Source organism: Mixophyes fleayi, chromosome 6 (genome assembly GCF_038048845.1).
Source record: "Mixophyes fleayi isolate aMixFle1 chromosome 6, aMixFle1.hap1, whole genome shotgun sequence".
In the NCBI taxonomy this organism is placed as follows: domain Eukaryota; kingdom Metazoa; phylum Chordata; class Amphibia; order Anura; family Limnodynastidae; genus Mixophyes; species Mixophyes fleayi.
In genome coordinates, this window is record NC_134407.1 from 174,041,812 (window position 1) to 174,165,657 (window position 123,846).

The 123,846-nt window shown below is 39.8% G+C and overlaps 3 protein-coding genes across 5 annotated transcripts; 2 read left to right on the top strand and 1 right to left on the bottom strand.

Annotated features, from left to right (window-relative positions):
• Positions 1-1,438: 1,438 nt before the first annotated feature.
• On the bottom strand, positions 1,439-7,521 carry CCDC43 (coiled-coil domain containing 43). The gene is made up of 5 exons (XM_075177324.1): positions 7,301-7,521; positions 4,932-5,022; positions 3,970-4,105; positions 2,822-2,877; positions 1,439-2,109 (listed from the first exon to the last, which is right to left on the bottom strand). The coding sequence occupies exons 1-5, from the start codon at positions 7,478-7,480 to the stop codon at positions 1,922-1,924; spliced, it is 651 nt and encodes a 216-aa protein (XP_075033425.1). The 5' UTR covers positions 7,481-7,521; the 3' UTR covers positions 1,439-1,921.
• Positions 7,285-29,248, top strand: DBF4B (DBF4B-CDC7 kinase regulatory subunit). Of its 3 annotated transcripts, none has more exons than XM_075177321.1 (13): positions 7,285-7,703; positions 12,859-12,899; positions 13,572-13,711; positions 14,082-14,216; positions 14,348-14,401; positions 14,507-14,567; positions 16,306-16,370; positions 16,464-16,500; positions 16,590-16,635; positions 16,780-16,899; positions 18,015-18,117; positions 18,199-18,308; positions 26,164-29,248. In XM_075177321.1, the coding sequence occupies exons 2-13, from the start codon at positions 12,872-12,874 to the stop codon at positions 27,689-27,691; spliced, it is 2,427 nt and encodes an 808-aa protein (XP_075033422.1). In that variant the 5' UTR covers positions 7,285-7,703; positions 12,859-12,871; the 3' UTR covers positions 27,692-29,248. The 3 variants fall into 3 exon arrangements, with proteins under 3 accessions (XP_075033422.1, XP_075033423.1, XP_075033424.1); XM_075177322.1 differs by having other exon boundaries at positions 16,306-16,358; XM_075177323.1 differs by lacking the exons at positions 7,285-7,703; positions 12,859-12,899; positions 13,572-13,711; ... (1 more) ...; positions 14,348-14,401; positions 14,507-14,567 and adding an exon at positions 15,479-15,561.
• Positions 29,249-51,789: 22,541 nt separating this feature from the next.
• On the top strand, positions 51,790-104,271 carry ADAM11 (ADAM metallopeptidase domain 11). The gene is made up of 27 exons (XM_075177326.1): positions 51,790-52,072; positions 55,104-55,291; positions 59,578-59,654; positions 60,101-60,164; positions 66,790-66,884; positions 70,887-70,947; positions 71,607-71,661; positions 73,223-73,278; positions 74,923-74,997; positions 77,573-77,644; positions 80,979-81,145; positions 82,747-82,831; positions 85,923-86,013; positions 86,094-86,145; positions 87,218-87,317; positions 88,557-88,628; positions 89,879-89,974; positions 92,058-92,138; positions 92,951-93,001; positions 94,913-94,976; positions 97,079-97,178; positions 97,482-97,601; positions 98,050-98,218; positions 100,377-100,491; positions 102,095-102,185; positions 102,320-102,337; positions 103,553-104,271. Exons 1-27 carry the CDS (start codon positions 52,015-52,017, stop codon positions 103,566-103,568), a joined length of 2,289 nt encoding a protein of 762 aa, XP_075033427.1. The 5' UTR covers positions 51,790-52,014; the 3' UTR covers positions 103,569-104,271.
• The last annotated feature ends 19,575 nt before the right edge of the window (positions 104,272-123,846 follow it).

The following is a 123,846-nucleotide window of genomic DNA, read 5'->3' on the forward strand; positions in this document are numbered from 1 at the left end:
GCATTACACGGACTAACTGTATGTGCAATAGTTGGCTGCTTCACTGGACCCCACCCCTGAAATCTCCAACCAGGGCTTGAATTGTTCAGTAGCCACAATGCAAACCACTGCTATTTGCATTTTCACTAGCAAAACACAACAACAGGGTTACAGTGCATGCGATTATATTTACTAAAAAGACACTAAAGTAGTTATAAAACAGAGGTATTGGCTATCCAAAAAATAATTCATGTCCCTTAAACGTTTCAGATTAGTCTGTTTGCCAGTGGGAATTGGCGTTTCTTAAATAAAAGGTGTATTTCTAAATTTGTGGGTGGTTGGACTATGATGTGCCGTTTACACTTTTACACAGTGCATCTCTTCAGATGTTTCTGCCTCTGCACACCTTGCACCTTGATATACACTGGACAGGCCATATAAGCACAACTCTGCAAAATCAAGGTATTTTGTAGAGTACACCTAGTGCATTCTGTAAATTATGTATTTTCAGCACTTGTCATTAATGCTGCATGATTTATTTTTGATTTGCTAGGCATTAGGTAAAACTATGATGAGATCTAGGTGCTGGTAAATAACCAATTAAGACTACTTTAACTGCAAATATTAAAAAATGCAGAATTCTCAGGACTTTTATTGTTTAGAGTTAGGACCACCCTATTAGCTGAAGAACCTTGACGGGGCGGGTGGCTTATCATACATTTGCAAATGTGTGTAATGCATTTCTATGTACAAGTAGAACTAGCAACTCCTTTACTGGTTATTGCAGTGTGCTCGGGGATTTTTCTCTGCATTTGTTCCTTTCTGGATAACCCTTTCACGCACCTGCCATGAACCTATAAAGTGATTGGGCAACTTCCACTTCTGTATACATTATTCAGATATGTAATGACCCTTTGTTGCTCTACATCAGAAATTCTCTAGAATATAAATACTCCCACATAAAATCTGCATGTTACTGTTACGCTCTAAGCGCTAACTTATACATATATAAAATTTGTAGGGCTATTGTATTCTTCAACAGGACAGAACTGTACCAAGAATAAGAGAAGTTGAAGCATATGTAGACTTGAGGCATAAAACTGCTGTGAAAAGGGAAGCTGTTTAACTTACAAGTCTGTTAAAAGGTCATTGGCTTAATCCTGACAGATAAGGACAAGATACCCATGTTTTATATTGGTATGAAAATAAAGACAAAATTACATTTCCCAAGTGATGAGCTCAAACCCTTTGTATTTTTAGAAAGAAACTTATCAACTGAAGCAACATTAATGATTTTGTATTTACCTGCCCGGGGATCAACAATCAAAGCTGAGATTTCAAATATTTCCCAATCTTAGCAAGTATGTTTTACCAGGTATTATATTGATACATAAGCTCTATTGTTGTGCAAGCTTCATTACTTGCGTTGCTAAAGTAACAGCTTGTCAATTCACAACTGTCAGTGTGCCAGGCGGTGTTTTATTTGATCTAATTTACAAATGTATAAATATATTTTCAGTGCTGAGGTGAGGGGGCCCACTGTTGAACCTGTCACCACCCCCATCCGTTCTGCTGGTCAAGGTGTGCCCTGTGAGCTGATGGCTGTACTGTTCATGCTCCAGCTAGGTCTTGCCAGGAGAGGGTGAAAACAATACCAGTTCAATCTCAGGATTTATTAACAATCATCACTTTATGATGTAAATTACTTTACTTGGCATTTTCCTTTTGCTTCCACAGCAAAATATACCTCCTGCATGATTTGGCAATACCAGTTAATCTTGTTTGGATGCAGGATCCACCAGAAATAAGACATGGACTCAATTCTGAAGGACCTTACCACTATTGGTTCACCAGGAAGACTCCTGTAATTTCATTATAGAAGTTATGTCCAATACAGCCATCCATCCACCCCACCTGTGATAAAGTCTGTTGCACAGCCAACTTATCGCTTGCGCTCTCCCTTTTGTGTGCGCTTCTTCTCCTTTTCTTTACGCTCTTGCTTGGCTTGTTTGTCCTTCTCCCGCTGCTGCTTGTCTTGTTCTTTTTTCTTCTGCGATGCCTCCCGCATATTATCTCTTTCATGTTTCTTGGCATTGAGAAGGTCCACCAGGTTGGTGTTCTTGAAGAGTGCTGAACTCCAGTTAAAGGTCGAAATGGTATCAGTATTTAACGGAAAAGATTCTTTTTTTTATTAAATAAGAACTCCACCGTTTCTAAACTGGCCACTCCATGCAAACACCTCCCTCCTGTTAACTAAAGCCCGAAGCAGATCACACCCTGTGCTCGCAGTGCAGTGAGAGAGTGTCCCTCCACCACTCTCCTACTGAGCACTATGGAAAGGCATAGACAGACTCACGCTCTATGCTGCAGTCACAAAGTGTGATCAGTTTTTGCAAGTTTGCTGCATGGGGAAGGCCAAGTAAAGAAGGACATTTCTAAATATGAAATTAATATAACTACATATTGATTTGCTTAGAGAAAAAAAGAATATCACATTAGAATAGCACATAGGGAGCTGAAAGAAACAAAATACAATGTCAAACAATTTACCATGTACACACACACACGCGAGTCAGAAAACGTCCACAAGGAGAGACAGACAAAAGGTATGGACACGGGGAGGGGAAAGAAAAAGAAACAGATGTAAGGTTTCAGACGGAAATGTCAGGGATTACCTACCCTAGATTATAGGTCTGATATTAGTGGGGGCACTGACAGGACACAATAGAACTAAATGACGTGAAAGGGGTAGATTAGATACTAAAAAACCCAACATGTAACATTATTAGATAGAACCATGTAGACATGTGATATATGATAATTTCTATATTAAATAGGATACATTTCTCAGAGCTCTGGGCAGTAGCAGAATTGGCCATTTCTTCACCTTCATCTGCAGTATGTCTAATTAAGGAAATAATAAGATCTACAATGAAAGATTTTCATTGGTGACATAAAAGTATACAGAGTCAAATTGAAGAGTCAGTTACAGCCAACATACAATTCAAACTTCCCAGTATTGCTGTTTGGGAAGATACATTGCTCCTTATAAGTCACAAGCTATTATAGACCTATATATGCCTAGACGCTGCTGTCCAAGTATTTACATGAAGAGGGCCTCACGCAGGTTATAAGTGCAATTGCAAAACAAATACTATTTAGCACTGATACACAATAGAACCTATGGCGGTCGTAAGGGAAGCTGTGGGCCAAAAACAGCTTCAACTGCTGCCTACTGGAAAGCCTTGCTCTATAAAAGTAAGTTGCAAGGTCACGTCTCTTGCTGCACTCTTGTGTTAGTCCCCTTAGCATTACTCACATTCATCTGTGCTACTTATGTGTATTACCTCATCTATATGTTACTTGTTTCCGTAACCGGCGCTACGGAATCCGTGATGCCTTATAAATAAATAATAATTGTATGAAGACTTGAACAGCACTCCAGTATTACTCATCTGAACTGAGTGCTATATAAAATAAACTATATGGGCCTCATTTGGTGTTAGGAGTTGTGCACTTGGACAAACCATGTTGCAATGCAAGGGGTGCTAATGTTCTGCACATATTATATTTACCTCTCCCCCTTGCAGCACAATATGGTTTTGCAAAGGTGCAAAATTGCACCTTCTAGTTGGTTTTACTCATAATGTAATGTATTACCTTCCTTGTACACGCAAAGCTCCCCACACCAGCTGACCCCAGACCAGCTGAGGTCCATTGGGGACACCATCTACATTCTCCAGTATGAATCACCTAAACTTTGTATTACCTAGATGCCTACAGAAAGTGAAGATAAGGTGCTGTGGAACACCAGGAATCTTGGCATCATGCCCCATTAATGATGCTTTAATGCAAGAGTCTCTGGCTGGCAGACCATGCAGTCTTATAGTTAGCTCCACAACAGCTGAACAGCTGCAGGTTACCTGTTGCAAAAGATCCATTAAAGTATGTGTAGTCATACGGGCGCATAGGTGAAGATTTAAAGGATATTCTTCTTCATCTGTAACATTGGCGTACTGTGCCAGGAGGGCAGCCTTTCTCTTCTGCTCCTCTCCAGACACCTCTTTGGGCCTTACCACAATTTGTGCTTGTTTCTCTATCATGCTGGCGAGAGCTTCCACCTCATCTAGACAATAAAAGACCGCATTACCACTCATGAAAGCAACTGTTCATAAGTAATGGAACAATCCATTTTAAATTGCAATGAACAGAATTGTTATCATTAACATTTATTATTTTAAATAGTGACAGCATACTCCACATTGTTTTGTAATTGGGGACAATCACAGTAATAAAACAAGGCTGGGTATTAACAGACAGATAAAAAGGTAAGAAGGCTCTACTCACAAGCTTACTACCACCTACAAACAAGTCAGACAAGAACCACAAATATTCCCTATTAATGTCATTTACTTGTATAATTTATCACAAGTTGTGTAAGCACATGTGGAGCAGCAACCAGCAATCAAAAACTGCCCACTGTCTAATGTTCACATCTACTGACTCTGCATGGGAAGTTGTGGAGGTAAAAAACTAGGGTATAGATGAGCACTCAATCCCTTTTTTTAATATGAATATGGTGACCCAACTCTACATAGCTAATATGAATTTGGGGGTTAAATCAGGAAATTCTGTAGTCAATAACAGAAACACAAAATTGTTATTTTTGAATAATGTATGAGAAAATGCTTCAATTAAATAATGTTTATTGTCAATTACTAGTACATCCTAGCTCTCTACTGCCACCCATTTATGTTGCGTCCAACTTGGATGCATTTATAAATACTATTTAGGAAACTGTCAGACATGTGAAACATGATACAGAGAGACAGGAGTGGCGTGTGAGATACATAAAAATATCTGAAGCATCAGCACAATCAATACTAATATTAACTACATTAAACACTTCATGGGAACACTAGAGGACGAGGAGTCAGGAGTGAAATGTTAACCTTCTGGTTTTGTCAGTGCTGCTGCTGCTTCCTGAGCTTCACGCCACTTGGTAACAATCTCTAGACACACATCCTCAATGGAGTCTTCTTCCTGGCAGCAAAAAAAGAAGAGTTTTTTTTGAACAATCTTCCAGACATGGTAGTAAGAGATAATATAGTGAAAAATGTCTTGTCTGCTTGAAAGAAACAAGGTACACTATGGACAAAGAAAGATAGAGCATATTTGGGTTATTTTAATGAGAAATAGTGATTTGTCAGATAGGTGGATGTACTCAAAGGGCCCTCAAGTAAAATACAAAGTATTCAGTGAAGTCATTGACATAAAGAGAGGTGCTATAAAGTGACTATTCAAATATTTAAGACATCTGTGAGATGTTAAGAGCTTGATGGATGGAATATTTAATTATTACCAGTGTGGCGTTGGAATTGAAACTTTTAAAGGCTAATGTCGCACAGGTGCTTTGTGTGTCCATGTATTTTAGCGCTAGGGACTCAACAATTCCTAGAGCTAAAATATAGAACAGTTAATGTAGTTAACACTGTGCAGTTAAATAAAGGATACAACCACTAAATTCAATACACTGGGTCACAATGTGCCATAAACTAGCTAACCTGGCTGCTCAGCCAGACTAATACAGCAGCCAGATTTCTTGTCAGATATGGCCAAAACTGAACAGTCTAGGGGGCATATTTAAGAAATCACGGTAGTGCACTATCGTGCACTTACCGTGGAAATCAGGTCCCGATGTGCCCTCCACAAATATATTAAAGGTGCATCGCAGCAGATATCAAGGATATCTGCTGCTTTACACTCCTGATCGTTTTCGCGAGCAGTCACCATTCAACTGGATGGTGACTGCTCTGGCCGCAATCTAAGTCCCGGAAAAACATTTTTCTTGTGAACTTGTCATGCTAATGTACGCCAGCTGAAGCTGGCGTACATTATCAAAATTGAAAAAATCCAATGCTGTCAGCTCTGCTCCGAAGAGCAGAGCTGGACAGCGCATGTGTGGAGGGATCACATGATCCCTCCCTGTCACTCACTGCAACGATAGAGAACTGCACATGCGCAATTGAAGGAAGAAGAGGAACAAAGAGGACCAGTAGGAGATCCGGAGACGCCGCGTCCCGAAGAGGGGGGCAAGTGTGATTTTTTTTTTATCACAGAAACAGCAGTTTTTCGGAACTGCTGTTTCTGTGATGCGTCTTTGATAAATTTGAGAAATAGATCAATCCTTATCCATGCGATAAGGATTGATAACTATTTATCAGTTTTGCCGAGGCTTGATAAATGTGCCCCTAGATGTTTAGCATTGGGGCCCAACATCAGCATCTGACAGAGCTACATTAATGCAGTCAGATGTGGTCATCTAACGAGCACTTCTAACCCCCCCCCCCCCCCCCCTCAACATCTGATAACACACTGAAAGATTTAAATTGGGATTAACAGATGTCAACCGGCTGTACATGCAATAATTTGCAGCTAACTAGGTGTACATTGGCCTACTTGACGACCCCATATCATAACAAGGTTGTGGCTTAACATGGGATGTCAAAAAACAGGTTACATGTTGTTCTTAACTGCGACACAAATAGAGCAGGGTTAAAATAAAAACTGCAAATTTTCATTAACAGGGTGCTGAGAATGCATTTTTTTTTCAGCTTCCTTTACTTTTGCTACTACAAATTAAAACGGAAAACAGATGCAATCCTTTCCTTCTCTCTGCATATACTACACAATATCAACCACTTTGTGTGAAGTCATCATGCCAGCCCCCACCCAACAAAAGCTAAAATTATAGTGTATGTGTCTCCCTTTTAACCACTTCCAAGTGTTTGAAAAGGTGCTTATGTATAAGTATTTATTTGGGCGTGATCTAATTACACTGACAAAAAACCCTCTGTACTATGTACGGACATACTAAGAAAATAAGTAAGACTTCTTGGTACATAGCCCTTGGGCATGGTATAGCTCTTAACATTTCACAGAGGTAGCATAATCCTTGGTTTAATGCCATATAAACAGATTATATACCTTATATCTGAAATAGGAAACCTGGGTCTCTCCAGCTGCTGTGTAACTATAACATCCAGGTTAGTAAAGCATGCCAGGACGTGTTGTTCCAGAACAACAGGAGAGCCACGGGATGCACAAGCCTGCTTTATCTTTCACTTCTTGAAGTGAGACGAAAAGTATCATCCAATGTATAGTGTTTTCTAATAAGGAAGCCCCAGTAACGGGTAACAGGAGACCGATGTCAGCATGATATGTGTACGCTGTAATTTCTGGTCACTGTCGTCCCTCGAAAGAAGGCAAATGTGTCCCCTGCCCACTGCCCATGTTTCAGCCAATGTGAAGTTACTCTCACCAGGAAGGCAGCCAGGATCCCACTCAGTGCCTCATCCCTCTCCTCAGGATTGTCCTCCTCTCGCAGCACTCCCTGAATATACGCCGGATACACCTCTGGATCCATCCCCAGCGCTTCTAGCCGCTGATCCAGCCATGACCCGAAATCACCGGCTACCACCTGGTCGTTGGGCGCCGCCATCTTCCAGTCTGGACAAGAGTCCTGCCCTAGGGGGGGAGCTACGCTCTACTCTACCAGGAGAGCGACGAGACTATAATACGCATGCGCCGAGCTACGGCCCGGTTTGTGAAATGTTATTTTTGGTTAAGTTGGCTTTCCGTCCAGAGCCTCTGGCGGGAGTGTCAAATTTTAAAAACCTTGGCTGAAAAAGAAATTTATACAGAGGAGGCAGCGCTGAGACTGCGTGAGTAGAAACTGCTGAACGGTTGTACATAACGAGAATATGTAATACGGGGGAATAAGATATAGCAGAGTATAGTCCTCTGAGCAATCACAAATCTCAGGATGTGTATGACTTCTCACTGAGCTGCGTAACCTTCATCTGTTGTGGAACTACAAGTCCCAGGCTGTTATCGAATCTGTAGGGATTGTAGCATCACAGCAGGTGGAAGTCTATGGACCTTGTTTGTAGTATTGGTGAAAATAAGAGCTGTAAGTAAATTTACTGACGTTAAAACATTTCTCTTGTCCGTATTCTGATATACATGGAAGAGCTCAACAATGGATTTAGCAACTAACATATTTTTCTTGTATTCTTGACATGCCTAATGAATCAGAACAGCTTTACCTCACTTAAATGTACATAGATACATGGGTCAGATGCTATTCTATTACTTTAGGAAGCAGACCTATACTCTGGCTTAGTGGTTAGCGCTTCTGCCTTACAGCACTGGGGTCATGAGTTCAATTCCTGACCATGGCCTTATCAGTGTGGAGTTTGTATGTTCTCCCTGTGTTTGTGTGGGTTTCCTCCTGGTGCTCCGGTTTCCTCCCATACTCCAAAAACATACTGGTAGGTCAATTTGTTAGCAGTCAATTAACCTGAGTATGTTAGGGAGTTTAGACTGTAATCCCTAATGGGGCAGGGACTGATATGATTGAGTTCTCTGTACAGCGCTGTGGAATTAGTGGTGCTATATAAATAAATGATGGTGATGATATAAAGGATAGATTATCCATGTAGGGCTATACATGAGGCCCCAAAAAGTGATGACCATAAGTTGTGTATTTCAAATGCTATTACATTTTATTTATATTGTAGCTATATTTTGGAATGGGAGTGCTACTAAAGACATTTATAAACCTCTGCCATCTTTCTTCAGATCCCTCTTGTTTATATAGATGACAGCTGACACTAAGGGGCATATTCAATTGTTGGCGTTACTGCCTAAAGTAACGCGACACGCGCACTATTACGGTAATAGTGCGCGTAAATACCGTTATTACAGTAAATTTCACACTGGATTTCAGGGAGCGGCGAGCTGAAATCTAGCTTAGTATTACCGTAATAATGGTAATATTTTTTCCGCAGCGGAAATTGCCAACACTTGAATATGCTCTTTAGAGGCATATTCAATTGTTGGCGTTTCCCGCCGCGGAAAAAGTATTGCACGAGTTTTAACACTGCATTAACTAAAAACGGTCGCTATAGCAGTTAAATACCCACCTGTTATATTTTTATTATTATTATTATTATTATTATTATTATTATTATTATTATTTTTAACGCTGCGGGGGGAAAAAAACCAACTTGCGGTCAATTGAATACACCCTGATGAGTAAATACAGGGAATTGGCAAAAGTGCAAAGCTTATAAATTATCAAGTACATATTTGGTACTCTAACCAGGTCTATAAATTATATTTATATAAACCTATAAATTATACTTTTTACCATAAATATTAAGTAAAGTTGCCTCTTGGCTAACAATTAATTAACAAAACTATTTTTCTGCAAAGGGTTCAATAGTCAATTAGGGGCAATAGTTGTCTTATGGTTAAGAAATTATCCTCAACAATTATAAGTTTTTTTTTTTTATTATTGTTCCTAACAGCAGGCTATAACAGGATGTAACACCCCTGTTACGTGTGATGGGTGTTCTAGCTTCTGGTTACTAATTGTTGCCTAATTGTCTGGGTAACCATGTTTTGATGGATTTCTTCACGCCAGCATTTGTGCTATCGACTGTTTTTGTGAGTGTATTACGGAGTCATTAAGTGTTGCTACTGATCTGTTCCCGATGACTCTGGAATTTCTATCAAATAGATGCTGGTGAGTGTCCTTCTGGTGATGGTAGCTGGACAATCTTGACCTCCTTTTGGGAAGCTTTCTCTGTTGTCGGAGGACTCTCATGTAGCCATCTCGCCTGCTCCTTATTATCCATATCTGTTGCTCACACCTGCACTTCTTCTCTGTGTTATTCTACATTAACTGATCCACTTTTCAATGCTTTTTTTACCTTGGATCTCTGTATATTTATTGCCCCGTCAATGCTGACTATATATTTTGAATTTGATTTTTTTTTTTTACTCATTAGTTTTGATTTCGAAGGGTTTTGCAATTTAATAAATCCACATTTTTTGGGCATACTCAAATATACAAAAATATAGTTTTTTAAATGCTTGGATTGACATATTTCAATTAAAAAAAAAAATGTTCAGAATTTTACGGAGAAAATGATCATATTCATGTTTATAATGTACTAAATGTATTGTCTTGGGAATGCAACTTTTGCACTTTCTGTGTGTACCTGTACCACCCATCATAATGGTAAATTTATAATAGTGAGCAAAGTAAGGAGATGGTATTGGATGACAGATTAAGGGGTCTATTTTTGACTGTGTTGAGCCAAAATCTGGAGAAAGAGCTGTTTAGTCTAGAGAATGGCCATCACAGCTTTGTTTTTAATTTATCAAGGGATTAAAGCAGGAGAAATCAGATTTCTTCTGCCTTAACCTGTGTAACGGGGACTGCGATATGACCCAATTTAAGATGCCGGTGAAGGAGGTCTTAGTTGGTTTGTTAGGGGAGGGGGCTCGCCAAAGAACCCTGGCTTCATAAATACCATCAGCAGGATGTTTTGTGTGATACACAATTATTCTTACTGCCTCCGACTAGAAACCAATGATATAGACGTCTAAATCTGAGTGATTGTAAAATATAACTACCAAAATATAATGTGTACACCTGCAACTCCAGAGTGCCGTTTAGAAGAATGCAACAACCGTCCATGTACAGATCAGCTAAAGGAACGTCTGATAGACAAATTGTAAGAGGAGATGATAGTTGTGACTGGACGGACCTCCTGTGTCACCCTGTCTGTGTGTTGCTGGGGTCGGCCTTGCCACCGTCCCCTTTCTTTCTCTCAAATGCGCCCTCTAACTGCAGTAGAAAAGGGATTTTGCTGCTGCCACCACTATTATTATCCTTTATTTGTTAGGCGCCACAAGATTTCCGCAGCGCCGTACACTATACAGGGTGAAACGGTACAAAACAATAAACAAAAAATACCAGTACTTCAGAACCTCCAGGCTGGTTGATGCAATAAACACAGAGCAGAAGAACAGGAAGGGAGGGGGCCCTGCTCATGTGAGCTTACATCCTAAGGGAGGGAAAACAGAACAGGCACAAGGGGAGCCAGATGTGGCAAGGGGAGAGTGTGAGTGGAGGAGGTGAAGGGGTTATGCGGATGGTTGATAGGCTTTGAAACTAGTGTCCTTAGTGGCATCTAGAACGTGCCCTCTCGCTAGTGTACCCCTGACCTCTTGCCTTCAGATCAGGGTTACTGTGAATGGCCCTCCTGGCCTATCACATTGGCAAGAACTGCAGCGCAGCTGGCAGAGCATTGGTACTGGAATTCCTTTGGTAAAATCGTTGCATATCGCATCTGGAGAAATTTTACACCTTATATGAACTAACACTGAAAACACACTTTTATAGCTTAACAGTAATCTGCGTATCTCAATTATTTAAAAGAAAATATTCCAGAATATAGAAAAGAGAATGAGGCTGTCATCAGTTTAGTCTTTTAGTCTTCTCAAGAAACTACTCTTTTGGCTTGCAGGACAAACCTCAGTCCTCTCATTAGAACAACAATCAAACCGTTTGTACTTTTTGGATCCCTGTAATAGACTGCAAAGGGATGTCCCGTTTCTTAATCGCTATACATATTTCAAATTAAGGCCCAGTACATTCTGAACAAAATGTGTTGTTGGGGAGGAAGGGTGGGGGTTGTTGAAAAATCTCAATCCCGAGAATCCTGGGAGAACTAGATTCTGTATACTCTCAAATGCTAAATGCCTCTTGGAATTTTGACATTTTTACATTGAGAGAAATCAAAATGAGATGAAAAGTATATAATTTTAGGTTTGAGACCATTTCATACAGTACTAAATGTGTGCAGAGAATAAAGGTACAAAAAATGTTATGGTAACTTGCTTTGGTTCACTTGGCATGGTACTCTTTCTGTCACTTCTCTTTCCCAGACTAAAATCAATCTAATTGCGATTATTATTTATCAGTTCTCCATATAATGAACTGTATTTCTTCACTCTATTACCTCCCCATTTTATCATTTAAGTTATCTGCAATACTATTGCTTTCCTTGCTGTCTTGAAACTTCTCTATATTAATAGACTTTTTCTCATTGCTCACTCTGGCTAATTCTGTTTCTAATCACTTTCCTCTTGTGAAATATCGCTCAGCTGATTCTTATTTTGACTATTTTGTTCTCTATACATATTTCTTGTTATAGGAGCCTCCCTTTCTCTTTTGGGTACTACAGTCATGGCCAAAAGTTTTGAGAATGACACAAGTATTGGTTTTCACAAAGTTTGCTGCTTCAGTGTTTTTAGACCTTTTTGTCAGATGTTGCTATGGTATACTAAAGTAAAATTACAAGCATTTCATAAAGGCCTTTATTGACAATTACATTAAGTTTATGCAAAGAGTCAATATTTGCAGTGTTGACCCTTTTTTTTGAAGACCTCTGCAATTCACCCTGGTATACTGTCAATCAATTTCTGGGCCACATACTGACTGATGGCCGCAAGAATCTTAACTGCAATAACACCAAGAAATGAAGCATAAAACGCCAGATGTAATAGGCAGGGTATAGAAAAAATAAACTCTTTGTCGTCTTGCCTTGGATAAATGCAGCTGACAGATATAGTCAATCTTACCCTATGCTTTCTTTTGTAGCATACAAGAGTGAATGTGCAAGGGGAGATAGACCTAGTCATAATGGGTGTATAAGAGATTACAGGGAAAGGAAAATAAATGGGATGGGGCAGGAAGTAGTAGTAAAGGTATAAAGAAAGGACATTGTTAGGTGGGAGGTTAGAGGAAAAAAAATTAACTTCAAATACGAGTAGAGGGAAAAACCTAAATAAACGGTAAACATAAAGTAAAATAAGAGTAATATGATGGAGGCTAAAGATGTTTGAAAGAAGAAATTAGATGAATCCTAGAATGTTGGAAGAAAATGTCTAAATCCAGATGAATAAAAAGGCTGATCTGTTTCCATATAACTATTTACTAACTGAAGTTTTTCTTTGAAGTGTCACAGGTGTCATGGCCACACTGAACCCTATGGCAGATGGTAAGTCTATCCTAATTACAGTTATAAAACATGTGCTTTGAGCTGCATTTTTATTGTATACGTATTAAAGGATAAGTTCCTCTGAAATATCTTCACTACTTGGGGAAAGCAAGAAGACACCTGTAGGAAGGGTGCTGGCCTTGTATACTTTCTGCTGGTCTCCTCTTCCCTTCTAGCTTAGTATCAGATGCCATGGAGCAGTTTAAGGAAACACAATGGTAATATTTCACCTTTTGAGTAATAGTAACTCTTTGCTTTCAGAGAAGTGAAAACCTGGCTTGGTACCATTACCTCAATGTTCCCTATTTGAAAACACTTATCAAAGTCCAATGGAGTTGTAAAGTTTTATATATATATATATATATATATATATATATATATATATATATATATATATATATATATATATATATATATATATATATATATATATATATATATATAATGAAATTTTTTCAAAAGTATTTGCCCGCACCTGTTAATTCTTGTCTTGATGTGTTTCAATCAGACCTGTTGTCAGAGGAGTCAATGCTCACACTGTTAAATATTTAATTGGTTCATTATTTACTTTCTGGTTAATCCAATTTGAAAGCCATGTTAATGAAAATGGAGATGTGCTAGGAGGTTTTATGGCAAAACAAACAAATTGCACCCTTGTATTCACGTGTGCAGGTTGTCATCTACACCAGGAGAGGGGCGTAATATTGGATAGACGGAAAAGCATCACTATTAGCGGAAAGGTGTTCTACTTGGATCTCCCCCACAGCAAACAGACCCAGCTCCTTGCTAAAGCCATTTACAAGATGGGTGGGGTGAGTAAAATTAGTTTTTCTGGTGCTTGCTGGAAATTCTGGCGATACATCTGGATGTTTTATACAGAGGAAAATCTACAGTTTCACTCTAGAATAGTGAATCTGGTGCTACAGGTAGACTGAATCATGGCCATTCTGCAGACAGTACAAGCTTACAGTCACATGAGGTGGATATTTAGTTATTTATTGTTTGTGGTTTTTTTTTAAGGAACTCTACTGCTAATTTCAACATTGCAATGATCATGGTAAAAACATTGTAACACAATTTAGTGTGTTCCACATAGAGCCTAATGCTAGACATCTTTCTTTCAAGCAGGAGTAAGTCTGGATAATACTACTCAAAGCCCCATCTGTGTTTCTTCCTTCACAGGTTATTGAGGGATTCCTGAGCAAAGATGTTGATTATATGGTGACTAGAAACAGAAAGGCTGCGGTCATTGTTAATGGGGACCTGGGGGATAGAAGAGAAGGACGCTTGGAACGTCAGACTGCCAAAAAGATGGAGGTAAGAGGCAAAAATGTAGGAATGGCAAGTATCACGTACTGATGTAATGTATTCTTCCCTTTGCATCAGTCATTAAAATCTTTTTACCTCCTGCCCCCGTCCATTGATCATTACTTGCCTCTATCCCCTAGACAACTCCATGCAGCCGTGGGAAGCAATTATTGAAGAAAGTCATCCAAAACCAGGTATAATTCTTTCTTCCTTGCTCTTCACCCCTTCACTTATGTCTCCTTATGCCCGCTCTCCGTCCCTCACTGCCTTGTGTCAATCCGGTTCTCTCCCTTTCCCAGGAGTGTAGCAGTGTGCTGAGCAGTGCCCGTTCTTGGGGTGTTTGCATCCTCCACGTGGATGGTATCCTTTTTTTCAGCCTTTGAATAAAGTGGTCTTAGAAAAGTCCGGAGCCAGGGTGGCTGTTTTAAAATTTGGTGAATATCTGGATGGATTAAGGTAAAGCAAATGTGTGCATACTTTTCTCAGTTTAACATAGCTACATTGTTCCAGTGTCTAGGCATTATACATTATAAAAAGGTTAGATCAATGGCTTTCTTAATGTAACAGCAATTTAAATGCTGATTTATGTCAATGTGGTGATTCGATCAGGATACAATGTGATCTAATCGCCCAATGCAAGGCTTCTTTATGTGAAGGAATATAAAAACCAGAAAACCCCCTTTATTTTAATTTTAAATAAAGTCAGTGTCATACCCCAACCAAATTCAGAGTACCCCCGGGGTGTATATAGATGGAAAAATATAGAAATGTGTGCACTCAGCTATATTTATCTCGCTGCATAATTTGTTGTAGTTACCTATATTATCTGTTGTAATTTTTTTATGGAAATTGATTGTGTGTGGGGGTACCTACGCCATTGCTCACATATACTATTAAGTGACTTGTGGTGTTTTAAAATATACTGGGGTAAAGCCATTGGATTTTGAGTTTAATATTGTATTTTGGGCCAATAACAAAATAATTTCATAGTAATTGTATTTAGTTTTATAACAGTTGTGTTTGGAATTTTCTCTAACCGAATTGTCAATAGAAGAAAATGTTTAGCAACTCAGTTAAAATATTGGTTTTAGAAGTCTGCACAGAAGGGGGAGGGCTCTGGCTGGCCATGTGACCCGCTGAGGCTGGGCTGGCCATGTGACCCGCTGAGGCTGGGCTGGCCATGTGACCCGCTGAGGCTGGGCTGGCCATGTGACCCGCTGAGGCTGGGCTGGCCATGTGACCCGCTGAGGCTGGGCTGGCCAGCAATACAGCCAAATAGCCCCACAGAGTAAAAGACAGACTTTTGAAAATGACAATTCCCAACCCTTTACCTTACAGTTATCTTAACAAATCTGTATCTATACATTGTTGGGTTATTGAATCCGAATGTTGTTTATTTGTACAGACAATTTTGATAAATGCTAATGTTACGCAGTTATTTATGAAAGGGTTAATGATTTATTTTTACAGAACCGTCCGGGATGCAGAGTTCCAGTAGAATAAGTTTTACTTGTATTATGAACGTGAATTTTTTTAATATGTGACTAGTTTTAAATTGACATTACCTAGTTAAGAAATTGTAACGTTCTTTCTAAACTTATACCAAGGGCCCTCCTCCTGAATAAAGGGAAGCTATCTTGAGAGATACTGTTGTCATCTTTATTTTGATGGATAGCCCTCTGGTGTTTAGAGAATCCAAAGAATCAAACTTGTGAAAAGAATCGCCTTGGCCTGGTAAGGTGAAAATTCACCTCCTTGCACAGCATTTCACGGGGTATTACTACAGTACTTATAAAAACAGAAAAAAAAAGTAGTCTAAACATTTATAGATATAGCATTAACATAAAGTAAAAATAAAGCCGTATATTGTCATAGGTTCCATTTTGTTTTCTGTATCCTAGAATGTCAGCTGTGGAGCAGAACAAACATTTGACTCTGGTGGGTGCAATGTTCCCTCACAGCCTCTAGATGGTACTATATGCTTCTCATTACTGAAAGAATGTACAGTATTGGTAATTTAACTTTTTTTTATAGATTAGAGCAGGATATGATGATGGGTGTGCTTTTTGTTTTTGTTCCTTAACCCGTTCTTCCCCAGAGGTTCTAGATTATCTTATGCTTCCCACACACAGAAGTAAGAAGACCACGGAGGTGAGTTGTGTGGTAAGCTCGCTGGTCTGTTAAGCATCTACGATATGAGAAAGTGTTAGTTTAGATTGAGGCTTACTTGAAACAAAATCTTTGTTTTATCTTTAGGAGAGTGGATCTGATTGTAGAAGACGCACACTAAAAAGTAGGTCTAACTATATCCCTTTTACAGGCTACCTTTTCCCTGTTTATTTCTGTAATGACTCAGACATTCTATCATTACATGTATCACAGTAGGTAAACTCAAGAGACCCTTCCTGAAGATCGAGGACCAGAGCCGGTGTGTAAATATTTTAAAATTGGCTGAGCTGGGGGTTTACTTCCTCCCTGTCTTGGACTATTACTCTTATCATCTTGGTCTCCTATTATGTCCTCCCTGTTTGTGTCGATTTTTAACGTTGTCAAAACCCCTATATCTCCACAGAAAATATCGTCCTCTCCAGTGTTCCTTCTCCAGCTTCCCAGAGTTTTCATTCATCTCTTCAGACAGGAGCCCATTTGAGACTGCCTGTACCAACAGTACACCTAAAGAGCGGGACCCTGGGTGAGCATGTCTTAGTTGCAATGTACATTTATACCCACCCTAAGGCAGTAGAAATTCCAGGTAGTGAGGGGTTAATAAAAAGTAGTAGCTGTGATCCAAAGTCTCCAGTGTGTACAGTTAAAGTGCAAAAAACAGTAACGGCTCAAATGACAATAAAATAATATAATGTATTTTGATTGCACCCATTGGAACAACAATGGAAAGAGAAGTCATTACAAATCCACTTACATTTAGCTACCCCTATTATCTGTAGCAAGTAACAAAACAGATCCTACAAGTAATGTGTGAGTTTTCTGAGCAATGACTAAAGTTGGTATTTTGATGCTGTTTGGTCACCCATAAAGGACCAATGCCATTTCAAAGTAAGAATCAAACCTACTCTGGCTTGGTTTATAGAATGCAGTATTATATGGGTGGGGTGTGCAAAATTGTAGGGATGAGTGAAACAGGTGATTCGGTTTGCAGGCCAATTTGTGATTGAATTATGGTTCCCCAGTTTGTGTATAAAAATTGTTTTTATACTAACAACCCACCGCTCGCCACTATCAGTCTTTTGGATAACTTGAAAGCTCCTTGTTTACAAACCGGTTCCCACTTCCCCATTTACCTTTACTAACAACCCCCTTGTCTAATCCCTGCCCCCCCCCCCTCCCACATCTCCTTGATCCCCATTCCTTAGCTTGTTTCCACTGTTTCAAAGTTCGCTCTCCTACAGACAATGTCTGTACTGTTGAAATGTAATATTATCTATTGTATAGTTAATTCTTCCTAAAGCAATGTATTCCTCTCGCTCAGATGGATATTGTGCACCTGTATCCTAACAGTCTTCCCCTCTGTACCACCCACTATGTTTTCCTGCAAAAAAAGTAAAAGTAATACATTTTTTTAAAAAAAATATGTATTCTGTATTTTAGTGAACTTAAGGACCGTTTTGAGCTGACTTATGAAGCTTTTTTTTTTCCTAGTGATATTTGTAAAACAATTCACAGCCATGAAACACTGGTTTATAAGAACTGAAAACATGGTAGAGCGTTTCCCTCATCTATACAATTAGTGGGTGAGGTTATGGGGTTTCATGGAGATACATGCTTATTTCCACAACACTCTGATTTCAGGGAGCAAGAGGACGATGAGGTGGAGAGGAGCAAGAGACCACATGTCAGGGAGAAGAGTGGATACTGTGAGTGTTGTCAGGTGGCATACACAAAGCTTAGTGAGGTAAGAAAAGAGTATGGACTGTCGGCAAGATATGATTTAAAAAAAAAAAAATATATTGATTTTTCCTTTCACTTTCTCCAGCACCTGATTAGCGAGCAGCACTGCTTTTTTGCTCTTGATGCTGCCAATTACAGAGCCATCGATAACCTCACATCTCATATAATCTGTGACCTTATGGAGTTGCCTTACAAGTAAGTGCTTTGTTCTTTCCCTGTGCTCAATGTCCTGTTCCTATGGTCCATTATCCAGACACTTTACCAGTTCTGTCCACTGAGCCAAGACCTAATAGACTTAAAGTTGCAGCACTAGTCTTGGAGCCATTTACCATCCTGTAGTGTGTCGGCAATCTAATTATACAGTCCTTTCTTTTATATTCATGTTATGCACGCATGTAGGCTTCTAATGGATTTTGGTCCTAGGGGAAGGGAGTTCATTTGTCAATAATTGTTTTTTAAGCACAAGACAACTAGCTAAGTTGATGGAAGATATATTGCGGAGTGAATAGTACAGACCTGTAATCTGTGAACACTTGGTGCTGTATATAAAACATATATTTTAGCTTTTTTCAGTTTAGTTTAATATATAATCTAAATTTGAGTACCTGTTAAGCTCGCAGCGTATCTGTCCTCCAACAAATCATTATCTACTTTTCAAATTCTTTCTGGAGGGCAGATAAGTATGGCTGCCAGTATCTCGCACAGGCTAGCAGCTCTCAGGATCTCATGTGAAGGCAGAGGAGGGAGGAATTTGCAATGCAGACAGAGCTCAGATGGTCATTCCAAAGCCTCTCTGTTCACTACAACATGTGACTGGTTGCCATAATAGTCACAATAGCACTGTGGAAATTGTCACATTATAAAAAATTATTAAATCCTTAATAGCAGCTTAAAGAAGCAAACAAAGGAAATGACAATTACCAAGCTTGTTATAGCCTAACACATTGATTTATATATCAAAAAACAAATCCCATTTGAATCTGGCGGGCCAGGTATTCCCCCTCTCTCCGCAGATGCGTCAGTCGCTTCTTTGGTGGTTACATAAACAGATTCTCGCCACGGGACGCAATTTATTAATTTAAAATTGGATTTTGATCACAAAGGATGCCAGACTTCGAGATTAGAGGCGGTCTGTCTTCATGCTTGTTTTCAGGGTTTTTGTACTCAAAAGGAAGCCAAGTTTGCAATCAATGTCTTGAAACTGTGAGCAGTCTTTCATGCCCTTACAAGTGCGCAACACTTGCTGCAGGGAAGACAAGTAACGATTCAGTCAGACCATGCCACGTCGGTGGCATACCTCAATCATCAGGGTGGCACCAAAAGTCCCTTGGCTATGCAGAAATTGTTCCTTCATCCTAAGGTGTTTCGTCAGTTGGGGGAGCGGTGGGGTCACCCGAATGTAGACCTGATGGCATCTCGAATGAACCACAAGGTTCTTCTCTTCTGCTCCCGTGCAGAGATCCTATGGCTGTCGCAGTCGACGCCATGTCTGTCCCTTGGAGGTATTGCTTAATGTTCCCTTTTCCACCGGTAGCTATGCTCCCAAGGGTGTTAAAAAAAGAAAAAAAAAAGGTAGAGAGAGGGTGTTCCAGTTCTTCTGATAGCGCCGAATTGGCCGCAGAGGGCCTGATACATCGACGTGTTCGATGTACATCGGTGGGAGATCGGATGTGGTGGCTGCCGCTACGCCCAGATATATTAACTCAAGATACCTTTTGTCATCTAGGTTTACAACATCTGGCCTTAACGGCGTGACTGTTGAAGCCATGATCCTAAGAGCTAAGGATTGTGGTGCTTTGTGCTTGAAAACCAGCCTCTGCAAGGATTTATTATCGAGTTTGGAAATTTTTTATTGATTGGTGTGAAAAGAAGGGATATCCCACTTCTTTTTGCTTGGCCAGGTTTCTTAGGTTCTTGCAAGATGGGTTGGATGCAGGTTTGCGTCTTAATTTTCTTAAAGGTCAGGTGTCAGCTTTTCGCTCTTCTTTCATAGAAAGCGTGCTGTCATTCCTTATGTGCAAACTTTCATTCAGGGTGTTCTCCATGTACAACCTCCATATGTTCTTCCGGTACCACCATGGGATTTGTATTTGGTGTTGAATGCTTTACAGCATCCACTTATTTAACCTTTGTATACAGTGAAATACAAATTTTTATCCTAGCAAACGGTTTTGCCCATTTCTATGGCACGCACAGTTTTCAGAGCTTGCTGTTTTTATCTTGCAAGTCTCCTCTTCTTGTTCTACATAAAAACAGGGAAGTTCTTCGAAACAAGCCCTCCTTCCTTCCTACGGTTGTCTGGTTTTTATCTAAATCAACACATTGTCATTCTGGCCCTGAATGATTTTATGTCTTCAGGTTAACGATATTTCTATTCGTTCTCTCAATGTTGTCAGAGTCTTACGTATTTATGTGCAGTGGTCTCAGAAGATGCTCAAGACTGACGATCTTTGAGTTTCTATCATGCTCACAAAAGAGGCAGGCTAGCTTCTAAAGGAATTATTGCTAGCTGGGTTAAGCTTGTTATCTGTTAAATATTATAGTAAGGCTGGGGAGCCTCTCCCAGATAATCTAAGCTCGCACTCTACAGAGTCTGTAAGTGTTTCCTGGGCGGCCCGCTATGGTGCTTCCAGAGAACAGCTGTTTAAAGCGGCCACGTGGTAGTCTGTACACACATTCACTAACCTTTACAAGTTTAATGAATGTGCATCCAATGATGCAAGTTTTAGAAGAAAGGTGTTTCGTGCAATTTCTTCTGAGCGTTCCCTCCCATAGGGCAGCTTTGGGATGTCCCCAGTGTCCCCCAAGGAAGACAGAGAAAATGGGATTTTTATACTTGCGTAAAATTGGTTTCTCTTAGTCTATTGGGGGACACCAGGAGCCCACCCTTAACGCTCTAGTTTCTCCTACTGTTTGACATCTAGTCTTAAGAGAATGTTGTTTGTTAATTTTATTCTCTCTTCCTGGTTCTCTCTCTCAGCTTTCTGTGGGCTTGATTAAACATAAACTGAGGCTGGACAGGTAGTGGGGTATAGAGGGAGAGGAGCTATGGCTTAGTTAACAGAAGTTAAAGTGCCAGTTCGCCCTGTCCTACGCTATACCCCAATGTCCCCGGTGTCCCCCAATGGACTAAGAGAAACGGATTTTATGTAAGTATAAAAATCCCATTTTTGATATCTCAATTTGCAAAATATTTACAGAAGTTAGTGGATGTAAAATATTTTGCACACACTTCATTGTACCATCCACATTGCTAGGATTGTTGAAGCCGCTCCAAATCAAAGAACGTAGAGATCATAGAACTAATGTATTGCTCTGCTTTGCTACGCATGGATGTAATAAACTAGTGCTTATTGAGCATAGCCTCGGAGTGCACCGTCACATTGCAGAAACCCCAATGCAACCATACTCCAAGTGGGGAAATTATTAATGCAAATAGTAACTTGTATGCAAAGTTTCTCTCCAATCCTTGTCAAAAGACCAGTTCTGTAAAACCTGTATTGATCGAAACGAAGTGGATTTGGAGTTAATGGTAACAGTGCTGATGTGTTATTAACAAAATGACAAGAAAAAAGTATTACCTGGCACATAAATATAACAAAGAATATAAGGTAGCAGGTGTGTAGATAAATGCAAAATAATCTAATCATGGACAGAGAAAAAGGGAGTGTTTCAGAAAAAATTATACAGAATATACAAAAAATCCATAAATGGTCTGGAACAGTAAATAAATCTAGAATCACAAATCACAACTCCATTATGATGATCTGGAACTAATGCTGATGGAAATAAGAGTGTATCGATAAAACCCTTGAAAGTAATTCTAAGGGAATCTTCCAGATATATTAGAAAAAACAGAGAGTAAAGGCAAAATATTAAAACAAAACAAAAACTCAAACACAAAAACACAGTAAGCCAAAAGTCCAACAAATACGTTTAAAAAAAAACGCAGATATACATAGTTCCAATAAGGTAAAAACAAATAAGTCGCTCACTGTTCAGTGGGATAATGCTGCTTGTAAGCAGATGCAGCAAGATATGAGTCCGATATTGCGGGGAGAAAATGAGTGCGTCTACTCCATCCACAACTCCCTGAGCAGGGGTTCCAAATAGGTTCGGTAGTTCCCTATAACATGGTGCTGTATAGGGGGGGGATGAAGGTAAACAGGCTTTAAAGGGACCGGGTCTAAGCCGACTGACAGTCTTCATGATTCTCTCCTTCCCCCACCTAGAGCTTCGGTGATGGGAGCATGGCTACTGGTCTTTCAGGACCAGTGGTTCAGTTCTACCACAGGCGCCTGGGTGCTAGGAGAGGGGGGACTTATTAGACACTTGGGAATGCCTTGACAGTGTTTCAGGTTTACTTCCCTTCTGCGAGACGAGATCAGAAGAGTGGCCCTTCAGGGAGATATTCAGTCCCTGGTTGCGTCGGCAGTAATTGTTCCAGTTCCAAAGGAACAGTGGGAGTTGGGTTATTACTCAAAACTTCCTTGTGCAAAAAGCCAAATCTGTCGTTCCATCCCATTCTGAACCTGAAATCCTTCAACACTCAAGTGTACCCAGCTTCCGTAAAGAATCCATATGTTCGGTCATCAATTCGATGGAAAAGGACGAGTTCCTGACATCGTTGGAAATCAAGGATGCTTATCTTCATATACCAATATGGACCGGTTACCACAACTTTCTTCAGTTGCGGTGGACCAGTACCATTTCTAATTCAGGGCTTCCCCTTTGGTCTGGTCACAGCGCCAAGGGTCTTCACGAAGGTCATGGCAGCACATTTACATCAGCAGGGTGTGACAGTTTTGCCGTATCTGGATGATCAAAAGCAGATTCAGCCTTGTGGTTTTGTGATGTCCTGTTTTGAGGCAGTACAGTTTGCTTGACTCCAAACTTGTCTCTGCAAAATTAACGTCAAGTGGAAAAGGTCAAATCCCCACTTTGAAACAGTTTTTCCAGCTGTGGCCAGCACCCTGCATATCCTTGCTGTGGTGCTTAAGGGCAAGGAATCTCAGTTTGGGATGCCCCTTTTCAGTTTGGGAGTGGACTATTGTGACCACAGATGTCAGCCTCTCAGGCTGGGAGGCGGTGACTATGGTTCTCAGGTTGCAGGGCCTCTGGACTCTGTTGGAGGTGAGAATGCCCATCAATGTCCTCGAGGTACAGGTGGTCATCAATGTTTTGGTCCAGACGCAGTACAGGCTGCCGAACAGACCAATTCGGATTCAGTTCGACAACGGTGGCATACATCAGTCGCCAGGGAGGATTCAGAAGTTAACTTTCCATGAGTCTGCTAGGATCATGACTTGGGTGGAACAGCATGTTCCGGCCATCTCGGCTGTCTTCATACCTGGTGTGGACAGTTGAGGCAGACTACTTGAGTTGGTATGCATTCCATCCAGGGGAATGGTCCGCCCAAACTGTACACAGGTAGGGCAGCTGGAGGTCGACATGATGGCCTCTGCTGAATCACAAGGTACATGAAGTATTGTGCCAGGACAAGGGATTCTTAGGTGTTTCTAGCAAACACCATGACTGTTTCCTGGAAGTACAGGCTGGTGTACATTTGGCAGAAACGTGGAGGTTCCAGTTGTTGTTCTGGCTCCAGACTAGCTAAGAAGGTCTTGGTATGCAGATCTTCTTGCCATGAGCAAGAAGATGCCAAGCCATCCACCTTAGCGACTCCCTGTCCGAGAAGATCTTCTCAACCAGGGTCCGTTCTTCCATCAAGACCTAGCACAGTTGGCTTTAACGCCCTGGTGGTTGAAGCCTTGATTCTTAGACACAGGCCTCTCGGACAGATTCATCCAAACAATGATCAGACCAGAAAGCAAACGTCATCTAGGAATTGCCATCATATTTGGAAGTCATACATAGGTTGGTGTGAAATGAAAGGGTTACCAACTTCTTCCTTCCATTTGGCTAGGGTGATAGCGTTTCTTCAGGAGGGTCTGAACAAGGGATTGCATTTGGCATCCCTTAAGGTCCAGGTTTTGGCATTGTCCCTCTATTTCCAGAGGTGGCTGGCTCGGATGCCAGGCGTCCACCCTTTCCTTCAGGGGTCCTCAATGATCAGCCACCCTTTGTCCCTCCGGTGGCGCCTTGGGACCTCAACCTGGTCCTCTCGACATTGCAGAAGATGTCGTTTGAACCTTTTGGAGTCCGTTACTCTGGAAGCTTTCCTTTTTACTGGTGATTTCCTTGTCCAGGCGTGTTTCAGTCAGAGGCGAGAGGAGTAGGCTAGATAAGTTTTTAGTGCCTTACTCCACACAGCGCTCTCTAATACCCATGGTGAACAGTGTCGCCCAACTGTGTTAAGCTAAATGGAATTTACGCCAAGTACAAAAATCTCAGTGTTTCATAGTATAGTAATACTTTCAAAACAAAAGGTTGAATATGTAATCCTAACACGCTTTTGGAAAAAATTGCTACCTAAATAACAAGTTCTGATACCAATTATAAATTTGCTCTTTCCAGCTTTGCTACTAATTTCAAATGTTTCATTATTTAATCAGTTTGGTTTTAAGAACAAACAATTGTAGGTTATTCCGTCTGCTAAAATAAAAATTTATTTTATGCTCTTAAATAGCAAGCATGTTTGGCTGCACTTTCAGTCTCATAGATGCATACCTGCACATGCCTAGGATAATATTTGTAAATGTACTACAGTTTCTTGAACAAACTGTTTAGTCCATGTGATTGGTGCCTTTGTTGCTTTTTACAAAGAATGTTGGAGGTTGAGATGCGCACCAAACATCACAAAACTAAAACAGGGCAGAGAAGTTTTGTCAAGCAAAGCATTATGGGAAAGAGTTTGGCAGTTGCAGAAATGCTAATAGTTGTCAGTCTTGTGCACTGGTTTTCATAGGTTTCCCCTAATGAATCTAGTGCACAGAAAGATTCTTCAATCCATAACAATCAGTTGTTTCAAAAAATAAATATCTGGTTGTTATGGTTTATAGCAATTGTTTTAATTTTTTTAACCTGTTTTTCTTAAATTGTCCTCTGTCTCCTTTCCAGATGTAAAGACCAATAGCCCCCATCCACTATTATAACTACTGCATTATCACAAATTCTGCATATTGGTCACACTTGCTGGTGTACTTGTGTTACACTTTTACTGTAATTATAGTTGATGAATTGTGACTTTCCAGCATTTTAGTCTGATTTAATTTCTTCTTCAAAAAAAATCCCTTCTCATAGCTTTAATCGAAAAGTCCCTTATTTAAAAAATTTAAATAAAATAATGATCTAGTAGAAAAGCAGAATGTAGACGTTTAACTCTCTCGGGCCATAATCCACATCCCTTGGCTCTCAGCCCAGCCCCAACGACTCTCACTGGCGACTTGCATCCAGAAATAGGACTTCACCAGTAATTCTACACCTGTAGCATTCTATGTGCTTGGGATATGTGAATTGGGAATGTCCTGAATGACTTTGTTTTATTGTAATGTGTAAGGCAAGAAGTGTGTTTAACCCTCTTGTGCCTTTTAAAACCAAAACATTTGTGTACCAATGTTCACATTTGTTACTTCTATTACACAAGCATTTATCTTTGATGTAATATATATACCTTTCATCAGTTTAGTTCTGTATGACATGTGGCCATAACTTCTTGCAATAAGAACCTTTTTAATTCTCTGCAAATGTACATGCATTGTCACTGCAATATTTACAGTAGTAAAGTAAGTTGGATATCAAATAGAACTGTGCCATCCTAGTACCAAATTATCCATGAAGAATAAGACCGTTTGAAGTAATATTAACAATATTGTGGTATTTTTTTTTTTTTAGTCCACGAGAATGTTTATTAACTTAAGACAACGTTCAGTCAATTTTTTTTTTAAATTCTGTTTTAAGTTATTGGTATATTTTCAATAACCAGCAATTTAATTGATATATTGCCAGAACAATACAAAACTGGTGAACTTAAGAGAAGTAGAGTGACACTCGATAAGTGGCTGTAATTTGGGATTTATATAATTATCCATAGAGAGAATAAATGAGAATTGTGTGGTGTTTTTTTTAATTGTTCCTCCCCTCTCCTAAGGTCGAAATCTGCAGAGCGACATATCGGTAATGTCCCATGTAGTATTAAGGAGCTTCCTCTATCTGGTGCGGAACATCCTGTTGAGGAGGAGCACAAGCTGGCTTTACCAAAGATACTACTTCTGGGAAATGGTGCAACACATCCTGTGGGGGCGTATGATGAGTGTTTGCTTGAAGGACCACCACTAGGAAACATTGAGGCCAGTTTTGCAGAAGAGCACAAGGTGGGTTTTCTAGAGAACCTACCTGTAGAAACAAGTGTAGGTCTCTGGTGGGAAAAGGATACAGCAAATGAACAAATCCATTGCAAGGCGCCTATAGCAATGAGCTGTGAGGCAGGAGCAGGTTCCCATGTTGGACATGTTACAGAGGTCTCTTGGTACACAGATGAGACAGGGCTGACCTCCGTATACACTGTCCAGTCAGTGGTTAAACCTCCCGCTCAGGTCATTGATGAAAATACAGAGCTGGATACTCCAGGACAGTTATGCCCTCAACTGTTTCTCAATAACCTGCTAGATCCCCTCAGTGCACTGGCAATGGATGGGTTTGAGGAATTGCACAACAAGCCAACCCAAAGAGAAGGTGTTTCTGCCACAGATGCAGACCCACAAATGATTCATTCTGCTGCTCACCACTGCACTGAATTACTGGCTGATGAACCACCATTGGTTGCAGGTGGTGAATTATGCAAAAAACTTTGTGCAGGATCCCCCAGTGAAAAGTTGTGTACCAACATGAGTTCTTTACAGCCATTGGATACTGTAGCACAGCAGTCACTGGAGAACGAATCTGATGGAGGGGTGTCAGTGATTTCAATAATTGATTCTGCAGTTGACGTACATCAAGGGCTACTGTTGACGGATGTCCAAAATGAGCCATTACTGAATGCTCCATGTGGGTTGCATACAGAGCTGAGTAACAGTCTGTCCCTAGACCAACCACAACCTACTCCTTTGCTTCAAACTTTAGCAGATCATGAATTGGTCACACCCAGCAGTGCATTTCCAGGTAATTTGATTGGCCCACATGACCAGGAACAACAATTGGTTAATACAGACTGGTTCAGAGTTAAACGTAAGCATTGTTGGTCTCCATGCCACCCACCAGCCAAAAGACAGCCCTTCCAGTGCCAGCCAGTGTGGGATTTTCGACAGTTACCCAGTACTGGACAATTGCCACCAGTGTCTGTGTCTACAGACTGTATAGGAAAGAACTGCAATAAAATAACAGAGGGTACAGCCACTGTCCCCACTTCCTGTTTTAATCCAAAGCTTGCGCAGTACAATGCCTCATCTGGTTCAGACTGGGATTCCCAGTTTCTTTCTCCACAGCAGAATATACCTCAACAGAACATACATTATGGAGACCTGAGGACAGCTCAGATCAATCTGGACAAAAGCAGGTATGCGAAACAGCTGTGCTCTGTGTTAGCCCATGACAAATCTTTGGGGTCTCCCACCACTACACAGACTGTGACCCTGTCATACACCTCTTATGAACTTAATGTTCATGAAGTGGCATCCTGACAGGAGTAGGTGATCTCTGCCAATAAATCTTAGCATGTGACCTCTCCACCTGTTTACCTGACATCTACCTTCTCTTCTGTAATGCTGGATCTTATTTTTTTTCTAGTCTATATTTGTTTTGCTTCCATTGTGTCCATTACACTACATCTTTCATATGTCTCTAGCTCCCCTCCTTTCTGCTCTTTCCGGGATGGATGTGTCGGTGAGCCCTCTGCTTCTTCCCACAGCTTTTAACTGCATCTTAATGACTCTTAATGGCTTGGAGAAGTTCTGGCTGCAGTTTAAATGTCTGTCTCCTGATCCTGCCAAGTGCTAGATGCTTCTAACAAATCTTGTCCCTACACAGACAGCAGAGCAATAAGAATATGGGCATTCAGCTCGAGGAATGCAACCTCCTAATGACTAGCCAGTCATCAACACTATGTGTAAAACAAAGGGACCTTCACCAAGATCTCTTCAATAGGCTAAAGGATGATTCCCATCTGGGACAAACATTAGTAAACTGCCTATTAAGTGATTTGTATATGTCGTAAGCATAAAGGCACTATTGATTTTTTGAGGAAATGGCCCTTTAACACGGTTGTTTACATGTTACGTCATCATCAAAAGGTTGTTGGGTGATATGTTAATAAGTTATTTTAATAAGTTAAAACAAAGTAGAGTAACTAAACTGCACTAGTCCAGGCAGCCAAGTTTTAATTATTTAAAGATGGAACAGCCCATTTCTGCTACATGTCTTGAGTTAGTTAATGTGCTAATCAGCCGGGTTAGTATGATTTAATAGTGACCACTGCTATACTGCTCTGAGTCAAGCTTTTCTATCTTAGTCAGATGTGCTACCTGGTTGCTTTTGTGGAATGGACAGAGCATGTCTTGGTAACATACTGAGCTTATTTTCTATATAGTCCTCTCCTGGCTGAATCATGGTAGGCAGGGATTTCTCATCTTTGTATTTTGCTTTCTTTTATTCCTTTTACTTTTAAAAGAGAAACTCACAGATATTGGGTATATTCTTTAAAGCATACAAGGAGTGTGGGTCCAATACTAAACTGCATAGTGTTATGTGTAAATATATGTATGAACACTTTGCTGTATTCCATTTTGTCAAACCAAGGTAGTCTGAATACAATTTATACAAGGTTAGAAATACATATTTGAGGTTTGTTTTTATTTTGTTTTCTTCTGCCAGCTTGATATGACACAATCATCATTAATGTGTACCTCTCGTCCATTCAGCAGACATTTTGTGGACTGAATCAATATTCATGCGAATGTGTCCTTCTGATTCACTAACCAATGACATTTACTCTCTACTTGTCTCTGCAAGGTCATTGGTTCCTGGTGAATTGATGGGCTGTATTCTTCTGAATATTTATTCTGCCCTCAGTCTGACTGCCTGCTGTGTGCAGACTACAGGTACAGGGTAATACTGTGAATGCATATTTTATATGCCCCATTATGGTCACCCTCACATTTCTACCTCCACAGTATGAAGTTGTTAGTAAATATTTTTTTTTTTTTTATTCTCATAAAATAAAAACTATTCATATTTTTAAACTGTTTCATTTGGTTGCTCATTTCACAAGATAACAATCACATAGAGTAAACATAGATATGAGGTCTTGTATTATATAGCTATAAACAAGTGGTAATATACGTATAAACTTGTTCCATAAATATCTGTATAAACAGAGTTTCAATCTCGCCCATCATTGTTTATTAAGTAGTCTGATTTTATATGGTCACAGGACTCATCCATGACTTCTAATATCCATATATCTTACAAGAAGTACTGCGTGTTTGTGCGTGTGATAGATAAATATCTAATTATTATATAATCACTTTTTTTTTTTTATTCATTTCCCACTTCTCTGAGGTTGTAATACTAGTATTTATTTCAGACACAAGACTTGTAATTTTATTTCTGTTTATAATGCACTGTAAATGTTTGAACAATGTTTTATTGCTTAATCTACTTACTGCTTATTGAGGTCACGCTGGAGAGTTTTCACCATCCCACTGTAAGTAGAATCGCACAACAACTATATAGGCTTCATATTTCAAATGTTGTCTTAGGGTGAGCAATGTTTCTGGTGTTCCATATTCAGTTGAATTATCTTCTTAGAATTTGTGTATGAGTATTGCCGCAGGAATTGTTGATTATCCGTGTCCTTAAATACTTGGTAAAATTGGTGATATAAGCATAGGTAATGATAAGTGCTTCAAACCATGAAAGATAAATTGTAGCCCTATGTAATGTTCTGTACAGAATAAAATTAATTTTTATTGCCTGTGTACTATGGATATATTGTTACTAACTGCAAATAATTTTTCACAGAATAGAAAAAATGATAATCCCGCCATATGTTGGCATCCGTGACTTTTAAACCATGCATAGATGGCAGCAAGGTCTCGGGGACCTTTCAATAGAACGGTTGGTCTGAATGCCATAATGGGATGACATGGTTTCCAGTTGTGATCAGTACGAAGTTTAAAAAAAATAAATGCAATAATTGCTCTGGTCATTATGGTGTAAACTACCTCCAGCCATGAAGAGGTTAAATGCCTTGCTCCTACACAGTCTGCCTTTTATTGTAGTGGGCAGAGAGACGTGATTTGGAGCCTTTGTTTTCTGTTCATCATGGTTGTTTTCCAAAAACGCACCCACTGTGCCAGTGGGACTGAAAGATAACTTGTCTGATCTGTAATACATCGTTGCCTTTTAGATGAACAAAACTTTCTCTGAAAGGGGCATTTTTTCACTTTTTTTTTTTTGTTCGTTTTTTGTTTGTTTTTTGTATTGTGTAACTTGTATAATAGAACAGATGTGATGTGGGAGGAATTTTGTAGCATTTCATTTTAAAAAGAAAAAAATGTTTATCAGAAAATCACCACCGAGACTTTTTGGCTTTCTAATCTATATAGCTTGATTTAACGTTGAACTAGTTCTTTTCAAGTACCCGCCCTGCAGCAACCTGATATAAAATACATACTATGAAATTGATATTCTGCTTAAATTACTGACAAATACCATATCTATCTATATCTATATTGTAGTCCATGTAGTCTTTTGGAAACTGTGCTGTATTTGTTTGTCAATCCTACTGTTGCATGTCTACGTATAAACTTGTCTCATGTACAGTTTTTCCCCTTAAGCATTGCAATGCCTGTATGTCAATGTAAGTACATATAAATTGACTACACGTCTGGTTGGTATGCAGTGCTGTTCAGGAGTGGGATGTTTAGAACTACATATATGTATGCTTATGTGTTGTGTTAACCATTTCTGGTCTCTGCATTCCACAAGCCTCTCGTCATTAATTCTCCTACCCAAAGACGATACTGGACTCATTATTAGCTAATGGCTGTGGGGGGAAGTAGAGGAAAGAGAAAAGCGAGGGTTTGAGTTTGGCATGACAAACGCTCCCTTTCATGCCTATTGCAGCCCCCACCACAAATATCTGGTGTTTAAGAACAGAAAGTCCCTGTCTTAGGCCTCCAACATAATTTCTCTCGACCACCCCTCCCTCAAGCACCCAGTCACTTATATTAAAATATTTCATGTGTATACGTAGAAAAGGGGTTTGTCTCAATTATTAGACCAACAACCATTGTACTTGCCCCACTCTTTCTGCAGTATAGGACAGTGAATGGTATGTCCGGTTTTATCTTCTCTAGACTGGATACGCTAAAGGATAGTTTAACCGCATACATATACAAGAACGCTATACACCAATCGGCCACAACCTTAAAACACCTGCCTAATATTGTGTAGGCCTCTTTCCTGACGCCAAAACAGGTCAGACTCGTCGAGCCATAGACTCTACAAGACTTCTGAAGGTGTCCTATGGTATCTGGCACCAAGTCCTTTCAAGTTGCGTGGTGGGATCTCCATGGCTTGGACTTGTTTTTCTAGCACATGCCACAGATGCTCCATAAGATTGAGATCTGGGGAATTTGGAGGAGGCCAAATCAACACCTTGAACTATCATGTTTCTGAAACGATTCCTAAATATTTTTTGCAATGTGAGAGGGCACATTATCCTGCTATAAGAGGCCACTGCCATTGGTGAATACCGATGCCATGAAGTGGTGTACTTGGTCTGCAACAATGTTTAGGTAGGTGATATGTGTCAAAGTAACATCCACATGAATGCAAGGACCCAAGGTTTCCAACATAACATTACCCAGAGCATTGCACTGTCTCCACCGGCTTGCCTTCTTCCCATAGTGCATCCTGGTGCCATCTTTTCCCCAGGTAAATGACGCACACAAACCCGGCCGTTCACCTCATATAAAAGAAAAGGTGATTCCTCAGACCAGGCCACCTTCTTTCATTGTTCTATGCTCCAGTTCTGGCACTCACATGCCAATTGTAGGAGCTTTCAGTGGTGGACAGGGGTCAGTGTGGGCATAATGACTGGTCTGTAACCACGCAGCCCCATATGTAGCAAACTGCAATGCACTGTGTGTTTTGACATGGGAGCACAAAAACTGGACCATGGAATAATTGAAGGCCTCATCTGATGAATCGTGTTTTATTTTGCATCATGTGGGTAGCTGGAAAACCATGAATAAAACCACCGGTATGTGAAAACAGTGGAGCAAATGCTTATGCATCAGTTATTAGATGACGTCTTGCGCTCTGTGACTCAACCAAACCTCTTATTTACAGTCCAAATATTTCACTACCAAAAAAAGTGTCTGTTGCAGAAAGTTTTGTTTGTGTTATTCCAAAATAAAACATTTCGAAACCCCCTCTAGAAATCATGTTTTTACCTTTGAAAGTGGTGGTTTTCCATAAGGGAACTAGTAAGGGATGATGAGATCCTATTTGGTACTTTCAGGTGCAGTGGTCCTAGATTGATGGTGAGCACATTACAGTAGGGATTGCTTTAGATTCCGTGGTTTGGCTTGAAGGTTTACGCAACAGCAGAGAGCATGTGAAGAATAAGTTCTGCCTGTATTGTTATCCATACCCTATGGTAAGGGGGTGAGTGTCAAAGAATACATTGGCCCATATGTGTTGCTTTATAGTATTTGATGGATCCCCTGGCTTAATGGCCTTTGTACATCATTTTTGCATTAGCATTCTAGATGTTGTACCTGCCTATGTGACCTTTGAAATAGATTGTTGGATATTTTAAGTGTTTGACTGGGATGACATGTATTGGAAGGGTCTGCACCAGATGCAAGAGTTTAGGGAGGGTGTTCATTTTAATGACGGCAATACGGCCAAACCAGGAAATAAGTCTTAACATTTTCGCAGATCTGTTTTTATTGAATCTATTAGTATAGAGAAGTTAAAGTGCAATTGATTGTATCACTTGGTTAAATATACTCCTAGATATTTTGTGAGTCTGACAATGAACGTTATAGCCAAGCTTTAATGACTAAATCTTAGAAGGTACATTCAAATTAATGATCGGATTTGTCTCCATTCCTTTTGTAATTAGGTTCACTATATGCTTTAAGTTGAGGAGGTCGTGTAGCTTGGTAATGAATGATCATTTTTTTCTGCCATACCTTTTTGGGGCGTCAATTACAGATTCAGCTGACATGGATACTTCTATGGGACACTCCCAATGCCTTCCTGAGGGAACGATCTATTTCAAAAATGGAAACTTGCAAATGTTTAAGTGGTCTCCTCTTGAAGTTATGGCCCGGGCAGGGGGATTCTGGAATTATAGTTTTACCTTACAAAGGGACATCTTATTAATACAGATAGACTTTACTTGAAATAACAAAGTGAACATGAGCTCTTGTTCACTTACTGCTTCAGGACTGGTTGTTGCTCTTGAATTGTGACCCCTTCTAACCTATACACTCGCACAAACCACTTCAGCTGCAAATTCATGTTAAAGCACTGCCTCTGGTTTCCCTTGCTCCACCCATTCACTAAAGAGAAAGTAAATTGGTAATATTGATGTGTTTATACTTTGCTAAAATGTTCATCTCTTTTCACCCATGTGATATAGGCTGCCCTAGTGAGGGGGGGGAGGGGTGTACTTCTCTAACTGAGCAGACTTGCTCTGCATAAATGCACAATGTGTAGCTTCATCTGAAAAGGCAAAGTCAGTGCTAATGGAAAATTTTAACTGAATGAAACTTTAGGTTTTTGAACAGTATCTCATCCCATTTGGACTCTGTTTAATGGATGTGGGATTTTACCTTCTTTATCTGTGAAGGGGGGGGGTGGGTGGTATACTTATTATTTTATGATTTAGTGGAACTGTCGTTTTAACTGTGTTTTTTTTGTTTCTGTTTAATATTGTGATTGTCTATTTACTCCCAAATGAATTAAAGGGACTATGTAATATATACAGCAGCGTGTGATAACTCGCAATAAAAAAGCTTGCATATGTAAGAGACTTTTACGATCAGTCTGTTATCTACAATGATTGTACCTACGAGCAGGGGCGGATCTAGAATTTTTTCCTAACCCGGGCGATATAGGGGGGGGGGGGATTTAGGCTCTGCCCCCTTTCTAACTTCTAAGGCTGCCGGCGGCTGCACACTATGTGCAGGTCCGTTCGGCAGTGATAATGTGCTGTCCCGCTGCTCTGATTGTGTTTAAAACACAATCAGAGCAGCAAGCCCCCCCCCCCCCCTGGATCCGCCACTGCCTACGACTGGTTGAGCGATTCATGCATACACACTACACACAAATTGCCTCCAGATCTGTGCTCTTCAAACGACTATAGGAACAGATGGAGAATGACAGCACAATATGAATTCATTCCTCGCTGACTAACTGCCGTGTTATAGCTATAGCCACAAGTCATAACAAATGTCATCAGAGTTTGACTGAAATTAAATATTCAGTCTCCGAATGAGCGAATTATTCAATTTACACCACTCTACATTTAGTCACCGGGAAATGTTCATTAGTGCCAGCTGCTGAAAAGACCACTACTTGCTAAACTGCAGGTTTGAAAAAGTGGAGATGTTGCCTATAACAACCAGATTCTAATTATTTAGTACATTCTACAAAATGCCAGGTAGAATCTGATTGGTTGCTATAGGCAATATCTTCAATCAGATTCTACCTGGCATTCTGTAGAATGTACTAAATAATTAGAATCTGGTTGCTATATGTAACACCCCCACTTTTTCAAAGCCGCAGTTTAGTAAATATACCCCCATAACTCTAAACTCTGGAGATTGTGAGTGCATACATACTAGGTGACCACAAGATGATTTGAACAAGGTTATTAAACAGTACGACCAACCAAATGAAATAAAAATCTGCACTTTTAGAATGACTGTTCGTCATGTAAGTATACACAATAACGTGATATGTGGCCCAGCAATCGTTTATCGGATGATTGGCCTGATAATCGGCTGAAAACTCTCCAGTGTGTACCTAGCTTAAAAGATTGAAGTAGGTGACTGTAGGAGTGGTATCTAGTTGTGAGAGGCAGTAATGGATCAGTGCTAATCGTAGAATGGAATGTAGTGCTAGATATGTCCTTAATGTGTTTTTTTTATCATGCATTAATGTCACAAGAACACTGTTTTTCCCCATTTCGCTACACTTATGTCCTGTTCACACAGATACATAAACACAGTTTCTAATGGACAAAAGTCCATGCACACCATCCCACTTTGGACCAGGTATTTAAAAGAAATACAAACATAACCAATGCCTGTTTTGTTCCCAGTAAGATCAGGCATTGGTACCTTTTTGTTTGTTTGTTTGTTTTTTGTAAACTGCAGGATTGTGATTTTGTTAAAAATGACTAATCGGACTACTTTATTTTTTATCTACCTACTATCCAAACTAAATTTATTTTCATCCCCACATCTTTACCTGCCATATTTTGGCCTCATTAATGTGTAACCGTTTCAGCTTCATACTAAGCTTGATCAGTATCTTAAGACGATGTTTTTTATTTAAAGTCCTGTGTTTAGTACTAATATTCCGACTTGCAGTTTTCTAAACTTCCTGCAGAAAATTGCCGTGTTCCAATTCCCATTCGAAGGAAATGCATTGGTTTATTTTCTAGTGTCTATATTTTTATATAGACATCTGGAAACATCTGGGTTGCTGATGCTTGTGCATAATGCCACAGTTTCTATATTCTCCAAATCGCTTATTTAATTCTGTTTAAGTGTTTATCTGGTCAGTGCACCTTTATTATTTATTACTGAAAAACTGACTACAAGCAGTGCAGTAAATGGTGAATGTGGCTAGGACAATCTGCTGCCAATCAGCGTATTACTGTTTACAGCTGCGCAGAGCACTCTACCCTTACACCTCCTGTATATCAGTGTGTAAGTAAGGCCCCTCACTTATCCAGAGTATCTCCATGTTCACAGCAGTACAGAGTAGTTTCTGTGGCGGTTATCAATCTGGTGCAGAAAGGCTGTTACACTTGCCTCCATTAAACAAACTTACAGGGAATAATTTTGCATTCATCAATCATCCTGTATGAATGGGTGTTTTGTCCACTTGTGTGGTGGTAAACTCATGCAGATACTCTATCCCACTCACTTTTACATAATCTCTTTTCTCTTCCAACATTTTTCTCATGAACCAGGTTCATACTTTCCTCCCTCTGTGGTTCAGTCTTGGTACCAATTAGCCATGTTGACTAAGTGTCGAGTAGCCCCACCTTTCCTCCCCCTATATGCTAGCTGTGTACACTATTTTTTTTCCTTCTCAAGTTAAAACGCAAAGATCAAAGTCTCATAAATGAATTATTCACATCCCACAGGTAGGAAACATTCTCTAGAAATATTCATAATTTATGCACCACTGTGCATTAACCGCAGGGATGTATAGTCTCCATATTGTTATACACAGCACCTACATTATTAATGCTGCTTGCAAAGCTTTATTACCTATATTTACATCATACCATGCAACACAGTAGGGTTGTAAGTGCCCATGATCAGATGCAGATAAGAGGTGGAGTAATGGAAGTTATACAGCAAAGTTCTATCGAGGAACTCTTGTTTTACAACATGTAATGATGTTTGCAATTTATTTTTGTTTATGCAATAAGCATTATACTGTATTAACTTTTAACCTCTACAATTTTCACAACCCATTTCTGAATATTGCTTTAAAGGGGAAGGAATTAATTGCATTATTATCTGAAATCTAGTATTTCAAATAAACTAAATCCTGCATATTAACTTAAATATTTATTAAATGCATCTGTATTTTACATGTCTGGAATTTTAAAATTTCCATACCCTATTTCAACTTATGATTTTAAACAAAACCTTTATTAGAACTTTTTATTTTAATAGAGACCATATTAAAAATAAGAACAAACCATGCTACACTCAAAATGAGAAATATTTAAGTCAGGATTAACCTGCTATACTTCTTATGGTACACCAACATTTAAACAGTTGCAGATTTACACTTAAATTCAAGGATTTTTTTTTTTTATTTATTTAAAAAAAAAAACCCTGAAGCAACTTTTGGCACCTATATCATGCATGTAGACAAAAAAAATGAAGCGACCTGCTTTAAAAGTCTCTCTCAGACCCTCACTTGTCACAGAATGGCATCAGATGCCCTATGTATTCTGAAACTCCCCCACGTGCCACCCAGAATTCCCTGCATGCCCCACCCTTACCTGCACACTCGCTGTTGTAGGGAATAAGCTGAGGGTGTGGTGGCAGTGAGAATGGGCAGAAGCAGGCCAGAGTGTGGAATTTGGGGTGGAACTGATAGACTTTGACTAACATGTGGCTTAGGAAGTTGTGTTTGAGACTGGTGTAGAGTCTGATTAGGCATGGGAGTGTATTCCATAGGTGGAGAGCTCCACAGAAACAATATGTGGGGACTACCTAGCTGCTACCTCCGAGAGCAGCGTTGGTAAGTGTATAGTCTTAGCAAGTGTACTCCAATCAACACCAGGGAATGGCAATGGGACTTTGAGCAGGAACCACTTTTTGTCACTGTTTAAAGAGAGAGTGATGTGTCACCGCTTCAACAACATAAGCAGCCTCATGACAATCAGCAAAATGGGGCCTCTGAAAGTAAGGAGAAAAACGATTTGTGCAGCTTGTGCTAAACGGTATAATCTGAAGGAGTGTTTTTTGTGCTATATGCAATTCTCCAAACCAAGGAAAAGTTCAGCTTCCTGAACAACTTTAGAAGCTTATTCTATAAAGTAATTTGTAACTAAGGAAGATTATACATTGCAAGGAGTTAGAAAAAAATAATCCTCTAACACACTGTGTATGGAGTGGGATTCCCCAGCAATATGGGCCTCTGCCATGTCCTCTGTTGATGAATCGGGAGAAATTAAAGCAACACGTTTGTTTAATGTGGAAAATTTTAATTTGCTCCTCCCCCAAAAAAATATAGTGACACTACACTTGCTTTTTACTTTGCTTTTGTTGTCATGATGGTATAGTAAATTGCCAGCATAGTGTTTCACACTCTCTTGTGACCCCAATGCTAGAGACCAGCTCAGTAGCCACCATCTATCACACCTGTGCAATGAAATGGGTTTAAATACTTTACACTCCTTCCATAGCCCTAACTTGATAGACAGGTAACACTCCCACCTTGCCTTTAAAAGGAGTTTGCTGCAGGGACTATGTTTAATTGCAGACATGCCCAAACAGTTGGCTGCTAGCTGTGGAAAATGTTGTTTTTTTTTAAACCACTTTAAAATAGGCAAGTTGAACCAGACTCTTTACTATTATTTTGTCACACATATGTCCTCCACCTGTATCTCTCTACCTTGGGAGAACTACTGTACAAATGTGTAACTGTTTGCAGCCTTTTTCTGCACAGTGCCAGCTAAATTTCTGCCTCCTCTGCCGTCTGTGGCACACACATCCCTTTGTCACATATATAACTTCTCCAACTCTCTTTGAAGAGCTTGTTTAAAAAATTGTTTTTCCTGTGCATGAAGTGGTGAGCGTTGAATGGGCCCTAGCGGAGAAGCGTTGGTCTAATCCAAAATGATTAGAGCAGATGTATCCATTAGGGATAAGGGTGCTCAGCCTGATTCCAAGAGTAGATGCAGCTATAGCTAGTATATATTAGAACAACCATTTCATTGTAGGTGTTGGTCCTTGTAAGGATCCTATGAACAGAAAAGCAGGAAGGTCCCATAGATTGTAGCCTTGCGAGCAGGGCCTTCTTACCTCTACGTATGTATGTATTACCCAGTATTGTTTTATTACTGTTTGTTCCCAAATGTAAAGCGCTACGGAATCTGCTGGCACTATATAAATAAATGATGACGATGAAGGTCTTTGAAAACTATTCATGTTTCATCTGAAACCATATTAAAGGCAGGAGTGTATATGGCCTCAGTAGCCACTTAAGGTTATGTGGTAATAACAAAATAGACATCCAAGAAAAAGTGAACAGACATATTTTAGTAAAAAATAGTGTTGAAATTAAGCAAAAAGGTATAGCGTTCTTTTGTGAAGCATCCTTGGGGGATACGATTTGTTTTTCCTGCATGAGTCAGGTTAGCCGTATCAAGGAGGGCTCTATGATTACGTCTATGTATAAGCAGACTCCCAGCCAAAGAACAGTCTGGCTAACCTTCCGTTTGGAGGAGTTCTTCTTTTTGGAGAAAAAAATAGATACTATGATACATAATTTATCTGATGGGAAATCAAACAGATTGCCACAAGATCACAGCACTAGATATTTACCATAATCATTATCATCATCATCTCCTTGAACTGCTGAAGAGGCGAGAATTTATAAGCCAGGAAGGCAATATTCTAGACAAAACTTCTGTACTGCACATGGACAGTCCTTTTTACTATTCAGATTATTGTCAGGAGCAGCCCCAAATAACATATTACATATTTTTCAGTGAGGTATTAGTATGAGTGAGTTTAAGTTTGGCCCCTCTCTATTCCAGAGCAGCGGGTGTTGGACATTCTAAAAACGGGATACAGAATAAAACTATCTCAAAAGAAATTTATGTTTACAGTTAAACTCTATCAAGCAGAAAGAGATGGTAGTGTTACACATGTCTGTAAGGTCAATGCAATTTCCCCAATACAAGAAGGCAGGGGTTTTATTCCAGAATGTTCTATGTGTGCAAAGCTCTTGAAGCTTTTCTTGCAGTTTTGAGTTTGAGAACACTCAACAAGTGTGTACAATCATTTTTGAACAGAATCAGTGAATTACACTAAGAGCCAACAGCAAGGGGGAGGGGGGGGAAGGGTTAATATCTGCAGGATGCTTAATTTCATTTTCCTGCAGCAATACGGTGTAAGAAACTTTTTTCAGATTTTGCAAAATGCGGTGCCCTTTTCAGGTTCATGCCTACCTTTCCGACTGGTAACATCCTCAAGAAGTTAAGGTATTTGTAACAGTGGTAGCAAAATGATGCAAACAAGGAGTCAAGATATAGCCATATCTGGGCAACATTCTTGTAGTGGGTGTGCTACAATCGTCAACCTCAGAACAGGTTAGGTAATAGGTTTTTACATTCAAATGCCTGGGTGAAGAATCAATGAAAGTCATCTTGTACCAATGGCTTTTCTGAGAAGACACCATACGAAACAACACATTATTCTCAGAAGAAAGAGGTGCCAAAATACTATATCTGTCGTGGCATGTACAGAATCATCAGATCTTTACTGCTGTTGACAATGCTGTGGGCAGGTTGACACATGAAAGAACTCCAATGGGAGCTCTTGAAAAAGTGAGATCACAAAAAGTTCTCATTGGACTAAACCATAAAATTGTCAAAAACGATCATGAGATCTAACAATTGGTGTTGAAGCCCACAATTGGTGACGTGAAGAATGTCCCTTTCGGAGCCAAAGTGGTTGATACAACAGAACTCCTGTGCAACACGATGGATAGCACATCTTCAAGAGAGAATAGCACAAGGGCTGTGGTCACAAAAAGAAAAGAGATTGCACATAAATATCACAGAAACAAAAGCAGCTTGGAAACAATCCAACATATCCATTATCAATTACAGGGAAAACATCTAATCGTTTACTCTAACAGAACCCTTGTGGCCTTCATAAATCATCAGGGAGGAACCAGAAGCAGAGATAGCAGCAAGGATTTATGCTTTGGGAAGAGAAGAATGTAAAGGTGCTGTCAGCATTACATGTAGGAGGACATAATGGCAACAAATCAGTTTTATTTATTTCCAGGAATAGATGGTCTAGCACCTCCGTGGATGTTCCAACAAGCATACATCTTCTCTACGTTTCCTCTCATTCCTTGTGTCCTGAGGAATGTCCAAAAAGGAAAAAATAGTAATACGTAATTATTAATAAGTAATAGCTATTCTTCCATTTTGGCCAACGTGTCCTCGGTTCCCAGTAGCTGAGAGGGGTTGTTAAAGGCCATAACCTCTATCTTTTCAAGTGGATTTACTAAATCAAAATGCAAAGCATCTAGCTTTTGATGGGTTGGAGATTGAAGGATAGTTGCTTGGAGATAACGGCGTTTCTGAATCGGTGATTAATACACTTCTGCAAGCTAGGAAAAATAATCTTTTATTTACTTCAGAATATGTAAAAAAAATTGTCTTGATGCAAGTCTAATGTTAATCCAACTTCTGTGACTATTCCACACATCTTAGACTTTCTACAAGACTAATTAACTAAAGGCCTAAAAGTACAAGTGTTGGCACTAAGTGACCTGTTGGATATCAGGTTGGCTTCAGAAGAACTCATTTTAAAAGTTTTTTTTGTTTTGTTTTTTCCAAGTCATAACAATTTAGTCTTTTTATATTCTTATGGATGACCCATCTCAACCACTGAAATGGATGACTCTTTAAATTGTTGTATTTCTAGTGGCAGTGACTTATACCTGTAAAATTGGGTAATTGCAAACCCTATGGTGCAAGGAACCTTTCCTGAGCATGTATTCAGATAGTGGTGTTGAAAATCAATCTTGCTTTTCTACCAAAAGTAGTATCTACATTCCTCATCAATCAAGAAGTGGTGCTACCAGTTTTCTTTCCACAACCTAAACAGGAGAAAGAGAAAAGAAGCTGCATTCATTAGATCTGGTCAGGATCATTACTATATTCTTGTCTAGAACACAGGAGTTCAGAAAATCAGAACAGCTGTTTGTGATACATGCAGGCCATTGGCAAGGGTATGTTCCTTCTAAACAAGCCTTCTCCAGGTGGATCAGAGAAGTGATCGTACAGGCATACAAAACAAGTATTCAGCCAGTACCTGAAGTAGGGAAAGTCCATTTAACACAAGCGGTACCTAGATCTTGGGCAAAGAAGACTCTGGCTTCTGTGACAGTTGTGCAAAGCAGCAGGATGGACATTCAATAGCTTTTCCAGTCGTCATCATCATCTTGATGTTATGTCATCAGGAGTTTCTCAATTTGGCAGACATGTTTTCAGTCAGTGACTAAATACATTCTTTATGCAGTATATACTGGCTAATTGGTTCTTTATTGCTGCCATGGAGAAATGAAGGGAGAATGTGTATAATCTGACCAATAATTATTTTTCCTTGAAGTACTCCATAGCAGCCCAGTATGTTCCAACCCAGGTTGTTTTTTGTTTTGTTTTTTATATTAACAGTAAAATAATTTGCACTGTTCTTCCTCCCAATTTTATCAGTGGGGACCCAATCTTGGCATAGAGATCTTGTAGCTTTTAGACTTTTAACTTGTTGCAATTGATCTACATTATTTTTCTTAAATGTACTCACAGGTGCCGCCTCTTGATGCACTAGGTCACCCTAGCTCTCAGGTGTACGTAAGGTTATATTGTGCTGAGAGGCAATGGAATATATTGGTTCCTTCTTTTTATATCTTGGGGTTTTTTTGTGGGGGGGATGAGTTTCTTTTGTGTAATTTATTTAAGGAAACACTCCCCATTAGCTGTGATCATGCTGCTTTGTCATTGTAAGATGGCTACTAAAAATGGGTGTGAGGGGAATGACCTATAGGAACCTGCAACACCACAGCCCCAGCTATAGATAGATAGATGTTATGAGCCGGTAGAGTTTGGGAGGTTCATCCACTGTCCATCTAAATAGGCATATCGGTAACAGACTTACTGCTACCACCCAAATTCTATCTAGCTGAAGGAAATACACCAAGACCCTGCTCTGCCTGCCCCCTAATCTTGGTGATGAAGAGCAGCAGAACAGCCACTTCAACGTATACTAAGTGGTGACTTGTCCCATGTTGCACTGGCAGAACATGCTCACTGATGGAGCTCATTGTAACTGGCAACTAAACAAACTGGAGGGGTTGATTATCTACAACTACCAGAAATAAGCAACACAATATTTTTTCACACATACATGTAATAAAAATGATTATAAAGTGGCACAGTAAGTATTTTGATGGATTATGTGCAATCCCCTTTCCAGGCCACAGATTGGAGATCTGTCTAGGTCCTGCAATTGAAATCATTTAATGTAGAGAAAAGGAGGAAAGGGAACATCGACATGTATAATCATTTAAGGCAGCAAAGGGATTGGAGACCGAATTCGGTGATCTTACTCTGTCAATAATGCCTGAACTTAACATCTAATTAGCTCTGCCATGATTGGCTGACAGTTCTGAATGCTGTAAGCTGCGACATGGACAGTCTCTGGGCCAGTGGCTTGGTGGCCAGCTGCTGCATGTGTGAGTCCAGCAAGCCTGAGTGTTAGCCTTACTACAGTCATGGTCAAAAGTTTTGAGAATGACACAAATATTATTTTTCACAAAGTCTGCTGCCTCAGTTTTTATGGTGGCAATTTGCATATACTCCAGAATGTCATGAAGAGTGATCAGACAAATTACAATTAATTTCAAAGTCATTCTCTGCCATGAAAATGAACTTTATTTCCACTGCATTTCAGCCCTGCCACAAAAGGACCAGCTGACATCAGGTCAGTGATTCTTTCTATAACACATGTGAGAGTGTTGATGAGGACAAGGCTGGAGATCACTCTGCCATGCTGATTGAGTTAGAATAACAGACTGGAAGTTTTAAAAAGAGGGTGGTGCTTGAAATGATTGTTCTTGCTCTTCCATTGCTTTACACAAAAAGGGCTAGTAAGATAGCACCTATATCAACCATTTATTGGATCACCAAGAACTTCAAGGATAGAGGTTCTATAGTTGTGTGGAAGGCTTCATGGCACCCAAGAATGTCTAGCAAAAGCAAGGACAGTCTCTTAAAGTTGATTCAGCTGCTGGATTGGGGCACCACCCATGTAGATCTTGCTCAGGAATGGCAGCAGGCAGGTGTGAGTGCATCTGCACTCACAGTGAGGTGAAGACTTTTGGAGGATGGCCTGGTGTCAAGAAGGCCAGCAAAGAAGCCACTACTCTCCAGGAAAAACATCAGGGACAGACTGATATTCTGCAAAAGGTACAAGGATTGGACTGCTGAGGACTTAGGTAAAGTCATTTTTTCTTATGAATCCCCTTTCAGATTGTTTGGGGCATCTGGAAAAACACTTGTCTGGAGAAGGAAAGGTGAGCGTTACCATCAGTCCTGTGTCATGTAAAGCATCCTGAGACCATTCATATGTGGGGTTGCTTCTCAGCCAAGGGAGTGGACTCGCTCACAATTTTACCTAAGAACACAGCCATGAATATAGAATGGTACTAAAACATCCTCCTTGAACAACTTCTCTCAACCATTCAAGAACAGTTTGGTGATAAACAATGCCTTTTCCAGCATGATGGAGCACCTTGCCATAAGGCAAAAGTGATAACTAAGTGGCTCGGGAATCAAAACATCTAAATTTTTGGTCCATGGCCAGGAAACTCCGCAGACCTTAATCCCATTGAGAATTTGTGGTCAATCCTGCAGAGACGGGTGGACAAACAAAAACCTACAAATTCTGACAAACTCCAAGCATTGATTAGGCAAGAATGGGCGGCCATCAGTCAGCATGTGGCCCAGAAGTTGATTGACAGCATGCCAGGGCGAATTGCAGAGGTCTTCAAAAAGAATGGTCAACACTGCAAATATTAACTCTTTGCATAAATTTAATGAAATTGTCAATAAAAGCCTTTGACACTTATGAAATGCTTGTAATTTTACTTCAATATACCATAGCAACATCTGACAAAAAAGTTCAAAAACACTGAAGCAGCAAACTTTGTGAAAACCAATACTTGTGTCATTATCAAATCTTTTGGCCATGATTTTACAGCAGAGAAAAATTTGGAATGGGAATCCTATTTCCTACTCTTTCATATTTGCTGTTGGATGTCAAGTTCAATGTTGAGAAAATGTTCTGTTTTGTTTCTTCTCACTGGTGCCGATTAAACTCTAAAACCCATGCACAGATGTCCATGTCTGTCGAACTAGGCCACTCATTTCAGGGAGTGTCAAACTGCTTGCTAGAATTGCTGTCGTGCAAAGTGAAACGCGTCTGCTCTTTGTCCTTGATGACCCTCTTAGCCACAGTGTTTCTGTTCTGGTCATCCATTTTGTAATCAAAATCTGGATCACTGTCACTTTGGCGGCACTCTCTGCTGTCCATCTCCTATTGCTACACTCTTGGCAGTCCATCATTTTTATATATCATGTTCATATTGCACTGTTTGATTAACCCAGGAGTCCTCAGGAGACATTGCTTTCAACATGCTTGGTGTCCATAGTTTACATTTTCCTGTCCCTCTTCCACCCTGCAACCTGTCTTTCTTGACTGAAAGTAACACTTAAATTCCTCCTGCTCAAAACCCCTTATTTCAGTGCTAATTACAGCAACCTTTGATGAATTGATTTATATAAAATTTTGAAAAACAAATGTGTCCAGATTTTTCAGTCGAGTAACATACTCTTGTCCTTTGGTTGTTATATAATCCTTTCATATCCAATGAAAAACTCACAGCAATCTCACTATAAAGATCAAATGAAGCCACTATTGGATATTAACAAAGACTGTGTAATACTGAGCTCATATACAAGGAATAACGAGTGGGGGTTCCCACTTCCTACTAAAGTATCGCCCTTTCCAATTTAAATAAAACATTTCCTGTTTTTCCCATCTGAAATAAAATTTGGTTTAACCTCATTTATGGCTTAAAGTATAAGAGTGCAGTCAGCGGGACTCCTTGCATTATGTGCCACAATTTTGGTGCTGTTTATTACATTACTTGGAGTAGACCTAGAAAGACTGCTCTCCTGAAGACCTGCAGCGAATGGGTTTGGTCCTATACTTTTAATGAACTTTGGGTAATAGAATACACTTAACACAAAATGGCCAACAGTAATAAAACCGCACAATGTCAGAGACTATGCTTAAAATTAATAAGTAAATAATACAAAAATGGGCTGCTTTCCCACTCTTCTCTCCAGTCCAATTACCGCATTAGAGGCTATTACTGGGAAGAACTCCATTAAATTACAAACTGGAAAAAAAAAAATCCTTAAATCATTGTGCAGTCAGCTTCTGTTCACATACATTATGCCTTAAGCGATGTCACTTTGAGGTGTGTCCGCTGATAGCCTGCATTGAATCCATACTCGATTACCCTACTACCTTGTACGCACTCTAATTGTGATCTGAAACCAGTTCCCTGTGCACCAAGATGCACTTCTGCACATCAGGTAGAAAGCATGTCATAAACCTTTAATAAAAAAAAAAAAACGGCATAGTGTAGAATTACCTTTAATTTCCACCTACATTATATATTATAGAGTCTTAGAAGTAAGAAATGTAACTGTCAATGTCCACTTATAGGCAGTTGTCACTTCGGACATCCTATTTAACGGGGGGTCATTACTCATTCTGATGGCCACAGTTCATATTACTGCTATGTCATCCAAGAGCTATAATCAAACAAGTGACCTGGAGAGATTTTTTTCTAACCATAGAGCATACCGAACATATACTCTGTCAGAGACAATAATGTGGCTTTATTAAACCTCAAACATCTCCAGGTTAAAAAACAGTATTACAATTATATAAGGTTTGTAGGCTATGCTAGGGATACATTTCTGTGTATATCCAATATATAAAATGTCAACTTGGCATTTGAAAGAGGTAATGTTGGAATGACCCCATGAAATTCACTTTGCCACCATTTCATTCTACTATAACTTCTACTTTGAACACCCCACCCCAGAAAACACTGCACTTGTCCTGATGGGCCACTGACCTTAGGGAGGATCTGCCAATATAAAGGAGGCAAGTAACATTTTTGTTGCTGAGTTTTTGACCTATTGCAGTAATTTTGAGTACTTCAGCCAGGTGATGTTTGTGTGCCACAATACTAGACTGGATAAGCCACTAGAATCCAGGGGTAACTGCAGAAATCTGTTAAAATAAGTTCATGATGTGCAATATGGGGGATATATGCCTACTCATTCAGGTTGTATTTGTTCCAATATTTTAAAGTGGCTGTCAACTTTAGACAACCAATTCTTAATAAACCCTGCCCCCACATGTATAGCAAATAAGGGATCCTCTTCCCTAAATACACCACCCTCCATTGCTTGTGTGGGAGCGTTCTACTCTTTGTGGTTTCTGTTTAATAAATTAAGGTAAGCCCTAAATCCAGAAAGCTCCCAGCTGGTAAAGGCTATTGCCTGCAGGTAGCCATTGATGGGGAGTCCCTGCAATGCTTACCCATGTATTTACCAAGGACTGGAATAGTACCACTGCTACCTTCTGAATGCAAACACCCTCAGGAATAAATGTCTTCTTAAAATAAAGCATTTGTTTGGGGATTTTTGTTTATTGGTCGGGGGGGGGGGGGGGGGGGTGTCTTAGTAAATAGCCTCCTATATATTTATTATACCAGCTAACATCTAGCTCAGTATTGTAAGATTGTTTACTTATGGTATGTGCAGCACAGCAAATAAATTACTTTTTAATTCTTAGCCTGCACACAGTATGGAAAAATAAGCAAATAGTATGCACCAAATGCCCACCATACAAAGTTTTACGCCCAGAATAACTACTTCATGTCTATAAAACATAGCCCAATAGTAATAGTTCCGACAAGACAAGATCTAACATGACAGGCATATTGTGGCACAGGGCATCCATCTTAAGAGGATACCGCATATGTCATATGTCTCCAATTGTCTTTTTTTCTGCTCAGCATGTGTCAGATCCTGCTGGAGCGATGCAAGGGGCACTGTTCAACGCAGGTCATTGGACAGAAATGTGTCCTTTGTATGTTGAGCGGATCCATCCAATTTGCTGAGTATTATTGATCAGACATCCATCCTATTTTAGGGGTAACAGTAGACCAATCTATGAAGCGGCCATTATGGTGGCTAGTGGAGAGCAGAAGGACCCCCCCATTGTGATGGAAAGTGATGAGTAGACTATCCACTCTAGTTGCTGATTTTTGAGCAGAAGGTGCTCACCCGATCATATACTCGGCAGAGTACATTGGGTAGTATGCACCGCTTACACATCGCTATGGAGAGATGTCTGGCGGGCAGCAGTGATGTGATTTTACCTAACATGAGGTGGAGAGTGCTTACTGCCCGCACCACATTAAAGGAACAGGTGGGTTTTGAGGACAAACACCCTTTGTTGCGACACATGATGGGGTGCAGGATTGATTTAAGAAGGCGTTCTCTAAAATGCACAATCTATTTAAAATTGGTGTGTCATGCAAAAATAAATCCTATTACATCTGTGTCAGTAGGTAAGTCACACCACAGGAGAGGGTGACCCCACTGTTCTGCTGGATCAGAATGTACATTATAGAGATGGGTCCATGACGGGAACAGTACTTCTCCTAACACAGCTTTAAACTTTCACTACGTTTAGCAAATCACAGCCCCATCCTGAGATAGACGATTCTTCTAAGTGTTGTACTGTAAAGGAAGATAAATGGTTATATGATAGAGTAATCAGAGGGCTAGAGATTTGGCATCAGGGCAGGAGTATCTCTGAACAGCTCCTGGACATCACAAAGCTAGTTGGCTGAGAAGGGATTACTTCTTTTTACATTTTCAGTACACTTTATAATTATCTTTCAGTTTGAGTCTTATTGTTGTATGAAGGCAGTAATTTCTATGATACCTTTCTCTCTAGCATCTAGGCTGCCACCATTATATACTTATCAGAGTATAATCACCATAGGAACATGAATTTGCAGCCTTTGTGGGAGTTAGCTCTCCTAAATTGTGTGGTCCTTGGCATGAAAACTCCATAGTTTTGTTTGGTAAAATAAAATTATTAACACACACAAGAAAAATCAGCCTAGGGCGGTAACTAGGGCTGGGCGCAACGCTGAAGGGGGCCCAGTTTATGAATATTTTAGGTTCATTTGGCTAAAATTGATGTCTACGGGGGCAGTAGTTTTGCTTTTCGCCCCCATGCGCTAATATTTTAAATTACAGCTCTGCTCTCCCCCCTCTGTATCATAAACATACTTGCCTACTTTTCCTACCTCACCTCCGGTTTTGGAGTTGAGGGAGAAAGGAAAGATGAAGATATGACTATAATGTCATAAAGTGGAACCCACCTTATTAAAGCAGTGGCAGGGTGTGGTGACGCAATCCCGTCATGACACCCTTGCTACTCAGTGCTTACGGAGGTGGGTGAGGCTTGATGACATGATTGGCGCTATGTTTCCAGCTACTTTGTGGCAGATAAGTGCTCTGTGGGAGAATTTGCTGCTATCTCGAGAATCCCGGAGGTCTCCCCTTAATTTGGTAGTCTCTGAGACATTTCGGGATAGAGGACAACTATGATCACAGGTACCATAAGTATTATATAAATTAGCTGCTGGTGTGGCAGAAGTTCCTGTGACTGAGCTCATGTGACTATTGAGAGCCAATATGCTGAAAGCTGGCAGCTTGATGATGTCACCGGGCATTTCTCAGGACATGCAGATCATACTCTTGCCAGTATATGGGCTGTTCTTCACACTCCTAAATACGCTCATGAATAGCTGCCCAGAAAATGGCTTTATGCTAGCATGTTAAAAGGTGAATATAGAAGAAACTATTCAGCGATAACACACAGTAAATTTAACATAAGTTCATTATATGTAGTCAGGGCTTTGTTTCAGTCCTCCAACCACTGACATGAAGGAGAAGCAGCCAGCAGCTTCTTCCATGTGAAGTTGCAAGCTGTTGCTCCTTTATGTTAGTGTGGCGCTTGGCTATGATGTCACCGCTGAGTCATAGTTGACAAACTTTCCAGATTGGGAGTCTGGGGGAGAGGAGGTGGTGAGGCCTGGCAAATTGTGTCATTTTGGTGCTGCACCCTGTGACTTAATGACGCAAACGCATCATTTTACCATCGGGGGGTCCGGCCAAAATTATTCAATTCCCGGAGAATCGCATCATGGATGCTCAAAATCTGCCCCGAAGTGGGCAGATGCAGGAGAATTGCCAGCTCTCCTGGTTGTCCGGGAGACCTACCTGGAATTCGGGAGTCTCCTGGACTTTCCGGGAGTGTTAGAGTGAAATTATATGATTATTGATTTAATATCTATCATGTGCTAAGCTTTAGAAGCTAATATGTTATGCTATAACTTTAAGAGAAATGAGCAGATATTATGATAATTTTAAAAGACAAATTATTCAAGGTTGTGAAACTACATAGCAGGATATTCCCATGAACAGAAACAGACTAAGGACACGCAGCAAAGCGAAACGTTCTTCACAGAGCAGCACAAGAGTATTGGCAGAAAACCTGGAAACAGATAACGCATAAAGAAGAAAGAATTGTTTGAACTTTGTTGGAAAACTGCAATATATATAATTGTTGATTGACTTTCTTTCATAATTTACTGTCTTATAATTGGTTGTTCAGCATCTATACCCCTAGACTTACATGTATAAAAATAGATGCTGAAGCGGTCTCAAATTGTGACAGAATAAAACCTGCTCAGCATTATATCATACAGGTGTTGAGTACTTTTCTGTTCACCAGTCGACTGAAAACAAAGAAAGATCTGACTGACATTTAAGGTGATTGATAGAAGTATCAATGAACCCCGATACCCCAACAGGAGCATTGGCAATTATGAGCTAAGTGTCACAGTCCCAGAAGCTGCAGCGCTACTCTCTGTCCTCTAAGTTAAGAAGCAGCATGTGGGTACAAAGCCCGGGCGAGGGGGGGTAAGGACTTGTGCTGTCCCTTAGTGTTTGTTCAGGTATTTAATGTGCATAGGTGCGAGGTCTGCTTTAAGAATGGCAGAAATCACAGACTAATAAACCAACAAGTATAATAATCAGCGACCAAACAAGTGTGCTGGACAGGTGACCGCTCTGGTGACGTCTGTTTCATACCTCCAGAGGGATTCCTCTCAGATAGCTAGTGTGTGCTTCATGTTGCTTCTTTCTCTATCATTACCATTTTACAATGCTTTATTATGGGTCTTGTAGATCTCATATTGCATGTGAATACTACCTAAACAAGTAAATTAATGTTTCAGAATTGGAATTCGGATTAGGACTAGGGAGCAAAATCATGGTAAATTGAAACACAAATCAAGTTGTTGTTTTTTTTGTTTTTTTTTGCAGAGGTGTGAAGTTCCAGCAATAGTATCTTCAAAATCTAGGTTTGCTTCACCTTTCAGTGGATTGCCATTCCATGCTGTAATTGTAAGTCCTCATTTCTCTGAATTTATGGTTTACATAGATCCGGGACGACAACGGTCAATTTATTCTGGTATGTTGTGTATTTGGGGTAAGACTGGAGAAACTTTACTAAAGCAGTGTTGCAGTGCTTTTTTTATGCATATATGTCCTCCTCATATAAAAAAAACAAGGGATACCTTAACAGTAGAGGTCAGGATCATGTTCATTCACATGGTAACACATTATATATTGTTAAGGTCTTAATAGGATTCTAAATGTAAAGTTATATTGTATCATCATCATCATCATTTATTTATATAGCGCCAGCAAATTCCGTAGCGCTTTACCTTTTAATGTGATTTCTCTGTAGTTTGTCTAACCCTAAGGTGGTGGTCTGTTCATTTAATATGAACAATTGAATGTATATATATGTGTATATTTCTATGCAAGGTGCAGTATCCATATGTGATATGTGCATCTTGCACTGTAGATGGGTGGGTGAGAGGGGAGGCACTGATGAGGGAGAAGAGATGAATAGGTAAAGAGGGTGAGTGCAGTGCATGGGAAGGGGGAGGGGAGAGGAATACTGGAGATGAAGGTGGAGGGATGCAAGGCAGCAGGAGGGAGAAGGAGGAGAATACTCCTCACGTGTCTATATGTTAATATTGGATCTCCCCACACGCACACACTGCAGATCCAGCATCTTCCTGCACACACATCTCTGCACTACACCCTGATGGTGACAGGCACACAAAGGACCAGGGCTGATGTCCACTGTAGCCAGGCTCAGGGCTCATGTCTGTTTGAAGCTGCCTCCTCTCACTCTCCTGTTCCCTGTCCCCGGGGCTGAATGATTATGTATGAAGGATGCGTCCAGAGCTGCTCTGGGTTGTAGCTGCTGTGATCTTTGCCATGTCAGAGCTGGGTGAGTATTATACCGCAGAGGGGAGAAGAGGATGATGGGTGGTTGCCTCTGCTCTCTGTAATTCCCTTTTGCATTATATCTGATTGCTGAGCCTCCAGGCTCTGATTGATCCATTGATTTATCATACCTTCCCTTATTACCCTATCCACTCTAACCCTATTATTCCCGTAATAATTCAGGTCCTCTTTGTGCAGATGCTGCCATATATTCATATTCCATGGTTCCCACATGCCCATTCAATCACTGGGTGTTATCAATGTTCCTGTGCTTCCCATCTATGACACCCTCTTCCTTCAATTGCTTTCCCTACTACCCTCTGTCCCCCAATTCATCTCATACCTCCACCCTGTACCCCTGGTTTCTCTCCCTTGATTACCTCCCCTTCCTGTACCCATCATTATTCTCCCACAGCTTGTACCCCTGATTGCTCCCACATCCTCGCTGCATCTCTCTTTTTCTCCCACCTACTCCCTGCAGCCAAAATTTGTAACCCACTCTTTATTTTTCCTTACAATTGACACCACTTTTATCTTCCTCTGCCTGTCATATTTTGTTATCTTGCCTGTTGCCTGATTAGAGCAATTATGATATATCAGCAGTGGTAAATCTGATTTTCTCTTTCTATCACCAATATGAGACATGACCTGGAGCAGTGTAGGTTAGTAGAAAGGGTTAAGGATCAGTGATCACTGCTCACTACCTGTATTTAGGTTCAAACAGCTCTGCGTGTCTCTAAGGTCGTTTTGATATCGCCAGTATGTTCTACACCATTTAACCCCTTCACAAACCACCACACTATTATATTATCAGATATTCTGAAATAAGTCCTAGGGGGGTGACCTCCTCTCACGCATCCTGTAACATCAACAGATATACTGCAATGCATCAGGTAGATGCAATGCAATGTCTGGGAGGGAGGAGAGAAGAAAGAGGTAGCTACTGATTAGAGAGGGGTGGTGTCTTGTTAGGATGGACAGAGGTACAGTGTAACCCACTTTGCCTACTGGGACACAAGATGATTATAGAGAACAGTGTTCATATTAGCCAGATGAACAGATGTATTCATTGCTTCTATAACGCTTCCCTCTCAGGAATCTTTGTTCCATTTTTTTTTGTATTGCTTTATTCCTTTATCTTTCTCTGTTACTTTTTTGTACACTCTTTGCGCCGTTCACTTTTTTCTCTCTACTGAATATTATTGTTGATCTTTTAAGATTGTTTTATCTATTTAGGAATGAAGCTTCATACTTTTACATTCTTACTTTTTGAAAACGTTATTTCAAGAGAGATGTATCATCCGCAGCCTCCTCCTTTTGACATGAAAAGCTGTTCTATTTTAAATGTTTTCCCAGTAAACACCTACATATGTATAGGTCTGTATAGTTAGCACTTCTCAGCAGACAGTACAAGAGCAGATGCTGAGAATTGCATCTAGTGTGCAAATCGAGAAGTGGTAGTGTGCAGTTGACCGTTTTTATTTTTTTTTAAAACAAAAATAGGGTCATTTTCAAGGGAGTACAAACTGTCAGTAATAAAATAGCGAAACATTGTTGTACTGTGTTAGCCATTTATAAAAGAAGAGAAAAAGATAAATTAAAGCGATAACTTTTGTTGGTTAACGGAGTAGATTTTACATGCAAGCACTCAGAACATGGTATTATCTTATAAATGCCAGGACTGCTGATGGAAATTAGGGACAGCTCGCATCTTTGGCTGTTTAGTCCATTCTTTGTGCAGCCTTCACTTGTGATGCCATGCATGGGCCAACAGATAACATTTCTTTAGGCAGTGACCTGAAAATTCTAACTATCAATCGAATTGATCGCTGATCATCCAGCGATACATATGTCCCGACCTCTGACAGAAATGTAATCCGCTGCGCTCGAATTAGAGGCATGGAGGATAAGTATAGCAGGTGCCCCGATTTCAGATTACACACTGGAATAACAAATTACTTGTATACCTAACAAAAGCATGCAGTTTGCTTCCTAAGAAGTTGTGTGGTGTTTCACAATGTGTTCTGAAAATAAAGCACTTGACATACTTACCCAGAGTATTATTCTAACAGTAGTTCAGCATATCAGATTTTAACATTACTTTCAAACTTTCACTCATTTCTGCATATTTTTTTGACATACAGCGGAATTATTTTAAAAACCTGTAAATAGTTTCCCAATATGAAATATATCATCATCATCATCAACATTTATTTATATAGCGCCAGAAAATTGAGAGCACTTTACAATTGGGAACAAACATTAATAAAACAATACTGGGTAATGCATACAGACAGAGAGGTAAGTGAACCCTGCTCGCAAGCTTACAATCTATGGGACAATGGGAGTTTGAAACACAAGGGCATGTGCTACATCATATTGCACACTGGACCAGCTAGAATACAAAGGTAAAAGTACTGAGTGGGCTGTGTGTGTAGTAATGTTGGTCAGAGGGTTGTTGTCTTGTGTTAGCTCTGTAGAGGGTGGTAATAGGGGAGATTAAGATGGTGGTTGAGGAATATCATAAGCTTGTCTGAAGAGGTGGCTTTTCAGAGAATGCTTGAAGGTTTGAAGACTAGAGGAAAGTCTTACTGTGCGAGGGAGGGAATTCCACAAAGTGGGTGCAGCCGAAAAAAGTCCTGTAACCGGGAATGGGAGAAAGTGATGAGAGTGGAAGAGAGACGCAGAACAGAGGTGTCAAGTTGGGAGATATTTTGAGACATCAATACATTACACAGGTTGCCTGTCTCTTTCTGCCGGTATTATGTAACTGCTGCCAGCTATTGATTTAATATTATAAACATCCACTTTTCTAAATAAAATAAAAAAAAGTCTGGCTGTATTACAGAACAATACTGAAACTACTAAAAATCCAATGCTGAAACAAATACTTTTTTATTGAAACTTAATTCAGTTCTCATCCTCAGAGCAATTCACCATCATAACAGATTTCTTACCTATAACCCCCCATCTGTTAATATGATATATCTCATCCCACCAGCACTTACTGTATCTCTCTCTACTTCCTACTGTAGGGGTTCCTCTGGGAAGTTCTATACCCCCCACTGATACTGCTCAGCCTGAAACTGCCACCAAATGGCACCAGACCCTGGAACTCCCCGAAATCACTCACCCCAGCCGGTTAGTTGGGCGGACCTCAGGAGCTGAGACCCGCAGATATCTGCTTGACACCCGGGTCAGAAATGAGAGCAGCCCCGATCTAGTAAGTGTGTTACACTACATTACACATATGTCACTCAGCTGCATAATACAATACAGGCTTATATGGAGGATGTGGATGTTTCCTAATGTCTGAATATAAATATACTAATTGGAAATTAGAAGATCATACTAGGTTTGGTCCCGGTGAATCTTACACTTTATATTTTCACATCCTGTCCCTGCAGTTATTGTGCTTGGACATTCATTATGTGAGTAAATGACTTAAATGCCAATAAATGGATCTAAAGGCTATGTGTGTCATATATGTATTTTTCCTTCACTGAAAATTGTGTATTCCATCCCAGAACACTTTTACAATGAGTCATTTGACATTGCTGATGTGAAATTATTATTATATTTTATTTATAAGGCACCACGAAGGTTCCGCAGCGCAGTACAGAAAGCATACAGTGAAATAGTACAACATAACATTACAGTAACATACACAGCAAGAAATCACTGAACCAGCATCAATGAGCTGCACGGCAGGGTATAATCGCTTACTGTACACAAACGGATCCTGTGCCCAGGAAGATGGGTGCAACAAATAGGGGCAGAGCCACTGATTGAAGAAAGGAGAGAAAACACAGGTGTGTTGGTGGCATAAGGTACTGGAGGAGGATGAGATGAGTGAAGAGGGCCTTGCTTGTGAGAGCTTACAATCTGGAGTGGAGAGACAGACAAATGAGACTGACACAGAAGGGGTGATTCGGTGTGGAAGGGACAGTGGGGTGGATTAGGAGGAGAGCTGGTAGGTTTTGATGAAGAAGGTTTTGAGAGCAAGTCTTAGAGAGGCAGAGAACCTGATTGAGAGAGGGAATGAGACCCAAAGGTGGGGAGCCACACGGGTGAGGACCTGAAGACGGGAGAGAAAAGTTTGAGTTAATGAGTGAGGAGTAGAGGTCGGTGGATGTTGCAGTAGTTCAGGCGAGAGATGACAAGTGAGTGGATGAGGGTCTTGGTCGTCTCCAGGGTGAGAAAGGGTCTGACCCTGAAGATGTTTTGAAGGGACAAGCAGCATGATTGGGAGAGGGATGAAAGAGAAAGAGAGAGATGAGTCAATGCTAACTCCTATGTAGCAGAGGAAAGGGGATGTCAGCAGATATAGAGAGGAGAGAAGTTGAGAGGACTTTGGAGGGTGCGAACACAATGAGTTCAGTTTTAGACATTAACTATAAGGAAGTGTAGGCATATCCAAGAAGATATAACATAAAGACAGAGAGAGAGGGGTAGAGGTCAGGGTCGGAGAGGGGTGTCATCAGCATAGAGATGGTATTGGAGGCTGACGGAGATGATTAGATCGCCAAGGGAAGACGTGTACAGGGAGAAGGGGGCAGAGAATGAAGCCTTGGGAGACGCCGACGGATAGAGGATATGGGGGAGGTAGAGTCGGTAGAGACAGAGAAGGAGCGGTTAGAAAGGTAGGAGAACAGGCAGGACAGTGTCACGTAGACCAAAGGAGTCATTAGTTACCTTGGTGAAGGCAGCTTCTGTGGAGGGTACTAATGCCAGATTGCAGTGGGAGTGGCATTATTATTATTAACATGTATTTATATGGTGACCTATTCCGCAGCATATTACAAAGACATAGAGAATCGACATATCTACTTTCCAGATATAGATGATTGAATAACTATTTACCTAACATTTTGCAGGTGTTTTACATATATTCCCATCACTTGTGTAATATAAATATACTGTACAGGTTGGTTAAGAAAAAATAAGTGTACATTATACTGTTACTTTTCATGCATGCACCATATCTTTAATTTAGGATCATCCAAATAACAAGTCCATTGACAAAAGATTTGGTTGAATACCAAACCAAACTGAACCCTAGCTTGCTTTTAAAAATGAATAAGAAGCTGCCTTAGTTATAAAACGTAGTCTGGAATTTTAGTTCCTGGAAGCGGTAACTTTGTGATCTATGAACTGAAATTACAAAGAAAACGGAATTTCCGTTTCATAGGTAGAACCTTAAAGATTTATTTGGAACAGAATATTTCTATACACTGCTGGAGCTCGTGGTGTCTTGCACAGGAACATCCCTTTGACCTGTGAATGGGGTGTTGTGTTAAATCTCATGTAAAGCACGAAGTGTACAGAGCTGCACTGTGACATTACCTGATGAAATGTGAACCAATACTGCCCTTACGTCCATATACACGATGAAGATGGACATAATCTAGCTGGGCTAAGTGCCAGGACACAGAAGAGTGTGTGAAAACAGCCACATATCTCTTCTATCCTTTTATTACATACATTATGGAACATTATGACTAAGAAAGGAACGCACCACTAGATTATGTCATAATCTGGCCAGGTATCACTACTACAATATGTGTTTTTCTGCTTTCGGACTATATAATTCTTGCACAAAAGTACAGTATCCCATAACAAGCATTCAGAAATGAGCTTTCTTGGATTAGTGCAGTTCGACAATAAAAGCCAATATCTAACCTAGGTTACTGCACTTTTCCACTATGTTTGTAAATAACTGCCTGAAATATTTCTTACTTTGCCAGTCTGGAATTTCTGTTTTCCTTTCATCATCATCATCATCATCACCATTTATTTATATAGCGTCACTAATTCCGCAGCGCTGTACAGGGAACTCACTCACATCAGTCCCTGCCCCATTAGAGCTTACAGTCTAAATTCCCTAACACACACACACACCCATATAGACAGACAGACACACAGAAAAAGGTCAATTTGGTAGCAGCCAATTAACCTACCAGTATGTTTTTGGAGTGTAGGAGGAAACCCACGCAAACACAGGGAGAACATACAAACTCCTGACAGATAAGGCCATGGATGGGAATTGAACTCATGACTCCAGTGCTCTAAGGCAGAAGTGCTAACCACTAAGCCATCATGTTCAATAGTTCTCTCATATCTTCCATCTGGTTTTTGGATTGTTGCTCTGTCTCCTGTATAGCTGAAGCAGAAATATGTTTTATACAGCACTGGGCAGCACAGTGGTTAGCACTGCTGCCATCAGCACTGATCATGTAAACTGAATTCTGACCCCACCAGTGTGCAGTCCTCCCTGTGTCTGTGTAGGTTTCCTCCTGGTGCTCCGTCTTCCTCACACACTCCAAAGACATAGAAGTAGGATACTTGGCTGCTGACAACATTAACCGTGTGTGTGCTTGAGAACATTGGTTGTACGGGGACTAATGTAAATAATTAAATATTTTGTCTACAGTACTGTATAATATATATATATATATATATATATATATATATATATATATATATATATATATATATATATATATATATAATAATTGTTACTAAATAAATGACAGATATATGACCTTGGCTGAGCATACTTTCTGTGTAATAAAGTGAAAGGTTTGGATTGTGTAAGCAGTAATAAAAGGTACCAGTTATTTCTTGTATTACACAATGGATTGCTCTGGGACCAATGCTGTGTCTGTTCCTCTGGTTGAGAGTTGAGTGGAGGAAACAATGTTTAGGGATGTAACTAGAACTAAAGTGCAGCCATTGTCTTTAAACAATAGAAGCAGCCAATTTGTGTGAAAGTATGTTAATGACAATTCACCCTATTGATTCACTAGGTATCGGTAACATTGCCGGGAAAGCTTGTGCCTCAGTGATGTCATTGATTCCTGTGAACCTGATATCCTGCATTCACAGAATGACTGCCTCCACTGTGTCTAAGTGACAGGCGTAGTTAATGCATAGTTGCCACTTGTACCTAACTTTCAGGGACATTACCAGGTTTTAAAGATTTGTTCTTGGAAATATCACTATTTTTCATTATTGACCAGCTACACTATACAATTATTTTTCTACATGCAAGATTACATTCTGTAGTGCTCTAAGTTCAGCCAATACAGTATTGCGTGTCACGTGATTGGACGCCTGACACAGAAGATAAGTGTGCCTGGTGCCATTTTATAATGTTGGTAAGTATGCAGGGGTGTAACTATATCTGTGGGCCTTATTGCAGTATGTGAATGTCATATGTTCAACACCAGGAAATAGCTGCTTTATATGTTTGATATCCATATATGCCTCATCTGCATTTATGCCACAGACTGAAATGCCCCTCACTGGGGTTGGACTCAGGATAGTAATAACACATTTTTATTGATCATTTGCAGGAGTCACAGATTTTATATCAGCAACAAAGAATCGCCTGCTAGTAAATAGTTCCCTAAGAGTTACAGTCATAATAAGACTAGTTAATAGTTCTCCAAGCAAAGTTACTGGAGATTACCCCACATAATTACACTTTATGTCATTATCTTGCAGCCTGCCCATCTCGCCAGTGTCAGCTTCCTGGTGCCAGCGTTCAAGAGAGAATTCATTCTGGACCTGGACCTAAACCAGTGAGTGCAAAAGTATCAACTCTTCTTTTATCTGCTCATACTTCTCCCAGCAGATTCTGGGTTACACTGGATGGAGAGGGACACATAGGGGTCATTCATCCTCATGAGGAAATATGCAGCCTGTGTACACAGACTCCCTTATAGAATGCATGACGGAACATGTGCAGGAGAAATTAGAACATGGTCTAGATTCTCCCTTCCATGCACTCTGTAATCAAGCCTGTGTGACTGGACTGTGCATTCCCTTAATAGGGATCAATGATCCCTATATGTGCATGCACCCAACAGACAAAGAAATAAAATGCATAAAACCGCCAATGTATACAATCCCTTTGTCTTACATGCAGAAGTGTAAAAATCTGACTGCTAATTAACATATACATGAATATAATGACCACACTTTAAAAGTTTTTAAAAATAATATTTATTATTTCCTTCCTTCCTAGTCATCTCTTATCATCTGGATATGTGGAAATACACTACAGCAATCACAGAAATACTCGTGTGCTGGTAAGTGTTTGATTATTAGACCACTAACCTTTGAGTTCCATACTTACAATTAGTGGGACCTCTGCTGGAAGGAAAAACTTAATGATGTATGAGCACCGAGAAGGAGGATTATGAAGTATTGGTAGAAATGTAAAGTGTGTCTACATTGGACGGATGAACTAACCATCAGGTCAGGAGCAGGCTGTAATTTCCGAATATCAGATCAATCAGTGCTCAGCAGAGGTCCCCAGTAACATTACACGCAAGACCTGGCTGCAAATGGCAATATGGCAAGGTCAAGGGAACAGACGCCCACTGCCATACTGTGGATATCTGATCCATCTAATAAAACCTTGGTCTGCTATGGGCATAGTAACCCTAAACTTATGTAACCCATATTGAAAATGTACATCATAAGTGATGCAATTCTCTGCTGGATTCGTATAATTTCTATTTATAGAGAGAGTGGAGAAGTGGTCTCTAAACTGCCATAATATTAGGTAGTAAGGAAAAGCTGCAAAACTCTATTTGTGTAAAATAAATCAAGCACAATATTGAGGATTTTTTTAAATATTTTTGAAACCATTATTGCTTAACATTATGTATAAAGTTACATTTAATTAAATAGCATCTCAAGATGGCTGCCTCCTCTGCAACAATATTTTAATTCCTATTAGGAGAAAGGCACTATAAAAGTGTTATTATTATTATTATTATTATTATGTACATAAACAAATGTGATACTAGGTTTGATCAGCCTAGTGCAAGATAGAAGCAAGTGTCTGGTTCATATGGCTCACAATGTTTTTAAATAAGCCTAATTGTTTCCTCCATTAGATAGATGTGGGATATTACACCCGCTAATGTGAAATATAAGGATATTAGAAGTCACCAAGGAGTGACCAGATAAAAGCACAAGGTTGTAGGTCAAGTACTTTTATACTTTAATATGACGACTGTTAACATTATATTTCACATTACGGGGTGCATTATTCTTTACAATACATGACAAGTAGTTTTAAGACAAAATATTGTATTTTAAGTACCATTGTGTTAAATTATATTTTAGTCTACTTGATACATTTGTTTAGGTTTGTATTTTCTTCTTCTTAGGGGTACATTTACTAAACTGCGGGTTTGAAAATGTGGAGATGTTGCCTATAGCAACCAATTAGCTTCTAGCTGTCATTTTGTAGAATGTACTAAATAAATGAGAACTAGAGTCTGATTGGTTGTTATAGGCAACATCTCCACTTTTTTCAAACCCACAGTTTAGTAAATATACCCCTTAGTCTTCTTTTTAATGGTAGAAACAAGAACTGTCAGCCTATCACATAGTTGTGACGTGGTTCTGCCTTTGACAGGTTGTTGCATGGCTGAGGGGCAGGGTCAAGGGACGGACTTATGTCCGGATTTTATTCACTGTAATTACTAGCTGAGGTAAACTTTAAGGACATAAGAGCAACCGAACCCGGAAGTAGCGGCTGACAGCGGCGGTGAACACCGCGAGTGCTAGCAATAAATTAGTGTTTGCTCCTGTCTAACTAAACCATGCCCATTAGTTAAGAATCGTTTTGGGATATGAGGGGATCATATATGTTGCCCTCCACGTTAGGCAAGTCTTACGTGAGATCTTAAGACTAAGTTATTGTGAGACTAATATTAGTATCACATAGATACCATCAATAGGAGTGAGGCTCTATATAACACTAGTATATGACTCTTACTGGTAATAGGGGATAAAATCACTCTGGAGACATTGTGCTGGATGATTTTGAAGAGATTCCAATTAATATTGAATGTATATGATAAAATACGAAAAAACACAACTTGACATCCAGTATAATAAATGAACATAAACAAATATTCTTCTTTTCATTGAGGCATATATAGGTCAATTTATGCAAAAAAAATCCTCTTTAAGTATTAACTATTTGAGCCTCTAACACTTATATGCTGCACTACTAAGAGCTGTTTAAGGATCTACTAATTAACGCCACCTAGGAACAATACGTTATGACGCAAAAGAACCTTCTTTTGATTGTATCACATATAATATGTGAAAATATATGATATTGAGACTAGTGGATAGATATAACTCATAGGTAGGGAGTTCTCTCCTTTATTGTATTTTCTCTTATATGTGGAATAAATGGAATCTTACCACAATCTTATATCTTATATGAACAATTGATCCTAGCTCTGTAATTGGTCAGGTCCGCTACTTATGGGTTCACAGTTTTAACTCACTTCACATTAGGTCTACATATACACATACATGTTTTTAACCAATATTTCACCATTATATCTGGATTAAAATTTCATATATACTTTTTAATGGGATATTAAATAAAAATGGCTTTTAATATTAGTTAACCTCTAGTGGACTGGAGTGCCTCTTTTCTTTCTTTTCCTTATGACTTTGACATTTTGGTATGGGGGCACCCCATCTGTATAAAATATAGGGAATAACCCGTAATAAACAGATGACAGTCCCTTTCTTTGTGCGATCACACCTTGTAAATTTTAAGGAGGCAGGTACGAATGAAGGAGAGAAGATGTAAGTATTGTTCAGAAAGAATATGAATAAATTATAAATGTATTTCCTATGTCACATTCGACATGGATGAGGTGTTCTGACATTCTGAGACAGGAAAGAGGAAAACTGTACCTTGCAATTTTCAAAACTGTCAAATGTAAACACCATGTTTACTATAATAAAGGGCACTCCTTGGTTCAAAAGGTCATTACAAGTTTTATTACTCTACCTAATAAAGTCACAAACAATAGATGCATCACATCAATAGGTAAAAAAAGTTAAAAATAGTTGAATTTAATAATCAAAACGGTTACTTTATGTATGCAATGTATATCCCTCAAAGTATTCAGTATAATACAACCAATCAGTTAAATATATGCTATGCTTATCATTGTATTGCGTACAATAACCTAATTTTACACATTAAGTGCAAAGTAAAACACTGCTATTTGTTATCAAGAGAGGTGGTGGATTCTGTAGTGCAGCTGTCGTCTTCGGCACTCCCCACTATGCGGCATTGTGACAGCTGTTCGCTCCAGCACAGGTGGTACACTAGATATGGAGCCACAGAGGCACAGTTTGGTTAATCTTGTTAGATAACTTTGACTTATTATAGTATAAATCTCTCTGCTTCGTCGGCTCCCTATGGCGTTGTGGAATCCCAGTAAGACTTACACGTAGAGGGACAAATGTTGGTTGCCCAGAGACAGAGGGGAGAAAATTATGTTGGTTCCGTTGGAATTAGGACAACATGCTAGGACAGGCTCCAACATGACCCCTTCCACCCAGCACGAAGTGCTTTTGTTCCAAAGTTCCCACTTACTGTACAGATACCTGTACTGAAATTATTTCACAAAACAGCCTTTCACAATTCAGCACAGGCCACTGCAATAATGAATGAATTGGAAAGTTCAGGAGCAGATCATTTTTTTTTACCAGATTGGAGGGATCATATTGGGTCTGCTAACATGACCACTGCAATGAAAGATATGTTCTATGATGCCTTGTGATGTCAGAGTTTGTCCTAGATTAGTCTCACAGCTGTTTCTGCTAAGGAGAAAAGAATTGCTGACACATGGCAAATTGAATGGAGACATAATTACACTAAAATCTGTGTTAACTTCTCTATTCCAGGGGGAATTACACCTAAAAGAAGGCTTAATTACTTTGACATGACACACAGCTCTATAGACTTTTCTAGTATTCCTTCTAATGCTGCCATTTACACATCCCATTTACCTGGCCACGGACTCTGCTCCCACTTTTTCTAATTTATTCCATCTATTTATGGGTGGAAAAACACCTTTAACTTTCATGATTTATCTCAGATCAGGATGTTGCAATTGGAAAATAAGTGTGAAAACAGATTTATGTCTCTGGATAAAATAGGTCATGTTGAGAGGTACGTGTTCATCCACTCTGCAGGCTCTAACATAGCACGTCTGAAATCTCTCAGCCGAGGCTGGATTAATAAATGGAGGTTCAGCTAACCTCAGGCCACATTCTGTGAGAGGTTGAGGGACCCAGATATTGTTTTACCATTACTTCTGCTTCACTTAAACAGTTAGACCCATTATGTTACAAAAATAAAACAAAGTGCTAAGACAGAGCACATAGTCTCTGTATGTATATGCAGCACAGGCCAGGGATAAAAATCTGCATTTTATAGATGTTACCAGTGTATCAATTACCTATATTTACTTTGAATACATATGTGGTACACTGCATTATTCTGGCTAAGTTATATGTATATCAGGGGTTATAGAAGGAGCTCTGTGGCCATATAAAAGTAAGAGGCTGTATGTTGACCTCTAATATATGTTATGAGTTACAGTAGGGAGTGTATTATTCCTTATAATATACACATCTTCCTGAATTGATGACATCAGAACTCAGTATATAAATATTTTTTTCTATGGGAGTGTGTATTATATATACCTTACAGTTAAAGTGTAAAATCCAAGCATTCTAGAGAATGAAAATTGGTATCCACTGTATCATCCAGCTCACTGCTCTCAGCCAATAAGTAAAATCAGACAGCAGTGTGTGTACAACTAAGACTTCTGCATTTTATTTATAAATATGAGGCAGTTTTAATTAGTCTTTTTTTACTGACTAGCAGTAGTGTGCTGGGGATTTTCTGTGTTTTTTTTCTAGACAACCCTTCTGTGACAGAATGGGTTATTTAGCTTTATGTGCCCAACTGATTCATAAATCTGTAGCATTCTACCCGAAAAAGGGTTACATATTCCCAAAATGGGCCACTAATTTGCCAAAGCTGACTTTTTAAACCTGACGCTTGATTGAACTCTCAACTTCTCTTTATCAGTGGTCGTAGTGACGTTTTCAGATTAGATATACAGTGGTTTGCAAAGTATTCAACCCCTGAAAGGTCAACACCTTTGTCTGTATTACAAATGACACGTACACAATTCTTCCAGACAGTATTTTTTTTCTTGCAAACCAGTAAGCTCTTTAATTACATTTTCAAACTCATAATTCATTACTTGTCTGCAGTAAATAAAAACGGAAAAATGCTACTTGAAGATTCATAGCTGAGACTAGATTTGTGCAGAGGAACTGGGTTAGATGTGTGCTCCTATTAAGTTCTGGGAAATCAATAAATCGTGGAGTATTTCTACCATGCCGCCTATTTTGTAGGTCATCTATTGTGTCAGCAGCTGTTACAAAGCCCAACATTGGGTATCAACCAGTGGTGGAAGTGGGGTGTATATGGTGGTATGACATACCGCCACTTCTCCTACTGCCTTCATTATACAACTATCGCACTCCATTCACTTACATTCCCATTACATTTTCCATATCGCCACTTATATATTTCCACTTCAACCACTGGTATCAGCCGTGTTCTGTAGAACATCACTTGTTCTTTGCTAATCTGAGTACAATATCAAATGATGTGTGTAAGGATCAAGGATGTCTCTGCAGTTGCCAAGTATTGTTGCCTATTAGAGGACTTTGAAAATTTGGGCCTCCTGACTTGCACCTGTGTGGCAGCGTCCCATCATCCCTAATGCCTGGGTGGTTGCTGGTCTTTCCGCCCCAGACAAAATTATGACCAAAATGCCTTTTTGGTTCTAACGTAGTTCCATTGAAACAATAATTGACATGATCTCAGTCATTTTGCAAATAAAAAGGCCTTTGGCCGCCTGCTAATTCGGAAAACACCCCTTAAATCTGCACCTCAATCCCTTCAAGCTCATTTAAATATTTCATCCTACAACATGAAATCTCATTTTTGAGTGAGATGGATTCCTCCTTCTAGCTCTTTTTCAGCGAGGACCATCCACTCTCTCTCCAGCTTCTCCCATCAGAAGGAGCAACATTTTGCACCCCTGCAGTCAATGCCATTTTGACACTCCAGTCATATGCTTAACCATACAAACAGGCCAGTGCAAAAATAGGTTCACAATGTCCCCAAATTACCTTTAACTGCAGTACACATTTATGCAACTTTTCAAATTGTCCTTAATTAGCTTCTAAATATCAACTTGTAAATGCATCTCCTATTATTTTTTGTGAGTCTCCATAAGAGAAACTGATAATCGACTACTTCCACACACCTCTTTTTAGCCATATCTTTATATAATCGGGAACACTTATTTCTTTACCTGAGTTAGCACACAGAGCTTGTTTGTGGATACAATTGTATCCATTGCAGAGGAGCTTAGCAAAGCTGGGTCGTATCACACTTTGGAAATATAAACCACACAGTCTAATCATATAAACACAGTATTGAAGCCAGAAAGATAAAGCAAATCATTTAGTAAATGTTGCAGAAGGACATGTACAAACCAGTAAAATAAAGTCAGAGATGGACAGTCCCGTTAACTTACCCCCTTGAATTACACAGTAATGTGACAGTTGCTTTTGCTAGATCACAGGTAAGAAGACTTTCATATTAACCACGATGCTCTGACGGATAAGGTGATTCCATCCAGTCAATCACATGAGTGTAAGACATTCCTATCAGAACAACCTTCTGAAACTTTATCTTTATTAGATTTGTGGGTGTTATCCCCCAAGGCCAACAAATAAGGTGTGGTTTTTATTTCTAATACTATTAATAGTATTTTTGTCTCACAGAGTCCCGGTGCAGCTGAAGATCATTGTTACTACAATGGCCACGTGCGTGGGTTTGAGGAATCGTGGGTTGCTATCTCAACTTGCCATGGACTTAGGTGAGTATCTTTCCAGTTAGACACTATTTGGCTTTATCTCAGCAGAGTTCTCTGCATCTCTGTAATTATTTCCTGTGATGTGACTTGTGGCTTGGGAACCATTTGGTGACAGCAGGTGGTGTGTGGGGGTGTTAGAACAGAGCAGAATGTTACTGTAGAGCTCTCCGTTCAACACTGTGCTTCCATGCCGGAAACTCTGCTGTTGACGTTCACTGCAGAAAAACAAGTAGCTGATGGCATCAACCCTTCACATTCCCTATGCCATAAATGACCACAATGTTACGCCCAGGTCAAAGGTTTATTTAACTCCACAAAATACAATGCCTATAAATAGTTAGCACCCCTTTGTAATGTTTCAGATTTTATTTTCTTTCCTCAAAAAGGATTTATTCAGGAATTCTTAAAACATTCAACGCAATGTATTCTGTAATATGAAATAAAAATTAGAATTGTGCAATCTTTTCTTAATTACCACAAATAAAAAAAAACCAGACAGTAACTGATTACATAAGTATTTAGCCTTTTTGCAAAGATGCATCTACATTAAGCCCGGCGCAATAATTTGTTGTGGGAAGTCACACAATTAATTGATGGAATTCCAACTGTGTAAATTTAGTGTTTTCAATCGATTTTGAAAATAAATCCATCTGTGTGACAGACTTAGGGCTAGATTTACTAAGCTGCGGGTTTGAAAAAGTGGGGCTGTTGCCTATAGCAACCAATCAGATTCTAGCTTTCATTTTTTTAGTACTTTCTACAAAATGACAACTAGAATCTGATTGGTTGCTATAGGCAACATCCCCACTTTTTCAAACCCGCAGCTTAGTAAATCTAGCCCTTAGTCTTCCATGACAGCAATGGCAGAAACCATCCATGGGACGACAGTAGCCCAGGCACTATACAGAACTTTGCTTTATGGCAGTTGACAGGAAGAAAACCATGATGTAACAAAACTTGTAGGAAATCTTGCTCAGATTTGGCAGAAATCATGTGGGGAACCCACATACAAAGTGGAGTAAGATGTGAGCAAGATTGGGATTTTCAATTCAACACTAGTAGTTATATTTGCTGGAAGCCTAACAATGCACCTCATCCCAGGAATACTATACCTAAATGGATGGAGAAAGATTGACAAATCGTGAGGAAAGCCTGCTGCAGTCTTTAACAGAGCGAATTTATATTCCAGAAAGAAAATGACCACAGCATTCAGCAAAATACACATTGGCGTGGGTCAAATAAAAAAAATCTGTGCCTTGGTCGGTCCAGTGACAGCCCAGACCTCAAACTCATTGAGAATATATGGAATTATTTAAAAACTGCTGTTTACCTCAAGCCATATTGTAAAGAAAAAGGGGGATAAATGTCAGTGTACAGTTGAGCAAAGCTGGTTGAGTAGGTGCAGATAACAGGTGATTCCACCAAGTATTGAAACAAGGGAGGTGAATAATAATGTATTCACTCATTGTCTGCTTTATATCTATACTTAAAAAAAACAATAGCTTTCTATGCAATTGCAATTTAGGATAAGTCCATGTTATCGCATTGCTGTCCGAATCCCCTCCGCCCCCAAGAGCCATGCTGCTGGGAACCAGGGGGGACGGGAGGTGGGGGATTACTGGAGAGCTACAGTGGAGGAGCTCAACCTCAGTGTCTAGTGGAGTGTGTAAGTAATCTTCTAATAGGTAATAAATGGATGAACAAGTTTTCTTCCAATAATAGGTTTTTTATTGATTAATAATGAAATATAATGAACTGAACGGAGCAGGTACGTTCAGTGTATATCAAAGACAATATGATAGCCAATTCTGCTTAGATAAACTTAGAGCTCGTATCTTTATAGGGTAAAATGGTAACTTGTGCCAAAAACATTACATGTCATCAATTGTCACTCGCCAAAACCAAACCTCCTGGCGTCCGATAAGACAGACAATACATCATAACTTCCACTTACAAGGAGGACATTTCTTTGGACATGGGCTTTGTTTTAAAGGTCATTCTAACCTTATTTTAGCCAAACTAACCTTGGTTCCCATCCTGTTGACTCCATCTTGCACAACAGTTGGACCCTAAGATATACATCTGTGTCTCATTAGTAATATTGCATAACTTGTTTTTCTGCTAAAACTAGGATAAAGTTCATCTTCTTAAAAGTACAGGTCCTGAGTAATACTACAGGCCTTTATAATACATTGGTTCTGTATATATTAGTATTATATGTGAATTCGTATGTATTTCTGTTAGTTTCAGTAAAATTTACTTTGACAGGAGATACCTATACTCAATATAACGGACAGGTGGACGGAGTCATGTAATGCCCATATAATGTCCGAGAACGTTTTTGTTAGCAGCCTTCATCTTGTATGTTCATGTGTCCCAGGTTTTAAAGTGAGCTGTGACAGAACAACCTGTAGCCAAATTAGACAATCAGAAAGTCCACGGCTGCAGAGTATTTCAGGAGTTTGCTGAGTATGTGGGTGACAGCAGGGCCGCCAAGAGGAATTTGGGGCCCCGACACAGCAACTTTCTGGGCCCCCCTTCACACATAGTACATGACATATGGAAATAATTCGTGAACACAGTACACAGCACAGATCTCGCAGTATATAATTATATAACAAACAAAATATGTGTGATAAAAATAATCATGGATATCTATATGTTTGGAAATGGTCAGATAAAGAAACACAACTGTAGCTGTATAAGAGAAGTGGCTGCCTCTAGGGGCTCTGCAACCCCATACAAAGATAAATACACAATAAGAATTAAGAGGCGCTCAAAAACCCTTAAACATAAATTCAATAATAAGAAAAAAATTACATAAAATTTTAAATTCCGAACTAATTTATTCTTAAAGTAACATGGGGGAGATTTACTGCGCACACTGCCGGCACTTACAGTAGGAATCTCCGCTGCGAAGTGTTTTGTGTTCCTGAGACACCTCACATCTAATTGAATCTCCCATGTCTCACAATACAAAAAAATTATAAAATATATGTGTATATATACTTATATACATATATAAGATGTACACACCTTCCATAATTTATATATATATATATATATATATATATATATATATATATAAATATTTATACATAAAAGGGTTTTTGAGCACCTCTTACATTTTAGCATGTTGTATATATTACTTACTTTATAATGATACATAACATTTATCACACCACCCTCACAGCCACATCACGTCACCCCCAAAACCACATAACAAACACCCCCTACAAATCATACCACCTCCGACACATCATACCCTCCCCAAGGCACATCATACTCATCAACATCATCATCATTTATTTATATAGCGCTTTACAAAACTCCCCCCCCCAGACACATCATACTCCCCCCAGACACATCATATCCCTCCCCCAGACACAGCATATCCCTCTCCCAGACACCGCATACTCCCCCCACCCCCAGCCGAGCATACTTACCTAAGCTGAACCTGAACTAAGTGTGTAGGCAGAGCTGAAGCTCCTCCTCCTTTTTGCTGGGACAGTGTGTGATGTCACACACTGTCTGGGGACTGGGAGCTACTGACAGCTGTCACCCCTTATCACCCTCTCCCCCCTCCCCCCCCCCCCCCCCCCCCCAAAAAAAAAAAATGTGGATGTGCACTCACCAGCCACTGGGGAATATTTTTTTTATTATTATTTTTGAAATCATTTAATAAAAAATTGTTTACCAGACTGTGCGGGGTCTGGGCCCTGCTAATTTGTACCTGCCCCATCCCCCTTTCAGTGCCTCCGCGTGGCAGTTAAAAAACAGGGTTGCTTGATGTGATAAGAGAAATGGAGGTAAGGGGGAAGTTACAGAGTTAGATAGTGGAAGGTGATGAGTACCCCAACAGCACAGTGTAGTGATGTGAGGCTCCTGATGAACTGGATTAGGAAGAGTTATGGTTTTTTTAAATTTTAATTTTTCTTGTATGTAACTGAAATATATCAGTTGATTTCTTAGCTACTTGTGTAACAAATTTGTGTATACTTACAGTGGGGCATTTTCAGATGGATCATACACTTATACAATATACCCCCAGGAGCAGATAACTAAGGTAAATATATCTAGCTTTACTTTTCTTACAGTAAAACAACAGCATATAAAACTGCACCCTTTAAGCAATAAGTCAGCGGAACACCACTGTCAATAGGATTCCCAGCAAGGTTCCCCACCCATCTTAGTAATGCAACAGTTCCACGGGCAAAAGAGTCTGTCAACAGAAGGTCCAGGGAGTCTTGGTATCTTGCTGTTCCCGGCTGCTTGGCCAACCCTCCACCAGCATGGTGGGGGTCTGGGTATCAGTCTCCACACTCCTGTGGGCGCACCAATTTACCAAGAACCCGGAGAGTATCTCCCGAGGGAATGAGATGACGACAGGTTAGTAGATGGAGCAACAGCCTGCTTCCCCAGCTACAAGACAGCGATGCTCACCAGGTCTGCTGGTGGACAACAGAAACTAAACACCAGTCAGCCCCACACCTTCTAGGAATCAATTATCAGAATAAATATGCCCCCTCTCCCCCACTTGTAGTGGCTCCTTATATTCATGGTTAAATTCTCATGGTGTTTCCTGTCCCCAGGCAAACCCCTGGGTCTCTTCTTCTTAAACATTGGTGGGTGCTGGGCCAGGGCTTTGGAGTGGGATTGGAGATGTGCTGGCTACCAGAATATGTACGTCCATTTGTATTTAATGTTAACTATTTTACTTTGCAGAAGTCTCACCCATGGCCACATGTGATCCAGCGGACCAGAAATTGCATAGAACCAGGTACACACATGTGGAACTGAGCTATTACCCATAATGATTTGTTCTTTTATTCAACAACAGAATTATTAGATTGTCTGTTTTTGTTAGATGGGGATTGTAGTGCTCTAAGATTCAAGTATTGTGTGTCACGTGGTTAGATACTGGCTGAGAAGCCAAGAGTCCATAGAAAATATTTGAAAATGTTGTATGTAATGTTATGTAACCATTAAGAACTAAAAACTCCAACCAGGGCGAGAGAGGTCGAGAGAGGTCAACACACAGGGCACACGCGTAACGGCTCTTTTGATGCCTTGCGTAATGATTATGGGACCAGAAACCACACCACTGTCACTGACAATGCGAGTCTGGGCTTACAGGCAGCTATGGCAGCAAAACTGGGTCCATGATATCACAAAGCAAATGGCTTTTGTGCTGTGCATCTACATTTTTTTTTTCCTATTTATGATCTTCCATGACTATTATGTTGGACACACATCTACATAACAAATCAGCAGAATCAGGGAGCAACAATTATGTTTTCTAGTTAGCAGAACTGTTCTGACATTAAAACATAGGCAAGATAATACAATTCACAGAAAAGCAGCATTATAAGTGTTCAGCACTATACTTGCTGTCATGCGCTTAGTACATTATGTTGTGAAAGCCGCTACTTGTAAATGAACATCCGATAAATTTGTGATGATTCAGGCCCTATAAGTACAACAACATTCAATGATACAGTTATGTCTACTAGTATATCATACACATTCTCTGACTTAGGGGGTAGATCACTACAGTTAGTTTTGTTTATAACCATTTTCAGTAGTTGATGGCACAAAGCGGATAATTGCTTTGAGATTCAGGGAACATTTCTAGTAGTAGTATGCTAGAAAAGTCAAAGATTGGTACTTTATCATTAGAACTAGCAGCAGGGTATAAACCACTAATGTAAGCCAGGCAGTAGTTTACATTGGTATTTTTAATATTAATTTCCTATATTGCCACCCATCAAATCCTGCTGCCTCAATGTAAAGTTCACCTGTCACTTACACAAAGCGCAGACATACATTGTGGGGGATTTTCATGACTCTGCAGGAAATTAGAACCTTGTGAATATTATCAGGAATTGCCTCTGTAATGTCATTAGTTACGAGTGAATTTATAGACTGCATTCCCATGAATAGTGCTTCCACTGATGATTGTATTGTAAATGACAAATGTGACCACCCTTATTTTGGCGATCCTACAATGAGGGTACTAAGGAAAACATTTAGCCTGAGCCACCTATGGCACCCAGATATTTGCTCTCATTGTCTAACTTGCACTAGACTGGTCAGAACTAATTGCTGATTGGTTGCTGCACTTTTGCACTTCATAAATAGCCCTCACAGTGTACACATACTATAGAACACTGGCGAGGGGCCTTACTGTACAGCAAGGGTAGAAAACTCTGCAGCTGTTGCTGTATTACATGAATTGCTGGTAGTTACATATTGTATAAGGTTTCCTTATAGTGTGTATTATACCTTACAACATGATACTTGTGTTATCATAGTATTTATTCATTTACAATTTTCCTCAGACTGTGTACACCTCCGAGAAATTCCCCGAAGCTCAAAAATACGCAGGAAAAGACAGGTCAGTATAACAGATTTGTTTGTTCATTGTGTTACTTATATTATGTGAAAAGGAAAAAAAATCTGTAGCAAATTAAATTGGGTGTAATACTTTCGCAAAGTCTTTAGGGGGTGCTATGCTACAAATGATGTATATTTTTATGGAGCAATACTTTCTTCATTTAATTATTTAATTTTAGATACAGGTGTAATCATGCCTTCTGTCCTTTGGTTCTAAGTCCTGAATTGGCGAAATAGAGTAGACATTTTCAGTTACATTTACTGTAGTCTAACCGCAGACCACCACCATGGGATATCTGTAGTACTAACCGGTTGTAGATGTCACCACAAGTGTGGTAGGCTTGAAGTGACGGCAGGTTAGTACAAACTATCAAGAACTAAGTCTAGGCTGTGAGATACATTACCAAATTGGTTGTATTGTGGCTAATTGTGTTTCATAGATCTCACCCAAAAGGTGACCACAAACAGTTGAGGTTTCTTCGAACACACCCCACTCCTTTGAAATAATGGGGTTTTTTTTCTGTAGGTTGAACTGGTCACATTTTTATCTAACTAATTTAGCTCAGTGATCTCAGAGTGGGGTCACACTATCTCTTGCATTGGATTATAACTGTGGTATCTGCTGAGGTCGGCTTCTCCTTCAGCATCGGACCCTCGGATGACCTATTGTGCCGTAATTTAGGACAAGACTGACAGTGAGACACCTAAAGTAAATAGATTTTGTGTACCAATAAAAGGCTACAATGTCCAGCCCTACAGTACTAGAACTTCCCACAAATCACATCAGTATCTACCCAGACTGTACATGCTTCTAACTATAATTAGTTTTTCTAAAGAAACAATTTTATTGGTATTCCTCCATTTATGATAATCATATGCAAACATTGTTATTCATTTCTCTGTTCTCTTATGAATGCATCTAATTCTAGTACTACAGGATAACTGCTTTGCACAGTGCAGCAGCACTAAACTAGCAACACCTGTAGCTGACTGCCAAAGTTGTATTGTAGTGAATCAGATGTCTGAGCGCCAACTACGATCTTTTAAAACTCACGCTGCATGTCAGTGCAAATCTTCAGCTCACAAGCAGATTACTAGTTCTGCAGGAAGACAGCAGGAAAGTTAATAACTATTTGTAAATGATCATTATTAGGTTGGGGGACATGGATTAAAAATTGTATGAATTTCCTTTTAGTGGAATGGAGCCCCTCTTAAAGCCTTTTGTGGAAATTTATTTAGAAGTGAAATAAAAAAATAAAATAAAATAAATTTAACTGGTATCCTACCAAGAATGCTTTTTATATACTCTCCTCAAGAGACTGTACATAGCACCTACCTGCCCTGAAGCTCCTGTCATCTTCAGGCTCTAGCAGTAGTTAGTTCTCAGATTACGACCTGTCAAGTCATTGTCAGGTTTGAACTGAATCATAGATCGCAGGCTCTTCAGGATATGTAGTCTACTTCCTACATTTAAACTGTGAAAAGGGAAAACCCCACAATCATGTGTTCTTTCTTGTGTTTTTTTAAGTGTTAAGTCTGATACCTATATATCAGCTCACTTAACCACCGGAGTGTGCAGAACACACATTAACTGGTTGGAGTGAAGAAAGCTCTTAGCTGTATTTGTGTGTCTTATTGCCTCTAGGTCCGTCGGATTGTGAACTCTGCTTTGTCTGAAATCAAATACATTGAGCTTATGGTGATAAATGATTGGCGTCTGGTAAGTGTCACAGCTTACAAAGCATAAACAATGTATATACACAAAACATATGTGTGTGCCTATTTATGCTGTATTTAGAATTTCTTTACATAGGATGCATGTACATATATGTATAATACATGAGCATAAAGACAAATATTTATAACTGTGGCACATAACCTCATTACAGAGCATTCCTGCTGTTAGATCTAGTTTACAAGAGCTTATTATGGTACAGTAACAGCAATTTCTGATAGGAAATGCCAAATCTATTTTTATTTTCACTTTGTATTTTTGTAATGAAAATATTAAGATATGGATACAAATTAATAGTCCTTCAGCTGAGTTTTTCTAAGTTCCTGTTATGGCGTTACTTAGGTCGGTGACCCACTGGTGTTGCATTAGACATGTGGTTCACATGTAGTAGGTTATTACAGTAAATTTGCCCAGTCGCAAGAAGCACAGAGCGTTTCCCATTAATTTCAATGTTTCTAGTATGCAGAAAAAAGCATTGGAATGAATGGGCAATTGAAAGTAAATGGGAGGAACTCCGTTATGACTTAAATAAATCCCACCCAAAAGTTCATAACCAGCACCAACTCCTAGGCTAGTTCCCATTAAAACTGGGTTCCCCTACAGAAACCAGGACCAGGCTAGAAAGGCTGAGCCGGTCACACTACAGCAGATCTGCAGTGTGTGGTCCCCCTTACATTGTGTGTTCCAGACCAGTTTGGGTGGACATATATCATCATCATCATCATCATCATTTATCTATATAGCGCCACTAATTCCGCAGCGCTGTACAGAGAACTCACTCACATCAGTCCCTGCCCCATTGGGGCTTACAGTCTAAATTCCCAGACAGACAGACATAGACAGACACAGACAGACACACAGACTAGGGTCAATTTGTTAGCAGCCAATTAACCTACCAGTATGTTTTTGGAGTGTGGGAGGAAACCGGAGCACCCGGAGGAAACCCACGCAAACACGGGGAGAACATACAAACTCCTCACAGATAAGGTCATTTTAATTAACAAAGTGTCATCTTAATATAAAGAGAAGATCTCCTGTAGAATAAAAATAGATGTGAACGCCTTCTCTTGGAGCCACGGCGCAGAAAGAAAGAAGGATTAATTGACCAGGACCACTTTACTACTCAGCGAATCACAAGCAGTGTGATATTCTAGCAGGATATCTTGCTTTGATCACACATTTTGTAATTAATTAATGATTCATTTAATCTCTGTTGTTATGTAGCTCCACTGATATCTATGGCCCATTAATTTCTAGGTTCTTTTCATTTCAGTAGAGCTTCTACATGTATCGCACAAATCCAATTAAATGATTTGGCAACAAAGATAAAAGGCCACTATAAGATCCTGTTGACAGAGGCACCCTGTCTCACATATGGTAAACCTGTCCTAAAATTGTCCCTCTTTTGGGTGAAAATTCATGACCTAATCAATTCCCACCGTCTCTTCTTTATTCCCTTTAAACCAAACCCATCCCAAACAACAATCCCATATCGACATAGTCAAAGCTTTTTTTCACCCCCAACAGTTTTGTATATACTTGGTATTCCTGGAATAATCATTATGAGACCTCCACTACAAGCCATTTGAAATAATCCATCTGGCAGTAACACCTAAATAATGAGCAGAGCTGATCCCTCTCCCCCGTTTAGTGTAAAAAAGATCAATGGACCTTTTTAAGTGCTGTGACATGTTTTATGCTTTAGACAAACTAAATTGGAATAAACAGCATCCACAAAAAGACTTGCTGCTACACAAATGCAAGTATGAATGCAAATGGGTACGGATGCATAAAGGCTTTTATTTTACAATGTATTTGCATGAATTGCTCTTGGATTAAATAAAGTTGTTAAAAAAACCAAAACACAAATCAGACTCACTGTTTGATCACCAGTGGGTAACCAGCCAAACTCTGCTTAGAGAGCCAGGGCCCGATTCAGAGTGGAAAAGCGTAACTTGAAAACGTCGCACTCTAGTTATGTGTTTGTACGCTCTATTGAGAAATAAAGATGCGCTCAGATCTCAGTCAGTAGCAGATGCATCCGTCCACAAAGACACACCTCTCAGACACTTTCGCCCAATTTGCAGACATGTACAGAAAAAACTCTTTATTTTATATGTTAAAAATGTAATTGCTATGAAGCATCATTTTAACTTGACTAACCTGGCTATTACAGCAGGAAGAATTTTCTGCCATGGCTGCATAAAAATAAAAGAAATACATTTTTCTCTTTACTACAACGTGCTCGGCAATTCTAATCTATGTCTGAGCGCCTACTAACATCTCAATAAGCACCTGCAAATCATTTGCAAACCTCTAATTACAGTCATTTGCTAGTTCGCAGTCTGAAAAAGTCGCAGCTCTGAATGGCCGCAGTTGTGTACGTTAACTATCTGAGCATGCACTGTGCGAAAAATTTAATGCTACTCTAAGGAAACAGGTGTATGTCTTACTCTGAACCAAGCCTCCAGTGTTTTCGTCTATAATCATATCCCAGTATAGCTTATTCTCAGACTAATTACATGTATTCTAAATGTTACCATTGTATTGTCCTCCTTAGTTTGATCAAGTGCGGCAGTCTGTGGGTCTTACAAGTAGTTTTGCCAAATCAGTGGTGAATTTAGCTGATACCGTAAGTACAGCCCCTGCCTATGTTACAACATATTGTGTTGTGCTGTTATTGTCATTATTGCTCTTCCAGTTGGACCCTCACATGATGTATCACACAGTTTTCCCATTTTCACCATATTTGAATTTGGGTCAATAATCACATATATCTATATGTTTGGAAATGGTTAGATAATTAAACACAATTGTTTTGTTGGTTCTGCCACGGCAGAACCAACAAAACAAAAGACTCCATCCACGGAAATCGGGACGACCGTGACACCCGTAACGGCAGCAACAACCACCAAAACACCGAGAACAAGTGCAGATGTCCAAGGTAAACCCTCTAAAAAGGGTCCAGACAACCTCCACAATGAAACACAATTGTAAGTGTATAAAAGAAATGATACAAAGCTAAATACACAATAAAAATTAAGAGGCACTCAAAAACCCTTAAACATATAAATTCATTAAGATGAGAGAAAATTACATATAATTTTAAATGCCAAACTAATTTATTCATAATGTAACATAATGCAGGAGATTCAATTGCCGTTGACGTGGCGCGTGTACATCATGCTGCACACTTTTCTGGCAATTATGGAAGTAACCTCTGCTTACCCCCCCCCCCCTCCCCCCCTATAGAGGTGCAAGGAGAAATGACCCCCAGACACCTGACACTTTATGAAACCCCTCCGCAGTCACATTATGACACCCCCTCCTCAGACACATTATGACACCCCAGACCACTGTACTTACGTGTGCTCTGTTTGAGGGGCTAATGTCCATCAGATGGAGACATCCTGCAGAGTGAGGAGGGAAGCTCTTAGTTTTGGGAGATTTAGGGCTCCTCGGCTTGCTCTGCAGGCTGCTTGGACAGTGAGTGATGTCACACACTGGGGACTGGAAGCAGCCAGTGACCAGACTAAATTTTACCAGAAATAACTTTATTTTATAGTTTACCCTGGGGAGAGTTTTTTTGCTGGTTTTGAAACCAGTAGAGCTGTCCTTTAGTTACATTAATCAGTAAACCTTTATGGGCTTGTTCTCCCAAGTATAGGCATACCAAATACATGTACTTTACACAGGCTCTGCCAGAATCACAGGGCCAGGAATCAAAGTACATAATTAAATTTTGAAATTAGTTTTTTCTTTAATTATTTATTGATTTTAATTCATACAAACAAAACACTCTAAATATCATCAGTAGCATATCTAGTTCAATCACCTAGGGCCTGATTCATTAAGGATCTTAAATGAAGAGGTATCAAAACCATGTTACAATGCAAGGGGTGCAAACTAGTTTTCTGTTTTGCACATAAGTTAAATACTGACTGTTTTGCACCCTTTGCATTGTAACATGGTTTTGTCCAGGAGACTGAAATTAGAAGTTTCTGAAGTTAAGATCCTTAATGAATCAGGCCCCTAGACCATATCTGTATATATTTTCATTTACACTCATGACCTATTGTTTCATTTACCAGCCCTCCAAGTTTATGAAACTTTGGTATAGCCATCTGTAACAAATTCAACACATATTGAAAATCTGTTTTCTTTTTTCAAAAGACCTACTAAATGGAGCCATTCAAGGATCAAACAACGGGACCGAAACACCAGTCTTGCCAATAAAACAAGTCACATCATACAAAACTTATTCACTATTGGGCATTCCCATAGAAGATGCCAAAATATAGCCACACTCCCACCACACTTAGAGCAATTCATCATTCTTACAGGAGTTAGACACACTCTATACATAACATATAACTGGATTTGCTGATATTTTTTGCAAAGCAGATATTCGCGGTCTAATCTCAAACTTGAAACCCATTCCCCATCTCAGGGGCACACGCAGGATAATTAGGGGGGGTTTCCACCCCACCCCCCCAAAAAAAAAAAGCGCAGTAGCTCCGTTTCGGCAGCACTGTACTATACAGCAGCCGCAGCGCTGTCAAAGAAGTGTCCGCGGCGGACGCTTCTTTGACAGCTCCGCGGCTGCTATTTAGTACAGTGCCGCTATGTGGGGCACTACATTAGCAGAGGGGAGGGGTTTCTGGAGACCCAGAAACCCCCCCTTTTGTGTGCCCCTGCATCTGTAACAGATCCTATGTCCTCTTCCTATTTTACACAGAGCAATGGGAGATTATCTGCATTTGTATCATCATCCCCATTAGTTATTTATATAGCGCCACTAATTCTGCAGCGTTGTACAGAGAACTCAGGAAACCCACGCAAACATGGGAGAAAACATACAAACTCCACACAGATGAGTCATGGTCGGAAATCGAACTCATGACCCCAGTGCTCTGAGACAGAAGGGCTAACCACTTGGCCACTGTGCTGCCCAGTTCGTCAGGTCATACGCTCTGTGTTTCATAGGTTTACTGTTCTGAAACTGAGCCTCCAGTAAATTTCTGAGTTGAAGATATCTGTAAAATGCCGTTTTGGGAGTACTAAATTCTGCCTGTACTTGGGAAAAATATTTCAACAGCCTTTAACATAGAGATGTCCCATCTTGGTAACACCATACACTAACCAGAATTAGTTTCCTAGTTTTAGAAGCTTCCCCAGTTTAACACTATGCTAAAGTGGTTCATCTGGATCTCCTGTCCAATAGTGTGTGTTGTACCACAGATGTGAAAAGCCTGAATAATAAGTGTGGCCCTGTTTTCTTTTGTTCTAGCCCCCAAAAGGTCCTTCAGAGGTGTTTGTTTTAACCCTGCCCTCTCTATCATATGATATGTCAACTGCAACGCATAATAATAAATACATTATAATACAAAAAAAGCCCTTCACACCATGATTAGTGTTGAATGAGGAAAGCATTTTATTCCTAACATCCCTATTATAACTTGTCATTGAACATACCAGAAACAGGGTAGACATACTACAACGTACTAATACTTTGTACTGACAATTGTATAAAAAGTGCCGACTGACAGAACCATTTACTGATGGGTTATTTATATGAAAACAGAATATGTAAGAAGGTGCATACAGGCAAAATGTCTTAGGACTAGGTGGTCTTTGTCCGGTTTAGCTAAGTAGTGTAGGATGTTTGAAGCTGCAGTCACTGATGACTTTTTGTTTCCTGGACAGGAATGAAACAAACAAGTCACTAATATAAATAAGTAATGAAGATAAATGTGAAGTCTTATGACGTACAATATATGTACTGTTCTTTTGATATTATGTTCCATAGTTATTAGACTTTCTGAGCTGGCTTTTTATCGCTTGGTATTTTCAGTATCCTGAATATCTCTCCTGCCCTTATACCTCCACAGATTCCCTAATCGTATCTCTGTCCGCCCCATGATTTCCCCTGCACACCCTGGTTTATTCCTGGCTTCTCCTCTTAGATTTTTAGGGAACAGCTAAACACCAGGATTGTCCTGGTCGCCATGGAAACCTGGACGTCTGGAGACAAGATAGCAGTGAGCGAGGACCCTCTGCAAGTACTGGGTGATTTCATGAAGTACCGGAGCACCGAGATACCAGAGCATAGCGATGCCACTCACCTCTTCTCGTGAGTCATATGGGGTTAGCTGCACCTTATTATATAATCCTTTGGAGAAGTCACTGTCATCAGATCCATATCTCCCATTACTTAGTTATAATTAAAAATAAAATAAAAACTAGCCTCAGCTGTCTAATCTAAATGCTGTCAGTTGTACAATGTAACATTAGCCCATGCCCTAAATCTGAAGCTACAACAAGTTTTAACCCTAGACCCAAGTTCTGATCCCAGCCAAACCATAGCCCTAGCTCAGACTACACTACAACTATGCTGAGACCTAAAAGATCTCTGATCTTGTCCCTCAAATTCTAAACATTTAATAATAACCATTTAAAAGCACTAACTTGTACCAGTGGAAATGTTTTTGCTCTCGCTACATCCTACTTGAGGAATAAACAGGAACAAGTTTCTCCTTTAGAGAACCAATAACGTGATTTTAGAACTGGGCTTCTGAGATCAATTGCTTAGATAAAATAACCTTTGTAACCCTTCCAGTCTCACAAATTGGTGTGGGTGGAGGGGTTCATCAAATTATCGTTCATTTTTACTTCTCTTCCATTCACTTAATTAGTTTCATCCTTGTTTGTATTCTAAGCCAATGATGCACTCCTTACTTATTTACTAAAGCTTGTTAATTGCCTTCAACTGCTCCACAAAACTAAAAAAATGTACAAAAAATTAGCAGAGGTGCCACCTATCATGACTAGTGTTAATCAGTGTAGGGCATCAGTCATGAATATAGAAAAATGTGAGTGTGCAGCGTCAAGGCCATTTCCTTCTGCTCTGTGACATTTTGAGACTATTTTGCCATGGACGGGGTAGAGGCATTCTGTATAAAATGGGATAGCTGTGTTATACACAGAAGCAAAAACAAGATTGTATTGTACAATATGGAGTTTTGGCACGCACTGGGATAGGTGGTGATTGGACATGCGCTGGGATAGGTGGTGATTGGGCATATTTGCAGGCATTCCTGATCTTGAGGGAGTTTGCAGTGTATTTTTATTCAGGCAGTTTTACCACCCCCTTAAAAATAGTAGTTTAGTTTAATTTCTTGTGCTCCATCTATGCACATTTTACAAGTTAAATATTAATAAGGGGTAAGAAGTGAGTGTCAAATGAGCAGCATTTTACAGGTAAAAAAGAAATGTTCCAACTAATTATGGGAGTGGTCTAAATGTGATAGTAGTTTGTGGTTGTGTATTTATTTTTATAGATTCACACATTTCCTTCTCACTCTAACAATTTGCAAAATATTGAGCAAAGCATCTTCTCAAACCAGCTATGAAAATGCAGAATACAGGATGTACGTAAATCTATTTGGGTGTGGCCTATACTGATCTTATAAACAATTCCAATTAAAATCAAAGTGATGTTATGATGAAAGTAGTATGTGGGTCATGTGAAAAATTGGTAGCGCAGTCAGTTTCTGTTGCTATGGAAAGAACATTATAATATAACTTTAACTATGAAACTTTGTGGGTTATTTTGGTCATTTACTATTACTCATTTTAATGTTAGGGACTCTTCTATTCAAATGTTCAAGATCCTGACCCAATCAACTTGTCTCCAAAATGCCTAACTGATATTTTTCCTCCTTCTGCATTTAGAGGACGCACTTTTAAGAGCAGCCGCAGTGGGGCGGCGTATTTTGGCGGGATATGCTCTCCAACCAAAAGTGGAGGAATAATTGAGGTCAGTACAACAGGTTAGCCTCATAGTCTTATCCTAAAGTCACCAGAGTCTGAAACATATTATGTTCTGCATAGGTCACAGCAGTTCTTTTGACCTTGATTTTTTTTTGAGTGTTACTACATGAAAACTTTGCACTTCTGTCCTACCAGTACGATTCTCAGTACACTACCAAGATTTTAACTGCTGTGACTATCATGTTACAGGCAAAACAAAATTTATATTAATTGTGCACAAAAAGTACTGTGTGGTGATACATTTATATAGTACAATAAGAACATATTCCAATTTTTAAAGAATGCCACATTCCTACATACAGTACAACAATCACCATCTCATTATAAGACACAATGGGCTAGATTTACTAAGCTGCGGGTTTGAAAAAGTGGGGATGTTGCCTATAGCAACCAATCAGATTCTAGCTGTCATTTTGTAGAGGGTACTAAATAAATGAAAGCTAGAATCTGATTGGTTACCATAGGCAACATCCCCACTTTTTCAAACCCGCAGCTTAGTAAATCTAGCCCAATGACTTAGTTGGAGCCACAAAAACTGAACAGATTTTTAACCTTGCCAAGAACGGCTCGCCCAAAACAGGGGATTCTAGTAATAATGTGTTAGCCTTAGATTTAGCTTTCAATCAGTACATTGAATTTGTAGCATTTTATGTAATGGCATATTGGGCCGCATAGCCATATCTAATTGTTCAGCCTGGTCGCCACAAGTGGTTGGTGGTTCAAGGAACTGCATACAGCTTTTCTGACTCTGGTTTACTTTTTTTGTGTGTCTGGTTTCAAACAATAACAGGGCAATTTGGTCTTAGCAAGTTTTTTTTTACATACAAATTATACTGTGTACCTTAAGTTTTGTAGTCTAAAGTAAGACAAAATCAGTGCTGTTATGACTTTGGATAGTTATAGGTGTTGAGTTAGGTTTACAGTTTGGATTTAGGTTTGGATTAATGTTTGGGATTAAAGTGTGGTGTAGGTTCAGATTTAGGACTTGGCCCAATGTTAGGACCATATAAGGATGTTGGAATTTAAGACGAATATATTAAAATTGATGTTAGTATTCATTTTAAATTAGGAGATTTTTGATTCACTGTGACAAAGGTCTCCATAAGAACTCCCTGATAGCCTTTTTATTACAAACTGATGTGGCCTGCAGTAAAGTGATGCCTCTGATGTGGCCTGCAGTAAAGTGATGCCTCTGATGTGGCCTGCAGTAAAGTGATGCCTCTGATGTGGCCTGCAGTAAAGTGATGCCTCTGATGTGGCCTGCAGTAAAGTGATGCCTCTGATGTGGCCTGCAGTAAAGTGATGCCTCTGATGTGGCCTGCAGTAAAGTGATGCCTCTGATGTGGCCTGCAGTAAAGTGATGCCTCTGATGTGGCCTGCAGTAGAGTGATGCCTCTGATGTGGCCTGCAGTAAAGTGATGCCTCTGATGTGGCCTGCAGTAAAGTGATGCCTCTGATGTGGCCTGCAGTAAAGTGATGCCTCTGATGTGGCCTGCAGTAAAGTGATGCCTCTGATGTGGCCTGCAGTAAAGTGATGCCTCTGATGTGGCTTGCAGTAAAGTGATGCTTCTGATGTGGCCTGCAGTAAAGTGATGCCTCTGATGTGGCCTGCAGTAAAGCGGTGCCTCTGATGTGGCTTGCAGTAAAGTGATGCTTCTGATGTGGCCTGCAGTAAAGTGATGCCTCTGATGTGGCCTGCAATAAAGTGATGCCTCTGATGTGGCCTGCAGTAGAGTGATGCCTCTGATGTGGCCTGCAGTAAAGTGATGCCTCTGATGTGGCCTGCAGTAAAGTGATGCCTCTGATGTGGCCTGCAGTAAAGTGATGCCTCTGATGTGGCCTGCAGTAGAGTGATGCCTCTGATGTGGCCTGCAGTAAAGTGATGCCTCTGATGTGGCCTGCAGTAAAGTGATGCCTCTGATGTGGCCTGCAGTAAAGTGATGCCTCTGATGTGGCCTGCAGTAAAGTGATGCCTCTGATGTGGCCTGCAGTAAAGTGATGCTTCTGATGTGGCCTGCAGTAAAGTGATGCCTCTGATGTGGCCTGCAGTAAAGCGGTGCCTCTGATGTGTCCTGCAGTAAAGCGGTGCCCCTGATGTGGCCTGCAGTAAAGCGGTGCCCCTGATGTGGCCTGCGGTAAAGCGGTGCCCCTGATGTGGCCTGCGGTAAAGCGATGCCTCTGATGTGGCCTGCGGTAAAGCGATGCCCCTGATGTGGCCTGCGGTAAAGCGATGCCCCTGATGTGGCCTGCGGTAAAGCGATGCCCCTGATGTGGCCTGCGGTAAAGCGATGCCCCTGATGTGGCCTGCGGTAAAGCGATGCCCCTGATGTGGCCTGCGATAAAGCGATGCCCCTGATGTGGCCTGCGGTAAAGCGATGCCCCTGATGTGGCCTGCGGTAAAGCGATGCCCCTGATGTGGCCTGCGGTAAAGCGATGCCCCTGATGTGGCCTGCGGTAAAGCGATGCCCCTGATGTGGCCTGCGGTAAAGCGATGCCCCTGATGTGGCCTGCGGTAAAGCGATGCCCCTGATGTGGCCTGCGGTAAAGCGATGCCCCTGATGTGGCCTGCGGTAAAGCGATGCCCCTGATGTGGCCTGCGGTAAAGCGATGCCCCTGATGTGGCCTGCGGTAAAGCGATGCCCCTGATGTGGCCTGCGGTAAAGCGATGCCCCTGATGTGGCCTGCAGTAAAGCGATGCCCCTGATGTGGCCTGCAGTAAAGCGATGCCCCTGATGTGGCCTGCAGTAAAGCGATACCCCTGATGTGGCCTGCAGTAAAGTGATGCCCCTGATGTGGCCTGCAGTAACACCAGCTGTAAATATTGTAGCACAACTATGCTGCTAACTTGAAGCCTTAAGATATTGTATGTGTGGCCGCGATGGGGTCTGTTTCTATAAAATGACTGATTTTCAGTTTAGGTAGCAGGATAGTCTTCCAGATATGCAGGGAAAATCTGATGCTTTCTATTTAAATTATATTTCTGATTAGAATTGGAGAGGATAGTGCAATATACACAGAGACATGTAGAAGATACACCATGGTTATAATGCATCTTTGTTCTGTTCTGCCCTATATAGTATGGAAACATTGCTGCCATGGCAGTGACATTGGCACAGAGTCTTGGACAAAACCTTGGCATGATGTATAATAAACCGCGGACGGCTGCCGGTAAGACATCTGGGCATTGCTTTAGATGTAAATCTTCTGGTGCTTATCACTGCACTACTGATGTGTGCTCTGTCTTGTAGGTGAATGCAGTTGTCCAGATCTGTGGCTTGGCTGTATCATGGAGGATACCGGGTAAGTGACACAGCTCACTAAGACTTTGCTTTTAATGGCAACAATAATGATTCAGAAAAATCTGAAAATACTTATGAATATATTTAGATCTTTGTGTATTTATTTTATGAGCCTACTTGTTAATCTACCTCTTGTCATAAATAGTTGTCATGTTTTAGTATCATAAGACAGATTGATTGCACTGTATCTTACTATAATCAATACTGATCCTAACATGACATTTTGGTGAGCACTTAGCACTTAGTGAATTCTTGTGGAGAAGCGCAGTGAAAGGACCACTGAAACCATCTGTGGTGTCATTCAGACAAGAAGGTTTCACAGCATCCAATACCATGTAATTTAGGGAGGGTTTTGATTGTTCTTATCCATGTGTGCTCCTATCAATAAATATGGACAATGAGTATCACTTTGTGCTGCCATTGTGGATCCTTTTTATCTGATCAATTTGTACAAGATACAGGGCTGACACGGATTATGTGTTTAATAAATAAATTCTGGTTACAGGGGTCCTAAGATACACTGTCAGAGAGGTGCTGGTTGGCAACAGCTTCATTCCATTTCCCTGGTACCAATCCATCTCAGATATTGACTTACAAAAACCTCTACAACATATCCTAAACAGGAGTTTAGCAGACACGGCTAGACATTGGGCATCAACATACAATTATGGATTACTGTTGATTTAATGCCAGAATTACTAGGAAGATTTTCGTGATCAAACACTCCTATTCACCGCCTCTTGCTCACTGGTCTATATAAGATTCTATACATCCAAAAGTCCTCTAGATAGCACTGTGCCTACTAATGTTTGCTAGGTTAAGTGAAAGTGTTATGGTTGTGAGATGTCCTGTCTGGTTGTCATATCCCTGTTTGGGATCCAGTGGTCCAGATAACTAGCATTTTTATAACGACCATTCATGAATTATGGTAAAATAATTACCCACAGTGAGCATGAAAGACCAGAACAAATCAAGAGATTAGGAGGACGGGGAAAGAGAATTCAGAATAACTATATACACACAGTATATATTGTGCTTCTCATTATTCTTTACACCTGTTTGTCTGATTTCAGTTACTACCTCCCCCAGAAGTTCTCCCGCTGCAGTATTGATGAATACCGCCAATTCCTGCAAAACGGAGGAGGGAGGTGTCTATTTAACAAACCCCTTAAGGTATACAGGTTTCCATAGCTAGATAAAAAAGAAGTTATTATTGTGCAATTATTGTAATCAGATTTCACACCGGGAAGGTGGTTTAGGTAACCACCTTTGGGGTAGCAAAATAACTCTGGGAGGCAAAGGAAAATCTGAGCTAGGGCCTGCCTGATATCTTGCTACAATTAATACTTGCCACAGAAACCAACACAATGCACATAGTTTTGCTTTTATATTCCCCTTCAAATGTGGGCCTCCTCATCTCCTATCTGCTCCCCTGCGCAGCCTTGTCTCCTGACTTCTCCAGTCATGCCTGGCCTCTCTTCCCTCCTTTTTTTCCTCCCGTCTCTTGTTGGCTCTCTTTGCCTATCCCCCTGGTCTTCTTCTCATATCCAGTCCCAATTCATATTTTCCTGTTAGTAGATAACCATACAGAAGACTGGGGCAACTGCGCAATGACGTAATATAACTAATAGTGCATACCGGTTATACTGCTATTATGAGGAAAGAAACAACTGGCTAAGAGCCCACTTAACACACTTATGTTACATTTGGGATCCCTAAGCCCAATTTTAGGTTCTGCTCATAATTACCATTGTAGATCAGCCCCACATATTTAGGACAAGATTATCACTTTAACCATTTAAACTGGACACATGGAACATAAATGCTGTGTGGCTGTAATGAAGTTACTTTACATGTATGCTGCAAGATTTCAATGAATTTAGTTCATATACATGGCTGGACAGTTCACAATGATATGCCACCAGGAATCAAATAGTTTAACACTTTACACCCTACAATGTAAAAGTCAGTTTGAGAACTCTCAGTACACTCTGTACATCCACTCTGTACATCCACAGTACACACTCTGCTTGTGCTAAACCCTACTCTAACCTTGTAGCATGTACATATTCTGTCTGTGTCATACATTCTCCGTAGAACTTGCTGGGAGCATGAATGGAGGAATATGCTACAAGCCATGTCTACATACATGTATTGTATAAATGATGCATGTACGATCTTAGTCCGTTTGGATGTGGACCTTTTTTTTCTATGCATGTGTGAACGGCCCCAGAGAGCAATGCTTGCAGCACGGTAACACACGGGAGTGTAATGCACCTCACACAGCAAAACATGAGAATGGGCCTTTATAACCAGTGTGCGCACATATAAGCATTTTCACATAGCACATATCTTTATTGTGGGCTCTACATCCTGCTCACACTGTTTATTTTTTCCATTTTCCTCTCCCAGCTGCTGGATGCTCCATCCTGTGGGAATGGATTTGTGGAAGTGGGGGAGGAATGTGACTGTGGCTCAAATGCTGTGAGTACTGAAATGACTATTTCTTATTTCTGTTTTTATAAACTGCCAACACATGAAGGGGCCCGTGTTACAGACACTGTACATACAATGACCGCAAAGAGAAGGTAGAAATAAACCTGCCCAACCAATGACTGTCACATGCGTTACCCTGTGACGTATCTTTGACAACAAATAAATGTATGTTGTTTATAAAAGTATTTATTTGTGTCTTTGTGCTCAATAGACTAGCCGCAACCACTTATACTGCATTCTAGTGTCCTACCGGGAAATACATAACTGTCAGTGAAGACTTCCTGGTAACTTGTAAGAATAGAGATAAACCAAATCCATTTTAGTCATAAGGATTTGCAGCTAGATTTGGTGTGGCTGGATCCTTCGGGTTTGTACAAAAGAATCCAAATCATGCATAGAACACAGTTGTTGCTTCCTGGGGCTAAAAGTATATACGATTTTCATATTTATTCTACTTCTACTAACTTCACTATGTAATGTGGGGTTCAGATTGATTTCTGCAGAATCATTTTGCAACAGGATTAAGTATTCAGTAAAATTCTAAAATATGAACCCAACACATGTCTAGTTAAAACACCTCATCAGCCACACTGACAAGTTGAAGTTCACTCTACATCAACCTAAGGTTGATGTAACTCTGGTAGAACTAAAAGTTCCAGCATAGCAGGCAATGGCTGTATAATGTAGAAGGGATTTTATTTGCTGTCCCTCGTGTATATAATGTGTTTAAATGCAGTAGGTGTGAAATAGGAAAACCTCTAATCGTATAAAGCCTATATAATACTCTATTTGAACATAATTAACATATTAACAATGTAATGTATTTAGTTGCGATAATTAAGAAGAAAAGACAGAGGAGAAACATTTAGGGGCATATTCAATTGACGGCGGGATCGCCGAAAATCCCGCGCTCCAAAAATATTACCGTTAATACGGTAATATCTTGCTGGATGTCAGCTCGCAGCTCCCTGAGCTGCGAGCTGAAATCCAGCGAGTAAATTACCGTATTAACGTTTTTTACGTGCAGGATTACCGTATTAACGGTAATATTTATGAAGCGCAGGATTTTCGGCGTTCCCACCGTCAATTGAATATGCCCCTTAGACACAAGTCATATCTTTCTCTTTTGTTTTTACTTTCAAAATAAGAAATATTGCAGCTGGTTGTTAGCCAAAACATACGAATGTGTGTAGTTATTTTCAGTAAATAATGGGCATTGTTGTTGTTATGGTCCACAGGAATGTAACAGGACCGGTGCCTGGAACTGCTGTAAGAAATGCACACTCAGCCACGATGCAATGTGTAGTGACGGGCTGTGTTGCCGACGATGTCGGGTAAGGAGATTGGTAAACATAGATTGGTTATACAGCCTAAAGAATCATGTGACTGAGAAATATGGCCCTAGGTGATAACCAATGTTCATCTGCATTCCTCCCACTTTGATGTGCTAGGCTGTCCCGTACTGTCCTCCCCTCCTAACACCTACATTGCTGCGTGCGGCACCCGTGTGAGACATACCTCCCAAATTTCCCACCCACGAGACAAAGCTGTCCCAATCAGGATGGCGGTACAGAGCACTCGAATTGGCAGCTATGGACAGGAAGAAATAGAATAACAGCATCAGTGTTTCTCTTCATGTGTAAATAATTGCATCCCTAGTACAGTAATTATAGGTCTTGTTACAATAAGAATCGGACCTTCGTCAAGATTGTATATACTGTATATATTGTACGTATAAAATGACAGGCCATAAACGCTGTCATCTGGGAACCAGCCTCCACCCCATCTGTGACAATGTGGAAGTTGAAAGTAAACAACAGACTTTATGCTCATTTAAAGGTGCCACCTATCTGTTTTCACTGCCATGTGGCTCTTGGATAGATTTCCCGGTATTCCTTCAAAAGCCAGAAGCTGCGAATGCCTTTGTGCTGGGTCTTTTGTGCTCCTCTTTAACCAGATGCAAATGTTTACTCAGGGAGCTGGGCAGATCGGGGTGTTCATAAACAGCAATATACATACAACTAGGGATCAGAGAAGAAATCACTAAAACAACATTTGCTTATATAAACATTGGCCGATTATTTAAATCGGAGGAAAATGCAGTAGTGTCTTGCTAGATTCCATCTGTATTCCAACTATCCCCAATAGCAAGAAACAAAAACCCTGTTTTGTTTTTTAATTTTAATTTTAATTTAAGTGGACTGTTCCTGTTTTTAAATATTGACCAATTACCAATAACTTATTTTGGTTGCTGGAAGCAGTTCTCATATTATTTTACATGCTACAGACATTTTATCTTCCAGGAAGATTTCCTCTTTTATTTTTGTTGCCTCGGATATACAAAAGATAAACTTACAATTGTGCATTGTCCTATCAAATGTAAACAAAAATAAACACTCCACTCGAAAACATTTTTTTCTGATATAGAGTTCACATTTAAAAGCATCTCTAGTTGACTGTTTATGTTGGGATGTTGTAGTGTCCTATGTCTGGATAGTGTAACATAACTGTATTATGATCATGTCCAGTGGTCAGGGCAGGTCAGGTCACATAGGCATAGTGCCCAAGGTCTGTATAGAATGTTATGTAATTGTATTTTAATCATATCCAGTAGTCGGGTCATGTTATGCAGATGCAGTGTCCTATGTCTGTAAAAAATGTTATAGAATTGTACAATGGTCAGGTCATGTTATGTAGGTGTAGTGCCTGATGTCTGTATGGAGTGATATAGAATCATGTCCAGTGGTCAGGTCAAGGTTGGGGGTGTAGTATCATAAGTCTCTGTAGAGTATTTCATCCATAACGTTTGCAGTTTCAGCTCTATTACAGGAATAATTATATACAGAAATAATTTTAAAATAACTAATATTACTGCATCGTAGATAGTATTTATATAATGATACCTATTACTCTACCGGTGAAATAGGTATCACAACGCTGAATCACTTAAAACCCAATCAGAGTGTGGCCATTCAGTGCTTGTTGAGTCCCCTCATTTCTTTGTTGGCTACACGTGGGCCGATTCTGCAGTTTGGCCTGAGTGTCACGCAACAGGATCACTGCCCAGTTTGGCCGCAAAGATAAATGTCCAAATCGGACAAGATGTAGATTTTCAGTACTTGGGCCAAAACACTACCAAACCACACTGGGTACCATTAGTGTAGTCAAAACAAGTTCTCACACATAGACCTAGTTGTCATCTCCTAAGCTCATTTTGCAACATGCCTGATCTGATTGTTATCAGTCATCGCGCTCATAATTGCCCGATATTGCTGGCTATACGCTAATTTGTGGGGCAGCTTTGCGCAGCCAAAAGTTAGTTGACGGCTACACAACTGTGAATGTGATAATCATTTTCTATGATATCATTTAAACTGCAGAAAGTCACCCCAACATCTTTAAATGTCTTGTTAACAGCATGAGCCCAGAGGTACTGTCTGTCGTGAGCCTGTTAATGAATGTGATGTGCCAGAGACGTGTCCAGGAGACTCCAGTGTGGTGAGTGCTGATATATTGGCAACATAAGACTCTCCAGTTGTTTTCATCTACATCTCAGTTGCTGAGAGAGCATGCTGGGACTGGGAGGCACCTCTGCTACCTGAGAAGGCAACTGCAATGGCTCAATTGTCATCCTCTAAATCTCTAAATTTATATCTAGGTAGGATCCACTAATTTCAACTTTTGTAGCTACAAAACCAACCCCCAATACCAGTTACCTCATTACAGACACACTCCTGCTTAATTTATAGAGGTTTTCCATTTTCAATAATCTTTGTACTATATCCCCTCCCTCTGGCTCTCTCACCTGGACCTGCTGCCATTCACACGATTTATCAGGGTCCATACACCTAAGGGAGGGACACCAACCAAACTACTATTATTAGGACAGGTGTTATTAACGATAGCCAGACCAGGCCAAAGCCTGTAATGTAGATTTTATGGAGAGGGTAAGACTGTTCTATTCTATGGAATAGATCATCTATTTCTCAATTCATTTGATTCCATAAATCTCATAGAGCAGGAAAGAGAATACTTTGATGTGGCTAATTTGAAAATCTTTTAATGGCCTCCATAAGCATCAATGGCTATTGAATGAGAGTATTCTCATTTAATTTTTTGTTTGTGTTGTATCGGCACATTTAAAATTCCTGTGTGTTCAATTTGTTTTGTATAATATGGAAAAAAAATTACGCTACAAAAGAAAATAAGTATATTTTCATAATAAGTAATGCTTTATATTGAATCACTGTGGTACATAGTGAGGGCCTAAGTCTGTCTAAGATAATCTATGTCTCATTTTGTTTACACAGTGCCCCGCAAATCTACACAAGCAGGACGGATACTTCTGTGACAATGAACAGGTGACATTGCTGTCAGTTGTTATATAGATTACTGTCTATGTAGAATATTACTCCAGTGTTTCAGAACACCACAGGCACCGCTGAAGTATAGGAACAAGATTACTCCTATATGGGACTCCACATAGGTGATATTGATTCCTGGATTATTGATTTGTGCTATTAAATGTCTTTGGAAGAATGTGTTACTGAAGGCTTCAGTCACAAAGACTTTATTCCAGTATTATAAACTGATAATCACACAGTTAAATACTACTATAAATGTATGATGCTTATGCAATCAATCTGATTGTATAAAGGTATAAGTTCTTTCACATGTATAATGTTACACAAGTAGTTTACAATTTAGTAGTATAAGAAGTGAAATCCTCTCTAACCACTGTTCTTAAGCAGTTTTTATCATATATGTCTTACCTATATCAATTACTGTCTTCAGACAGTATTCAAAATCTTCACATTCAACCCATTATATATGGTGTAACGCACTTCCTACTGTGCAGTACCTGAATATAATGTTATATAAGTTATATTAGGAGTTTTGTGACCATATAAATGTAACAATCTGTAAGCCAAGTGCTTTTATACAGGTCAGAAAAAGGTGTCTTCTAATATATGGAATAAATTACAGTGGGAATACATTATTCCTTATTCTACACATGGGGAACTCACTTTTTATAGCTATTCTTTACATGAGTTCACTCATTAACATCACTGTGCATTATAAAATAATTATACATTGACGTGTCATATGACTTGTAATAACTCTTACACAGTTTTTCCACTGCTTCTCTCTCACACTTCTGTTTTTTCATTCCGGTCACAATATATTTCTTGTAAGCCAGTGGCTCCAGAGGGATCAGTGTGCGAGTGGATATTTAGCCACATCTTAAGCTCCCAACCATTGTTGTCTATCGACCATACTGTCTAGAGATGAATATTGAGTTGGAAAAAGCCATTAGTACATTGATCATTGTCTTCCACAAATACTCCGGTGGAGCACAGAATATGAAAAAGAAAGACCTAAAGCAACTATATTTGAGTGTCAGAACTCAAATAGGAAACTGCTTGTCTGATTCAGACAAAGGCAAATTATCAGTGACAGGTGCCACAGAGGATTCAGACAGAGACAACAGATCATTATTTTCCGTAATTTTCGTTCTATGTTGCAGACCCTCCAATAAGACCCCTTTCACTCTATCCAAAATGCACTGCTTAGGAACTTCCCACAGGCAACTGCACTAGTAACACAAGTGGGAAGCTTGGGTGCAGAGCCTTTTGCACTGAGAGGAAGGGGTCATGTTGGTGGGTCTGTATGTTCAGGACGGACAGACTCCAGAAAAATGGCACTTGGAGTACACAGAGAGAATATTTTTTGAATGAGCTGCCTTAGTAGTGAAGAAGGGGGATTGGCTTTGGAGCTCAGTACTTCTAGGTTTCATTGGTTTATGGCACACCCATTAGGAGCCACTGAATTATGGGAAAAAATATTTTTACTAACTTAAAGAAAGAGCATGACTGTGAAAGGTAAACAATGCATTGTATTTTCCTCTGCTCCTACGAACAGTATAGTTTATTTTGCTGGAATTACAGTTCAAGGGATATTCAGGTATGGATTATCCAGAGTTTCACCTGTCTGGGCTAATAGGATGACATTTTAGAATAAGTACTCAATTAACGACACTATCAGACTTGGATAGTAGAAACCAGAATAAATGGTGGTTCCACATTAATCATCCTTCACAGTACAAAGGCCCATTATTTAGTACTTCTAGTAAAATATTCTGAATCAGAAAGTGACTCCGACACTTTATCACGTCCACTGCGCTTTCTGCAAAATGTTTGTTGTATCTTTCGATGTGTGACAACGTCTTAAATAGCATTGTGTCTCTGTCTATATATATTTCTACTTGACAGGGTCGGTGTTATGGAGGCCGGTGTAAGACCAGAGAGCGCCAGTGCAATGCAGTCTGGGGACGCAGTGAGTTACATTAATCACATGACACTGCTGTGGTGTCAGCTTGTCACTACATTTTGTTCAGTCTGAAACAAAGCTACTAATATTTAGAGATCACACTGTTTGAGCTTCGGTGTTTTTAGCAAGATGTTCATAATTACACACTGATAAATGCGACCTTTGTATCTTCTGAGAAATACATGCAGATGATTTTACTGGAGACATACCACAGAATTGATTTAAGGATCCAGATGATAGGTTTCTCTCCAATTAATTAACCCATCTCTCCGCTCAAACTAGTGTTCTCAAAAGCCATTTTGTGCCTTCACTGCACCTATTATTCCATATGTATGCCTGGCTTAATGATTACATTCTGGCTAATTGTCTTTTAAATACTGTATCTTAATCTTGAAGCATTGTATCATGTTTTCATCATCTATACCATTACATTCACATACTGCACAGTAACACAGGGCCTCAATGCAGACCTTTTTCCCTTCTTTTTTTTTTTTAACTTGTCTGATTTTTTTTTTCTTTGATTATTTTTTTTAAGCAGGGGGGCTCCGCCCCTTTCATTGGTTGGGGGGCAGGGTATTTAAAGAAACAAAAACTAAATACATCACATGATCGCGGTGGCGTTTCTCTTTCTTCCTCTCTACTCCGTTCACACTGAATGACGGGCATGACGTCAAACCCGACATTCAGTGAGGAGCGGCGCAGAGAGGACCAAGACAGAAACCGGAAGAGAAGAAAAGAAAAGAGATGAAATAAACCAATACAAAGGTAAGTAAAAGAACAAAGTGATGAAGGAGGGCCAGGTGAAGGGGGGGAAAGCAGAATGGAGGGCGTAGTGTGATCATAAGGGGGCACAGTAGTGTGTGTGTGATGGCACAGGGGGCTTGTGGTAATGTGTGTGATGGCACAGGGGGCTTGTGGTAGTGTGTGTGTGTGATGGCACAGGGGACTTATGGTAATGTGTGTGATGGCACAGGGGGCTTGTGGTAGTGTGTGTGTGATGGCACAGGGGACTTATGGTAATGTGTGTGATGGCACAGGGGGCTTGTGGCAATGTAGTGTGTGTGAGGTAGATGCTTTCTAATGGGTGCTGTTTTGTTTGTGGGGTGATGGTGGGGCAATGTAATAGTGGGTACTATTCATTTAAGATGGGGTGGTTTGGGGCTATTGAATGTGGGGGTGAGTTTAGGGAGAATGAGGTCTCTTTATTAAATGTGACAATGAATTATTTAATGGCAGTGATGGTTGTGGGAAATAGGTATATTTATGAAATGTAAATACTATTAATTTATTACTGGGGCTGTTTGCAGCGAGGGAAATAGGTTTATTTATTAAATGGGAATACTATAATTTTAGGGGCTGGAGGAAGGCCTAATTATTACTTGTGGGTGCTATTGATTTAACGACGGCTTTTTTAATTTTCTAAATATACCAATTTTTTTTTTTCCCAAATAGGGCCCCCAACATTCCAGGATCCAGACAAACCGCAACTAAAGAAACCTGCAGCCACAGTTGGTGAAAGTGACAAGAACAGGTAGGAGAGAGCAGGACAGTCTGTGAAATGTTGTGATTCTAGTAGAACAATCCCATTTTTTGGTGAGTGTTCTGCCCAATCTAAGGGGCAGGCCAAGACTGAGAACTTTTTATGTACACACTGCATTCTTTATATACTATACTACAGTGCTAGATGTCCTGGTGTACACAACAATACAGTTTTTTTTCTGTAGGAGGGTGTTTTTCATTTGCTAGCTACGCCCCAATGGTGCATAGCCACGCCCCAAATTATATGAACACCACCATCTTTGCGCCGCCGCAAATTTTTTTGCCATGCTCAACTATAAGGGGGGCCCCATGAAGTTGTTGTACCGGGGCCCTGAATTCCTCTTTGCAGCCCTAAGGACATATGTGGCTGTTTGGCCACATTTATAGCCAACAGACAGATGTTAATATTTGCACCCAGATTAAGCAGACCACCCCAGCATTGTGAATAATCCAAACCAAGTTAAGGTTTCTAGAACAGTCCTTTATTCTTAAATATTGAATTATCACACTTGAATAAAATAATAGGTAGGCTTTTCAGCGGCTGATGACCAGTTTCTTTTTCACTCCAGGTGAATCTGACCGGTTCTGCTATGAAAAACTAAACATTGAGGGCACAGAGAAGGGCAACTGTGGGAGAGATGGAGATAACTGGATTCAGTGCAGCAAACCGTAAGTGTAAACAGACATTGGTATCCATACCCCTAGGGAGAATCGATAGCCACAGTTCTTTAGAAGGTTGCTGTGGGCAAACTTGCTTCCTTGATCAGTCATGCTGTAGGACCAGAATAAGCACAGTACAGTTGTCCAGGTCTTGTTGCATTACACTTCCCAACATGCAGGGCCATGTGCTAGAAAAGATACAGAACTAAAAATCGCTACTGTTTGTTAGTAGAAAACCCATCCTGAAGATCTTTAGTGCACCATTGTCCATATAGCAGCAGATGATCTCTTTTCATGCCCTCTGTCTCCTAGAGATGTGCTCTGTGGCTACCTCCTATGCACCAACATCTCTGGAATACCAAGGATTGGAGAACTGAGCAGCGACATCACCAGTATGAGCTTCTATCACCAGAACAGATACATTGACTGCAGGTGAGAGGACAAGTCTACTACTTGATGCAGATGATAGCATTGCTTCTATATAGAAATATACTCAAAGTCCCAAAGTAATTATTTTAGTTTTTAATTGTCCTCAAAAGAGGGCCTGGGATTGTGGCCTTATTGAGTGCATAGCTGATGATATCTCAGGAAATAGAAGGGTGGATCAAAGTCAGGAAACAAGTCATCAAGTCCTTGTTCAGCTAGATACTGGTTTCAGGAAGTAGAGCAAAGGTTACGATAGGACCGTAGGAAATTCCCTATTAATATTATTAGTTCTGCCCCTAAATACCTCATTACAAGTGTAACCCTTTAATTTCCTGATTGCTCATTATCATATTTCACACCAGTGTTCCTACTGTCACTCAATCCTAGTGCCCCTCAAATACTTTTTTTTTTATCCTCCAGCAATTAATCATGTATTGATTTTCTCTGGTTTTAGAGGGGGGCAGGTGATACTACCAGATGGCTCATGTTTGGGGTACGTGGAGGATGGGACACCGTGTGGACCCAACATGATGTGCCTAGATCGGAAGTGTCTCTCAGCTACTGCTTTCAACTTCAGCTCCTGCCCTGGCAGTGGTAGTGAAGGAGTGTGCTCGGACCATGGGGTAGGTTCTGTAGGAGGGTCATCCCTCAATGATGAGAGGACTGTATTATAAGTAACTTTCTTTTTGACTCATGTGCAAAATTTACCAACCATAAGTGGGACCATCAGATCTCCACAGTAACATAGTAACATAGTTGATGAGGTTGAAAAAAGACACCAGTCCATCAAGTTAAACCTATTTTGGATCTCCTGCGATCCTGCACTTATATTTGAAATTAATCCAGAGTAGGCAACCGCCCATCTGTTTCAATTTTGAAAATCCCCCCAGACTCAATATTGCAATCCAATTTTTACCCTATATACACTACTATCCTTTATTTTAAATTAACGGTCGTATCCCTGGATACACCTTTCCGCTAAAAATTTGTCTAACCCTTTCTTAAACATATCTATTGAATCTGCCATCACAACCTTCCCTGGCAATGAATTCCATATCTTGACTGCCCTTACTGTAAAGAACCCCTTCCTTTGCTGGTTGTGAAATTTCCTCTCCTCTAACCTTAGGGGATGACCACGTGTCCTGTGTATGGTCCTTCGGGGTAAAAAGTTCCCATGAAAGCTCTCTGTATTGACCCCTAATGTATTTGTACATAGTAATCATATCTCCCCTTAGACGCCTCTTTTCTAAAGTAAACATGGCTAAACTGGCTAACCTTTCCTCATAACTTAATGACTCCATACCCTTTATCAATTTTGTCGCCCTTCTCTGAACCCTTTCTAGTTCCAAATTATCTTTTTTATAGAGTGGTGCCCAGAACTGTACTGCATATTCAAGATGAGGTCTTACCAACGATTTATATAGTGGCAAAATTACACTGTCTTCCCCTGCATCTATGCCCCTTTTTATGCATGCCAATACTTTGTTTGCCCTTGCAGCTGCTGCTTGACATTGAGCACTATTGCTAAGTCTACTGTCTACGAGCACTCCCAAATCCTTTTCCATTATAGATTCTCCCAAATTAATTCCATTTAATTTATAGATTACGTTCTTGTTTTTGATCCCTGAATGCATAACCTTACATTTATCTGTGTTAAACCTCATATTCCATTTAGCTGCCCAATCCTCCAGTTTATTTAAGTCCCTCTGTAGAGAAGCTACATCTTGCTCTGATTTTATTACCTTACAGAGTTTAGTGTCATCTGCAAAAATAGAAACTTTACTCTCTAAACCATCACCAAGGTCATTAATAAATATATTAAAAAGGAGTGGTCCCAGCACGGAACCTTGAGGTACTCCACTTAAGACCTTTGACCAACTCTCTGTTCCCTATTCTCTAACCAGTTTTCGATCCAAGTACACATTTTGATTTCTAGACCCAGTTCCCTTATTTTGTAAACCAACCTCTTGTGTGGCCTTGTATCAAAGGCCTTTGCAAAATCTAAGTAGACCACATCTACTGTCCTGCCCTGGTCTAAGTTCCCACTAACTTCCTCGTAGAAACTAATTAGATTAGTTTGACATGACCTATCCCTCACAAATCCATGTTGATTCCCGCTAATAATTTTATTGCGTACCAAGTAATCCTGAATACTGTCCCTTAAAATACCTTCCAGTAGTTTCCCCACTATTGATGTCAGGCTTACAGGTCTATAATTCTCTGGTTGTGATCTCGTCCCCTTTTTAAACAATGGCACCACATCTGCTATTCGCCAATCCCTTGGTACTGAGCCTGATGAGATTGAATCTCTGAAAATTAAGAATAGCGGTCTAGCTATTTCTGAGTTTAACTCCATAAGGACCCTTGGGTGTATGCCATCTGGACCTGGAGCTTTATTTATCTTAATATTCTTCAGTCGCCTTTGGACTTCTTCCTGTGACAACCAAGTATTAATTAATGGCATGGTTTCATTTCCATTTTTGTGTATTACTCCTGCCATTTGTTCCTCTCTGGTAAATAATGAAGAAAAGAACGTGTTTAATAGTAAAGGCTCCCGTTTTGTACGCTGCACCAATATTTATTAGAATGAAGCCTACTAAATGATTAGGAATACGTGATTCATGCCTGAGTGATGTCACTAGTTACTAATACATTCAATTTAAACTGATGCCTCTAGTATGTATAGTTAGATGATGGATCCACTCTCACAGAGGTCATATTTGAGAGATGTGTGTTCAGGCTCACCGGTAACTAACCGCCTGGCCTTTTGTTTCTTTCCAGGTTTGCAGTAATGAGGGAAAATGTATTTGTCACTCAGACTGGACAGGAAAGGACTGCAGTGTGTACGATCCGCTTCCCGTTCCCAAAGCCACTGGGGCAGTGGAGAAATACAAAGGTACGTACCCTAAGCATTAAAAGATAGCCCGTGTGTGTCTTTTGATCATGTTGTTGGCTGACTGGTATATTTTAGGAAGATCATTCTTGTGATATGCACTTATAGCTCCAAACTGCCTCCTCTAAATACATCTCATAAGTAAATGTTGATCTAGCACAGACCAATTTGCTGTGATGGATTCTTTAATATTTTAACTATTACTGCAGTGTTGGATTTTCTATAACACGGCTGACTGTGCAGCACTCTGCTCTGTGTCCTTGGAATGTTGGTGAATTCAGCTTCATAGGAGAAAAGTCCATAAAATGGCCAGAGAAATTGGTCTTTATTGTTAAGTGCGTATTGTCACTAACCAATAACGATTGTCGAATCTCGATTTGTGTTTCCAACGCACAAAGATTTATTCTCAAAAAGTAGCAGTAGATATTCAAGCGAAAATTATAATAAGTACAGCCGTTACTTATAGCAGGCGCTCTGGATCCAGTGTACAGTCATTCAATCCTGAAGTCTGGGGACGAGATGTCTGCACACTAGATGAGGAGCTGCTGTTTATATGCACACAGAAATACAGTAAAACAATGCAGAATGGTATAGCTTGCTTCTATTGGTCCAGGTTTCAGGAAGGTCCAAGAGGTTGTCAATCATTGGCTAGTTCAACCTAGAGAATCCAAAGGAGGGGGTCATCTCCTCAGGGGGTATGCTCCGATCTTCCCGCCAAGATTCCTTAGTCTTAAATAGTTCATAATTCCCTATCATTCATAACTTGCGTATGCACTCTGCGATTCCTTCGCAGAGTGGCCCGGACAGTTGCAAATGTTAAGAGGAGTATTATGATACCACACATGATATTCCTTCAACCTGTACCATATGTTTTACTGATATGCATATAACTTATGATATTACACATAAATACTACTATATTTCGACATAAATGACTATGTGTTGCAACTACCATTAATGTGTACTATTTTACAAGTGTGCGAATGTATGTAAAAGACTAAATACTGTTGTTGCCACGTGTTGCAGCTGCGTACGCCCTTTTACGCCGTAGCGTGCCCTTTTATGCCGTAGCGTGCCGTACGCATCTTTTCAGACAAAGACAACCAAGTTTGCTCGATTTTAATTGAAATGACTCTATCCAATATGCTGACTTCGGCATTATATACCTCTATGCAGAGATTTAATTAGCCACAAAGTTCCTCAGAACATCGCGGCCGCTGGACTTTTACAGAAATCTCTGCTGCTTTTTCCTCTGTATATATTGGTATGAGGAAAAATGAGCGGAGAATGTACCGTAGTAACGGTAAAAATGCACAGCCGCGATGTTCTGAGAGATCAATGTTCTTGTTAGAGAAGATGGCACAACTGTCTTAATGTTTTTACTTGGTGTAAATGTAGGACTGTTGCAGGTCCCAAAGTTTATTTGGGGAACAATTGTCTATAATGGTGGATGGTTATTGTATGGATAATTAAGCCATAATTTCCTTTTGCACTGGAGGTCTTATACATGGTTTTCTAGCCGTCCATGTTAACTGAGCTGTTTTTCCTGTATGTCCAGTTATCAATCACATTCTCACTTTTGTAAATGTCTCCATCTTTATTCCAGGTCCAAGTGGCACAAATATCATCATTGGATCGATTGCAGGGGCTGTGCTCATTGCTGCTATTGTACTGGGCGGAACCGGATGGGGTTTCAAGTAAGTGACACATTGACATGTTTACTAACCACTGTCAGCAATCCATAACCTGGCCCTGTACTATATATATGCCTTATAATGGTCTGGAAGTAATTGTTTGTTTTTCTTTTCTTTTCTCTCTTACTCTTTGCAAGGAATATCCGGAGAGGAAGGTACAAACCAGATGACTACAAGTGCTTGCTTTTGAGCATCCCGCTGCCCCCCCAAACCACCACCAGCATCCCTCTAAAATGGAGTGTTTGGACAAACATGTCACTGACACTTTTCTCTGCATGTTCTAGAGGAAAAGAGTAACTCCTCATCCAGCTCAAACATCCCCACTTATTTGTCATTCGCCCAACTTTTCATAGCTCACCGGTCATGGCAAAAAACCCCATAAAGAAACAAATATTAAGTGAACTAGAAATTGTATCCAAACATAATGGTTAGGTTAATCAGTACTCAGGTGATCCTACAGTACATTACGGATGATCTCACCCTCTGTTTTACTTACAGTACATTTTGTTAGCAGAGGTGAGTAACTGGTTTTCAGCTATAGGATGGGTGAATTCCCTATGCAAGAGGTCTCTATACTGGTGAGGTGAACGGCCTAGCTCGTAGGGTGCATTGCAGAACTCTATAATCTCCCCTGTATTCCAAAAGATCGGAACCAGGTAGTAATAATATTAATCTAGTCCTAATCTAGGTATGAGTTACTTGATTTACTAGGGAGTGTTGTTCATAGGGAGCTGTGATTTGTGCTTATAAATGAGGAAGTGATGCTACCATATTCCTTCATGTTTGAGATTGATCCAGTCTTGTGGTTGGTTGAGACCACAATTTGGTGAGTGCCATCCGTGGGGATGGAGGATATTGGCTGGTGCTACTATCAGGATATATTATTTATAATGTATGTACAGTAGATAACATAACTGCAATGGTTTTCTATAGTTTGGCTAGACTGCTAAAGGCAGTGTCACAGGCATTTTAAAAATACCATCATTTTCTGTTATGCAAACTGCAGTATTTAAAAGTAATGATGCACAGTCATGAAAATCCATGGGGAACATTATTTCCCTGTTATACTAATGAGATTCTGCTGTGGAAATGCCATATGCAGCTCTTTGACAGCTGAATTGCTTTCACGTGATAGTGGAACAGGATTCTCCACTCAGTTTCAACTTTTCCCAACAGTATCATCACTTTGGTATTTTAGAACACTATAATTGTCTGACCAGAAACCCCCAATATTCTAGTCTTACACTGCCCTTAAAGTTAATATTTACTGCCTTGGGTTACTGTACATCGCTTTTCTTAGTGCTACATTAATAAATAAATCCCAATATACATTTGCTTTCTATAAAGTGCGTTCTCTTTTTGTTTTCCAGGTCTGGCGGGGGATAGCTGGGTGGACGTCGCTTGTGACACTCTCTTGTCATTTCTCAATATTCTCTATCATTCCCATGACACCTCTAAGCCTTGCTAAATGACACAAACAAGATGATGGTCTATGGAGTGCGATAAGAATGACTAAGTTGCAGCAGGGAAACGTTCTCCCTGTCTTCCGAAACTAGAATTAAACGGTCTCGTCCTCAGGACAGTTATAGACCGTTACGTAGTAAGCGTCTCATGCCAGAAACCTTACTGAACTTATCAGTCCTAAAGGCTGCAGCAATTTATAACCAGGAAGAAATGACCCCTTAAAATATATCACTGCCATTAGTACACTTTGCTTTGGGACTGACCCCTTAAAACAAGTTACTAACATAAAAACACTTTATTCTTAAAATGGGATCAAAACCCTTAAAAATAGCCTAAGCACAGCGGAAGCTGCCATTTTGTGTGATGAGCCAATATTTAGCTACAAGGGACATCAGTGAGGCATAAGATAAAGTGAATTGATAAACTGCATTGTCATGATTGTTGTTTCCGCCCACAAAATGTCTGCCTCCTATGTGTAGGCACCATCACTGCCATTAGTCCTAGGAGGGCCAGCACTGCCAATGGTGCACATTCGGACGCCTGGAGTTAACTCTATTACTGCCATAAATATACTTTGACTCCAGGTAATGACTGGGAGTATCATGTTGCTACTGGAGACTATGACTATGTTTTTGCCGTATGGCAGAAAAAGGTTCCTACCTAACAATGGGCCCCACTATTTTCTATAGTCACATAATTAATTTTAGGAGCATCTATATTTGCAAATATTTTTTAAATATTATGTATGGCAAATAGGCACTAAATTATTTACACATGCTAATTGCACTAACAAATGGATATGAAGACTATGGGAAAGAGTTTAACAGTTTTCAAAAGAGGGGGGGTTAAAGCTAACTTATATACATCCTAGAACTGCTGAAAAATATATTACGACTGGATGCTATCAAGAATATTGCTCACAAAAACCCTGGCTTGACATAAACCTTTTTACATTTTCATGACTTGCCACGATCTCAAGTTGGTTTAACACTCCAACGTTGAATGTAATGCCCAAGACTACTTCTGATATATAAACAAATGACTGCAATGGCTACTCTTTGCTGTATGGATTCATGAGTATATTGCTACTTTTTTGAATGTGGTTTTGGAAAATCTCTTATCTGCAGTCTAGCATGGGCCACCAGTACACCTCTGAAGTGTGTCCAACAACTATGAAGAAAACAAATCTAAAAGATAACTCAATTTCCCATCCAGCATCTCTCAAACCACTTAAGTATGAACTTCTCCAAACCAGATGTTTGAAATCTTTATAGCAACTTACTACCAAAGCCTTCTCCAGTTCGAACATCTTCAATGGACATGATCCAGCACAATGTAGAAGGAAGATAGTTTTTATTCGGCACAATGAGCTAATAATACAACCTGACCAAGAGGTGGACTGAATAGAAACAGGACATGCAGCTACTCGATATATAGATATTATAACTTGGACATCATACAGCACAATGAGTAGAATTAAAGCATAGAACATGGAGATGAGACCGCGCATTGGTTTAGAACCTGGACGTGACTGCCCAAACAAGAATGAACATAAATCTGTGCAGAAACAATGGACTATATAGGAAATCTGTAAAACTAATACACTGACATCTGTGAGTATTGATCAATGAATAGCCGAAGACTTGCATAAAGAAGAATTGTCCTACCATGGTTACATACAGACTTCTAGCCATCACATTACTGTCCTGTTATTGGGATGTAGTCTGGAGAGCACACAGATCACCAAAGGACTCCTTCACTAAGCAATGCTGAATGTCTCTCTTCCTTGAGGGGTTTAGGTGAGCTTGATTTGGGTAACTGCTGTCGGATCAAATTTTAACCTTCAATCAATCATACAGGACCTTGATGCAGAAAGGGTCAGGGGTCTTAAGGAAATTGATTTTTTTTTAAATTACAAAGACAATAAATAAAATGAATGTTCTCACTGTGACATTATTTGGTGAAAGATATTGTTAACTACTTAATTTTATTTGTAAGAAAATAGTGTTTCCAGACTTCCACTAAGGTTACTTGAATTTTTGAGCAATCTTCCTGTATTGTCAATGTCACTAAATACCGTTGACCTCAGTGTAGGTAGCAGCATTGATTAGACAAGGACATCGCTTGCTTTGCCAATACTGAATTACAACTATAATGCACAAATTGAGGTCTGCAGTCAAGGAAAGTGAATGTTCTCTAAAGCTTTGACTATTTTACTAATAAGGTTCAGAAATATTGCACAAAATACACATGGGGTGAAAACATCATCTCCTTTTCCAGAATGATACTAACTCAAAAGGAAAAGACAGATACATTCCCTGAGCACATTACTGACAAGGACCATACATTGTGCAGCACAGTCATCCATGACACAGGTGTTTATGTCACACTGCTTGAAAATGCAGATGAACGCCATGAAAATCACATTGTATTCATACAAATATTTGACAGCTAATACAAGTTAGTGAATGGGGTTTGCCACCTGCAGATGGCTTTAATCTTTTGGCGTGTCCATGCCCTCCTGCAATTTGTACTAAATACATAGCATTTATGCTAGCTTCCTTCTGTGCTTTTCAGTCATGCATTTATACACATACGACTTTAGTGGAGTGAGGACATAACTTTAGGGATCGGTTTGTTTTTCACAGTTTCTTTGTGTCCACTGCCTCCAATAGAACAACAACTGCAATATACTAACTCTGGCAGGAAAAACGTTTACATTTTGACTGAGATACTTGCCAATGATCCGTTATTTCCAGAGTCAATCCCTCTAACTTAACTCAGTATGAGGGGACATTTGTCACATCTATAAACGCTGCAAAAAGGTCAACCATATAATCTGTTAATTACTGATTATTCACCTGTTAAAAATGACATGTAAAACTATAGCAACACGTACTGATGCACATAGTAAAACAAATTTTTTATTCTGCCTTTCACGCATTCATCCCACGTGTTTGATGGGGAAAAGGTGTAAATTATGTTAATTCCTTTCTTTTTAATTCCTTTTTTTTTACTCCATGGCAGCCATTACTATGGGCAGTTACAGCTTCCAGTTTAGGTTCAGACAGGTTAAACCAATCTGCTAGTCAGTAAATAAGACAGCTCCTCCTCTTTACCTATGTCCTTGAGTGACTTCCCAAACTTTCTCAGAAAAATAGAGCATCATCTCAAGCATCCCAATTGTAAAGCGCTACGGAATTTGAATTTGCTGGCGCTATATGAATAAGTGTTGAGGATGATTGATGGCGATGGGTGTGTAACGGGGCTGCCATGGTGCATAGCGAAGAAAAAGAATTAATGGTAACCATAATTTGCATTTTCCTCTTCAATATTCCATGGCAGCTCTTACAATAGGATTTACCCAAACAATACACAGAGTTAAGAGATCAGCCACATTTACTGAAGTATTTATTCAGTGGCTGTGTGGAAAACATGTCTGCAAAACTGAGTCAATAGAGTATAAGACATCCAGATGATAATGGCTTGTGAAGGTGTGGATAGATGTCCATCCAGCCGCCATTGAAGTCTGACCCTTACTCGCCCAAGCTGTAACTACTGCCTGTGTTGTCGTATGCGGGCCACTAGCTAGCACAGAACATCTGTATATGAGACTATAAACACACATTGTATGTAAGTGCGCATCTTTATGTAATTAATAGGGCGGAAAAGTATTTGAAGTGTAATATTTACATAAATGATTATGCTGAGTTATTTTATTTCATTTTTTTATGCATTCTGATGTGACCTTTTATTTTACATATGCTTGAGCGTAACTGCAGTCTGTTCTGTGTTCCTACCTATTAAGTACTGTCTAAGCAGAGTCGGAACTATGCACAAGTTCTGTGCTCTTTTTTCAAATGCAACTTGCGTGTACTTTGCATTTTGAAGTTGAATTGCACCCTCAGTGCAGATAACTACCTTGAGTGTAGATAAACTAAGACCTTTGCTGAAAGAATCATGGAGGAAATCAAGGATCTGTGGGATAGTTACTGCTGTTGGACTGAACTTAGAATCGCACCATATGATAAATTTCTTCCAAATTATGTAATAGATTATTGAAGAGGTATTACAAACTAACTAAAAGAAATCCAAAACACCCCTAACTTAGAGGATTACCTAAAGTGAGCGCCCCTCGCTGTTTGTGTTTGGACTGGACTCCACGCCGCTGAGGACTTCCCAAAGAGAAGTTCCGCAGTTTAGAGTCCTGCTTTAGCCTAGTCCTCTATCATGGCGCCTTGTGCCCCATAACATGGTGCGCAAGAATATGTAGACTCCCGAGGCCTGTGAAATTGGCTGATAACTGAAATCCTTCCACTAGATCTGCTCCTGGAGATAGGAGACTGACTTTATGGAGGTAACTAGATTAGTCCTCAACTTTCATCACAATGGCGCATCACGAAGACCACAGAGAAAGTAAGCCCCTGCACTACAGAAAAGAAACGGAACACTACCTGATCTGCCTATATACTACTATAGACAGGAAAAGACATAGGGGACAAGGAGAAGCCGACATCATTTATTTATATAGCGCCACTAATTCCGTAGCGCTGTACAGAGAACTCGCATCAGTTCCTGCCACAATAGAGCTTACATTATAAATTCCCTAACACACAGACATACTAGGGTTAATTTAATAGCAGCCAATTAACCTATTAGTATGTTTTTGGATTGTGGGAGGAAACCCACACAAAACACGGGGAGAACATACAAAACTCCACACAGATAAGGCCATGGTCAGCAATTGAACTCATGACCCCATCGCTGTGAGGCAGAAGTGCTAACCACTTAACCACAGTGCTGCTCACTTATGACTTAAATACTGTCTTCCAATATATACCCATTGTAATGGCTGCCATGGAGGACTGAGGAGGAAATAAGATTACACAAATATTAAAGATGCTGGCACTGTATATGTAAATCCATAGCCTGCCACACAAGGGGAGCTGTTGCCATTTAAGTCTACACTATGCAATAAAGTGTTAGCAATTAAGGTCATCACTAGGGAAATGTAAACTGCACAAGATTGTAGAAATAGTCTCCTGTTCCAGATGGCAGCTTTCTTTAATACAGACTTCACTAAAAGTAGCTTAGATATGTAGATCCTAATAAGCCATTGCATTTTTGTGTGGCACTGATAGGTGCTTAAAGATGTGTGTGAAGAATTGCTGCAGACACCCACACTCCTAACTCTTTTAAAGCAACAAAATCGGCCCAATGCTGATTGTTTTACCCAAGGCAATCTGTGGTGTATAGCTCCTTCTTGGTGTATGACATTGTAAGTATACAGCACCACATAACCTCATTAATAGATATCAAGACAATGTTTTATAAAAATATATATTTTTAAAGTACATTAATTTAACAAAACCAGATTTATGCTCTGTATGCATGGGGTAGTGCCCAAATCAAAATTACGATTTTAGCAAGCTGTCCTAACTCATCACTTTTGCATGGCAGCCCTACTCTACACAACTGTTGTCACATATATAACAGCAACTTCATCTTCCACGAGGTACAACAATATTTTGGCTTTGTTTTAAATGTGATAAACAAGTAAAGGAGGGTCCAGAAAGTATTAGAGGTCTAAATACCGATTCCTGAGAAAACAAATTAGGGTGAATACTAGACCTTAACTGCATTATTAAAATTAAGCAGGAAGAATCTAAATAATAAAATAACATTTCCTCACAGTGAAATCATGGCTTAGATACAGGTGGACAAATCTTACAGATTTCATTGAACACAATTGTTTTCTAAAAACAGAGAAAACTGAAATCAACTGCAGCTGACGACCAAACTGAATCAAGGATTCCTTAGATCAGGGTTTCCCAAACCCAGTCCTCAGGGCTCCCCAACAGTGCAGGTTTTCCGGATCACATGTGACATAATTATACCACCTGTGGATCTGTTACAATGTGTCAGTCAGTAATGAATACACCTGTGCTCCAGCAAGGAGATATGGAAAACCTGCACTATTGGGGAGCCCTGAGGACTGGGTTTGGGAGACCCTGCCTTAGATCCCTGTATGGTGCAGCATAAGTTACTGCAAACAAGGTAGTATAATTCTTGATTTATTGATTTACAGAATCATCATTGTACAGAGCAAATTCTAAATTATGTTCTGGTTTAAACAAACTGTTCTGAAATTCAGATAAGTTAAGATTAAACCTATTCAGGGCAAATGTGGCAGATGTGTTCTTGTGCAGCTCTGCACAAGCTTAAAGGCCACTACCTGCACTGGGTGAACCCCTGTAGCACCCAGCTGAAGGAGCCTCAGTGTGGCCACTAGTGAAGGCCAGATTGCAACAGAGGGGGTCAAAGATCAAAGTCTCTTACACAGAGAGGTCTCAAGGATACGGCTGAACTAGGCGACAGCCTCCGTTCGCAAGACTTTAGCCCTCTCCTTGAGCTATTATCTACATTTATAGTAGCCTCCTAGCAACATTCAGGGGTCACGTTTCTCACTTGGTGATCAAGATAATTAAAAGCTGTGCCCACTAAATTCCACACAGCCTGAAAACGGCTTTCCTGCCAAAAGTAAGGCAGTATTTTATCCACCCAAGGACACACCAGCTCCACAGCCATCTTGGCACTGTCACACAATGGCACCAGAGCTCTGAAGGTTCTGTACCCCTGAAGAGCCAAGTCAAATAAAAATAAAGCTAAATACTGATTCAGAACCTTACATAATTGGAAGTGTTGATAGTTCAGCTATCAGACTCTGCACCAGTGGAGGGCGGGCAAAGTTTAGCCCGGGGGGCAAGACTAGACTCAGCAGCCTATTTTAAAGGAAACAAAATGCAGGTGGACCAGTGACCCAGCCCAAGGTAGTCCCCATGGGCCCGGCCCAGGGGGAAGATGTCCCCTAGCCAGCCCCTACTCTGCACTTCAATTATCAGTGTCATAGAACCTCCTTGCTTAACATTCATAGGAGTCTATTTATGGCCCTTCGCTTTTTTCAGTTGATACTTTTCAATCCTTATCTCCTTGATAAGGATTAAAAAGTAACGACTATGTATTAAAAAACTTCTCAGGGACAGCAGTGCCGATAACCTACTGTCCCTGAGAAGTGACTCACATGATCATCGCAGTCTTTTCTCAATTTTGAAGGCTGCGGTGATCTTTTTTTTTTTCTTTTCTTTTTCTTAGTGCGCATGCGCCGACCGAAAACTTGGTGCATGCGCACTAACATCCTGGAAGGCAAACTGTACGATAAGTGACAGGGAGGGATCACATGATCCCTCCACACATGCGCTGTCCAGCTCTGCTCTTCAGAGCAGAGCCGACAGCTGCGAAAGTTTTCAGATATGTTAATCTACGCCAGCTTCAGATGGCGCACATTAACATGTAGAAAAAGAGAAAAATTTCTCTATGAAGACTTTCATACATAGCGGCTCTGAGCACTTCCCATAGACGGTTATGGGGAGTGCTCAGAAATAATGATGGAAATGCAAAGCAGCAGATATCTGAGATATGTGCTGCGATGCTTCAATAATACATAGTAATTTCACGGTAAACCCCCGAAAACAACAGTTTTCGGGGGTTTAACACAGGGGGAATGTTTGATAAATAGGCCCCATAGTATCAAGCAACTGAATAAATCTAATTGGTTCATACTTCTGCCACTAGAGGGAGCTAATACACTTTTAACTTCAGCTCTACAAACATACATTTATTGCAATAACCAAACCACATCTCAGCTTTCCTCATTTTCTTGTACTTATCTGAGTTATTCAGATAGAAAAATAAGGAGACACATAAGCTTATGTCCAATAAGGACATTTAAGAGTAAAAGGGCAAGTTTTAAACACATATTGAGAGTTTTATAGCCCAAATATGTGCAAATAAGCATATTCCACCACTTATTAGAAAAGTCTCTACTACGCAGCAACCATGTTGCAAAGACACACACACAAAAAAAAAAAAAAAAAAAACACACACAAAAAAAAATCAAAAAAATCAATGACTTCCAACACAGCTAAATTTCTTTCAGAAATTAGACAAACTAAATCTAAAAACAAAAACCAAGCAGAGACCTTCCTGAAACAGAATCAGAACCTGAAGACACTTCTTCGTCAGATCCAGTCATGTCTATGAATGAACAGTCCAATCTGAAATGAAAGCTATAATTAATCAATTCAAATCTGAACTGGCAGCATCAGGTTGCTGTACATATGCTATTGAACAAACTGGAGGACGTGCACCAGTACCAGAACACTACTGAGAAATAACTCACATCTAAAGTTTGAATTTAAATCTTTTATGGAATATCTTGAGGGTATAGAGCAACTCACCAGGAGAAATAACATGGGCATATAAAACACCTCTGGGACAGTCACAGCAGATTCACTTCCTACCTATCTGTAGGGTCTCTTTCAGCAAATGGTGCCTAATCTCACAACAGAGCTGCTTCAATTGGATTGTGCCCACAGGGCTCTTAGGCCAAAGCGGGATGTGGTCGTCTGGTTCCATAGCTTCAAATCTAAACAGCTTCAGCTACAAAAGCATCTGCCTTCCCATAGGCGGGATCAAATAGGACTTTCCCTTCCAACTCATTTTGTCTCAGGACCACTCCGCTAAGACACCAGGAACAAGGATAGGAGCTGTTCAAAATCTTCGCAATTTTACAGATTAAACAAAATCATCTCCTGCACCGGAATGGCAAAAGGACTAACCTCCTAAGCGTCTGCAGGACCGTTCAAAGTTTATTATAAAGGTCTCTTCTGCTTTGGTTACAGTAGTCTCAATAAGGGACTGGCTATATATTACATGATATAGATGGTTTATTACCTGTATGTTCTTGTTCACGCGATAGTATTAGAATGTGTTCCCTCTGTTAGTGCTTAATTCCCATGCGTCACTCAGGTCAATGCTGGTCTTAAAAGTACCAAAGGTTGCTTTGTACACAAAGAGCCTGATGTAGAGTTGGCTGCAAAATGGACGTAATTTACGGTAAAAAAAATAATCCAGATATAAAAATAGGCGAGACCTCCTCCGCTTGGACTTGTTTTTCCAGCACATCCCACAGATGCTCAACTGGATTGAGATCTGGGGAACTTGGAGGCTGAATCTTGAATTCTGTAATGTTCTTCAAACTATTCATGAACAATTTTTGCAGTGTGGCAGGGTGCATTATTCTATTGATAGGGGCCACTGCCATCAGGGAATATCCTTGCCATGAAGGGGTGTTCTAAGCCCGTAACAATGTTTAGGTAGGTGGTACATGTCAAAGTAACATCCACATGAATGTCAGGACCCAGCAGGATATCGCCCAATGTCTCTGCCGGCTTGCCTTCTTCCCATAGTGCATCAGACCAGACCATCTTCTTCCATTGCTCCATAGTCCAGTTCTGGCGAATAGGGTGCCCCTTGTAGGCAGTTTCGGCAATGGACAGGGGTCACCATATGCACTCTAAACGGTCTGCGGCTACACAGCCCCATATGCAGCACGCTTTAATGCACTGTGTTCTGGCACCTATCTATCATCGCCAGCATTAACTTATTAAGCAATTTGTGCTACAGTAGCTCTTCTGAGGGATCAGACCAGACGGGCTAGCCTTCAGTCCCCATACGCATCAATGAGTCTTGGGCACCTATGACCCTATCGCCGATTCACTGGTTGTCCTTCCTTCACTTTTGGTAGTTACTAAGCACTGCATACCAGGAACACCCCACAAGACCAGCTGCTTTGGAGATGCTAAGACTAGACATCACAATTTAGCCCTTACTAAAGTCGTTCAGATCCTTACTCTTGCCCATTTTATCCTGCTTCCATCAGCTTCAAGAACTGACTGTTCACTTGCTGCCTAATATATCCTATCCCTTAACAGGTGCCGTTGTAACGAGTTAATCAATGTTCTAAACTTCACTTGCCAGTGGTTTTAATGTTGTGGCTGATCAGTGTATATCTTCCCTTGACATACTCAAACTTATTTTATTTCACATGCAATAACTAAAACTTTTATCCAATACTAAAATAAAAAAAATACACCTTTAATATAATTGCCTAGAATAAAACAATCATAAAAGCAGCATATAGCAATAAGAGAAAATCCATACAATGCCTAGCTGGCTGGTGAGTCTATGACAAACTGATTCCAAATAGCTATGAAGGGAGCAAAAATTTGTGTTCAAGAGTAACAATCAAAAAGGCAAGATCAGTATTTTCAAGAATCTCCACTTCGTCTATTCCTTAGACCACAGGACACTGAAGTTAAATTCAAGTGGCATATAACTACTCCTAGATTAAAATAGCACTATACGATGCTACGTAGTTCATCAGAATGGCAGGAAAAGTCCTTGTTTATAAATAATGTATCAGCATCATATGAAGACACACAGTTCAATCAATGTAATGTTAACATTGCATCAAAATAGTAACACATAACCAGCAAATAATGGACTACCAGCTGTTATTAGTGTGCGGCAGAATTCTGAATGCTTCTTCAGAACAGCGCTGTCATGTATTTGCCGTAGGTTTCTTCAAATTCAGCTGATATTTATAATATGCAGCAATATAAAGTAGCCAGAGTCTCTTATCTGTGCCAGAAATTTACAGATATCCTAATGAATTTTGCCACACTTACACAGTGGCTTCACCAGAGGAAAATAGATGTGCCTGAGTTATTGTAAATGTAGAATACATTTGGCTGTACATCCTGTTATGTTCATGTACAAAGATTAACTAAACAAAACAGATATTTAAATCACAGCAGGTAAACTTAATTCATATTCTATGTTAATGAATAAGCTTCTGACAACAAACAAAGCTTCTTTCATAATTGCTCTAATATATGGCAGACTTATTCTCACATTAACAAAACAAATATATAGAAAAGGAAGATCACCATTGGAGCAAAACTTATATATGCAAGCTTGTATGCACCACAATATTCTGGTAGAACTATAACATATCCTAGACACAACAGACCATATATCATCAAAGAGCCGATATCTTAAAATAACAAAACTCCTAATCTGAAACCATAAAACAAATGAACATAATTTAATATAAGGGACCAAACCAATCATATTATGTTTTAAGGATTATTACATTTCATAATTTCATTCAAACCTTCTGGAAAAAGTGATTTTAAACTGAAGATTCAGAAGGCCTCCCTTTTACAGAGAAAACAAAATTTGTAGATTTAATATATTTAGAAATAGATCCTGTGGGTCTCAGTAACTTTTTACATCATATTTCTATGCTCCAAAAGGGGACAGGTTGTTCTTCCTCTACATTTTATGCTAGAACTACAATATAAAATATCTATTACATAGTCAGTTTGACAGTTAACAAAACTTGTGACCTCATAGGAAGTGTTGGCAACAGTGAAAGTGAACATTTATAAGAAATATGTTTACAGGTAATCCTGCTGTTCCTTCCGCATCTGTAGCAGCCTAGAATTCAACAACTTAACCAATTCAATTCTGATAGGATTGATGTCTCGGACTATATTTTCACATTATTACAGTTAAAACTCAGAACCAATTTTTTTTTTTTTTAAGGTTTCTGTCCTTTTGAAAATTAATGAAGATTTAGCAGAAACACGTTTTTAATAATTCATCATGCTTTAATATTTCTGAGTCTTTTGTAACCATATTTTTAATCTTATTAGAATAGCGATTACATTATAGTGAAATATAATGATGTTACTATTAAAATTATTAGATGTTTTTCACAGTCAATGGATTTACACAACTATTGTTTCTTTATGTTGTAAATAACACTACTACAATCTAATTATGACCAGCGCTAAAATAATAGAAACATCCAAAGGGCATGAGGGCCTGCAGGACTCGTCTACAGATAAAGAGGTGAACCACATTCAACTGCAGCCGCTGGCACCTGCTGTACTCTTTACACAAGCCGGGGAATCCACCTTCCATGTGGGGGAAATCCAAAGTCATTTGCCGCTGGACGTTTACTCAGTAATTACTGCCGAGGCTACGACAACAAAGGCTCAGTGGAGCGAATGGATATATTGGAAATGACAGAGAAGATGGGAACAGGATTGCTGCAGGGATGTTACCATCAGTGGCTCGGATAAAATGCTGGTGGCCAATACAGACGTTAGCCTCCCCTCATGCCACAGTGGGTGGTCAGTGAAGGCAGCCAAATCAGCCAACCCCTAAAACAATACACAGACAGCAATGGGAGAGTAAGTGGGGCGTGAACAGGGTCTGTCAAACTCCTGGGAAACCAAATGCTCTTCTCCAGCTAGAGTCTGCAAGCTTATTAACCTTTTCTGTAAATAGAACGTGCACGTGTAATTGAAATACAACACAATTGTCACAAATGAAGCATCTGCTGCTGGTTAAATAGAGCAAATCACGATATAGACAGGTTAGTATTGCAATGTTCACATAACGCTCCCATGAAAAACATTTAAAGGTTATTTATCAACATGCGTTTAGTAACTTCTAGCAAACAAAACGTTCACTGGTTTACCTTGCATTAAAGGGATTATGGGGCACATTTATCATTATTCACATAAAGTGAAAAGTAGTTTTCAATCCTTATCGCAATGATAAGGATTGAACTACTTCTCACATTTATGTACAGCCCTGCACAGAAACAGCAGTTCCGAAAAACTGCTGTTTCAGTGATAAAAAAAACCATACTTACCCCCCTCTTCGGAAGCGCTGTCTTCGGGTCTTCTCCTCACTCTTCAAGTGCGCATATCCAGTTCCAAGAACTGGACATGCGCACACAGATCCCCTTTCTGTCTCTGCAATGATAGTTGCAGAGAGAGAGCGCTGAGTGACAGGGAGGGATCATGTGATCCCTCCACACATGCGCTGTACAGCTCTGCTCTCCGGAGCAGAGCTGACAGCATTAGATTTCCTCAATTCGGATGATGTACGCCAGCTGGCGTACATTAACATGACAAGTTCCCGAAAAAAATGTTTTTTCGGGACTTGTTAGATTGCGGCCAGGAGCAGTCACCATTCTGTTGAATGGTGACTGCTCTCAAAAACGAAGAGGAGTGCAAAACAGCAGATATCCATGATATCTGCTGCGATGCCCCCTTAATAAATTTGCGGAGGACACTGTGGGACCTTAATGACCCATTAAAAGCACTATCGTGCTTTATTAAATATGCCCCTAAAGCTAAAAGGAGTCACTGGCCTAGCAATGGTGCCAAAGAGGGATAAGGGAGGATGGTTGCTAGGCGGCCCAACGCAAGTGACATGAAGAGAAGGGGACAGACAGTGAAGTCCATCCTATTTATTACACCCGAGAGGTGCAGAAGCCACTTACGAAAAGGAGGGGGCACGACAGGAGGGAGGACAAGGTGAGGGCAGTTATAGGAGAGGGGAGAGGGGAATGGAAGTTATTAAACTTTGTTTTCAGTATAAGCTGTATATGTATATGTACTTTGTTACAGAACATTTTGGGACAGTAACTAATGAACAGGTATCTCTGTGAAGATTGTAGATTATATAATGTGTTGAAATATTGTAAGGAAAATATTAATGCAGTTAACATGCCTTTTATTGCTCTGATTTTTATAATCGATGAAACCAAATTAATTTTATGTGGCCAAGGGTCTGCAAGATATCATAAATATCGGCTAGCATATTTTTGAATACGTTGGCTAGTACAGACTTAGTAGGCAGATACCTGTTCACAGACTTAGTAGGGAGGTGGTCACGTCAAGACCTATAAGCATGATATAAAAACTAAACCTGTTATATGTTTGTTTACTCACCTGGGAGCTCGATGGCCATACAAGCACATGGGGACAAGGTCATAGGACTGGTATCTTATTACATACAAATTAATTACAAGTGCTATTATTCCTGACTATACAGTCTCTTCTAAAAGATTGCTAAAAGATATTATACAAGGACCCTGTAGTCTTTACATTTGCCTAAGTACCATTAAAGTTATCGGATAACTGAAAAAAATATTACAGTATCTTTTTCAGAAGTCTGGCTGAGAGTTTATCACATCTCACAGTGACGAAAACGGAGACACTGTTCCAAAGTATTATAGCTATTGTCCTTTTAGTCCTTCTTCTCCTTCTAGACTTGTTAGCTTTATCATTAGTTATATACACACCCATTTATGATTAAATAAGATTATTATATTTGGAATAGCATGTTATAATAAATACATTTCAGCTGACCAACTATAGGGATTAGGGTGAAATAGGGATGTTATATTATAGGAGTTTTAATACACGTTGTTATACTGATTTATGGTAAAGATTCAGTGCTCCCTATTATAATTTAATCACATTTTAGTGATTTCATTTTTATATTTTCTTAGGGGAGCTGTTTTTCTATACCCAATTTTCAATAGATGGCAATCTTATGCTAATGCCCAACTGTGTTTGTTATATATATTTGAAGCAATTACATTGTAATTATTCTAGCTACCAAAAGTCACACTAATTTATTTGACTTGGCGTTACGAGCCGCAGCGGTCCATGCCACGCTTCCTCTGCTGCCGTGCCGGCTGTCATGGCAACAGCTGGGACGTCACTTCCCCCTTCCTATGGGCACCTGTTTAAAAGTTAATTAAGTTAATTAATTATTCATGATTAGCCTCCTGTGGCTAATCTTTCTGCCACTCCGATTTACCAGTTTAAGTACTTAAGGCAGGGAGGGCTTAGCCTCCCTGCCAGTTACAGCGCCCTATGCCCTGCATGTGTTGCTAATCTGCTCTGTGACTAGCCTTGTTTTTCCTGTGGATACGCCGATAACGTTCTGTTGTGACCTTCTGCCTGTTTCCGGACTTTGATTGTGTTTCTGATTGCCCTGACTTTTGCCTTGTCCCTCGGACCTCCCTACTCACTGCCAGCCCTGACCATTCCGCCTGTTTCTGACCGGTCTTCCTCCTACGGACACCTGACACCGGCCAGCCTCTGACTATCCGCTTTTATCTTAGCTACGGCCTCCTTCTCTAGCTGCGGTATTGCATATAAGCTTCAACTACGCAAGAGCTTACGATCTGGAGGCATCCAAGTACCTGTGAGCCCATAAAGCTCTACAGGAAAGGCAACCGCTATAGGTGAAGAGCTCTGTTTCCTGTTCTGCAAGCTTCTATCAAAAGCCATAACACTTGGTTGTTAATACTCTCTGGTTAATGTGACAAAAATCTGCTATTACCCAGCGCTGTTTAATCTCTCATAAAAAACTTGTGTTAAAAAAAACAATGGGCACATGATAAACACAAAATTATATTGATACTTCTATTCAATAGTGGCTTTTCCTCCAATGTTTAAATGCAATATTAACCGATATAAATAAAACTGTAATACAGTATCACGCTATGTATTTTTAATCAATGATAATGTGTAATAAAGATTCATAAGCTGTTCATTCCTCAAATAATTATGATATTCTAGCGGAAGTGTGCTCTTCATTAATAAATACAGTTCTAAATGATAGTAAGAATAAGTGCATGTTAATGTTGAAACATCCTCAGCATATAATGGAATCGTTTTCAAATGGAAGAGACGCCTTCAGTGTCCCACTTACAAGATGTATTCTTGAATGAGAGCCTCAAAAAATATAAGATATTTATTTCAAGCCAATGCCAAACGATGTAGATAAAACATTTATTTAATCCATTCTTAAAATGCAATTCCATAAAAATACTCCTACCACTTATGCACAAATGATTGCAGATAAAAAGAACAGTTTGGACAAACTGGAATCATTCAGCAAAGTAGGTATTCATAGCAGGAGAAAATGAAAATCTATATGCCAACTTGATACACCTCCACCAACGCGTTTCGATCCAATGGTCTTTTTCAAGATAAGTTACTTACCTTGAAAAAGACCATCGGGTCGAAACACGTCGGTTAATATCAGATTTTTAAAACCTCATCTCCAAAGCACCCAACACACTCATACCAAGATCTGGGCTTTAAGATATCAAAGCAATGGCAGCAGAAGCAGCTGCTCTGGGAAAGAGGTACATTTTTGATTAGATGAGAATGGAACAAGATATATATTAGCATTGATGGCCAAGACAGATATTGAATCAGGTTTCAGGTTTCTGCCAATGCACCCGGAAAGATGTAAGTTTATGGGTTTGTAAGTTGGACATTGTATTATGAGAGTGGGACAGACGAGAAGCAAACAACAGCAGTCAGGCTAATTAGGCATTTGGATCTGAAATTAAAAGAATGAAGTTACGACACTAATGTCCTGAAAACCAAAATAAAGTCTCTAAAAGTGAAACTTGTTGTAAAGCAAAAAAATCCTTTTCCTAATCTTCTTTTAACGTGATGCAATTGTAATGAAGAAGTTCTCCCAAAAAAATAAATAAATTTATATTTATATATTTTTTGGAGAACTTCTTCTCAGGGAAATGAGGGGGCAAACAGCAGGCAGGACAAGGTGAGGGTATTTAAAGGAGAGGGGAGAGGAGGAAGTTAGTTATTAAGTTATTATTGTTTTTCAGCCTCCCGCCAACCCTTTCCATACTGTACATAAAAGGTATTTATAAAAAAAAACAAAAAACATAAATATAATACTTACTAGATTCCAAAATACAAATATCAAATATATAAGTATCTCCTCTTAGCCCCGAGATATAGCGGAGCAATCAAAAGTAGCTCATGTTCATAAATCAGCATAAATGAATGAAGATATACTCTATATAGGGATAGTACTGCAGTTTGATGATGATGATAGATTGATCTAAACCCCTACTTCAATAGTAAGTGGAAATTGAAAGCACTCATTCTAAACATAGTGCTCATATTTATGGAGTGAATTCCTTGCTGGCAACAAGTGTAATAAACTTTTGCAAATATTGTTAAAATCAGAAAATAACATTGAATTAGTGTTGGAATAACAGACAGCACCGCAAGCAATAAAGTTAATACACTAGTATTTAACTAGGAGAAATTACCTTAGAAATCATGCTATCTAGAGTGGGAACTATAGGATATATGAATAAAGAGATTTAAAGTATGCTCAGTATTTTAGAAGACCACAATAATTCACTATTAACACTTTCACTTTTGATAACAGTTAGCTGATTTTATATATAATATTTTAATCATAAACCAATAAAAGTTATTTTTTAATTGAATGTAATCCACAATCTCATAACATGTAGATATTATGAGACTGTAATTGTACTACATTAAACAAACTATAGTTTTTCTATAGTATGCATTTGTCAGTTTTAATATTATAGTCATATTAATCCTAAAGTAAGCAACGTAACATTTTATGATTGATAGTTTGTGCTGTAGTGCACACACTATTTCTTTGTATCCACAAACTAAACATCAACATTATTGTAAGCTGCTGTCACTACTAGCTGTGGTTCACATATTAGATGTCACAGGCTGTGTTGCTTTTCAGCTTGTTACCATATAAGGTTGAAGGAGTGCATTTTTCTTTTGCCAGGGTCTCTGCTTTGGATGAAGCCTCAGAAAATGGAAAGCATGCTAAACTCTTTAAGGACTTGTGCTGACAATGCAAGGGGTAATTAAAATTGAATTTAAGCAACAGGAAAGAAAGTGGCGGTGTAAAACCAATGTGCACAGCATATTCAAATGTTCTCTGTGGGTTTTTTGTTGTTGTTTATTTTAACTTTTCTTTAATTAGCATTTTCCTTTAGGGCAGTGCAACAAATATTTTACAGAAACAAGCCCCCCCCCCAACCCAACAGCTTAAGCTGGGTACACACTACAGAAATTTCGACCAACTTTTTATGCCGAGCAATTTTACATGTGATCGATGGTCCGATCGCTCGGTCCATGGACTGTATACACACTAGCCTTGTTTAGGACGATAAAGGGAAGAGCGGATGTCCCTTTAGCGACTTTTTACAGCCGTGTTGAAAAAATGTCACCGAGCTCTACGATCATTTGCATAAAATGAAAGACAATATTGCGAACATTAAGAGAAAAATCTGTATATGCTGTTTGCAACTGTTGTGCCACAAACCAGTACCACCATTTCACTGTAATGCTACTTTTTTTTCACTTTTCAAATTGTACTGGAGAAGTTGAACGTTTCTATTGCTTTTACCAGCAATAAAAGTTTTGCATTCACACTGTGTGGTTTATTTTGAGTATTTCAGACATATTGGGGCATATCCATTCTATAATAAACGTTATTATGGCTTTTCTAACTTTCATAGTTTTGAAACTTTATAGAGGTTAAATGACAAATGAATGCCAACATACATCCAAAGGGTAATAACCAACGTGCTTTCTACACGTGTAACAGTCTACAGCCAGACAGGTGCAATACACATCGATACAAAACACAATGATGTGCGGATTCCGCACCACGTGGGACTGTGATTGACATCAAAAATTTACATACACACGCCCCCCAGGTCGAGGAAGTATCGGAGGATTGTCGTGGATCCGTCAGAAGTTCATACACACTACACAGCGGAAACGAGATTGGAACGAAAATATTAAACGGTACGACCAACCAAATGAGGCGAGAATCGTCCATTTGGGCAGACTTTCGACCATCATGTAACTGTACACACTGACCAGACTTTTGAAGGAGCGGTCGTATGTCGGCAGTTTGAGCCGATTATTGGACGAAAACAGTGTAGTGTGTACCTAGCTTTAGACACGGACTTACTTTACAGATTTATTTTCTGTGTATACAGGTTATGCTATAGAGCACAGTGTACGCAGAATTGTGACAGCGTGATGTTATGATACTATATAGATCGTACTTGCCAACTTCCTGAAGTCGGTGTCTGGGAACTGCCTGGGGGAGGTGGGCGTTTTGTGGACAGGGCTGTGCAAATTGTGCCGTTTTGGCTTCAGCCCCACAACGTAATAACGCAATCGCTGCATTTTACAGCAAGGGAGGGGGGCAGGGCCAAATGCAGAAATTCTCATTTTGGATCTAATTATTGCCACTTCACTAGGAAGTGGGCTGATGCTGGAGGCTGCCATACTCTCATGGGAGTCTGGGAGACCTACCCGGAATCCAGGAGTCTCCCAGACATTCTGGGAGAGTTGGCAAATATGGTATAGATATAAATACATACAAAATCTAACTGGAGGAGGCAGTTTACAAGTTGCATAAAGGCACTTCTTTAAATTAATGAGTGATACAAGTGAATAAAATCATTTGAAAAAGTACAGCCAGGACAATTAGGACCCCTGTGTACGCGAAAACAAAAGAAAATGCTGTCCGGCACTCTAAAGCAAACAAGCCGACTTTTTCCCAGTATATCTGTACTGTGCACAAAATTCTCCTATTTGTATATACTGTATGCTGACACATAGTGATTTACATAGTGTTTAAAAATTCTCTATTTTTAGAATTACATCTAGAAATGACTTAAATAAATAATTAAATGTAAAATTTCTCAAAGCTGCAGTGGGTCTGAACTTTTCTGAACTTGGAACAAGTATTTTTCCTTGTTGAAAAAAAGTTTGATTTTAATGGATATTTGTTTCAGATACCTTCAGATTAATGGGATTACTATGCAATATACAGTGATGCCAACTTAAAACCTGGTGTTACAGAGAGGGTGGTGGAGCTCTGCAGTTAGTCTCACAGGCCTGGACAAAAACCTGGGCTGTTCAATACCTCTGAGAGGGGTGCAAGCGGGAGGACCAATCAGAAGCTGCAATCACAGGGACTGTCGCTTCTGCTTGGTCCTTCCGTAGATATATTAACATGGTAAATGTATCTGGCAATCCAGCAGTTAACAGAAAAATCCCAGTCATTTTCACTTTTAAAGCAAATTAATAAATACACACTAATATTTGTATGTCCGTATTGTATGTACAATATATATCTACATATAACATCAAATACAGAATGTGTTCACATGTGACTTTAGATTCCAGTGTGAAGAAGTGACCAGCACACGTACACGTGTTTAAATTACAATCTATGTTACATACATAAAGAAACAGGACCAAAAGTTCACAGATAAACAGAATGTAGAATGGTAAGTGAAATGAGAACATCAACTAATTTCTAGATTATATGACATTTACATACATATACACAGATATGCTAGTACAGTACAGTCCATCCAGCTAAATCTTTTGTTCCTCCACCTTTTAGATTTAAGTGGACCTTCCTGGTGACAACATACACATCGATTTGTATGTTTGCTATTTATGGATATTGATATACAAAATAAAAACAAAACAACTCCGATTCAAAATCACCAAGGTCCAAGGTAAACAGTTTGCAATTAGAAGAAAATGAGTCATTCACTGCAAAT

What these genes read in the sequence shown, in the direction of transcription:
- CCDC43 (XM_075177324.1), bottom strand. Translation starts at nt 7,480, where the DNA reads ATGGCGGCGCCCAACGACCAGGTGGTAGCCGGTGATTTCGGGTCATGG. An exon ending in AATGTTACAGATGAAGAAGA is followed by an intron (nt 2,878 to 3,969) that starts ATATCCTTTAAA and finishes AATTAGACATAC; the next exon opens with TGCAGATGAAGGTGAAGAAA. An exon ending in TGCCCAGAGCTCTGAGAAAT is followed by an intron (nt 2,110 to 2,821) that starts GTATCCTATTTA and finishes ACTGGAGTTCAG; the next exon opens with CACTCTTCAAGAACACCAAC.
- DBF4B (XM_075177321.1), top strand. Translation starts at nt 12,872, where the DNA reads ATGGCCACACTGAACCCTATGGCAGATG. An exon ending in ACTGAACCCTATGGCAGATG is followed by an intron (nt 12,900 to 13,571) that starts GTAAGTCTATCC and finishes TCACGTGTGCAG; the next exon opens with GTTGTCATCTACACCAGGAG. An exon ending in AAGATCGAGGACCAGAGCCG is followed by an intron (nt 16,636 to 16,779) that starts GTGTGTAAATAT and finishes ATATCTCCACAG; the next exon opens with AAAATATCGTCCTCTCCAGT.
- ADAM11 (XM_075177326.1), top strand. Translation starts at nt 52,015, where the DNA reads ATGCGTCCAGAGCTGCTCTGGGTTGTAGCTGCTGTGATCTTTGCCATG. An exon ending in GTGACTGTGGCTCAAATGCT is followed by an intron (nt 88,629 to 89,878) that starts GTGAGTACTGAA and finishes TATGGTCCACAG; the next exon opens with GAATGTAACAGGACCGGTGC. An exon ending in GGCAGTGGAGAAATACAAAG is followed by an intron (nt 100,492 to 102,094) that starts GTACGTACCCTA and finishes TCTTTATTCCAG; the next exon opens with GTCCAAGTGGCACAAATATC.